Source organism: Cyprinodon tularosa, unplaced genomic scaffold (assembly GCF_016077235.1).
Source record: "Cyprinodon tularosa strain WSP-4 unplaced genomic scaffold, ASM1607723v1 ctg66, whole genome shotgun sequence".
Lineage (NCBI taxonomy): Eukaryota > Metazoa > Chordata > Actinopteri > Cyprinodontiformes > Cyprinodontidae > Cyprinodon > Cyprinodon tularosa.
This window is the reverse complement of record NW_024039407.1, coordinates 1,065,672-1,185,135: the sequence shown is the minus strand read 5'-3', so window position 1 is coordinate 1,185,135 and position 119,464 is coordinate 1,065,672. Positions and strand designations below refer to the sequence as shown.

At 38.6% G+C, this 119,464-nt stretch overlaps 4 protein-coding genes across 6 annotated transcripts; 1 reads left to right on the top strand and 3 right to left on the bottom strand.

Annotated features, from left to right (window-relative positions):
• Positions 1–6,197: 6,197 nt before the first annotated feature.
• gpr182 (G protein-coupled receptor 182) lies at positions 6,198–9,160 on the bottom strand. Its single transcript, XM_038309464.1, has 2 exons — positions 8,994–9,160; positions 6,198–7,728 (listed from the first exon to the last, which is right to left on the bottom strand). Exon 2 carries the CDS (start codon positions 7,723–7,725, stop codon positions 6,640–6,642), a length of 1,086 nt encoding a protein of 361 aa, XP_038165392.1. The 5' UTR covers positions 7,726–7,728; positions 8,994–9,160; the 3' UTR covers positions 6,198–6,639.
• A 4,336-nt stretch (positions 9,161–13,496) lies between these two features.
• On the bottom strand, positions 13,497–29,010 carry pip4k2ca (phosphatidylinositol-5-phosphate 4-kinase, type II, gamma a). The gene is made up of 10 exons (XM_038309348.1): positions 28,587–29,010; positions 24,364–24,461; positions 24,178–24,274; positions 23,933–24,082; positions 17,308–17,454; positions 16,944–16,982; positions 16,738–16,851; positions 15,884–16,148; positions 15,590–15,693; positions 13,497–15,515 (listed from the first exon to the last, which is right to left on the bottom strand). Exons 1-10 carry the CDS (start codon positions 28,746–28,748, stop codon positions 15,435–15,437), a joined length of 1,257 nt encoding a protein of 418 aa, XP_038165276.1. The 5' UTR covers positions 28,749–29,010; the 3' UTR covers positions 13,497–15,434.
• Positions 29,011–33,285: 4,275 nt separating this feature from the next.
• igfbp6b (insulin-like growth factor binding protein 6b) lies at positions 33,286–39,385 on the bottom strand. Its single transcript, XM_038309291.1, has 4 exons — positions 38,750–39,385; positions 37,888–37,922; positions 37,134–37,253; positions 33,286–36,095 (listed from the first exon to the last, which is right to left on the bottom strand). Exons 1-4 carry the CDS (start codon positions 39,084–39,086, stop codon positions 35,982–35,984), a joined length of 606 nt encoding a protein of 201 aa, XP_038165219.1. The 5' UTR covers positions 39,087–39,385; the 3' UTR covers positions 33,286–35,981.
• Positions 39,386–41,253: 1,868 nt separating this feature from the next.
• spryd3 (SPRY domain containing 3) lies at positions 41,254–113,271 on the top strand. Of its 3 annotated transcripts, none has more exons than XM_038309289.1 (11): positions 41,254–41,373; positions 50,615–50,742; positions 52,453–52,528; positions 56,765–56,889; positions 57,591–57,726; positions 58,123–58,311; positions 83,429–83,578; positions 95,799–95,856; positions 104,932–105,051; positions 105,171–105,316; positions 112,624–113,271. In XM_038309289.1, the coding sequence occupies exons 2-11, from the start codon at positions 50,615–50,617 to the stop codon at positions 112,756–112,758; spliced, it is 1,263 nt and encodes a 420-aa protein (XP_038165217.1). In that variant the 5' UTR covers positions 41,254–41,373; the 3' UTR covers positions 112,759–113,271. The 3 variants fall into 3 exon arrangements, with proteins under 3 accessions (XP_038165217.1, XP_038165216.1, XP_038165218.1); XM_038309288.1 differs by having other exon boundaries at positions 104,932–105,057; XM_038309290.1 differs by lacking the exon at positions 83,429–83,578 and having other exon boundaries at positions 104,932–105,057.
• Positions 113,272–119,464: the final 6,193 nt, after the last annotated feature.

The following is a 119,464-nucleotide window of genomic DNA, read 5'->3' as shown; positions in this document are numbered from 1 at the left end:
TTTCCTTCCACTTTTATATCCTGCTTATGAACAGACATTAATGGATTTCTTTGGAGATCCACAAGGGTGGCTTTAAGGTGCTTGTAAAATGGTTCCTTATCGGATAATTTTTAGGTTTAATTTTTGCCATTCATATATGATATTACCTACCTGTTATAGTAGATGTGTTATAAAGTTTTCCATCCAAGTTTTAATATCAATCAATAAGGTATAGAGGCTGATTCACAGACAGAGATAAACAATTTTAACAGAGAAGTGATGATTTGGATTGTCCTTGATCTAGAATGCTGCATATTTTCTAGTTATGGCTGCAGCAAATGAATGTCTCACTAATTACAAACAGAGCAGCAGGGTGAGGATGTGCAGATTTATAAAAATCCGTACATGGCACATGCACGCTAACCACTGTGTCCCCTGCACGCCCATAAAAGGCTTCTTTAACTGTTATTCAACGCTGCTTTTGTTCCTGACAATGAAAGCCGTATGTAACCTGAGCCCTTTCTCTGGTCTGAGTAAAATTAAATTCTCTTAACCCTGCGATCTTGTTTTATATACATTTAATATATATACTTCGGAAAAGGGTTATTTAAAATGTTTGTTCCCAGTGATCTTTTTCAGGAAAGAATTGGGGAGAGAAAGCTCAAAGATGTAATAGCTTTCCTTTACATATAAAAAAAATTGAATCGTACAATAATGGCTGAAATTTGTGAAAACATTTTAAAAGTTGAATGGTGTTTGTAGCTGAAAATATGCAGCAGTAGTTAAATGGCAAAAACATTGAAGTTTTAGCAGAATTTAAGTTTCCCATTCATTTAAATTAGGGCCAACAAGTAGAAAAAGCTCAAGATTTGAAATACCTAAAGTCCCACCTGGAATCTCCTGAAACTGCTGAATATGAAATGGGAGAAAAAACACAAAGTATGAAGAAGTAGTAGCAGATAAAAGAAAAGTGTACAGAAGTACTCACAATAAAAAGAAACATATATATATATAAGGAGAAACGGTTTCTCAATAGGGTGAATGGTTTACAGATCATTTCAACCATTTTATTACCAACAAAGCTTTGATATTTTGATTTTGACTTTTGACCTAAAAATGCACAAAGATCCTCTCTGTTGGTGAGCCATCTTTCCTTAATGGCCTTCTGCGTGTTTGCTTGCAGAGAAAAGATATAAAGGACGGACAGGAAAGAACAATACCAGGAAGTTGCGGCAGGCAGAGTGCATCAGCCTGGCCTTTATCAGCCTGCCTGGGACAGAAAGGGGGTCTTTAACGTAAATATCCTCCTCACCTTGTTGATTAACAATTATCGCTGCAGTTTGGACTCACTTCAGGTACTAACAGATGAGAGAACCAGTTTACCGACTGCCATCTATGGTTTCTGATCAAATGATGCTGAACATTTTGCAGCAGCTTCTTATGACTGAGAGATTTCTACTTCCATGAGGGCCAGCTGGTTAAAACTGATCTCAGCATCCCATGGAGATAAAACATGAACATTTGTGTTGGCTGAGTTCCATTCTGATTAACAGGACAAGGTTGTGGGGGTCCAGGGTTCTCACCGGCTGTACAGATCAGCAGCGGCTGGCAGCTGACCCCTCCAAGAGCTACCCCGAGTCCGTTCCACGGCTCATCCTGTCTAAATGCCATTGCCCAACTCTAATCGTTTCTCTGCTGAAAGTATTTGGAACCCGTCAGCAGATCTGCTGAAGCAGGAAGAAAGAGAGAAACTGGTACCAACAACCTTTATGAGAGATTAGGAGGAAACCTTTACTACAGTAAGAACCATACATTTTTAGTAGAGGAACAGAAGAGAAACGTTAACCTGTTAAAATGGATTTGGGATAAATAAGGGGGAAGAGTGAGCCAAGTTGTCTCGTGCAACATCAGTAACTACATTTTCATTACAAATGTATGCGAAACTATGTCAATATTCTACCAAATTCAAGTTTCATATTTTCATTATTTCCACTAAATAGCAAATGCAAATAAACTTGTACGTGAATATTGTTGAATGTTAACACATGAGATATATCAATATTTCAGGGGCAGGAGCCAAGTTGGCTGCCGAGTAGTTCTAACTCATCTGAACTCTTGGAAAAATTATTCTCCAGAACTAAATGGGGAAATTAGATGTGATTTTCTAATGGTGCATAACGTTCAGCAGGGGTGTTAACAATAAAAAAATACATGGGTAAACAATAAATACATAAGAATGCAAATACAAACAGAAACATCCAGAATAAAACAAAATCGAAATAAAACAAATGAAATCTCAAAAAGAAAACTTAAACAGAACCAAAACCAAATAAAGGGCACATATAGCACGTCCTCACCCACTGTAGAAGGCCCTTTAGCCCATGTTTTGGCCCCTGAGAGGGCGCTTTACTCTGCTTTTTTTCTTTTTTACAAATGGCACAACTTTGGCCATCCCCTATGCACGTCACTGCAAGTAGGAAAAATACTAAGAACTTATCATTGCTTTTAAACATATATAATTTGTATAACCCCAAGTTTTTTTGTATTACGGTACTCAAACTTTATTTTCTTTTTCTCAGTTTTAAATAGCTTTGTTCTGCATATCAGTTAGATGTATGCCTTATTCTGTACTTAAAATTTCAATAGAAAAGAAAAAAAAAACTAAAAGAAGTATCCACGGCTCTAGTGGACGCCATCATCCTCCAACTACTTCCAGTCTTCATCTTTGTCTTTTTATAAGGCAATAAGGTCCAGCTGCAGATAATCTGACTTGTTGGATGCAACAACTTTTTCAATTGTTTTTTAAAAACCATCTCACAGAAGCATAAAAACACTTTGTCGAAGTGTTTTCATGTAGATAATTATTTTTGTAATTACAATTTGCACAGTTTGATGGAAATGCATGAAGTGTCTTGTATCTGAATAAAGCTTCTAGGACAGCAGATAAAAACAGAAATACAAGTCCACTGCTTACCAAACACTTATGTCAAGCACGGTGGAGGTGGGCGGATGATTGGGGCTTGTTTTGCTACACATGATCAAATAATTCCCGTTGTCATGGCAACCCCCAAGCGTCCCTCAAAATTTAAAAGCCAAAGAAATACTGCTCTGTTAGGATATTTAGAGAACGAGCCTTCATACAGAACATCGCTACAGCTGGTTTCAAAGATTTCCTGATGGTCCATAAAGGCTCCTGGTTAAATGATTATAAAACTGCAGGAAAAAAATGAAAGGATCACAGTGTTTCACTGGAGAGGATAGACTGCCCTCTAGTGATATTATCTGCAAATGTCATAGTTTTGTATGTCATACATTTTATCTGAAACATGCAGATAAACAAACTTTGGTGGCTGACAAAATGTAACCAGGGGCTTTATTGATATTTAACAGTGTTCAGTACCTGAAGAAATAAAGATTATCTTTAAAATAAAAAATAGGCATCATAATGCATTAAGTTTTGTCTCATCACCTATTTTAGATAATGATTCATGTGTGTTGATCTACAGTTGAAGCTCTCAGCTGGAGGGACTTCTGATCACAGTCCTGGCAGTGTTACGTGAAAATCTTTGAAATTAAGTCTCGAAACAGCTTGGCGTACTGCTCAGGGTGGACTGTGGAGATTTCAGCACCGGCCTGCAGTGGAGATAATGAATTAGCATCAGATGGAAACAGAAGTGGACAGGACCAAAAGGTCTGCTGCTACTCACCCCGTGTTTGACAGTTTTTGCAGCTTGAGCAGCTTTTTTCTCAGTGTCGTACTGTGTCAGAACGTCTATCAGTAATGGCACCCACAGTCAGACTTCCCCTTTGGGCCAACTGTTGAAAAAAGCATGCTAAAGTGCCCTTTTTGATGTTGCTGCCTATTTTAACATTCTCAGACTTCCAGTTGTCACTTGGGCAGCTTCTTAGAGCATAAACATCCACGTAGGGATCAAATTCCCCCAGCCCCAGGGGCTTGCAGAAGGATATGTAACGCTTTAAGGTAGGTGCCATGAAAGCCAACAGTGGAGCCCGAGGGCAGACCGTTCTCAAAATAAATAAAAACTACTGCCTCTTGGAATTTCTTTTCTCTGATTTATGGCATTGTACAGTGTTCTGCACGATGAATCCAACCCATCATAAAAATTTTGCTGATGCTCTTGTGGAAAAATGCTGCTTAAAACCGGTCTCTCTTGACACTGGGCCTTTAGAACTAGGTCCTTTCCTGCTATTGTACCAAACATGAACTGATGACCCCTTTCCGCTCTTTCCTGCTTTCTTATCTAAACTCAAGGATCATTCCAGAAATGTAGGTAAATGTTAGAAAGATCAGTAGCATGAATTGTAAAATAAACACTGACATGTTTAGTGACTTTGATGCATCCAATAGCATTGTATAGAGGCACATATACATATTCTTTCTGTAATCAGTTTTTTGATAAGATCAAGTAATCCCTAAATTACCCTTTTGACAAAAAAAAAAAAATAGTTTAAAAAGTTTTATACTTCCTAAACCCAACTTTGTGTGCTTGAAAAGCCATTACCACTTACCTGTAACAGGTGTGGGCTATTAGCCGTGCATTTGAGCTTTTACAAATGACATGCATAATGTAAGCATAAGTGGATCAGGTAAACCATCTCTTTTATAGGTTCTCCCCTTGATCAAGTGTTCCTGGATAGGAGACAACTGGAAAAATAATATAACTAGGAATCAATTACAAAACTAAAGATTTCTAAGTGCTCAAAGTAGAGACTATCACAGATCCTTTCTTCCTGACTATTGGAACATACCATTTTCCAACAGAGTTTGACCTCAGAGGAGGACATTTTAACTGGAACGCTCCAAAAGGTGCAGCATAGATTATGGAGGACCGAGAGAGTCACAGAAAAAAAGAAAAACTGCCTTTTAAAAAGTAACATTTAAATCATACAATTTAAAATGCAATTTGAAAAACTTATTTTAATTTTACATTTTATTTTGAATTATTAAATATGAATTGCAAATTGTATTAATTAATCCATTATTATATACTGCAATGAAAAAAAAATTCAAATCCCATAAATGGAGATTTAAAAACCAAAGTACATAAATTTGCTAATAAACGCCTTTCCTAATCACACATTTGAAAAGATATTATATTTTATCCATATGTACACACTATTATTATTTTACCTTGCATTTTCATTTTTTTTTATTGCATTTTCCTTTTACCTTTTCCATGACCCTTCTGGTCCCCAAACGCTAAAAAACCAGTTAAACCAATTCCAATTGCCCCTGAGACGTAACCAGCTCTCTCATTCGTTAGGCTGCCACATTTGGTCCACAAAATTACCAATGAGGGAGCCGGTTAATCTAACAAGCAACTGTGATTGGTTTGACGGATTTTTAGATGAAGAGTCACAGCCAAGGTTAGTGCAAAAAGTATTTGAAAATGCAAGGTGAAAAAGAATAGAATAACTAACTGATTTTAACTTTAAAATGTGTGATTAGGAAAGGTTTTTAAATAATCATATTTTGGTTATTAAATTTATTTAGAAATAGGATTTTAAAATACATTATTAAATTGCAGTATTTAATAATGGACTAATAAATACAATTTACAATTCCTTTTTAATATTACAATTTAAAATGATCAAGTAGAAAACACTTTTCAACTTTGATTAAAATGTTACATAAAAAAAAAAATGTTTTTCTTTTCCAATGACTCTACCAGTCCCCTGTATGTTTTACCAATTGAAAATCAGCATTTTCTTATCTATTGCAAACAAGTGTCTACGGACACCATCTTATAGATAACATTAATTGCAATTAAATGTTTGCTGATATGGAAACATTGGCATGTGACTCTCCTGGTCCTCCACAAAACCTGCAATCCACAAGGAATGGACATTGTCTTGTAAAATCTTTTCATAATTAAAAGCACTCAAAAAGCAATGACCAACATAATAATTAACCCTTTAATGCAAAGCTTATAGATTTAACGTAAATTTTATTATTTTGCAGGTTTACTGTAAACTAGGTCTAATAATAGTAATGGATATGATTGTGATTTGAAAAATTCAATTGTTCAGTCTTCCATTTCATTCTTCCATTCACTTTAAGCTAACAGAACCTTTTCATGACAATACCTCACTTTAAGTTTATTTTCAAGACGTTTTTGGAGTCTCAAAGTTTAAAAGAATCCTTTTTTGGACTATTTGCGGTAAAACCAACATTTTGCAATTTGATTAGACACAGGCACTGTTTAAAGTTTTTTTATTCAGTATGCACAGATACTACGACAGAAATGCGATGTATGCCTTGATTTGATCTTAAAATAACGAGCTGTATTCCAATGTTTGCAACTATAGAAGTCCATAAGGGCTGGACGTGTGCAGATGTTTGTCTACACACATTCCTGGCGTGGCACTATTCCTCCCCTTTGTTAGAAGATTACAGTCATTGGCCAAAGGTCCTGTGGGAGCTGAGCAGCTTTGGAGAAAAAAAAACAAATATTGCCCGCCTTGCTCCACTAAAACCTCATGATATTATGCAGGAAAAATAAGCAGTAGGTGGGATATAGGAGGAAGTTGTGCCCATTAGAGACCTAGTCTGAAGTGCACAGCTAAATATTTCTTTTTCTCTAGATTTTACTGAAACGAACAAAATGTCTTCTTCCTGACAAGAATCCAAAGTTCTTTTTATGACCCAACATCAGACTGGCTGGTGCTTGCGTTACTCATCTTGCGCTGCTTACCCGGGTCCTCTCTGCCCCCATTGGTGTTGGGCTTTGCCCCCACTTCCATCTGCTCTGCTGCTTCCTCCCTTGGGATGTGACTTATCACAGTGTTGATCAAATTGCGGCGAAAGCTCTTGCTGAGGAAATTGTAGAGGAGAGGATTTGCGACACAGTGGAAAAGAGCGATACCCTGCACCACAATGTAGGAGAAGTAAAGGAACTCCACCGTGTTACAGCTGAACAAAAAGGGGTCAAGGTCGTCTATGATCATAAGCAACGTAACCAAGTGGTAAGGAAGCCAGCACACCACGAACACCAGGGAGTACACATGGACCAACCACACGTCCCGCCGCCCCTCCACATCCGGGGCTGTTCTAACAGCACGGGCGATCAGCACGTTGCAAGTAATGATAATGGCAGCTGGGCCCACAAATTGGAAGATCGTACAGAGGAAGGCGACAGACACAAACCACTCGGTGTAGCTGTGCTCAGGCATCATGTAGCAGCCCGGCTCGTCCCACTCTAGGAGATTCACATGAACGTTCTCCAACAGGGCCAAAAACAAGGAAAACACCCACAGGGCTCCACAGATCAGCCAGCGCTGCCGGCCCATCACTGGGAGGAGGGTCGGCAGCGACGGTCTGGTCAGGGACAGGTAACGCTCCAGGGTCATGAAGGCCAGGAAGAAGGAGCTGCTGTAGAAGTTGATCACATAGATGAGGTTGGTAACCTTGCAGAGGAAACCTCCCCATAGCCAAACCTTGTCTAAAGTCACCTCCAGCATGAAGAAAGGCAGGATCACAATCACCATCAGGTCCGACAGGCTCACATTAATGATGCAGAAGAGCACGCCATTGGCTGAGTGACGCCGGCGCCAGTTAACCCAGATGACCAGCAGGTTTTCCAGCAGGCCCACCATGAAGATGAACAGGTAGATCAGGAAGAGGGCGATGCGCCTGTAGTTGGTATCCAGATCGAGGGTGCACTCGTATATGAACCATGGCGATCCGTTATAGAAGCCCAGAGAGTGATTGTGGTTAAGAGTCATGATCTGAAAAGGAGGGCAGAGAAAAAATGCTTCATATCTGGACAGAGTTTAGTCTTACTTTGGGGTTAATCTGATTAAATGTTCAGACATTACACAACGCTGCACAGGAGGTGGAGGAGAAATGTAGAGGTGCTACAGCAGTACAGCCAGAGCAGTCATTCATAACTTTGACCTAAACATTCACACAGCTTCTCTAAAGTATTCACCCCCTCCAACTTTGTCGCATTCACACATTAAAACCACAAACTTTATAAAACATTACAAGAAAGACTGCATACTTCAAAACAGATGATTCAAGTGCAGCATTTGTGTTCAGCCCTCTTTACTCTGAAAACCTGTAATAAAATTCTGTCCTTTTAGAAGCAACCTAATCAGCAGACAAATTTAAGGAATGTTTAAAGAAAATTTAGCTTTAAAAGAATATCCTAAGCTTTGAAAATCTCACAGAGCTCCATTCAGTCCATAATCTAAGAATGTAGGGAACATCATCTAAAAATTAAACTTTAAACCCACTGTTCAGCTAAATAGACAGAGGCAACTGTTTAAATCTGGAAGGGTTGCAAAGATCAAAGAAGGTTTAGAGGGCAACTGCAGGTCATCTGCTTTAAAAATCTTACTACATGGAGCAAAACCATATCCTAGAGTCCTATGAATGTGTGGAAAACAAAAAGTTGGTGCTTTAGAGATGTTTTTCTTCCGGAGGCTCTGGGAAGGGGGTATTGGAAGGTCAATGAAAACGTAAGGTAATCAATGACACAAACAGTCAGAGCAGATTTGGAAATTGTTTAGATCTTAGCATATATTCATGTGTTCAGGTGATCTAGTCAAAGTCCAGGCCTATTTAAAATTGCAAAAAATCCTCTTAAGTTAAACGCGCTCTATTTTATAACGAACATAAAACATCTCTAGACGTGCAAATGCGGTAGACATTTGCAGCTGTGGTTCATTAACGTTTTGAATGAGGCTGATTCCTAGTTACTAATTCAATCATGACTCGAAAAAGTACGTTATTTTTAGGTGTAACTTAACACTGAAATACTGAATACTGAGAACCAAATTAGAATGGAAAAATCACAGTTTCTTTCATTATCTTGTTCACATAAAAAAATACATATTAGAAATAAAATGCATTAATATGATCTACTATTAATGAAATGCTGTTTTGGCAAATTGAGCAAAACCTGAATTTCCTAATCAGATATAACCTAGCACCTTTGGAAGAATTTATAAATCACCCTCAGATCCCAACATTTCCAACTACATCCTACCTTGCTGTGGAAGCTGGGTTGCTGGATTTAAGCAGGAGAAAATCTGCTTGAATCCTTTTCCGTATGCAGGTTTGTTTTCTCACCCCCGAATGAAGCATGCACGAAGGAGACGTCTCCTTCCAGCTCTGATGCTGTGGACTATCTGAGGGATCAAGCTGACAGAAGTCTCTTCCCTCCCACTTCCCCTGAACAAACACACACAGATATCTGACAGGACATCCTTAGTGATGAGAAGTGAGACTAAAGATATGATAATTAGGCTTTCCTCTTAATTTTAATGATTTCAGAGGAACTACGGTGCATAAGAGTATCGCAATCCCTTACATTATGCTCCAATTTTTTTTAGCAATTATGTCCTTCCTCAATGTTTTGCGTGACAATGTTTTGCATGACAATGTTTTGCGTGACAATGTTTTGCATGACAATGTTACCAAACAAGAAGTTAAGACAAAGAAGTTAAGAAATCTGAGCTTTTGCAGCTTGATGGGAAGCATCCACCCATCAGAAAAGCTAATCCAAGATTTTTTGGTAGACAGACACACATCCAAGTCATGATTGCTTCTGCAGAGCTTTCTGCATAAGAAAAATAATAATATATGTAAATGTAAAGGGGTTGAACTAGGGGTTTTTAAAAAGCCAGGAGAATTGATTGTTATGTACAAGAAAAAGTGAACTTGATCATCATTACTGCACTGAAAAAAAAATAAATGAAAGGTTGCGAAACATTTTACTACAAATGTTAAAACCTGCTGGTGAAAAATATTCAATTTTACACTCAGGTACTTTAAAAACACTGCATATTAACTTCCAGAGCGAAAAAGGAGGAAGGGCCATAAATATTTTGCACAATCTATACAAATTCTGCAAACAAGACACAACTGCAGTTCTGGGAGGGATTAGCAACGAGGAAAAGCCTCACTGACTGAAAGGCATCCTTTTCCATCATCAGTGAATGCATGTAGTGTAAAGCACTTTAGTCAAGTCCTCTGACTTGAAAAGGCGTTATATAAGTACAGGTCATTTACCATTGATAGTAAAAATTGAGTAACTGAGAGATTTTTCTAATTGACTTGCTTAGGAAACACAAATCTGGGAAAAAAAAAATCTTAAAATCTTTTAATAAAAAAAACTTGAAGAATTATAAAAGATACAAAAAAACTGAATCATACAATAATAGCTGAAAGTTGTGAAAAACTTTTAAAAGTTGAATGATAGTTTTAGCTTAAAGTATGCAGAAGTCGTTATGCAGAAGTAGCAGGCATTGAAGTTTTAGAGAAATCTTTGAAGTTTTCCTTTCACTTCAATGACATACAAAAAGCAGAATACATTTGAAAAATAGTTCTTTGCAAAAATAATAAAAAGTCTCTACCTGGACCAAAAGTCCCACATGGAATGCAGCTAATAAGCAGCTAAAAATTCAATGGAAGAAATGCAGAAGGAGTAGCAAATCAAAAAATGTACAGAAACACCAAGAGTAAGAAGAAAAATACATAAAGGGAAACAGGTTCTTAATGGTGTGAATGCTAGACAATTTCAACCATTTGGTTTCCACCCATACCATGAACTTTTACTTTTGACCTGCTATAAAAGAGAGAGAGAAAGATCCTCTCTCTTGGTGAGCCATCTTTCCTTAATGGCCTTCTGCGTGTTTGCTTGCAGAGAAGAGACATTAAGGACTGACAGGAAAGAACAATACCAGGAAGTTGTGGCAGGCAGAGTGCATCAGCCTGGCCTTTATCAGCCTGCCTGGGACAGAAAGGGGGTCTTTAACCTAAATATCCTCCTTGTTAATCTGTTAAACAAGCTGCCGTTTGGACTCACATCAGATACTAACAGATGAGAGAACCAGTTTACCGACTGCCATCCGTGGTTTCCCCTCTGATCAAATGATGCTGAACATTTATCAGCAGCTTCTTATGACTGAGAGATTTCTACTTCCATGAGGGCCAGCTGGTTAAAACTGATCTCAGCATCCCATGGAGATAAAACATGAACATTTGTGTTGGCTGAGTTCCATTCTGATTAACAGGACGGGGCTGTGGGGGTCCGGGGTTCTCACCGGCTGTACAGATCAGCAGCGGCTGGCAGCTGACCTCTCCAAGAGCTACCCCACGTCCGCTCCACGGCTCATCCTGTCTAAATGCCATTGCCCAACTCTAATCGTTTCTCTGCTGAAACTATTTGGAACCTGTCAGCAGATCTGCTGAAGCAGGAAGGAAACGGTCAGCAGAAACTTTTTTCCAACAACCTTGTTGAGAGATTCAGAGGAAACCCTCTCAAGTCAGGTGAAAGACGACTGCTGAGAAGCAAAACCATAAACCTGCTTTATCATTTCCAAATCCAGATTTATATTTTAACAAACTGAATTGATGAAGATCAAGAAAGGAGCACCTGCTCCAAAATCAACACTTCAGGTTTTCCTCTTTCTTTAATCTATTGTTCTACCACATTGGTAATTCTGGGGCAAAATATAAACAGTCAAAAGTTGTCTTCTTTCCCTCTTATAAACCAGCAAAGAAGCAGTCATAAGAAACAAAAGGTGCGCCCCATGTGTTTCCCAAAATTCCCATAATTGGAATTATTGATGATCCACATCGAGTTAAAAAAAAATACATAAGTAAAACTTGTGATATGTCATCACCTGGCCAAGACTCTGAGGAAAACCCAAACTCCATCAGGTGAAAGATAAACTGATTAGGAATGATTAACTGGAAACTGCTGCAACATTAATTCCACCATCTGGAGCAGGAATCAGTTACCTCTGCATGTCAAAGAGCTGCTTCCATATTCACTTTTAAAACCATCAGAGGTGTGTATCCTTACACTTTATTCAAAAATGATTGCTCATCCAGTTTAGCAAATATTTAAGAACTGTTCTTTGGAAAAACATAAAGCTTTTTCTGCAAGAAAATTAATTCAAGTATTACTCTTATGGAGAATTCAGAAATAAACAAAAACAATTCCACCACCAACAATCTTTGTGGATATTTTGGGCAGACACTGCATAAAATAACAACAAAAAAAAAAACACCTCAAAGGACTGTTAAATCCACCTTTTTTTTTTTTTTTTACATCCATGAGGGTGCTTACCAAGAAAGAAGAACCTGATCTTTAATTACATTTTTTTTTTCATTTCCTCATAAAACCTTTTCTGTGGAATACTTATAGAAGAGATATTTGGACACAATGAGGATGACTAAAGCTGAGTGTACACACACGCTGGCAAAATTTCTTATGTTCTGATCATTTTCCTAAAAACATACATGATAATATAGTGCAGAGAAACCCCAAAACAAAACCATAACAGTATGTTTAGCATAAAAGTGAGCCATTTACAATGTAAAGCATAGCAGTGGAAGCATCATGCTAAGGGTAAGTTAAGGCACCATTGGTACTGGTACTTCCCACTGTTCAACTTTACTAAAAATCCATAGATACAGTTTTAAGTTTGGACACAGTTGGGCCACAGGATCACTGATCCAGACTAGATCAGACTTGAGGTGCGAATAAAACTTGTTAAAAGATCTTTAACCAAACATGACCTGACTGCAATGTTGTGCAGACACATTGCAGTCAGATGTTCTGACTCCTAAGGCATCAGTGTTTTCACTACTTTAGACATTTCAGACAATATCAGGCTGGTTACTTTGAAGGATCGGCCTCCTCCAAAGTCTATTTTATTCTTGAAAATCGAAACACAAAATGATTTTAAAGACATCGGTCTTCAGGAAGAAAAATTCCAATGTGTTTTGGCATAAGGCATTTTTAGCAGAAACCAAGTCAAAATGCAGGAGCAGTTTGTGAAAAAGTGTCATCTGCTGAGTAAGCACTTCAGTAAAAAGCAAAAGACATGGAAGTTTATGTGGTCTCAATCATTCCAAAATTGGGTAAAAGCTTCCAATGCTTCATAGACAAAGATCTTGGTAAGTCTTGGTACAAGTTAGTTTTAGATGTCAGAAGTCTTTAACTGTGAAAAGGTAGCCATTTGCTTAATAAGGAGGAAACGGCATATTCGGTCTGAGGAGAATATGGATAAAAAACCTAGTTGTGCAAAGTTGAATCTGGAAAAAAAAAGCTTCCAGAACAGCAGATAAAAACAAAAATACAAATCCACTGCTTACCAATGACACGTGTCAAGCACGGTGGAGGTGGACAGATGATTGGGGCTCGTTTTGCTACCACATGATCTAGGAGTCCCTGTTGTTATGACAACCCTCCCAAGCACCCCTAAAAAGTTTAAAGGCAAACAACTACTGCTCTGTAAGGATTTTTAGATAACATTTGTACAGAACATGAAAGCATACAGCTGATTTCAATGTTTTCCTGATGGTCCATAAATGCTCCTGGTAAAATGTTTAGAGAACTGCAGAAAAAGAATGAAAAGATCAGTGTTCCACTGCAGAGGATAGACTGCCCTCTATTGATATTAACTGCAAATGGCATACATTTTATCTGAAACAAGCAGATAAACTTTGTCAGCTGAAAAAATGTAATCAGTTGCTCTATTGATATTGTTGCATCAGTTTGCTTTATTCTGCAAGTTTAAATGCTTATTCAAACAGGATAGAGCACATATTTATCTCTAAACATAAAGGAAACAAAAATACAGTATTTTCTACATGTCAAAAACAATGACAATTCTTTAATGTCAAAACATCAGACGAAATAAAAGCAAAGGCCAAGTTTAGACCGTCCCCCCCCCAAAAATACTTTTATTATATGTTAATGTCAACACTTGCACATTTTTATTAGTTTACAAAGTACATGGAAAAAACAAGGAAACCAAAATATCCAGACCCATAAAGATGAAGGGAAAATGAAATAAACCAAAACAAAAACCAAACAGAAAAAATAAAAATCACATTAAACGGGCAAATTTATTGGATAAATGAGTAAAGATGTCAGAGGAAAAGTTTGACAACTATGATGTACAGAATTCCTCTTTCTGGGCATGATGAACATTTAAAAAGTTGAGGTATTTCTAAGACTGTCACACAAAGACAGACGGGTCTCTTAAAAACCGTTCTGCAATCCTAGCAGATCCAGGACTTTTCTCTGGTCTCATTAATCGAACATTTTCAAGGAAATAAACAAGTTCCAGAAAACCTTTGCAAAATATAATTTGGTCCAAAAGCTTATTTGCAAAACGCATCATGTGCTACGACTGATTAGACAAGGCATCATACAAAGTTACTGCATTCATTTTGCCTCATCTGCTTTCAGGAATGCTGAATTATCTCCTAGTGTTAAGGCCGAGCTGCTAGAATGTAGAGCGACTGTCTGGAAAGTGCTGCCTAATTTTAACCCTAAATGTCATTAACTAAACTTACATCCTAGTCCTGTTGTTATATCTTTAATTCTTATATTGCAATAATACAAATATCACACATTTGCCACTGAAATGCAAAAGAAACGCTACACTGTTAGAAACAGAATCCAGTCAAAACCACGATGGATGTGGTCAAAGGCAGAACTGATTGCCCAATATTTGGACCCGCCTCCTAATAATCGCAGCTCTTATATTGGCTAAAGCAGGCAGGGTTGGAAGACATGTTCACTGGCTTAGATATGATTTCTTAGGTTCCATCAAGGCTTCTTGGAAATATGCAAAATATAAAATAAAATATTTGATCCTTCAACCGAAACTCCCTCCCCCTGATTAACTGTAGGCAAAGTGCAAAGATCTGCTCTGATAAAGCTTTTGGCCCACTTGTTTGGCAATCTACTAACTACAGACTCCATGGATCTTATTCCAACTGTTTGCGAAGAGAAAAAAAAAAACATTTATTATAAATCTAAAAAGTTAGGAAATAATTTGGGAAAAATGCTCCTCCACTGCAGAACTCCTCTGCTTTACACATCAAAGTTACAGTAAATGTTTAGCTTTGCATAAAGACTGGAAGCAGGGAGCAGCTCAGCTCTTTCTATAATCAACCATATCAGAGCATCTCAGGATTATTTGTTTGGCAGGTTTATGGAGATATCAACCTAAATCTAACCTCTGTTTAATACTAAGAGTACATTTTCTTCCAGGTAAGTTGTTGGTATAAACCCCATGTTTGCTTCAGCTGTCAGAAATTACCTTCAGTTTCACACAAATTTTAAACAACAACCGATCCCAACTTTAAATATTAATCTAGAGCTGTCATTTAGAGAGTACTGTTCCTTTAAAACAGAGCTAGCTCCTTTTCACTAATCTAAATTCATCCTAATATGTATAGTGTTTTTACATCCACATTGTAAGTTTAATGTCCTCAACCTATTTAACAGTGTTCAATACCTAAAGAAATAAAGATTATCTTTAAAATAAATATATGCATCATAATGCAGCAAGTTTTGTCTCATCACCTATTTTAGATAATGATTCATGTGTGCAGCCTATAGTTGATCTACAGTTGAAGCTCTCAGCTGGAGGGACTTCGGATCACGGTGCCAGCAGTGTTACGCAAAAATCTTTGAGATGAAGTCTCGAAATCGCTTGGCGTACTGCTCAGGGTGGACTGTGGAGATTTCAGCACCGGCCTGCAGTGGAGAGAATGAATTAGCATCAGATGGAAACAGAAGTGGACAGGACCTAAAGGTCTGCTGCTACTCACCCCGTGTTTGACAGTTTTTGCAGCATGAGCAGCTTTCTTCTTGGTGTCGTACTGTGTCAGAACGTCTATCAGGCCCATGAAGTAGACCTCCCTCTGTGGGGCTCCTGAGATTAGAACGCAGAAAAATTCAGCTGGATGGACCATCGCTGCATTTATGTGCACACATGACGTCTCGGTTTTAGAAGACCAAGATGCTAAAACTCATCTATTGACGTTTATTTTACAGCTTTAGAGAAGGAAAAAAGGTGATGATTTATCTGAACTGAGCACCATTCTCAGAATTCCAGTTGTCACCTGGGCAGCTTCGTAGAGCATAAACATCCACGTATGGATCAAATTCCCCCGGCCCCAGGGGCTTGCAGGAAGACATGTAACCAGCGATCCCTTCAGGGGAGGTGCCGTAAGAGCCCACGGCGGGGCCCGGGGCCAGCCCGTTCTCTGCCTCGGGTTCTTCCTCGTTGGAGGCCTCCCCGCTCTCCTCCTCCTCCCGTTCGGCTCGTCCAATGTCATGGATGCCAAGCAATAAGCTGTAGTCCATGATCTTCAGCTTCACCAGGAACTAAAAGAGCAGGGAGAAAAGTTGTCTGCTGAGATAGTTCTGATATGTTAGATTGCAATCCTTATAAAAGTAATTTCAATTGATTCCCATGGAAGTCAGTGATACTCAGCCTTAAGTCACTAAAACAGGGGATTTACCGTTTTGGTGAGGTCTTCTCTAAATATTTCAACCAAAAAAATTATAGTTAATATTCTCTCTTAGCCTCTCTGTAGAAATCTTTTATTTTTATGCTTCTTTTTTGTATAAACCTTACTTGGTTTTAGGGTTATGGAATATTAATGTTTTTATTTTATCTGCAGTTTTCTGAGTTCTACTTTTTATCGTAGTTGTCAAATAATGAGTGGGATAAGTCATTTACTGCCCTCTGTTTGCTCATCGCTTGCATTTTTATTTATTGTTTTAACAGTTTTATGATTTGCTCTATAAATTAAAGTTGACTATTTTGGATAAAATCTAAATTTCACTGCTTACCAAATAAAGAGTTTTAGACCAGACACCCTGCTGCTAAACTGCAGCTAAAGCAGTGGAGAGTTTTTCTCTCAAAGATCAAGATAAGGAATCGGCTTCAGGCACATTTTTAAACTCTCACCTCCACATCTTTGTTGAGTTTCTCCATAAACTTCTCCTTCTCCTCATCTGTAACGTACACCTTCTGCATGTTGTTCCTGAAGTCCATGTCCTTAAAGGTTGGAAGCTCTTTTTCCTTCACATGAAAATAACAAACTTTAGATGATAAATTAAAAAACTACAAGTGGAAGTACAGCAATAATCTAGATGCTAAAAAGTTTGGTTTACCCTTTCTTTGTCACTTGCTTCACGATCCACCAGAGAGCCCTGGGAAAAAACAAAACAAAACAAATATAAAAACAGATCTATTTATCTAATTATAGTATTTGTCTGGAATTTGATATATTCTACAACAAGGATCAAATGCTTTGTCACATGGGAAAAGTCTGACACGTTTAATGCAGAATATAGGACACAAAACAATGTCTAGTACCTATTTATGACTTGTTTATTTGGTAGAATTATTGGTAAATCAATATTGGAACTGCTAACTTATTCAACAACAATAAAACAAATGTTTTTTTTTGTTTTTTTTTACTTCCTTTACTTGATGGATGGCTAACATCCACCAGTTGATGCAGTTCCTCCTCACCTTCAGGTCGTACTTCCTGTGCACCACCAGCCTGTGGCTGAACATGTTCCTCATGACGATCAGGTATGCCTCCTCGCTGTCTACGCTCACCCGGTACATTCCCAGGAACTGTGGCAGCAGCGTGTTGCCGTGACACTTCACGATGTGCTGGAAGCAGAAAGCAGGTTGGGTATTTGCATGATGGGCACAGTCGAACGTTATGCATGCAGATTTGTTTATGATGTTTCTGCTATGATCACGTTTAAACGAGACAAAGAGATTTAAAACTGGAGGGAAAGTCATATTTGAAGCATGAAATATGCTGACAGTGCAGCAAGATCTGCAGAGCAGATCTTTCATTAGTATGTGTCTTCATATAAGCTTCCCACTACAGTTTGCTGGAATTTTGGCCCATTCCTCCTCACAGAAAGATCGTGAAAAAATCGTTTCAAGTTCTAACTTTTTATTAGTTCTGCTGTTCGACCCTGGGTCCAGCCACCTACAAAATATTGCCAGAAATATTCTCTCACCTGCTTTGACCCGCAAGTGAGCTTCAGTGAAATCCCATTCCTAACCTATAAGCATTAAATGTCAGTCCACTCTTTTCAGCGAGAACAGCTTCAGCTCTTCTAGGAATCCTGGGAGTTTAGGAGTGTGTTTATGGGCATTTCTAACCATTCTTCCAAAAGTGCATGTTTTAGTTCACACACTAATGTTGGAGGAAAAGGCCTGGCTGTCAGTCTCCACTCTAATCCCAAAGGGGCTCGGGTTCAGGTTAGGACTCTGTGAATCGGAGCACAAAGCTAAGACGATAAAGATATGGATGGAAGAGTGGTGTGGGTGAACTTGACTGGCCCTTAGTTAGGGTTGGGTATCGCCAAAGAAGTCACGATTTGATTCGAATCACGATTCACAGGCCCCGATGCGATTCTATCACGATGCATCACGATACTTGAATTATTGCGATGCATTGCAATATTTTCTCCTCCATGTTTTGTTTTTGAATGACTCGGCCCAGTATCCCGTGGCCGGAAATGCTTGTGACACAAGGCAGCGTGCGTCAACACATTTGCAGCGACATCTACTGGACTGGAAGTGGTATTACACTTGTTTTTGGCTGATGTTCGCCAACCATTCATGCAATTTTATTTATTCATTTTTTTAAATTAATAATCGATTCTTGGCATCAAGAATCGATGCAGTAGATCACGAAAATTAGAATCACGATGCATCATCATCACGATTATTTTGCACACCCCTACCCTTAGTCATGTTGGGATAAGAAGGGGCCAGCTTCAAGATGTTCCTAAAGTTGGGAGCATAGAATTGTCCAGAATATCTCGTTATTTCGTTTAAATATCTCTAGAGCTCCTTTTAATTGGAACCAAGGTGCCAAGCCCACACCATAATGCGACCTCTTTCAAACTTTACATTTGACGCAACGCAATCATAAAAAAGTAGTTATCCTGGCAACTGCGAAACCCACACTAGTCCATCAAATTTCTAGATGGAGAGGCTCGATTCGTCACTCCAGAGAACCCATCTCCACTGCCCTGGAGTCCAGTGGTCGCCTGCTTTACAGAACTGCATCGAAACACTTTCCATTGCAACTATGGAAACCTGTTCCTTGAAGGTGTCTGCACACTTTTCTTTAGCTAATCTGAAGGCCAAATGAGTTTGGAGGTGCAAACAGTTGGCAACCTTTTCAATCGATGGGCTCCAGAATCCACTCTCCCCACTCAGTCAGTAAACGTTGTGTACTACCACATGGCAGACTTGCATTCGTTTCAAAATACCTCCTTTTTCTTTTGATACGACTATGGAATATTTAGTAGTGAGGAAATTTCACGACTGGATTTGTTGCACAGGTGGCATCCTATGACAGTTCCACACCATTTACTGAGCTCCTGAGAGTGACCCAGTCTTTCACAAACCTTTGTAAAAACAGTCTGCATGCCTGAGTCCTTGATATTATAAACCTGTGGCCATGGAAGTGAATGGAACACCTGATTCCAATCATTTAGATGGTTGAGAAAATTAAGTTAGAAATATAATGTATGTGAATCTATCTGGAATCGCTGCTGACAGACAGGCTACATTTTTTCAATGAAACCATAGATTTACTGAAGATTCATTAACTCAACATAAACTCAAAGCAAACAGGTTGAGGACTGTTTCAGAGGCAGAAAATAAATCTTATTGTCAACGTCAGCGTTAAACCGTATTTTTAGCGTTACTGTCATTCAAATAATCGGCACAAATTTTCTCATGTCTGTAAATTTGGTAAATAAGTCTGCCATTTTGCCTGTATGCGTTGGTGGCTGGTATTTCCTTCCCCTTTAAGAAACTGAAAGCATGTGGGAAATCACGTGACCCCATCGATCCATTCAGAAACGTAAACGAAGAGAACGACGGATGAGCCCAGTGAAGAAGCATCTAACACAGCTGTAAACGAGCAGATGAAGCTGAGCGCGCAGAGAAGCAGTCGAGAGCGGGTTGACAGAGTTGAGCGCGAGGCAGACCGGTTTTTAAGTGAGGGTGTGCGAGTTTAAACGATGCACATTGTTCTCGCTGCACGCACAGTTCAGTGGCACCATAATTACGCTATAGGTGTTGAGTCCTAAAAATAATCCAATTCAAATAAAATATTCTAGGTAATTTAGGCTTCCACTGAGTCATCTTTAAGTCAGTCTGAATGAAACTACTCTTCCTGAGGCTGTTCATTGCCCGCACCCCTCCAAAAAAAGAAAAAAAAAAAAAGAAACACATATTGAATTAGGATATTTTTTTAGACATACACGCAGCACCGCAGACATTTCAATGCTCTCCATTTTTGTCTGATTGTGTACTGTGAAAGTTTGGAGGATGCATGATGGGAGGCCAAGGAGTTCCTCACATAACAATGAGAACGTCACATTATTTCCGTTACCAAAAAGAGACGGAGGAAGTTTGATTGAATGCCAACATCCTCATACTGCAACAACATAAAGTCTGAAAGCCAGATTCTATTGTTTCTATTGTAGTAAACGCCAACAAAAAGAAAAAGGAAAAGTGTGCTGCAAGTTATTTTACATCATAAACATAATATGCTTATTCTACTTAGATCAACTTCAACCTTTTTATACTGTAACAAGTACAGAGCAACGAAATTAACTCTGCATTTAATCCATCCCATTGGGGAGCAGTGGGCCATTCTGGGGATAAAGATCTTGCTCAGGGAACCAGTGTGGCAGTCCGTGGGATTGTGTGGGACTTGAATTTAGAACCTCTGAGACCCAAGCACAATGCTCTAACCACTAGGCCGCCACTTCCCTGGATGGTGGCCTTGTGGTTTAGATGGAGTAGAGACATGGCTGAATAATGGATCATGATATAAGCCTTTCAGATCAGTCAATATCAATAATTATTGGCTTATATTTTACCAATGTGACACAAGTACCAGGAAAACAATGTATTATAACCCTGTTTCTAATTAAATGCAACCTTTAACCTCCTTTAAAAAAAAGGTTCACAGATCTTTCCCCTGCCTAAATCCCACAGAATGCTGTGTGATTCTGGATCAGAGGTCAGTGAAAGTATAGATTATATCAAAAATATTTTATTTCAATACTGAACAGGCGTTTGTTTTATTTTTTTTTATTGCCTAGCCCCAACCGGAGAGTTTTGTCATATGTGGTTTTAGGGGAAAATTAGGAACCAAAGTCTTCAGACAACAAACTTAAAGCTGAAACCTGGACCACAGATACTGAACTTCAACAGCAGTAGAGTAGTGAAATAGTCGAGCTTTAATCAGTGATCTGATTCCAACATGACTAAAGACACACGCTGTTAAAAAACAACTACTGCAGTAGCACCAAAACTCTATAATAAGTCACTGTGCTACACAGCTGGCCTTGTCTTCCTCTCAGTTTTATTAGGCTGTGTAGCCGCCAGCTGCACATTCCAACCAGACCTTAAGATGAAACTTTGCTAAAGGGTGCGATAAGCCCGAAATGAAATCCACCCTCAAATGGGGAAAAACAAAGAAAGAAAGAAATCCGTACCAAACGGAGGAAAGTAGGAAGCATTGCTCATTTCCCTGACATAAAAATAGATCCAATGAACATTTGAATATTTCCAAAATACCAACAGCTTCATCTGTAATCTGCTGTTCTGTTGACAAAGCCACAGCTTTCAGCCCGCAGGGAGGTCTGCAGTGGCAAATTCAACTCTAACTCGAAAAGCTTGATGACAGAACATTCAAGCTTCATTTCATTTCATCTTCTTAATTTGAAACAGAGCAAGTCACTTAAGTGCTCTAAATAAAATTTATAGCTAAAGCTAGTTTTCAACTCCTGTCCCTGGTCAGACTTTTATATAGAGTAGAATTTACATACACTACTTCTAATCTAAAAAATAAAAACACTAGCCAAATGTAGAACATACATCCCATATATAACTCTTACCTAAATAAAAATAAAAAAATTTAAAAGAGTAAAATTCTGATTTGTCTTTAACCCACTTTTAAAGCTTCTAGTAACCCGGATGCTGTTTCGTCCCTCAGCAAATGTCATTAGTACTGAGGTGCACATCTGAACAGCATTATGGTTGAGAAGATGTTGGCAAACAAAAAGAAATGAAAAGTGTACTCAGACGGTGTTTAACTTGGTAGCAAATGAAAATAAGTCAGCAATATTTGTCTGTGGCCTCCCTGCGGCATAGTTTTGTTTTCTGTGCCTTGAGATGGTATTCTATGAAAAAGTTTTTGTTTTTCTTTCCAACATTAATCACCAACAACTGAAATTGCTCAACAATCCAAAATTAGCATTCCTGACTGTTGGGTCAGACTGAACCAATCATAAATGAGGACTCCTAATTTAAGGAGTTTTGCCTTCGTCAGACAATTTTTCATCCAAATGAAGGTTAAACCACAGCTGTTTCCAAATCAGGTCAGCAGGCTTCACTGGATTGTGCAGCACAACCCTCCTGCTGTATGCACACTCTCATGCATACTGCAGAACACAGATGCGCTTCTGTTAAAAAGCCCCACTGGGACTCTGATAATGTCACACATTAAGTTATATGACACATTGGAATTTAGCAAGGAAACTAAATCTAAATGGTACTTATCTGTCTAGAATGGCTTACAAGTTTTTTTTCACAGAGGTCAAAGCTTTAATAACAGATGAAGTCTTTTAGGTTCAATTCATTGCCGTCAGTTTTACTGTTGAGTTTAAAGATTTAAGCAGTCACTTTTTAATCTATATTCCCAGTAGTCCTCCATTCTGTTAGCCTGGTAAACCAGACTAAATGTGAGATTAAATGTGTAATTTAGTCTGGCCCCGATGACTGAGACATCGGAAGATTGTTCTTTCAAACCATGTCTGTGCCTATTGGCCAACGCTCTGACCAATGAGTGCAACTGACTGTGACGTAGTAAGCGCGACAGAAAGCTGGTGGGGGAGTGTAAACAAACACCCTGTTGGTAAAACGGCGAATACATCCTTCTTAAAAATGAATGAGCGTAGAGCAGGCATCCCCAAAGTCGGTCTTCGAGGGCCGCTGTCCTGCAGGTTTTAGAGGCTTCTTTGCTTTAGCACAGCTGATGCTGATGATTGCAGTTCAGCAAAAGCCTGTTAATCAACTATTAATGTAAATCAGCTGTGCTGGCGCAGGGAAACCTCTAAAACCTGCGGGACAGCGGCCCTCGAGGACCGACTTTTGGGATGCCTGGCGTAGAGCCTCTTCCTGCTCACGTTTCAACGAAAACCCCAAGTCTAATCCTTCCAAAAAATTATTTCAAAGCTAAGTCAAACAAGAACTGTTCAACAGTTTTTCCATCTTCCTTGTTGTGCTTTCTCCAGTGTCGCGCAGCTTTGTCGTCCCGCCCTCAAAACCCCGCCCGCCTTGCATCCAGAAATTCAAAACACATCTCTGCGTTGCGATTGTATAAAAAAGTAAAGGAAATGAGTCATCTAGAATGACTGATATTAATGTTGCCTCACAAATGTGGGGATTTCTTTTACTCAACCAGAGGGACACACTGAACCCCACAGTAAAGGATCCAGGTAATCTCAAAAAATGCCTTGTGGTTACCAAGAGGTAGGATACACAACAATCGATCCTGTTTAATGGGAAATAAAAGAAGGTGAGTTCGAAGAATCTCCCTAAAGTCAAAGAGAGTCATTAAGATTATTCCTACATGCAGTATCGTTTAAGATGTTGACCATCATTAGTAGACCAGCTACTGCTAGAATGGACAATACCTTTTTAAAACGTTTACCTAATTGGTAGAGTTAAGCAAATACTAAACAAACTTGAAAATTGCCATGACCTTATTTTACTGTGGCATGCTGTGAGGGGAAACCAATCATTGTTGGTTATCAGACACCATGACGACCCTTTACTCATATAGGCTACAGTACCAAAAATCTGCCAGCTGTTACACAGACATGGATCAATTTCCTCCATCAAAAACAAATTAGAGCAGAGATTAAATGTTTGTCTTTCCTCGAACTCTGGGATCTCTCAGCTTTTACCAACAGCCTAATCCTTAAAGCCTTAGCTCACACATCCCAAACAGAGATGAGCAAATTATTCGATGTAATGTAGCTAAGACAGTAGGAATACTCAAATGTTTCGACAAGTACAGAAAGAAAAAAGGTACCTGGTGATACTCTGAGAGGATGTTGTGCATGTCTGCAACATCTTCACTGGAAATCTGCTTGATCACAAGAGTTCGGTCGTAGGAGTTGAGAAGGAGACTCTCTCCATGATCTTCAGCGCTTCTCACCGGGGGGCTACGAGTTAAAGACACCTGGGGAGAAATACGCCAAACAGCACACAGTTAGAGAGCAGGAGGATATTTTATGTAATCAGACATGAAACTAATGACAGTAAAAACATTCCAACCTGATAGTCCAGATCCTCTATACCAAAACGTTCCCTTAGATTTCGGAAGACCTGAGGGCAGTATTCTTTAAACTTAAAATGCCCAGGAAGGTTTTCTCTGGTAAAGAAGAGAAGGTCAAAATGTTGCATCTATTGTTGACTTATTTAGAGTCACCCCAAAAAAAAAAAAGAGAGAGTCTGTCTTACTTGTTGAAGAGGTGATTGTTGACTTTGACCTTAGTGTTGGCTTTGAAGTCATCAGGCAGGAGCATGACAGGAACAGGCACCTGGCTGAGATCATTGATCTGCACACAGAGGAGACAATCTCTGAGCAGATGACATCACTTCATTTCTTCATTCTTTGCAGTTGTAGTCTTTTCCATATTCAATGTTGTGTGTGTGGGGGGGGGGGGGGGGGGGGGTGGGGGTGGAATTAGAGTTGTAATAGGTGCCCCTGTTCATTCTTTTATAAATGTCTTCAGGGACTTTATGAAGGTGCATGATCTATAAATAGTGTAACATATGCAGTACTAGGTTATGTAACCGATTAATTTTTTCTTTTTTTAAACCAGCAGCAGGAACCTTCTGAAAATGATCACAGAATCCCCTCTCTTCTCAATGGATGGTTATTTGTTTATACATTAAAAACATTTGTTCATTGAGGAGCGTTTATTTAAAGTGTGTCTTTTTGTAGATTTATCGAATACAAAAAATAACTGACATAGGGCTGCAACTAATTATTTAGCAAATTGATTAATCTGTCAATTATTTTTTCAATCAATCGATTAATAATCGGATAGTAAACAGATCCTTAAAGAAGATTTTTTACTAAAGTAAACCAGGTGAAACTAAAACGTTTCCATATTTCCATCTTAAATGCAGAATATTTATATAGTTTTTAATATTTTTTATATAATTACTGCTCTAAGTGGGTTGCTCTGTTAGCTAAAGACATATTTTACAGTTTCTATACTCCAGTTAACGATTAATTGTTTACTAAATTATTTCAATAATCGATTGATAACGATTAATCCGACTGATTCAGCCCTAAATTCATAGCTGCAGTCTTAGTCCAAACCTGATCAGAAATCAGTAAACACCAACAGTGACTACATGGTTTACAAGATGGAAGTAGGTTAGGTCTGAATGGGAACACCTGAGTGCGACACAGGCGAGTAAACTGAAGTATCGGTTGCATTTCCTTAACCCAGGCAATTTTTTTTTAAAGTTTAATAACAGATTTCATATCCATCTCCTGGAGTGTGAAAATCGCCATAAATATCCAGAAATCTCTTAAAATACATACATAAAAGTATATCCCACATTTACTGGAATGCCTGGGGAAAATGTAAAAAAAATCCTAAAATAAATTATATTGTTCTAGCTGTTAAAGAGTCTCACAAAAAACACAAAGATTAAAAAGTCACTAAGCTGGAATAGGACCAGAAATGCATATTTTAAAAACGTATTATCACAGTACTATTTCTCCTGTTTTCCTTTGCATTCACAGTAGGAAAATCACCAAAACTATCTGTGGCTTTAAAAGCTTTAGAAAAAACATCAAAAACATATAACAACCTATGAAATGTTGTATTGAAGGACTTCTTTACAATTCCTTATAGGGCCTATGTTCAATAAGTCTAGCAAGGACCCTTATTTATATTTGACCACACTGTAAAGAGGAAGACAAATGGAGCTAATGCAAAAAGCAGCAGATAGTATCATCCTATTGCCCAGAAAATCTACTAGATTTTTTTTATTTTTTTTTTTTTACTTTAACTAGTCCCTTTGGTCCAAGGGTACAACTATTAAGCTTTAGGCCACAAAAAATATAATATCACCAGGGTCTGCCAAGAGACATACACGAGGAAAAACATCTCATACCCACTATAACATGCGGCTGTAGACCCTTTGAACCTTTTTTTTTTTAGCATATGATCCAGGTAAAGATCTACCGCATGCAGGATGCGGGCCCAGAGGGCAAAAGTTGCTCCCACTAATCTAGGGAGAGTGGGGAAACATAAATTCGTAAATTGTCATCACCGCAAAATTTGACATTTTCCATGTAAAAGCATGTGGTAGTGTTGGGCCACAATTAAAACCTGCAGGACACTCCATTGAAAAAAGTGGCTTTTTATTTTTGTTTGGACTCTTTGTTCAAACCAGCTTGTGTAACCTTTAACCTACTGTGTAGGAGACCTAGAAATGATGATTAACTGTTAATGTTACAAGTGCCCCATCCACATGAATACACCTAGAAGTACTCATGCATACCCTTACAAGAAAAAAACTAAGGAGTATGATAAGGAGTCAAAATCTGTTTTTTTTTTCCTTGTAAAATTGAAAATATAAATTTAAAGAACATTTATGCATGATTCCATATTTAAACACCAGGTTTTGAGAAGTTGAAATGATAATATTCTATGTAAGCTTCCACTTGTCAAACATTATAGGGGAAGATGAAGTTTGACTAGTAAAAACACTGATGCTCTTAACAGCAAGGGACAGGGCAGACTACTTGCTAGAGAGTTTGAGATCTTTTGAATGGGGCACTCCTGAAGACCTTCTTTGACTATGTTGGCATCCGCCATCAGTTTTTTTTTCTTTCTTGTGTGTGTTGGTTCTGCAGTCTGTGTGCAGCCGGGAGGAGGCGGTTGGATAAGCTCATTACGAGCTCCGGCTCCGTCCTCAGGCACAATGAAGATGATTGGAGTCGGAACAAGACTGTGAGATAAATAACATCACTGTTGTGATCATTCCCAAAAGACCGGAACCAGGAGTGTCTCAGAAATGCTCCATGTTGACCAGTATATACCGTTACGTAGAAACAGCATTACAAGTGATATTACCGGAGCTGTTATGCGTCATGTATTGATCTTCTATTTTTCCCCCATGCACTAAGAATTTGTCAAGTGCTGAAACACTATAAAGACGTGTCCTTAAAAAGACAAAGTAAAAATGGCTGTTATTGGTACATATCCATATAAAGTAGATAAATGAAAAACACAAGTAAGCTGTGTTGCTTTTTGTTTATATTAGTTTTACACAGGTGTATGGTCCCTATTTTCTCATTCCATTGCCTGCACAGATTATAATCTAATCAAAATGTATTTTTGTACAACAATCTCTTTATCAGCACAGATGTAAAAGACCATTTGCAGTCATTTTTAACCACCTTTCAATTTCATCTGAATCATGTGTGCACCTCTGAGCTTTCTACTAATTGTTTTATAATAATAACTAAAATGTACTGATCTCACATTGGAGCAATTTAGCTCTGCATTTAAACAATCCCACTGGGGAGCAGTGAGCTGCCATTGTGGGGCATCCCGGTAGCAATGTGAGGTTAAGGGTCTTGCTCCGGGACCCAGAATGGCTGTTTGTGGGAGTGGGGCTCCAATTCAGAACCTCAGGATTCCAAGCTCTATGCCAATATCACACCCAAATTTCCCCACTGTGAGACAATAAAACTTTCTATTCCATTATACTGATTGTCGTGCTGGCAATGTACAGCAAAGGTGTTAATCATTTTAACATCATGCACATGGGTTCCTTTTTTCAAATTAATTTCTTATAATGGGCTTTGAGAAAAATGAAAGGAAAACGAGGGCTAGTCACGTTTGTTATGGTATAAAACACTAAAGATGTTTTTAAGATCGTGGAACAGTAATGTCTAAAAGTTTGGATCATAAAGGCTGTATCCATAAAGTAAAAACACCAACAAAAACAGATAAAACTACAGTCACCACTAATCTAAAACACTTATCTTAAACAATGTAAGTATATTTCCCCTTAAAGCTGTACCAATGAGGGTAAAATGTATTAGGAGTTGGTCTATTCACTGTGCAATAGACAAGTTACCAATACACATTTACAAGTTATGAATCTAGCAACATCTTAAGGTTAAAATATCCAATATGTATGATAAAAATTAGGCAACATAGCATAAAGTTATGTCTGTTGGTTTTATGATTTCCATTTAAGCCAAAATAAAAATAAAAAAATAAATGATTCATGTAAAAATTAACAAGCTTACCCTATAAAAAGCCATTTTGTAATTAAACATAAAATAAAACATTTAAAAAAATAGGTTGAGACTGAATGCCAGGTTAAATATAAACACATTCTAGTCTCATTAAACTCTTGAGTAAACTAAAATAAGACATACAACTCTGAGATAAGCTCCCTCCCTGTACCTCCCACATACAAATATTTACTTAGGGATCAATATATTACAACTTTTTCCAAATACTAGAGCGTCAAAGCACCTGAAATGTTACAGATTGTGATTTCAAACAGGCATTGATCAAAAACATTATTTAACTGAGCCGACAGGCTGTCATTGCTGCTAACACCGAAGCTAACCTGAGTTAGCATATTCCCACTGACATGATTAGCATGGACTGAAACGTTAGCTTCCACCGACTCACCGAGTGATTGACGCCCCATATGAACACGCTCACAATGGGCTCACTGGCTCGGAACACCTTCACCTTCTGCTGAACAAAGTGCTTCTTCTTCGTCTTCGTTTTCGGCGCCAGGACAACCATCGGACTGGATGTAGAAGTCCCCGGGTTACCGAGGGCAGCCATGGCCGCAGTGTGTTTTCTAGTCCCCTGCTGAGGGAGCTCTAAGCGGGCGGTGACGCGTCTTCTTCTTCCTGATGGTTCAACAGCTCTTTCACGCGCCGCTGACTGTGACAACCAAAGTTCACGCGCCAAACCTCTGACCGTTTTAACCCGAGCCTCTTTTTTCCACGGTGCAGTTTAACATTTAATTTGTACACATTTATACATAACCACAATAACCAGACTGCCCTCTTAACCTTCCGAAAGCCAGTACACAGTCCACCACCGCCACCCTTAGGTCACTCAGTGTTATTTTCAGTTTGACTGACAGCTGTCAGTGTCCAAACATATTCAATCTGTTGGGGTCAGGTGACCCACATATAGGCGGGAACAAACACGTTTTATGCATTTTTGGTTAACGCATTAAAGTAAACTCTTGGGACATGTGACAAAACATTGTATTCTGAGGGTATCATTTTGGAATACTGATATGTATTTACAATAACTGACATCTTAATTTATTATTTTGCTTCAGGATCAATAAAGATCTATTTAATTAAACGTTCATAAAAGGAATATGCGTATGCATCACATATTTAAATATGTTTATGCCATTTACCCATAACGTATATCAGAATCATAATGCGCAGCAGCGCTCAATTAAAAATCTGAATCTATATAAGTAGGACACATGATGGTGTGCATCCAGGCAGGGGCGGAGCTAGATGGGGGGCCAGGGGTGGCATGGGCATAGATTTGCAAAGGGACCATAGTGACTTGTCCTTACCAAACTTTTGGCCCGTCCTACTTGTCCCTACCAATAATTCTATTTGAATAACATGTTTATAGTTTACAATATAGTGTTGTTGCAGCAGTCGCTTCTTTTCTCACAACTTGTACATTGAAGTTCATATTTTAATTGCTCATTGTCAGTTTCCCTTATAGTTCCCGTGCCCATGTAAATACAATAAATCTATTTGCAGTCCCTTGAATATGTTATTTTGCTTTGTTTTTACAGTACAGAGAATATTAGCATATCAGATTAAAATAATAAGAGTGGGTTTTACCTCTGTTTACCTCTGCACAATTCAATTTCTTCAAAAGAAAACACAGGATAAATCCACATATAACAGACATATTTAAACTATATTTGGTTAAAAAGGAACGTATTTACCTTCAATCATAGTCAAGTTCAAATGTTACCCTTTTCAAAGCGTTAATTTGTCCCAATTTTACATTATTCTGAGCCACTGACGCTTCAACACTCACGTCAAGCATAAAAAAATAGGAGCATGCATAATGCGTAGGACCAATGACATCGGACCAATTCAACTTAAGACCAATAGTGTCCCTACCAAGGTTGAGGTCAAAGCTACGCCCTTCAGAGGTCGCCATGGCCACCTCTAGCCAATTATTGGCCACCCCTACCATTTTTTCCCTCTAATACAGACAGTAGCAGTAGTAATACTCTCAAGTGGAATATTCAAAACATTTTTTATTTTTTTGGTTAATTATACACATCAATATACTAATATCAAAGATGATACGTACGAAATTCATGCTCTTTTTTATAACTAGATTTTGTGTTTTATGGGGTTAAGAGAAAAACATGTGTCTCTGCAAGTCATCTAGGAGTCTTCAGTAAACTCATAGGTAAATAACTATTTTAATAAAAACTTAATAAATAATCAATTTATGTAGATATTAGTGCAGGTAAATATACATTTTATGCAAAATGTTTATTGATTTTGAAGTTAATTAATGACAATGATGATTGATTTATGCCCCAGAACTCAAAACTCAGTTTTATCCACTATATCTTTTATCTAGAAATTAGGGATGCTTAAATATATGCATCTATTTGTTAACAAAGACTGTAGAAAAGTATAGTTAGTCTTTATTTAGAAAATATGGCTGTTTTGCTTTTTAATTTTCCTGTTGGAACAGTGTATATTGACCCAGAGGTTCTGGTGCCGATCCGCTTTCAGCCACCCCTCAGTGTACATTGGTTATTGCCTGGCCACCCTTATAAAAAATTTCTGGCTACGCCTCTGCATCCAGGAAAGGATCATGTTTCCTTCTTCATTCCCTGTATCACCTTCCAATAATCAATTTACAAATGACGCATTCTATGCTGTTACACAGGAAATGGTCACATATTTGGTGTCTGATTGCACAGGCAGGAGAAATTGATCTTATATGCACCTAAAAACTGCCTAAAAGCAGCATGAGCTCAGTGCGGTTTCAGTATCCCACTTGGAAACTGTTTTTTTTTGTGCGACAGTGCACATCAACCATAATTTTCACTACTTTCCTTTGCTCATCTTTGGTGCAGACTATTTAAATGTATGTCATATTATAGAATAGTTCCTCTGACAGTAAAACAAGGTAGTATACACAGAATGATATGATACAATTATTCTGACATTTCTACTCAAAAGCTATGAAATCAGATATAATTTGACCATTTAGCAAACTGCTTAAAGGAAGCTATTTCACCCTGAAGGTGATTACACCTCGGAGCTTCCCTTCCAGTTCTTTTCCTGGGAGCAAGCTACTAGGTTTAACTATTCTTAACTTAAGACTTGGTAAATCTATATAAAAAAATTACCAAAACAGGTGTGGGCTCGTCGTCAGCATGCAATGGCATGCAGAAATCGAGCTCCAAACATTGCATCAGGTGGATGCCTCTGTGCCTCTTGCTTCTATGCCTCAGGACTACGGATATGCTCTTCTGTATCAATCTGGCTCCAGGATGTATCATTATCCTGTGTTTATTGAACAAACAAAGAGACTGCTCTCATTTGATCGCCTCCGTACCCATAATGTGATACACCATGTGAAGGAAGGCTGTCCACTCCATCTAATCTACTTAACAGATAGGTAATACACATGACTAATAAAGAATAAACCTAACAAAAGCATAAATAATTTTAGTTTTTTTTTTTGCAGTTGTTGGCTTTTGTGGTTTGCGTTGTACATAAGAAATGTTTGTATGGAGATGGACAGAGTGGGGCATCAGCTTAAGAAATGCAGGGGCGACTTCAATCTGTCGTGACTTAAAGAGCTGAACCAAAGACCAAGCCTAAATGTTCTATATGTTCTCATTGTCACCTGTGGTTTTGACATTTTGAAAAAGGGATTCTGCACTGTATTGGCTAAAATATGCTTCCTCTGGCTGGTTTGACTCAACCTTACAAACGCGGCCAGGAACTCCATCATCCTGGCAGGACTCAAAATTGACCCATATTGAATACAAATTTTATTCTTTAAATTTATTGTTGTTGAAAATACTTTAAGATAACTTACTGGTGTCATCTTTCAAATTCAGCTGTCAGAAATGCATAACTGTTTTTCTTTTTGGGCATATTTTCTTTATGAAACACTGGACTGCAATGCATAAGCTTTCTACTGAAGTTCAGGGGTGAAGTCCAATTTAGAAACATACGTATGCTGACTGTTATGGAAAAGACAGCTCAGAGGATTAACCAGCCTCTTTAAAAAGATGATCAGCTTTTCCTTTTTTTCTTGTAAGAGTTAAATGTTTCTCGTGATTTTAGAGGAAAAACTCTAACCCCCTTTTTAGAAAAAGAGCAACATTCGAGTTTCCATCAATCACAGGTTTTCAAGGTTTAAAAGCAGCAAAGTATTGAAGAAACTCTTTAGCCCTCATTTGTATGGAGAGTGATGAGTGCCACGATTCAATAAATTACGAAATAATTATTTAAATGATTCATTCATTTATTAAAAATGGAAACAAATACAGTTTTGATCTAATATATATATAAAACAAATTATTTGGACATATTTTATGAAGAAAATATAGTTATTTCATGTTCCTTGCTGAGGCACACCAGGAATTTATCAAAACTGTCATCATTTATCCAAGTCAAGGAGGCAGGATCAGAGCCGATCCATTGAAACCCTGACATGTGATTAGTTTCTTCTCACTAAGCAAGATAAGAAAACGTCTTGTGAACATTATTGCAGAAAAAGGCAGAGATAACTTTGAAAATGTGTTGCTATTTTTTTACAACACATATAGTGTGCAAATCCAGCCTCTAAATCCATACTTTGGTCTGAAATATATGTAATAAGCTTACGAGAGAGCTAGCTTCTGTCTAGCATGGTGGGAGTATACATTTAACTGAGGCCCATATAATTAAAGATATTTGTTAAGTAAGTTCTGTATTTTTCCCATTTTAATAAAACATTTAAATAATTGTTTCATAAGGTATTTATTTATTGTATTGCAACACTCGTTCCCCTGCATACTTTTGCTCTCAATGTTACCTCAGTTTATTGTTTTGCTCGTATTTGTAGATTCATAACTTTAATTTGATCAAAAAGGAGTCAAATATAAACATCTAATTGCACACTCATGTCTACAAAAATGTATTATTTTGTATGAATAACAGATGTTTTGGATTATTCCTCTGCCACATGACTTCTATCGTAGTTTCTGTGAACTGACTGCAGTGAGGCTGTTTTTACAGTGGCTGCACCATCAGTGAAAAGATCTCAGTCTATCATAATAAAGGAAAACACTCGACACCTCACATTCTATTAATATATGTTTATTCTTCTCCATTTTTACTGTCAGTTTTATTTTTGTATTTGCAAACGTTTTACAGGCCCTCTGTGTACGGACCCATCACCACAGCACACACACTGGCACAACAAGATTGGTCAGAAACAGGATTAATTTCTTTTAGTAGCACACAGATTTCGGGACTTTTGCAAGGACGCAGCAGAGACATACCATAACACTAACAAATCAGACCCTTTTTCAATTTTTTTCTTTTATTTTACTGAAATCAAAAATGACAGCATGACTTGCAAAAAAATAAATAAAACAAAGAATTAACATTCTTATTCTTATCCACTTTTAAAAAAGCATAAATATAAGAAAAATTAAAGGATAAACATGATTTATAAACAGAGGTGTGGACTTTGTCTCGATGACTTTAATGGTCTCATGGTGCATTCGGTTTACCTCAAAACAGGGAAATCAGAGTGACGTAATATTCAAAGTGTTCCCCATGTGGATGCTCCTATTCTCCAAATATATATGGCCACTTTAACAACAATCATAACAATAACAAAAACACTGATCTAGCACTGTGTTTTGGGCATATAAACAACATTGAAAAATATGGTCTTAAAGACACTTAAAAGCAGTACTCGTAAGACTAGGCCTGTCATAATAAACAATATATAAATTCATCGCAAGATTAAAAAAAAATAAATAAATGCATGACAAATTGAAATGAGCTCAATTAACTTTGTATGTTTTTTTTTCATTGTGTGTCCCTCTCTTTCTAATAAAGGGTCTTGATGACAACAAGGTCTCACATCAGTCTCCACTCATCCCTCCCCTTATCCTTTCCTTAGTGTAGCCACTGTAATAGTGACTGAGGAGTAGCAGGCCAGAGAAATACGGATCTAGATTTGGAAAATGCAGTTTCAAATCTAAACATGTTAGCTGCAGTGTTGGAGCAATTTGGACTCAGAGCCGAAAAACAATATTATTGTTTATTGCGAAAATTTCTGGGACAATTCATTGTCCGGCAAAATTTGTTACCATGAGAGCCCTATGTAGGAGGGACTAAATGAAAAGTAAATAAGAAAGGACTGCTAAAATCAGTGAAAGTAAAACTGTTTTACTACTGTTAATTATATAAAAGTCGGGTATGGTCACTTTGCTCTGATTTTACAATTTCAAATTGCGACTTTTGGGGATGTCTCAGTTAAAATCTCTTACCTGGAAGGTAAGGTTTAAAATTCAGACTTCTAGTTGACGACTCGGCTCTTGACTTGATTAGATTAGAAGAGGAGAAAAGATGAGACTCAACTTTAAATAGAATACTGACTTGCGAGTGGACTTGAGAATTTTAATTTGAGATCACTTGATGCACTCATTAATGTCAGAGTGAGAGAGAGTCAGAAATAGTGCACCTATACCAGCTGCCAACATGCAGAATGTAGGGAACACCCTAAACAAGCTGCAAGTCCCGTACATAGCTCAGCATGACCTGAAAATAAACCGTAGGACTTGGACTTGACTACAAAGACACAATAATTACTTGGAACTTTGGTAGTAATAACTTGGCCCCACCTCTGTTTATAACTGTTACATGTCAAGTACAGCAGTTGAATGGAGCTCTAATGAATGAACTGACGATCACGGCCCTAAAGGCGTCTTTAGGGCACAACACCTTCCCCCAACATGAAATAAAATAATCTCTGTATTTAAATAAAAAACTGCTGACAATATAAAAATACATGGCATTGTATTGTAGCTTCATTAAATAAATCAACAATTCATATATATTTATATATATTATAAAATATTATACTGACGTGTAGAAAAATATGCCTTACAACTTTTTTTTGAAAAGAGTAACAGCTGTAAGCTTTTTGTCTGCCACTTCAGAACAAACACTCGACCACAAAAATCCAACATATGTACAAAGAAACAACCGATAAGCAGTCAGAATGAACCAACGCATCCAGACACATACGCTTATTATTTTTCTGACTTGACATGTATTTTATATATCTATATATATATGATACTATAGGATCCAAGCAGTAATTGATGGGCAATGCATACTCAAAAATAAGTTAATAATAATAAAAAAAAGAAATATCTCTGTCATTTATGGCGATATCAGTGTATCTTTGGAGAGGGGAAGAGAGGACGGTGAGGGAGACACATTAATCAGATGCTTTGTGTCACATCACCTGCGTAACAGTATTTCAGCCCACTGAGATCAGAACAAACACAGGCAGTGTCAGCTATCCTAAAGTGAAAAAGGAAGAAAAAGCAAAGGAAAGCCAGGACAAGAGTCAGGGAATACGGGGGCTTTTTTTTTTCTTTTGTTTTTAAGGAGTAACGCGACTTGGATCGCTGAGGCAGTTCACTGAGCATTAATGTGAGCAAGCAGCATGTCACTGAGGCGAGGCAAAGGACGCTGCTGCAGCTGTTTGACATTCAGGCAGATGTTACTGTTGCTGATGCTTGATCTTAAAAGTGTATATCTTGCTGCAAGAGAGAGAGAGAAAGAAAGAGAGGACACAAATGTGTTTGTATTTCCCCCATAGGGAGTGGTTTATCCCTGTTACCTCCTGTCCAGGCAGTGTCTAGCACATGCTAAAGCCACCCGCCCTCTCCTCCCTGTGCTCCAGCTCCTCCACCCATCCACCACCTCCTCCTCCTTCTCCGGACTCAGAGCAGTTGGGTAGACCCATCCCTCACTCCCCGTCGCATGGTAAAGGGCCGTCCTCTCTGGCATGTGAAAGCACTGGCGCGCCAAGCTCATCTACGCACCAACAGTGGCCACGCTGCATGCCCTTGGAGGAGCGGCACTAAGAGGAATTTAAGGAAAGAGAAAAAAGATAGGACACAGAATTATTTATGCCCTTTGATTTTATTTCTGTATTTGTATCTTACTTTGGATTTATGTACATTAATCTTTACAAATAAAAATATTTACTGGGTGACATTCATCTTTGCAATACAGTCAGTTTGACTGGAGAGCATCCCTGCGTCTTGCAGCATGCTGCCACTACCATGTCTCACAGTTGATTTTTAATTGTGGTTTGACTTTTTTTTTTTAGATGTTTAAAGCTTTCTGTGTTTTTTTTTTAAGTTTCTATTTAAGATTTGTTGCGTTTCTACTGTCCAATAAGGCAGTAATTAAAAAATGGATCCTAGAGCAGGTGGCTCTAAAAACATCCTGTCTTCATTGTTGTGTAAAGAGGAATAACAGAACCTTCATGTATGAAGAAGCCAAAGAGGAGCCCCCTTCCCCATACAGTAAAAGCTCTTGGTCTGTCAATATAAACAGTCCAGTCATTTGGTGATGCTGCTTTTTTTTAGCCTTTTTAAGCAGGGAGACCATGTACATTTCAGAGAACACACCGCCTACTAGTGGCAGTGGTAAGGAAATTACACCACTTTTAATGTGTGGCAATATTACAACTATTGATCATGGAGTTTGCATAAAAAATATCATGTAGATGTGTTACTGAAAGGGAACCACAACTTTTAAAGAATCGCTGTCATGTTAATAGGGCCTAAATTGAAAGTCAGCGCAATTTTAACCCTGATCTGACTGCCATGCTCCTCGGTGTCGGTGCTGATGTGAGTTCACCGATGGGAAGGGCTTCACACTACAGCTGGATTTATACAGAGAATTAGTTTATGCTCCAGTTCTGGATTATATTAAGGGGGATCGGAGTAAAATAAAGACAAAAAATATATAGATCAGTTTCATTCTGCGACACAATTGTGTTCATTTTTCAGGGTCATTACTGTGCAACACTGAGCAGAAAATGCCATTGGAGTATAGATCTAGAAGCCTGGAAAAGTTCCCTGATCGTTCGATATGTCAGAGACTCTACCTGCTTTTTCCTGTAGAAACCACGGGTATCACAGTTAGGAATGTAGATGTCGCGGTCAGACTGGAAGACTGTCAGCTCCAGACCCCTCAGGACACTGTTGAGCAGCTTGCGACAGGGTGCCTGAAAGCAGCAATGCAGAGGGTGACTTTTAAAGCTCCAGGGAGGCAAAGAAAGAACCTGGGTGGCATTTGCAAGCCACTGTCTCCCCTCAGAAATCCCCTTTGATTAAAAAAAAAGACGATGATTTTAGATTAGCTACTGTGATGTATCGTAATAGGCAGAAGCAGAGAATGTATGGTTATTAAATGTCACATATTATGTCACATTATATAACAATTTGTTATACAATGCCCCAGCTTTTCAGGTCACAGTAATGACTGTGCATTTTTGTGTGAAATGCTACTGTGTCATCTTGTTGGGTGCCATATATATCACTTCTAAACATACACACTGGTCTTCTAGTCAAGATAAATCTGCAGCTGCAGCAGCCGAGTCAAAACTTTCCCGATTCACATCATGCTCAATTAGTTCTGCCGCATAGCAGCACACATATCATGCACCATAATGCATGGCTTGTGAACAGTGTGTGTACATGCCGCTGCAACACCCCGAACAGCAGTGGATCTGTGAGGAGAGCTGCCTGAAATGCATTGCACTGCAAAATACATCTTTTTTCTATTTTTATTTCCATATGATTTTACAGATTTATTCAAAATACTAAAGGAATTTTTATAAGACCAAAGCTTAAACTTACTTTTTCAAGGTCGCCAAAGTGTGAGGGATGCGGACCTGTGAGGAAAGGAAATGCCATCATGAGAACGTTATCATCAAAGCAGCAGAACCTTTAGACCAAAACCAGCCCCAAATCTCAGTCTTATCATATCAATGTATCCTAATTTACTCTTTGCTTTGGATTGCTGCATTGTTGTGCAGAAGAACACGGCCAAACAAGTCCACCGAGGACCTCCAACTGTGACCGGCTAAACAGGAGACCCAATTACAATCAGTACTTTTCCTTTTCTCGCCGGTAATCGCAATGTCTCAGTTTGGACAGCAGATGGTGATCACTGCAATAAATAGCAGCCTGATCAGGATGTAGGTGACACTGTGACAGTTTGACATTCCATCCTAATTCCCTACAGAGAGGCTGTCTTGTAGGACACACACACTGTCATGATCTCTGGCATGGCGATGGATGATACATGTGGATGTGTTACTGCAAAACGTACATCCTCACCAACAGACTGGTGCTGAAACCAAGGGTGTAATTCTGACCTGTGATTTAAAAAATTATGGGTCCAGAATCTTAAAGACAATTCTTTTTTTTTAAATGAAGGTGGATTTTGGAGATGCTGTGATGCGGAGCCTAAGGCCAGAGGTTGGCAAAGTCGCTTGTGGTGCACAAAATTTAGCCAGCTTTAAAATGTCAGACACTGGATGCCTTTTTTTTTCCTCCGGGGTGACACAGCATCACAGAGACGGAAGAGCTAGATGAGGGTGCATATTATGGAGAAATGTATGTAGAATCTGTTGTAAAACAACACTGTATGTCAGGCTTAATTCCTCTAAATGCCCGCATGCATCTCTATGTGAGATTTCATGCACTTGTGTCTTACCTGTGGGGTGGGGCCTCTCAGTGGGACTAGTTCTGATGTGCTTGGCACAAATGCCTCGTCCCTGCAACAGAGCCTGCAGGGGGCTGTGTTCCCTGGGCGGGGGCACACAGCGGAGCCCCTTGGCACAGCTCAGGGTATACACACCGCACGGCTCCCCCTGAGCCAAAACTGTCGTGCTGCCGGCAACATTATGGTCCCTCGGGGGCCGGCCTGCCCCCAGAGGATCCTTGCAGGAGGGACAGACCTTGAAAGGGCCCCAGCGGCTTCCCCCTGCCCACGATCCGCAGTGGGCAATCAGCAGCAACACAACGGCCGTTAAGTTAGAAAGGAGAGGCATCTTCTGTCCAGGTCTCAGGTTCTGCACACTGTCACCCCCTGTCAGTTAAATGTGGCCGATGCTATTTCTGGATGGATATCACTCTGTCTTTTCCCCTTTCCTGCGTCTTCGTCCTGCTCCTGAAACAGTAGGTTTCCTTGGTGCTTTGTCGGCTGAGTCCTCCTGCAGTGCCAGAGGACACAAATGGAGATTGAGAAAGACACGGCAAAGCACCAGCTTTTAAAGATCTGGCGGTGATCGGGAATGAGTGAGAGAGGGAGAGAGAGCACAGTTATGACACCTTCAGGGGCTGGGACTCAGAGAGAGAGAGAGAGAGGGAGAGAGAGAAAGAAGGAGGTGGCAGGGAGGGGGAGAGAAAAGGGGGTGGATTATATTCCTTTTAGAAATTAGCAGAATCTCTCCACCCTTTCACCATTCATGGTAATCTGCTCCTTTATAGAATTGTGACCATCATCAGTTATGTGCATTTTCTTTTCATTGTCAAAGATCCTACTTGAAGGTTCGCCATGGTAACAAATACAAATGTTCTGCATATGGGTTCCCACTGCAATGCTGTTCCCAGCAGCTAAATCCATGGCCAAGTCTAAGTTTTACCCCCCTCTGGAATCCTCTGTAAAGCTGAGAGACAATATTTCCTGTTCAAACATGTAACTGAGCTCCGCATCTGTAGTAGTCCTTCATAATCCTTATGTTTGGAACTTAACAGAATACTGGCTTAATGACTTAGGTACTCGCCTACTGACACAAGTTAACTCTTAAAGTGCAATCAGCAAGATTAAATGCCTCCTGCGGACCAGTGGAGAACAGCAAACCTGATACTCCACCACCAGCAGGATGTCTGTAGCTACAGCGCTTTGCTTCAGCTCCCATCAGTGTCCCCTGCTGCTGTTACTAAGCACTTCAACCAGTATGAAAAGCATTGGATTCAGTTTAGTTGATATAGTGCCAAATACATAAGTTATAATCTCAAAGTAACTAATAAGATAAAAAGACATGATTCGTATCCAGCTATAGCTCCAAATTCAAAATGAAACAATCCAGTACATTTTAAGATAATAACAGGGTAACTTCGGAAGAGAAGTAAGCAAACTGATCCTGAATTTTTATTCTGCATAGCTCTGTTAGTACAGACAAGTGCATGGTTAAAGATTTATTGCATCAAAATGACAAACAGGAAGGTGGTTTCCTATCTAAAGCCAATGATTCCCAATAAATCTGTAAATTAATTAGGATCCTGTCAGAAAGATTGACAGCACTTATGTACAGATAAGTGTTATTGCTTCTGCATAATGTTGGGGCTGAATTTATTTTCATCACATATATCTTAGTAAAACTGTAAAGCTCTTAAGTTAAAAAAAACAAAACTTTAAGGTCTGAGAGTGTAACGATATTGATGACAAATTGGATCTTTGATGGATGGGTCCCTCTTTGACCCCATGCATTATGTAGCTTTTCTTGTCATGTAGGAGGAAAATAAACATTATTAAAATGTGCTAAAGTTCATTGCCAGACACTAAGAAATTTACTCTAGTCTTATGGATCTAGAAGACTGACCCGTTCCTGCTGAAACTGCAGGCTCTCTGAGGATGACATCTGCCTCACCATTAGCCGCAAGGTGTCCGGATTATTCTCGGCACAAAGGGCACAAATCACCTGCCGGCTTCTGTTCCCATCAGCTCCCCAGACTCTGCAGCGCACATATTAGGAGAAATGTTCCTTGGTACTTGCCAGAGCAGCAGGGGCCTTCTTTTCCACACTTCTTGGGATTATTCATCTCCTCCCCCCCAGGCAGCTCTGCAGTCTCCTCCTTCTGGTTCCAGTCATACCCCATCTGGCTCATAGTGTCTGTGTCCTCCACTATTAACAAACTTACAGAAACATTATTTCACAGTTGCTATTATAATTACTCTAACTGGATAGTGTCAGTAATTTAAACCTCTAGAGATCATAATATATTATCACTGAAACAAACTTATCAACACAGAGTATATAGAATGAATTAATAAAAGACTGATAGCCCTATAAGAAGATGTTATTTTTTTCTCTCTCCATCAGATGAAATCAGGATAAACCCAAAGGGTCGCACACACACCCACACACACATCCGGGAGTCCGGATTGGTCAAACCTTCAACGCCGTTTCTGAACTCCTGCTGCTATTGGCTTTTGAAAAGAAGGAGACTGTGACGTCAGTGGGAAGCGCCGAACTCCAGTTTCCAAAGTTTTGTGTGATGCTAAGGTTAGCTGATGGACGGCATTGAGTCTATGTCCTCATTAACAGCCCACGGGTAAGCGATACACTCACCGTTACCTGATAGACTGATGATGTGAAGAACTACCTTCCGCTTCGCAGCGCTTTTTTATGTCGGTTTGTTTTATTTACTGGAAACCGAACCGTAGTATGCTAACGATGCTAACCAAGGTTTAGCTTCTCTCTGAATGAACCTACTTCAGTCACCAAAGAGCACTCAGCTATTTGTGTAGATATTATCGGGTTAAAGAAAGGGAAAAAAGCTGTTAAATATCTGAATGAAAATTCATGTGTTTGTATTGCCTGTGGTCAGCTGGTAGAAGACCCTCGCTGTCGGAAGTAAACAAAGACACGCCCCCTTCTGATCGCGAACGCGAGGCTTATTTCCACCTACATGTATGACAATGTTTTATCGTGATTGTAATGCTCCAAAAATGGTTTATAGATGATATATAGTTGTAAATTGTTGTTGTCTGCCATGATACGCAGAAAAAAAAGGTCTTTGACCACATCCGTAGAAAATATGATTCGCTGCTTCCGCTCCGGAGCAGCAGATTTTAAGCGATCCAGGCCCCGGTTATTCAGTTCCAGGCACAAATAATTAAACATCTGCCTTTCTAATTCGTAGTTTTTTCTTCTGAGGACAAGGTAAAATAGTTTATGAATACACATAGATATTCTCGTGCATCGTGCATAAAAAAAGGTAAATGACAAAATTTTCTCACTTCTTGTTTTAAGTAAATTAGGGATAAAACAATTTATCTGATTTACAGAATGAGGAGAAGATGTTTGTGGAAATTCTGTATTTATTGTAAGGCTACAAATTATTATTTTGATAATCAATTAATCTGTCAATTATATTTTCGATTAATCACTGCACTAAGGAATGGAAATGTTATGAAAACTGTACAAAACGAAATTGTTTTCCCCCAAAGACAACAAAAGTTGTCTAAGTCTAATAATCGCATAGCGAAAGGTTCCTTAAAGACGTTTTTTTCACAAAATTAAACAAGGTGAAAAACATTTTACCCTTGTGGAGTTCTGGTTAGAGCATATTGACAGGAGAAATGGGTTTTTATTTGATCTTAAAAGCAAAATATTTATACACTCACCGGCCACTTTATTAGGTACCCCATGCTAGTAACGGGTTGGACCCCCTTTTGCCTTCAGAACTGCCTCGATTCTTCGTGGCATAGATTCAACAAGGTGCTGGAAGCATTCCTCAGGGAGTTTGGTCCATATTGACATGATGGCATCACACAGTTGCCGCAGATTTGTCGGCTGCACATCCATGATGGGAATCTCCTGTTCCACCACATCCCAAAGATGCTCTATTGGATTGAGATCTGGTGACTGTGGAGGCCATTTGAGTACAGTGAACTCATTGTAATGTTCAAGAAACCAGTCTGAGATGATTCCAGCTTTATGACATGGCGCATTATCCTGCTGAAAGTAGCCATCAGAAGTTGGGTACATTGTGGTCATAAAGGGATGGACATGGTCAGCAACAATACTCAGGTAGGCTGTGGCGTTGCAACGATGCTCAATTGGTACCAAGGGGCCCAAAGAGTGCCAAGAAAATATTCCCCACACCATGACACCACCACCACCAGCCTGAACCGTTGATACGAGGCAGGATGGATCCATGCTTTCATGTTGTAGACGCCAAATTCTGACCCTACTATCTGAATGTCGCAGCAGAAATCGAGACTCATCAGACCAGGCAACGTTTTTCCAATCTTCTTTTGTCCAATTTCGATGAGCTTGTGCAAATTGTAGCCTCAGTTTCCTGTTCTTAGCTGAAAGGAGTGGCACCCGGTGTGGTCTTCTGCTGCTGTAGCCCATCTGCCTCAAAGTTCGACGTACTGTGCGTTCAGAGATGCTCTTCTGCCCACCTTGGTTGTAACGGGTGGTTATTTGAGTCACTGTTGCCCTTCTATCAGCTCGAACCAGTCTGGCCATTCTCCTCTGACCTCTGGCATCAACAAGGCATTTCCGCCCACAGAACTGCCGCTCACTGGATGTTTTTTCTTTTTCGGACCATTCTCTGTAAACCCTAGAGATGGTTGTGCGTGAAAATCCCAGTAGATCAGCAGTTTCTGAAATACTCAGACCAGCCCTTCTGGCACCAACAATCATGCCACGTTCAAAGTCACTCAAATCACCTTTCTTCCCCATACTGATGCTCGGTTTGAACTGCAGGAGATTGTCTTGACCATGTCTACATGCCTAAATGCACTGAGTTGCCGCCATGTGATTGGCTGCTTAGAAATTAAGTGTTAACGAGCAGTTGGACAGGTGTACCTAATAAAGTGGCCGGTGAGTGTATATTTTTTCACTATCCCTGTATAAGTAGGTTGCTCTGTCAGCTAAAGGCATGTTTTTGAGTCTCTATACTACAGATAACAATTAATCGATTAATCTAGCCTAATAAACTAACCCCACCAGCCAGCGGCCAAAATAATTTTTGCCCGCGAGTGGTTTAGCCTCCATCAATGCCCCAGGCCCTAGAATTGGCCGGCCAATCACAATGCAGAGATGTGTTTTGAATTTCTGGATGCAAAGCAGGCGGGGTTTTGAGGGCGGGATGACAAAGCTGTGCGACACTGCACAAATTACAACAAGGAAGATGGCAACAACTATTGAACAGTTCTCATTTCACTCAGCTTTGGAATCAATTTTGGAGGGATTAGACTTGTTTTTTTTTTTTATTGAAACATGAGCAGGAAGAGGCTCTACGCTCATTAATTTTTAAGAAAGACGTATTCTCAGTTTTACCGACAGGCTGTTTGTTTACACTCCCCCACCAGCTTTCTGTCGCACTCCCTATGTCACAGTCAGTTGCGCTCATTGGTCAGAGCGTTGGCCAATAGGCACAGACATGGTTTGAAAGACAACGTGTTGTTCTCATCAACAGTCTTCCGATGTCTCATTCATCGGGGCCAGACTAAATTACACATTTAACCGCTCATTTAGTCTGGTTTATCAGGTTACGATTAATCATGATTCATCCGATTATTGTTTCATCCCTAATTTATTGGTGCCAGTGGAACCATGTTGAGCAGGGGAATAATGGAAAATAGAGAAGCATGAACCATTTTTTCCCCACCCAATTACAGGTGCTGGTCATAAAATTAGAATATCATGAAAAAGTAGATTGATTTCAGTAATTCCATTTAAAAAGTGAAACTTGTATATTATATTCATACATTACATACAAACTCATATATTTCAGATGTTTATTTTGTTTAATTTTGATGATTACAAATGACAACAAATGAAAATCTCAAATTCATCATATCAGAAAATTAGAATATTACTGAAGACCAATAAAAACAAAGGATTTATAGAAATGTTGGCCAACTGAAAAGTATGAACATGAAAAGTATGAGCATGTACAGCACTCAGTATTTAGTTGGGCCTCCTTTGGCCTGTATTACTGCAGCAATGCGGCGTGGCATGGAGTCGATCAGTCTGTGGCACTGCTCAGGTGTTATGATAGCCCAGGTTGCTCTAATAGTGGCTTTTAGCTCTTCTGAATTGTTGGGTCTGGTGTATTGCATCTTCTTCTTCACAATACCCCATAGATTTTCTATGGGGTTAAGGTCAGGAGAGTTTGCTGGCCAATTAAGAACAGGGATACCATGGTCCTTCAACCAGGTACTGGTAGCTTTGGCACTGTGTGCAGGTGCCAAGTCCTGTTGGAAAATGAAATCTGCATCTCCAAAAAGTTGGTCAGCTGCAGGAAGCATGAAGTGCTCTAAAACTTCCTGGTATGTGGCTGCGTTGACCCTGGACCTCAGAAAACACAATGGACCAACACCAGCAGATGACATGGCACCCCAAACCATCACTGACTGTGGAAACTTTACACTGGACTTCAAGCAACGTGGATGAAGTGCCTCTCTTCTTTTCCTCCAGACTCTGGGACCTTGATTTCCAAAGGAAATGCAAAATTTACTTTCATCAGAGAACATGACTTTGGACCACTCACCAGCAGTCCAGTCCTGTTTCTCTTTAGCCCAGGCAAGACGCTTCTGACGCTGTCTGTGGTTCAAGAGTGGCTTGACACAAGGAATGCGACAGCAGAAACCCATGTCTTTCATACGTCTGTGTGTGGTGGTTCTTGAAGCACTCACTCCCGCTGCAGTCCACTCTTTGTGAATCTCCCCCACATTTTTGAAGGGGTTTTGTTTCACAATCCTCTCCAGGGTGCGGTTATCTCTCTTGCTTGTACACTTTTTTCGACCACATCTTTTCCTTCCCTTCGCCTCTCTATTAATGTGCTTGGACACTGAGCTCTGTGAACAGCCAGCCTCTTTAGCGATGACCTTTTGTGTCTTGCCCTCCTTGTGCAAGGTGTCGATGGTCGTCTTTTGGACAACTGTCAAGTCAGCAGTCTTCCCCATGATTGTGTAGCCTATAGAACTAGACTGAAAGACCATTTAAAGGCTTTTGCAGGTGGTTTGAGTTAATTAGCTGATTAGAGTGTGGCACCAGGGGCCATCAATTTTGAACCTTTTCACAATATTCTAATTTTCTGATATGATGAATTTGAGATTTTCATTTGTTGTCATTTGTAATCATCAAAATTAAACAAAATAAACATCTGAAATATATGAGTTTGTATGTAATGTATGAATATAATATACAAGTTTCACTTTTTAAATGGAATTACTGAAATCAATCTACTTTTTCATGATATTCTAATTTTATGACCAGCACCTGTAGATGCAGATACAGGAGCTGAGCGTTTTGGCCGAAGCCGATCCAATACTACTGTTAAATGAATAACTCTATTCTTTGCCATGTGAGTAAATGCATCATGATAAATACTTTTTTTTTAAAAGGTTACAAATGAACACAGATATAAATAATCACTAGCTGCTATGTGTGCTCTGCACAATGATGTAATCAGTGTTGCAATCAGAAATTTGAAGCCACTAGATCCCTGTAGATAAATGGCTGTGTATAATATCAATAAAAGTAGAAATGTTTACATTGAAATGCTTGATCAATGTCCTTTATACGATATTCAATTCAGGTAATAAATCCATATTGGAGCCCGTGTTATCTGTCACTCTGTGGTGCTGCCCAACCACACAGTGACCGCTGAACATCTAGGGACCTGAAGATAGATAGATGGACTTAGAGCTGGACAATTATTCATTATCAATAGGGATGCACGATATTGGGATTTTGGCCGATATGCCGATATTTTAAAACTCATGTAGCCGATAACCGATATCGATACCGATGTTAAAGCTGGACAAAAATAAGTAGTCATTGAAAATAGCAGTTTTGTTATCCATTTCTGACATTTTGAAAAATAATATACTCAAATATATTTTCATATGCTGATATCAAATTGATTTTTGAAAACGAGGTATCAATCTATTTTACTTTCAAAATCTCGTGAAATTTCCTCATTCTGTTACAAACTCTCGTGATATTTTGCAAATTCTTGTGAGATTTTGTTAGTAAAATAGATCGATACCGCGTCAATATATCAACATATAAAAATATGGCAAAATTTTGTGAATTTTCAGGGGATTTCGTAGCATAACGATGACATATAGCAATATTTCATTAGTAAAAGAGATTTATATGGTGTTTTTAAATGGCAATATATCAGCAAATGAAGATATTGTGATATTTTAATGTATCAATATTTTTTCCCTCGTCTTTAGAAGTTTTTAAGTCTGTAAAAAATAAGTTTTTGAGGAAGAAGAAGAAGTACTTTTTCTTTTTTTTAGACTTTGGAAACTCAGAAGCTGATCAAATATCGGGTTAAATATCGGTGGGGTGGCCGATGTCCGATATTCAGTTTTAAGGCCGATACAGGCCGATACCGAATAGGGGCCGATTATATCGTACATCCCTAATTATCAATATAATAAAAATTAGAGCTTGGACTTTAATGCATTAATTTTAATTAGTTAGAAACATTTTTTTTATTATTGTTAAATTTAAATATGGCCGATACTTTAAAAAAAGGTTACTCAATTAATTACATTTTCTTATATACATTTCACAAATTCTGAATCGGGACCCGATTCTATTTACATTGTTGAGGAACTTCAGCAGGAACAGAACACACCACACTACTCGAACCAAATGCCCTAAATCAGTATGGACATCTAAGCTACGGCAGAAGTGCCTCAGGAGTCGCCAAAATAAGTGCTATATGAATTGTTGTTGATTCCAGATGTGTGTAGTAGTTCCCATTGATTTTGCCTGTAAAGCAGGAAGAATGGCCTTCGGCTTACCCCACCGTGATGTCACCGCCAGAGGAAAGGATATATATATATATATATATATATATATATTTATATTTATAACTCTTCCTCACCCATCGCGGGTGGCTTCCCCCCCCTTTTTTTTCCCTCCAAGCTCGGGTCCTCTTCTTTTTTTACAATGTTGGTATAATTCTGCTCTAAGTTTGTTACTCTGTCGGCTAAAGGCATATTTTAGAACATCTATACTCTATGTACGAGATAGCAACTAATTAATTAAATTAGTTGACGATTATTTCAATTATATTCATATAAATATATTTCTTCAAAATGAATGTCATGATTTTCATTCAACACTTTTGTCAATTTCAATTTATATTACTGGTAGCTGATTATTTTCTGTCTTTAATGGAAGTGTATACAAACTTTTAAGCATAACATTTTATATATATGCACAACCTTATATATTTTCTATGATGTAGTTAGTTTGAGCAGCAGTTTATTTACCACTAAAGGGAGATGTTAAAAAAACGCTGATGAGAAAGGCTGCTCTGTTCTTTGACCCAATCCTCTCATATTATATGATCTTTTTTGGACATTGTCTCCCATCATGTATTAAACATTTGGAAAAGCAAAGACATCTTTCAGTGACTGATGTCTGCGTTCTTTTAATTGTATGGCGTGGGGCTAACATTTTGGGTTTCGGTCCATGAGATTTCCATAGTAGTTTATTGGAATTCGGGCCTATTTGTTTTGATAGAACTGGAATAATCAATTTTGCAGTTTGCTCAGGGTTTACATTCAGTTTTGTGGCTGTTGTCTTGAGATGAAGCTTTATTATTTCAATGTAATTTTCTCATTACGCTCGTGAGTTGCTGTGGGAATGCTAATGTTCAACACGCATCAGCAGGATTTCTTTCTTAGTGCTAAAATGGAGGGAAACCAGACTAATTTTCTTGTTTCTTGAAGACGATTCACATTAAAACTGAGGAAACTTTTCGCAGGAAGAAAAAAAATGTCAGGATTAAAACTGCCTGTAGTTCTTTATGGAAGAGGGTAGGGCCACTGGAAAAAAAAGTTAACTGATTTTTAAGTTTTATTTCAGTTTAGTATGAGAAAAAAGTCAGAATTCTGAATTTTTTCTCAGAATTCTGACTTTTTTCTCAGAATTCTGACTTTAATCTTAGAATTCTGACTTTAATCTCAGAATTCTGAATTTTTTCTCAGAATTCTGACTTTAATCTCAGAATTCTGAGTTTTTTATTGTCAGAATTCAGTCAGAATTCTGAGATTAAAGTCAGAATTCTGAGAAAAAATTCAGAATTCTGACTTTTTTCTCATACTAAACTGAAATAAAATTAAAAAATCAGTTAAACTTTTTTTTTTTCCCAGTGGTCCTAATCCTCTTCCGTAGTTCTTAGACAGTCACCTCAAGATAATACATTCAAAGCCCTTAAATATTAAACTATTAAGCTTTGAATGTTATGGATTTCATTTTATGATGGTCAAATTCTGGATCGGTTAGAAAAATAAAACACATATAACAACATATGAATTAAAACTTTCTTTAATTTAAAGGCTTTTCTCCTTATTTGATCTTCTAAGTTACCAAAGGCTGATAAAGCTGAATACATGTTGTTGTTTTATACTGGCTGATGTTAAGCCAACATCTTTTATTTTCAATTTCAGATCCAGGTGCTTGGATTTCTTTTTTTCCTCTCACTTACTGAATCTTCACTGATTCATTACATGTTTTAAATATACCAAAACAACACATTAAAGCTGTCATTTATATCTATTTACAAAAACAGAATGAAGATTTAAAGCACCACTTAAGAAAATTTTGGCTTCAATTTATCCTTCTTTAACTCCCTTTGATGGTAATCTAAGTCTTTATTAGGCGATTGAGTGCTCTGTCATTTCCCGCTACTGGCTATAGTAGTTAAAAAAACCTCATTAGTGGTGTAAAAACCTGCAAGTTTCTGTGCCATTGACCCGGTGGCAGTTTGGCAGATCTGTACTCGCATTTAGATGAACAGCTTTAAAGCAAGCCAATAAAAAGCCACTGGCATCAGTTGCCAGATACCCAATGCTACACTAGCCTTGGATGTTTATGGCGTCAAAAAGGCAAAGAAAACCTTTGTCAGAAGGAGAAAAGAGAGAGCGAGAATCAGAACGGGACAGGGCTCTCAGAAGAGTGAATTCAGGCAAGGTGTTTGCTCTGTGGTGAAACTAAACACAAAAACATGGTTGAAAAGTATTTTATACCCCTTATTAGACTTGTAGTACCATATGTGCAAACCTCTGTTAGCATCACTATTGTGACTTTAGAGTAATCGGTTTTTAGCATTCCACTATAGAACATGGAGAGACTGAATCATGTTATAAGAACAAATAATAAACATTTTACTGGGAGGCAGACTATACTTCACCGACTTGCATAAAAGAAAGAAATTGCTGCAAATATCTGCTGTACAGTATTTTACATCAGATATTATACCTTACTACCAACCTCTTCAGACATTTGCTCATGACGATATGCATCTTCAAGCTGCATAGGAAGTGATAACGCTGTAGCTGTAGAGTACGCGACTGACTGGAGTTGTTTTCAACAGTGCAGTTTTTTAAAGGTCCTGTAGCGGGTGGGTGACTGGAAAATTACTTGATGATGCTTTAGAGTTTCCAGAATGTGTTTTAAAGAAACATCATTTTGTTTGGGGTAATTAGTTTGTTATTTGAAATGTCCGAAGTTGATCTAAACTGGCCCAGATGCTTCTACCGCACCAACCAACACCACACAATTGAAATGATAGAAGCCTGTTTTAGTATTTGTAGAATGGACAATAAGATTTGGCTATTATTCAAATAGGTGTAGAATTGACACTTTATTTTATTTTATTTTTTATATAGTTGGAAAAATCTCAATTTTGGAGCCTGGAAAAGTTTTGAATTCTACATAAAGAACGATGAATAAGAACCCTGTTCATATGTTGATGTTTTTGCCCATACAGATTGTTTTTCCTCCTCTTTCTCTTTATTCAGATGGATGACATCAACGTTCTACACCACAGATGCCTTCTTAATTTGAGGCGTAGGATTCGAGATATAGCAGACGGGCACCCGGCTCAGGAGCGATGCATGAGGTTACAGAAGGATGGAGACAAGCTCAGGTCAGTCTGAACTAAAGATTCAATGTAGCCGAGTTTATTTCTACTCTCTTATCGAGTGATATTACAATAGTGATTTACATAAAAGCCCACAAGTTAGGGTCTTGATGTTCAAAATTTGTTTGTAAGACATATTTCTAGCAACCTCTCCTAAACCATTCACGAGTGTCGACCCGCTAATTACTGTGGAAGCCCATACTTTTATATACTTTTTCATAAAACTAAAGCCTTAAGGTTTCCTTTAGGAAACACAAGGAGACAAAAAGAATAAACAGCAGCATGAAAGCTCCCTGCATATTGAGACTCTTCTGAGTTGTTGCTTTCTTTTTTTAACAATCAGGGCTTTTCTTTAACAACCATACATCCACTTATTGTATTAAAGCTTAAGCCTGTGAACACTTAACGTGTTTATTCAGACTCTCAGCATCTGAAACAGCCAAACTTTGCTACTATTTGGAGATGTTCACCTTATTACTGAGCTTGGACCTTCAGTGGTGGTTGTGTAAAGGTCTTAAGTAATGGATTAATGGCTGGTCTGCTGCAACCAAGTTATGGAAGTTTGGTGCGTGTTCAGAGTAATATGTGGACCTGAAAGCTTTCCGTCCTTTCTTTTTTATCCTTCTTTTGTTATTTCCTTTCCTTTTTTTGTTTTTTCCTTTCCTTCTTTTGTTTTTTAATTGCCTTTTAAATTTTTTTCCTTTCTTTTGTTTTTTTCTTTCCTCCTTCCTTCCTTCCTTCCTTCCTTCCTTCCTTCCTTCCTTCCTTCCTTCCTTCCTTCCTTCCTTCCTTCCTTCCTTCCTTCCTTCCTTCCTTCCTTCCTTCCTTCCTTCCTTCCTTCCTTCCTGTCTGTGCAGGTACGAGTGAATAAACTTAAATTAAATTCAGTTTATTTCTATAGCGCCATTTCACAACACATGACATCTCAAGGCAATTTACAGTTCACCAGTTCAGTACAGTCAAATTGATTCAAAGTTTTCTTATAAAGAATGTTCATATTTGCAAATGTATACATATGTTTTGGTTGCAGGTATATTAATTTGTCTGAAGGTTTGGGGTCATGTATGTATAAATATATGTGGTATATAGATCTTTTAATGTGCAGATACTTATGTTTGTGTATGGGATGTTGGTTATGGTGGTAGGGGCACATATATGCTGCTTTATTTAATGAGAAGACAGAATGCAACAATGAAAGAAAAGTGTATCTCATTCTTATACTTTTCCTTATTGGTTATGTTGAACATTTAAGTATTGTTTATTAATATTTAACTTAATTAAATTTGGTTTGGAAAATCAGCGTAGAAAAATAAAAAGCTCAAAATGAAAAATCAAAGAAGAAAACAAATTCCTGTTGTTCGATTCTGGTTTTCAGTATTTTAGCAACAAAATCTTTGGAAAATCAAGAAATACTAACAAAGTAAAGTGAAAGTTTTACAATGTAAAGCCATCACTTTGTTTTTTTCTTACTCTTAAAGATGCTATCTGTTTAATATCAGCCATAAAAGATTAACAACCTAATTGTAAAATATGGTTATAATACTTCAAAAAGCTTTAAACTGACTGTATAAAAAGATCAATGCTATAATTTGACTAATAGCCGGATCCATTACATTTGGTGAATATACTTTGATCAAGGGGAGTTTTACCAGTGAGCTGATGTGTCATTCAAACAGAAACGAGGCCTATTGTTAACCTGTAATTTCCTCTCTTTAGTTACCAAGGGAACTCCGAGGAAGTGGGTTGCTATGTGGCCGGCCGTCCTTTATCAAAGGGAAATTGCTACTTTGAGGTGAGGCACTTTGACGTGTTGTAACTGAGTTCTGGCTGAGCTGAAGGATGTGAAGAAATCACTTCATTTGTGTTTAATTCCCTGTAAGTCAAACAACGCTATGATGGGATTTTTGAATGAAAACGTACTAGGTTATAATTCCTCCTAGTACGATGAACCACATTCCCTGAGCATCAACCCTGGTTGTGCCTAAGAACGCTTTTCCATCCAGCCAACCATTTACATTTTTCTCAAATTTCTGAGCTTTATATTAGCTTATAATTCTCCTCCTCAGCAGCCTAAGCTCACTACTGTAAAGCCACTAAGCCAAATCAGCTATGGGATGTGCGCTAGAGTGAGATTTTTTGTTCTTCTGCAGGAAATAGTACTTCATGGTTTATTTGCAAAAAGAAAAATGTCCTGGTTAAATGCTCACTGACCATATCTAAAATGTTTGGATTTGAGTCTGTGAAAGCCTGAAATATTGCCAGGAAAAAACAAAATCATGTCAGGAACCCTGCATGGATCGACCTCCATTAACCTTTCTGAACGTCAAGTCTACACGAAGTTTATGTTTAGCCCTGAAGCTGAAATCGGGTCTGTTACAGGCCCTGTAATGTTTAGGCAAGGAGACAGAGGCTGAAGCATTTGCCTTTTAAGAGGAAAAAAACTATCAACTATCACCGCCGTTTGGAAAACATCTCTTCTGGACCTAAAGGAGAAGTAAGGTTGGATCAAACAACATCACGGTTCTGCTCTTATGTCAGATGTACCCTTTATGTAGATAGAATGTATTTCAAGTTTCTCCCAAATGGTGTGCGACGGTCTCACGTTGAGCCTCACGGATCTCCCTGACATTTACAACAATTAGATTTTACCTGGGTCATAACCTAGCCGTTGTGCTACATTATTCTCCATTCTGTGACGCACATGCTGTCAGCCTCCAAGATATAGCTGAAATTTGGGAGCATTTCTTTTGCTAAAGGTCAGACTTCTGTCGACATATGCGTCACTGCTTCCCTCATTTCTCCTCGTTTTGCTTTCACAAGGAATCCATTTCAACACGATTGTCAGTGCTCTGTCATTTTTATTTTATTTATTTTTTTTTTAGGTTTTCCAGGTTCTTCTGTTTTGATTCCTGCTGAACAGCTGCTCTGTTTCACTTTTTAACAGATTTTATTTGGTCTTAAAGGTCATCCCATTATAACCTAAAGGCTGAATCCTGCTCTGTTTGTGATTTATTTGAATGTTTTTGTGACTTTTATTTTAAATCATGCAGACAATAGAAATGTTATGACAGGAACTGCTGAGTAAGTGCCAAACTGACATAAAGATGAGTAGTTAGAGAATTATAAAGGAAATTACTGATAGGAAAACTCTAAATTTTCATTTGTAATAATGATAATGTTCTAGTAAAGTTTTTTTTTCTCTGCTTTGGATTAAATATTTGCCAAGATGTCAGTTGCACAGAAAATGACACTAAGCGTACTTGTTTAAATTAGGGTATTAAGGAAAGTGACCGTCAAAATGCTCTGATCTCTTTCCATACTGTCGGGGGGGGAAAAATGTATGAGAAGCTTAAATAAAACCTATAAGATTCACCCAAGTCATACAGCTTAAAGGCAGAAAGGAAATGGTTTTCATCGAGAAAGTGATAAAAAGTCTCTTTTTATTACTACATTTTATAAATACAATATTTTTTATTACGCTTGATGTAAAACACCCAACATTTTGTCTGATTTGATGGTAGATAGATTGTCTTTATAAAAGCTGTATGTATATATCTGGTTTTATCCGTGCATAAACTATACTTCAGTGGAAACGTCTTCTTTTTTCTGTGATGCTGCGCTTTGAGTGGAGTCCCTCATCCACGACATTTGAACACAGAGCTGCCAGCGCTTGTAATCCTTACATCCTCCATCACCTTATCATCTTTATCAAGTGAAATGACAGAGACAGTTTTCCCATCTGGTTAACATCTCTTCAGTTCCACGCTGATGTTCTCTGCATTGTGAGACGTGGCTCTGTTGTTCTTTCACTCCCGTCTGGAAAAATGCCTAAACTTTAGTTATCAAGAGACGATGGGATGACTTTGTCTGTTTAAACAGCTCTTAGCCAAATGAATGTTAGCCACACAAGCTCCTGCATCACAAGCAGCTGACATCAAACCTTAGAAAGTAGAGAAACTACAGGTGGGGAGACTTGTGCAGATAATATTCGTCATAAATGCATTGATCAGGACCTCTTTATGTAAAGTCCATTCATCCATCTTCTGTCAGGGGTGCTGGTGCCTATCTCCAGCTGCCTACTGGGTGAGAGGCAGGGTACACCCTGGACAGAATGCCAGTCCATCGCAGGGCAACACAGACAAGCAGGACAAACAACCATTCATGCACACACACACACACCTAAGAGAATTTAGAGAAGCCAATTAACCTAACAGTGATGCTTTTTGGACTATGGGAGTAAGCTGGAGTACCCGGAGAGAACCCACACATGCTCAGGGAGAACATGCAAACTCCGTGCAGAAAGACCTTCTTGCTGAAAGGCACTGAGCAGCCCTCTTTATGTAAAGTAACAAACTTAAACAGCTTCTACATTAGGATGTATTTTTTGTACCTGATTCTTATTTATTTGTTATTAGCTTCTGGCTTTGGTTCATGACTGTAAATACATTTCGTTGATTCGCTGCTAATTAATGTTATTAATAAAAACATCTATTTTTACTGAGGAAAAAAATGAAATTCCTTAAATGTAGAGTGGGGGATGTTCTTTTTCCGGGTGGATCATCAAAATAACTGGTCTTGTTAACCGTTAATAATTCTGGTGATATGTTTACGTAAGGCCGTCCTACGTGCTCATCCCCATTTTCACTTACCGGTGGCGAGGCTGACATAGTTGAAAAAATGCAAATCTTCATTTGGAAAGTAAGCTTGTATGAGCGATGCAAACAGCAACTTTTAAACAGAGCGTGCACGAGGAGAAATGGGCTCATGCATGCTCTCGCACACGTTTAATAGGTGTACCCTTTCAAAGAACAACTATTACATGGTTGTGCATGTGCATTTTTTTTTTTTAATGGAGAGGTTGGGTCTTTTCAAAAATGAATAAAAATCCTCCACTATACCTTTAAAATTTACACAGATCTAGAAAGGAGGGAGAAGAGACATCGATTTAGGAGAAATATTGAAAAAATATACATTCAGAGAGTCAGAAAAACAGTCCAGGAAAAAAACAGATGTTTTTTTATTGGTTTTACAGTGACTCCAAGATGCCGCTTTTTGCCATAGCTCTTTGTGTTTAAGTTAATGTTAGGCTCATTTCCAATATTAACTTATTTTTATATTTTTTCTTAAAGCTACAGTGTGTAATAATTACAGGGATATACAGTCAGAAATGTAATATATTATACATAACTATGTTATTTATCATCATCTATGAGCTCAGCCTCTTAACCTTAATATTTGCGTTGCCTTAGAATTCGTTATTTATAATTACATAGGAGCGGGTCTCGCAGCCATGGAGGCAGACATCTTTGCGCTACGGCAGCGCAGAGCCAACAAACTAGCGATTGCGAGATCGCCCATTACGCTCGAAAGTAACTACGGCAAGTTGAGAGAGATGAACTGAGACGGTACTGAACACACAGACTAATGAAATACTATCTGTAAAATTATCTATGTAAACAAACCTCATCACTTGAGAAGGTAGGTGATGCGGACGTCGTGGAAGACATTTTGTCCCGTACCGCTCGCCGTACTGTTGGGGGGGAGAAGCGGTGGGGGGGGAGATGTTCATGTTGCTGCGGTCTGCAGTCTGGACGTTAGATGTCGCTGAAAATTACACACTGTAGCTTTAAGTCAAAAAAGTGCAATTAAGTTGATGTTGAGCCCTGATGACCGGAACACTTCTGTTGAAAATTAGACAGAGCTAAAAAGACTCCTCCCAAAGTTTTTTTAAGAAGCTAATACACCAAAGAAATGTATGGAACCTTTGACTTTTATCAAAGCCGTACAAAATCCTGTTTTATTCTTCAGCTTTAAGAGTAGAAGCCCGTTGCAATTCTAATGGATGCAAAATGTCTAAAATATGTAAATTCAATGAGAAGAAAGTGTGTTTTTTACACTTTGTATATAAATATCTGTTTTCAGATGAATACAAGCAAAGTTGAACAAGTATTTGTGGATTAAATAATATCTAACTAGTGCCAATGCTGTGGTGTTTTTTGTGTTTTTTTGTATGTATGTATATGTTTAGGTAACCATAGTGGACACAGGAGTAAGGGGAACCATTGCTGTGGGCTTAGTGCCTAAATTCTACAGGCTGGACCACCAGCCTGGCTGGCTGCCGTATTCTGTAGCTTACCATGCTGACAACGGCAAGTAAGTCCACCGCAGTTTTTTATTTATTTTTTTACCCAGCAGTGAACCATTTAGTTCCTGCATTAATTTAGATGAACTCATTTTCCTCCTGTACATTCTCAGATAAATTCTAGCCTTTATTACAGTAAGCAGAATGGATGCACTGATCAATATGAAGTGGGGCAGTTTAAGATTTATTCCCTTGTCTAAGGTGTTGTTTTTTTCTTCTACTGGGATTTTTTTTTTCTTCTGTTTGATCTTACAAAGACTAAACCTCCGGGAGCCACCAGGTGTTTCCAGTCTGACTTAGATGCATTAGTCGAGAGTTTAGCCAGATAATGCGATGTCTGCTGTTTGGCAGTCTTGGTGCAGAGCTTGTTTTTCTGACGCAGACAGCTGTAGGGTTTACAGCAGTTAAAACCAGATCCTTGTAATGATTTATGAGCAGTCTGTCCAGACGAGCTCAGAGGATATTGACTCACTCGTGATGGATCCTCCACATGCAATGCAAGATTATAGGAATAAAGATGACAGAGTACCCCACTGTAGACCTAATTGTTAGAAAAAAAAATCCAGCAGTCTGACTTTGAGCCCTCTATTGTTTGTCTTTTTGTTTTGCAGAAAATGTACCATGTTCTTATTAGTGCTGTAGATAAAGAGTTGGATGCGCTTATCTACACTGTAATAGGTTGGATGCGGTTACAACAATGTTTGTCTTGCAGGTTGTATAATGGCAACCCTGTTGGAAAGCAGTTTGGCCCAAAATGTGTTCGCGGCGACCGCATCGGCTGTGGCATCCACTCAGAAAATACAGAAGCTGGTCTTACTACTGTTTTCTTCACCAAGAACGGCAGAGAGGTAAGTGTTTCTGCGCAGTGTTTAAAGCGTTACATTAACACATTAACAGTTCATATTATATTATCTCGGACTGTTACATTAATAATCTTTAGAAGGAGATTAGTTTAATCTCTTTAACTTCTTTATGCAAATGCCTATTTGACTTTATACCAGCTAACTAGATGTTACTACTAGATATAGTGACATTTAAAATATATTATAGGTTAACAAGCACCCAAATACTCTTATTTTGAAAGCCTTCTGTTGAGGTAAATATCCTTTGCTGTAATATTTTTATATTTGCTTCCCTTCAGTAAATCGAAAGCCCTTGCTAGCAGTAATAAATGGACACCTTTTGTTACACATTTATTTGATCTTTTTAATTTATTTGGCATTTTTCAATATCTTTCTGCCCAGGTGGGTTCAGTCGAGGTTCCAGTGTCTTCAGAGGGCCTTTTCCCCGCTGTAGGCATGCACTCCATGGGAGAGGAGGTGAAGGTTGACCTGCAGGCGCAGTGGCTCTTAGTGGAGGATGATACTATGATGATGGTTGACAGCCATGAAGACGACTGGGGACGGCTTAATGACGTCAGAGTCAGCGGAACGGTAAGAAATAGAAAAAGCCCTTTGGTCGCACTTGGAAGGATAACTGTCATTTTATGAGATAGATATTCAAACAGCAGTGACAGAACGGTGGTGGAAACAGACATCTGGTCTGTTCCTGTCAGTTTACAGACAATCAGTTTAGCTTTGAATAAAGAAAAAAAGACACCATAGAAAAGAAAACATACTGCATATCTTAGTCTATTTATTAGGGTTGGTGTCATTATTATTCTACATAACACCATCTTAAAGTGTGAACTGAAGTGCTTGTTAGTGAATGAATGTTAGAGGGACTGGATGAACTTATTCACTATAAAAGGACCAAATCAACTGTTTCATTATCCAAGGTTTAAGCTTTGAATCCGAAAAAGAAACCTCGTTTCTCCTCTTAGTTTCTTGGATTTGGTCGTTTTTGGTACTGATCCTTATTTCACGGACCATAGGTGAGGGTCTGGGTTGAAATGGACAAATAAAACAGCTGCTGCATTTTACATTTCCTTACTTCGATAAACTGGAGGGGTGTCTGCATTATAGCAAAAATTGCCAAGATTTTTTCCTGCTTCCTTTCTCTGTTTCTGGCTCTGAGGCACCATCATCCTTATAACTCCTCTGCTCTAAGTCAAGATTTACCACCAATTTGGACGCAATTCACCTCCATCAAGAGCAGACTTATTTGAAAACTTTTAGCTTTCTGTTATCACGTTGATTTGCTCAAATCAGATGTTTCTAAATCGCTCTAGCAAAACCAGCTTAAATATGCCAGTTTGCACAAATCTCAGTTTTTGTTTGGCGTTGATTATCATGAAAACTATGCATAGTTTAGATCTGATGGTTCATATATATTTCTTTGATGGAATGTGAATACCCTGCATTCCTGGTATTCAGCGTTTTTCATCACCTTCTCTGCCTGAGAGGTCTAAGATGGACCATGTGGGGGTGCCAAAATCACCAAATCCAAAGTCAACTACAGGAAATGTTAATTACAGATTACAGTCTTATCTTTAAAGAGGCCTCAATAAGATCAGAGTTCTGCAGCAAACGTGTTAACCAAGATGCGCAGATGTCGATCCACAGAGATAGCAGACCCTGTGCGTTCACACAGCATGCTCTCTGATTACACCGTTGTATGGGTAACAGTGAGCACCATCTTTAACATGCGATCGTCTTTTCAAGATGCTGGGTTTTATTTCTCAGACTCAGCAGACAGGTGGACCCACTCTTACCGTCGTCCCTTTGAGTAACATCCAGGGGCGTTGCTAGGCACAAAGCTTTACTGGGGCACTGGCCCCCTAGTGCATATGCCCCTCCTTCCATACATAAATACAGACAAGCACACTGCCCAACCCTGATACATTCCTACCAAAATTACCAGTTGAGACATTAATGAGTATAAGAGCATATTTGTTTTAACAAACATGAACATTTTCAACATTGCAGCTATAAAAAATAAGACATCAACAACTTTGACAAATAAAAAGTTTCCTTATACACATTCTGAAGTAATCATTAATTCCTAGGTTACAGAGTTTTAGTTCGGGGGAAATTTTAACTCATCCTGAGCTAAATTTTCCTTTTATTTTTTGAGCATTATAGTGTACCTCCTATTTATCATTTTTGCAAAGTGGTCAATCACTTGTGACTCAGCTTAGAAAGTTCTTCCTTTTCAACTGATAAAATAGCAAGATGATGGAGCCTATCTTGTCCCATTGTGCACCTCGGCCAAGTGTGGATCCTTCTCAACACACTGAATGACCTTTCACAGCTCCATCTGTAGACTGGGATTGTGAGGGAGATCTGGATGACCTGCGTTAGTGTGGGGAATACAGTATGATGTTATCAAGCAAGTTGAAAACACACTGCATATCCTTGATAACAAGGCTTTCTTTTTTAACCAGGAAAAGCTCAAACCATTTTGAATTAAATGAACGTTTTTTTACTCCAAATTTGTCCTGGGGATAGTGGGACAACTTCACTTGTTTCGGACCATCATGCTTTCCCCCTATGTCACTAATGTCCCCTTCTTGTTTGTGGAAGCTGGTTGTTGCATCCTCATCACCTTCATGGTCCTGTCTCTCCTGTCTCTCACCTGTCTCTTGCCTGTCAGTCTCGCCTCCTCCTCCCTTTCCTACTCCAGCACCTGCATTCTCATTCTCTACAGCAAACATAAAAAAACGCAAATTTATAATTATGTAAATATCTATCATATTGCTTATAACGTCCCTAATGTAACTGCTTAGCTTAAATCACTAATTCATTACGGGACCTTACCTCCCTCTCTCTCATCTTGTTTTACTGCTTCCCTGTCTCTGCTTCATGTGAGGAATTTCCTGATATCTATCTACAAACCAATGCAGTAATTTTCAGTTAGCTTATAAATCATGTGGTTTCACTGGGAAAATAATAAAATTGACAGGTAAGAAACATTACCAGAACTAAAAATGCGTCGCGGCCGCACAGTGTCCCATCCAACTCAGCTGAGAGCAGCGCGTTACTTTACCTGCAGTTCATGCAGTGACATGCGCTGACGTGGGGGCGCTAATACGTCCTCAATTTGGAGTTACCAACACACTTGCTGCGCATTTGAGTAGAAATATACGTCTCCTTCCGTTGGAAATATCTAAATTGATGCATTAAAAAAATGTAATACTGTTGCAAATATTCAAGAGATTTATACTGGGGCACAGCTCATTTATACTGGGGCACGTGCCCCAGTAAATGGGGTCTGGCGACGCCAATGGTAACATCTCTATGTCCCATTCCTTACTACTTAATCATGCGTTTGTGGGACAAAGTCATCCTTTGTGAGTCACATTAAGTTTTAAATCTTCCCATTCAAGACTTGTGCCAAGCCTGATATCTATAACCTTAAGTTAACCAGTCTTTGGAGCAAATATGTCATTTAATCAGAATATTGTTGTTGGATTTCTAAAATTTTCTACAATCCGCTAAAGTAACCAGACTTTAGAAATTATTTCTGAAACAAATTATATTGCTAAGTCAGTACATGGAGAAAATATTGATAAAACTATGCTTAGACTTAGACAGACTTAGTTAAACTATATTCTTATTTTGTAAACAGAGTGTATAAAGAAATTCAGTTTATACAGCTGTCCGACAGTGAATGAGCAGCTTAGCAGTAAAAAAAAGAACATTTCCATTCATAAAGTGCAGCAGTGATCAAATGTACACAGTGTGGGAGAGACATGGTGCAAAAAGACATTGATGTGGAAGGTTCAGAGCAGTGCAAAAATATATAGATAGATATGGTGCAAAATGCAAAACTATTAAATGCATAACAAAAATGATCCCCCTTTGTTAAACTACTGCAGCAGTACAAACCTGCTTTTACAATAAAAAAAACAGTAATAATCAGACATTGTTAAAAAAGCTGTTATACCAATTCTTTCTGATAGATACTGATTTCCATTTCATTTATCTCGTTTTAATAAAAAAAGATGCCAGTTGTGTACAATATGAAATACTTGAATACAATTTAATTAAAGTCTTGTTTTTTTTTTGCTTAATTTTTTCCATTCATTTTTAACTCTAGGAATGCAAAATACTGGTGTTGTTCTATTATTGAGCACATTGTTTTGTTTGGCCTTTAGCTGAGAAAATAAAACCATAAATGATACTAATGACTTTTGGGAAATATGGTGGGACCCATACAGTGTTTTGCGAATCCAAAGTACATCTCAAATTTTGATCCTGAAGCCCAGAGTTTAGTTTTAAGCTTGAAACCTTGAATTTCAAACCCTTTTGAGTCTTCTTTTTTATTTTTCACAAAATTGAATGTTACATGTAAAGATTAGACTTCTTAAACCTATTTATATCAAAGCAGATTGAAAAAGGTGCAACCTATGTTAATAATAAGACAAGGTTAACTTAAGACCACTTCAAATGAGAAAGCTAAACGTTTTTCGGCCTGTGTTTGAGATTCCCGTTTTTTACATGTCTCCCCATATTGCATTTTATTGGTCAAGTACTTTGTAGTTTGTGTACGCTGGAAGAAACTACTCTTGGCAGGATGATTTTAGTTTTTTTGTATATCTAATATCAATTCTTTTCAAGTAAACTGGTTTGATGCTCAATTTAAGTCCCGGGTCATTGTGTAAAAGTCTGAATCAAGTCACAAGTCTCTAAATAGGTTTTTTAAGTGAATTTTGAAGTCATAGATTTAATAGAGCATTTGATTTTGAGTCCAAGACATAAGAGTGGATTCGCCACATCTGATGTGTGATTATGAAACATATATAGGAAATATTAGTGCAGCAGTTTACTGTATTTTAGTTTTAATTTCATATGTTCATAGTTGTTTTCTTTTTGAAGATATCAAACAGCTTGGTGTACATGTTTATGTTTTCAGATTTGATATTTTTTGTGTAATGTGTTAATTCATAAGGTTAAAATGAAAAAATATGTTTTTCAATTATTTATAGGTAAGCCTGTACTCTGAGAAGAACGATATGTCAGATTTTTGGTTGTGGTATGAAATTGTAAATCAGAATGATTAAAAACTGGCTAAAATCAGATTAAAGGACACGTCTCTCTTCCCTGCTGCTGTGAACGTCTGTAGAGTAGTGAAGCTGATATAGATTTTAATCTTTTTGGTTTGTTTTGCACTTTTGGAGCATGGAAACATTTTCCCCGTTTCGCTGTGTGTGTATGCAACACCTCTCCGACCCGTGTGGTTTCTATGGAATTACCGATCTGTCGTTTGGTTGCCGTAGGTAACTCACACCTCTTAAGCCCCCGCTGTGATTTCACCCACAGCGCCTCCTTTATGTTTGGTCAAAACAGTGGAAGAGTTTTTACACGTTTCTGTTTGGTGATCACTGTTCCGTATGATGGCCACCTTTTAGAAATCAAGAAACAGGGAACAGGTTGACAGAACAGAATGCCTATAAGATAAATAACACATCTCACTGGTATGCTTTTGATGGGTTTGCCGTCAAGTTCAAAAGCACATAAAAAACAAACAGTCAAGTAGAGATGGTAGGGACTTGTCTGCAGTTAAATCCCTCCTTTTGTGAATAGTTTACATTATGGTGCAAAGGGTAGACACTCTTGTTTAGATCCAAAATGTCCATCTTTCCCCAAACGCTTTGCTCCAATTATTCACCCACATGATATCCTACAGCTTTATTTTAATCGTACTGTAACAGACAGTTCTTATTTAGAATTAGTTTGGATTATAATTTTGTAATGAGATAAAAAAAAAAAATAAATACCGGAAAATACCTTCTGTGCGTGTGTTTTGAACTTTCTCTGTTGGAGGAAAACTTTTTAAGACATGGCTGAAGAAATGTCCTCCAAGCACATTGATTTGAAGAAAGTATTTATTGTATCATTAAGAATTTGCTTAGATGCATGCTTGAAGTTGCACTCAAATGACTCTGCAGAAAAATCCTCATTTGTTTTTTTTTTTACCTCGTATTGTTTATATATTGTTAAATGCTTTCTTTAGCTTTGCAACACTGAGTTTATATGAAATGGCTCTTCTTCCATATTCTTTCATTATTTTTGTTTGCTGTGTGTCCAACTTAAAGGACTGTATCTTTGAGATGATCTGGTCTGCATAAGCTGGATCCCCCTTGCTAGAAATAAGCAGCTGTGAAATTGAATGGTCTTGCCTTCAGTAGTTGGTATCACCCTCACCTTAGCTTTACAGTCGTAGTTTGGGGAACCATGACTAAAAAAGCACAGAACTTGCAATAAAAATGTTGCCAAAAGTTTTGCCTCCTTATTGAGTTTTGATTAATTAAATATTAGTTTATTAATTTCCTAATGTACTCCTCTACAGTAAGATATTGAAGATAAATAGGACTATTCCCTTTATTATGGTGGCCCTGAAGTGCAACTGCAACTACAAATCTAAAAGCGCAACTACATTAAGGAAATCGCAACTACATAAAGCAAAGCGCAACTACATTAAGAAAAACAAAACTACATAAAGCAAAGCGCAACTACATTAAGGAAAACACAATTACATTAACCCATAAGAAAAGGTAGGTACCAGTGGGAAACATGAGACATCGCTGATTGGACGACGGCGCCGTTTGACCCTTGAACCGGAAGTCATTCTGCCTGCTGCGGCTTTTGAAAACATGGATATTGTCGGCGCCCCAAACATAGCTGCCGTTATCTAGGAATATTTTGAATCAGGACATACGTACGAGGTGATACTGGATATGCTCAAGACTAATCACGAAATTGCACTTAGTTTGCGTACACTGAAGACACACTTAAAAGAAGCTGGACTGTTCAAACGATGCAACTTCTGGTTCAAGGGTCAAACGGCGCCGTCGTCCAATCACCGATGTCTCATGTTTCCCACTGGTACCTACCTTTTCCGGTAGGTTAATGTAATTGTGTTTTCCTTAATGTAGTTGCGCTTTGCTTTCTGTAGTTTTGTTTTTCTTAATGTAGTTGCACTTTGCTTTATGTAGTTGCGATTTCCTTAATGTAGTTGCGCTTTTAGATTTGTAGTTGCAGTTTGCACTTCAGGGCCACCGTACTTTATAGAGGTTGACTGTAATCTTGGCTAAAAGTGTCATATTCAACTTTGATCACACTATTTATACCATCTCTTCCATCATTTCTACCTCTACCTGATCAGTCAACTCATGGGAAAAGGTGGGAAAAACGGATGTGGCCATTAAAGAATATTGGGTTGGCACACAAAAATGAAAGGCAATGGCTGACTAAATAAATGTTCATGTAAGACTTGTCGTCTTTATTCTTTCTACAAGATATATTTAAGACTGACAAGAAAAGCTACATCTTTTAACTCCAAAGTTAGATTAGAGTTACATTACAAGTACTAAAACCAAAGTCTTGTATTTTGAAATAACATGCAAAGTTACCCTATGAAACAAAAGGGTGCATAAACTCTCTTATTCTGCACCTCTGAGTTCAGCTTTGGCCTTTTAAAAAATGGCCATGATTTTAATTTAATATTATAATTAAGATTATGACTGGGCTTCGGTCGAATCAGAATCGTCAAGTGTTTGCAGTGCAATGCATAAAATATAATTTCTATCTCTCGCCCATAGGTTGATTTGTTTTCATGTTCTCTATTACAGCTATGAATCAAATTGATAATGTTCAGGGATTATATTCACTGCAGGCTAAATCTATATGTACTTGACTACTTTTGTTGCATCTTTTAAATTTTTTTTAGGTTTGGTGTTGACTACAGGCTCTATGAAGAGGGAAATATTGTTTGATATTTCACTTGATTTTATTCATAGAATAAAAAATGTGTTTACTTTTGAAACATCCTGTATTTTCTTTTGTTTTCGCAGCTTCTTTGCTGATTGCATTGTGTGTGTTGGGTTAAAGCCACGACCTGAAATGGTAATCCTCAAGTTATAGGGATTTAGACTCATACAAATCTTTTTTTTTTCCTTTACTAATTTGATTTTTATGATGCAAATTTTCTTTAATTCCACATTTCGAAGAAAGATCCAATAAAATGCAGTTAATCCCAAAGATAATGACAGTTGATGAAAATGAACTCTATAACAAAAAAACAACGAATTTGCTTTGGTGTTAGCCCTGTCACAGAATGACCTTTTGGTAATCTGATTGTCTGCTCGGGGGCCAGGTGTTAAAGAGAACAGGAGGGCTGATATCACTCTGTCATTCTGACTGAATTAAATGAGCTGAATGGCTGCTTAGAAGGAGGGTTGCTTAAAAGCTTTCTTCTTCGTCTGTATCACTTTTCTTATAGAGGGCAACAATAGTACTACTTTTAGGATTGCACAGACATGAAATGAAAAGGGGTATTGAAAAGTGTTTTTTTTTTTCCGCAAGAATTTTCCTTTGTTCTTTCATTTCTGCATTTTTTATTTTATTTTTTTTCCTACTTGCTTTGATTCAGTTTTATTTTCCTGTATTTTAATAATCTAAAGCACTTTGCATTGTCTTTGTACTGAATTGTGCTATACAAATAAATTTACCTTGCCTTGGTTTTCAAAGGACACTAAAAACCAAGCCATAATAATAAATATAGTGGATTGTTATTGTATTTTGCTTATTAGAGATCAGGTTGTAGGAACATCGTGTGAAAAAAGAAACCCCAAATATTCCTCCACCCATTCAAATCCTCCATCTCATTCTAAGTGCTAGGTCTTCCCCGGTGTCTCCTACTGCTCTTGAAAACCCTGTAAGGGAAGCACCCAGGGGGTGTCCTAATCAGATAACCGAATCCCCTCAGTTGACCCCTTCTGGTCTGAGAAAAAGCGGCTAAACTTTAAGCTCTGGCCAGATGACTGTGCTCCTCACCTTTTCTCTAAGCCAGGGTCCAAACCTTTTTTGACAACTTGCACTGCAAAAATGATCTAGAAATAAGTAAACATTTCTTAAATAAAGTGTATTTAACCTTGATATGAATAGGTAAATTTGATAATATGCCAATGGAATGAGTGTGTTTACCCTTAAAATAAGATAATTAGATGAAATGCACTTGAAATAATAAGATGCAATTGTGTTTTCTTATTTTAAATCTAAATTGTCTTGTTCAATTGGCAAAATGTCTCTTTAATCTCCTCAATTTAAGAAGAAATGCGCTTATTTTAAGAAAAAATGACTTTTCTAGATTTTGATTTTAGTTCAGTTTAGACTGGACATCTAATTCTTTAAACGAGTCTCGCTGAAATGCTTAACAAAGTATACAATCATCTATTTGGGAGAAATAATAACTTTTTTTTTTACAAAATGACTACAGAAAAAAAAAAACAACTGCTCTTTTTTTTTTTTTTTTTTGCATTTTGCCTTTCTCTTGTCTATTGTTAACATTTTCAATTGTTTCAACTTCTGAAGTTTTCCTTGATGCATATTTTCTGTTTACAATTGTTTTAAGCTTAAAAAATGTCACACACATACAGAGAAAAAACCCATTTCTTATTCAGTCAATGTTTTATCGATGATTTTTATTTTTTTTTTTATAGATTTAATGTTTTGGATGTAGTTAACATAAACGTATACTTCACCTGAAAAAACAGAAAAAAATCGAATTAACTGCATTAACTGACGCTATGGTGGGCTATTTTATCATTACTGTGCATTTATTTTATATTTTAAACTTAAACCAGTCTTACCACTGCCATTATAAAGTTTAACAGATGTTATTGCAGTTATATTTTCCAATTACCTTTAAAATGGGACGTTCTGGCACAGGCTTTTATCATCATAGCCCTGAGTCAAGTCTGAATACAACTCACTCAGATCATAGACATAGATAGACCCTGCATCATCGTGTGAGAGGCATGCCAACAGAGAGCCATCTTAGGACAGACCAGCCTGCTGTCAGAGAGAATACATGTCAATATAGGCTAATCCTACTTCATGACTTTAGAGACCTAGAATCCGATGAACTCTCAACCGATTTCCAGATAAATTGGCTGACTGAAAAAGAGAATGTTTCGCCTGCTACATGGGACCAACAGATTGATCTTATTTTCTGTTTTAATACGAAATTTATATTTGGTATTGACAGCTGGCAAACTTCGAGAGCTTCCTCTTAGAATGCCAGACTTTTATTACTCCTATGGGTGCACAAATAATGGAGACTACAACCCAGATCTAGTGGAATTACCTTTCATTAGTAGGATTTTATGATAGATTATCCTCATGTTTCACAGTTACTGTTTTACTGGTGTCTCAACAAGAGGTGCTAATGAGTAGCAGTGATGAAAGCAGTGAAAAGTGCTTAAAACACCCTGATTTCTATTCTAAAAGGTGTGAATGCATATATATATATATATATATATATATATATATATATATATATATATATATATATATATATATATATATATATATATATATATTAGTGCTGTCAATCGATTAAATTTTTTTAGAAACATATGGCAAGAAGATGGGGAGGCATGTAGCAAAAAATAACAAATATGTAGCCAAAAAAAGGCCCTGAAAACAGGCTGATGTAAAAGACAGTCTTTACAGTTAATACAGTCTTTTGAACAAAGACAAGCATTTTACCCTACTGCTATAAAATGTAGTACAGTTAACATTAGATGTTAATTAACCAAGATAATAATGAACAATTTTCAATCAATACATCAAAATCAATAGACCGACATCACTAGATGGAGGTAGTCTATGCTCTAGAAAGTTACTTTTCAGGCTCTTAACAAAAATGAGAACACACACACACACACACACACACGATACTGACCTGTGGCGTACACAGACAGCAAGAATGCCGTAGCAGATTCCATTTCACCTCAGTAATCTGTTTTCTCAGCATATTTCAGGTTGCTAGTAGTTACCAGACACTCAACTTGTTTGTTGGTGGTGGGGCTTAAAGAAAAGGCACTAGCGCTACCCAGTGTATGAGCGTCTTTTTTCCTTGAGGAGCTCCGCTCTCAAAGCCTATGGAAAATGCATAGACTGGGGGAAAATAGCCCCGCCTTCCCGCAGGCTGCAGCGGGATGTACTTGGAAAATTGTACCATTAAAGCCACATAGCGTTAATCTCACGTTAAAAAAAATTATCGCCATTAAAATGGCCTTGCGTTAACGCGATAATAACGCGATAATTTTGACAGCACTAATATATATATATATATATATATATATTACACATTAACACATTAAAGAACAAATGCTGACAATTGCATAAACAAACTTAAAAACACTTTTGTTAGACACAAGATAAATGTACCATTCACTATGATTTAACAAAAAGTCTCGACAATGAGAAAAAAAATAATCTCTTAAACTTTTTAACTTTGTGATTATCATACAAGTATTTAATTTTTCAAATATCTAACTTTGTTCATATTTCATCTGGTTGAACCGTGCCCAGCCCTACTGATGAACTAGTACCATGTTAGCGCAGGTTTGGTTCAGTTGTGCGTGCCATTTACACTCAACAGTTATCTCGGTGCTCGCACTGATCTCAACACTGTTTCAAAGCGGTAGTGTAAATGGGGCTATACGGACAGTTTTTCATCCTTCTAATTCATTCTATCTCTATTTTTCCATTCCGCAAAATTTGTTAGTTCAGTCTCTAACATTATGCTCTCTGCTTTTTCTCATAGTAGCTTCATCTAGTCTATTCCTGTTTGGCTGTGATGCAGTCCTGGAGAGAAATATCAGCTGTGCTGCTGCCATCAACACCTTTGTTTATAGATGTTGGAGCTTGGCCTATTTTTCCAGTATAGTCTTGTTTCTCTGACTGTGACTGGCTGGATGTGCTCTCTTCTTCCTCTGACATGGGAGCTGGTTCGGGGCTCGTCTGCCTGGCTGTGTGTTTCCTGGACGGGGCCACTGTGGAAGTGGTTACCAGTTGCCTTTTGTATCTCTGCTTTATTTTCTATGTCTGCCTCTTTCTTCTTGAACCCCAGTCGGCCTCGGCAGATGGCCGCTCACACTGAGCCTGGTTCTGGTGGAGTTTTCCTCCTGGTAAAAGGGAGTTTTCTTCTCCACTGTTGCTACAAGCATCCTTGGTGTGAGGCATTGATTCAATGAGTCTATGCAATCAACTTGTTTTCCAGTTTAAATAAGTTTGACTGTATGATCTGGTTAACTTGTCTGTGTCTAAAGTGCCTTGAGATGACATGTGTTGTGAATTGGTGCTATACAAATAAACTGAATTTAATTTAATTTACTTATCCATGTCCCAAAACCTCCTCTTTGCTTATAGCCCCATTGTTGTTGAGCATTCTCTTTAGCCTCTGGTAATTATTTCAGTTTTCAAACATATGAATCTATGCTGCTTTGCTGCGCTTATGCTCTGTTACACATCTGGTGCATTTACTGCAATCTGGTCTGGCTTCAAGAGATTAATCCTGCAAACAAGCATGTTATAATTATTTTTTCTCTATCTTTAGAATAAGAGAAGGGTTTCTTATTCAGACATTACCCTTTTTTTCTTAACGTCCATCTGAATTAAATGTTTTTAGCACACCACCCCATCTCCTACTTTACTGTTTGTAGAGGAGATATTTGGCTAGCGTTTCACTGTGTACGTGCGACTCAATGCGAACATGAGGTTGCAGTCCCTCCCTGTCCACCAACTTAATCCCCTCAGCTGTGGATGAGTGGGCAGACAAGTAGACAGTACCTTAGTCTGCAGTGGTCAGGTTCCCTAGTTGTGTTTACCTTGCTATGCAGTCCATCATTTGGTCTTGCATGAGTTAGGAAAAATATAACATGTTACTGTCATTATCAGCATTGCTTCATCTGAAGTTTAAATATGCAAACTACTCCATCACCTGTCCTTGTTTGACCTTCTCCTTGTTGCACACCCAGCTCTAATACCAGCACCTTCCTAAGGTTGCCTGCTTCCTTCCTTCCTTCCTTACATCCTTGGAAACAATGGTTAGGAATTCCAGCATGAGAGATGTCTAAGAAAAAACTTCCCATCGGGTTTATGACTTTGCAAAACATGATCCCACTGGTTCGCACCATTGTGGCTGCTTCCACTTCTCTAGAATTTAATGTCATAAAAAATGGAACAAAGAGTGACTCTTAGTAGAAAACATTGATGAACTTCGACATGGTTGGCAGGCTTCTTGAATCTCAATATGTAGAGCTACGTTAAGAGATGTAATCACAAACAATGCTATTTTTATTTTTACATCGTTTTTGGAAAGTATTCTGAGCGCTTCTCTTTTTTTCCCCATTCTAAGTGGTATTAACATTTTCCCTCACAATTCCACATTTGATACTCCATTATGACTATGCACACAGAAGTTTTTTTTTTATTTGTTACAGATTACAAACAACAACAAAAAAACAACAAAAATATTACATTTACAGCCCAATTTGGATCCATGAAGACCCAGATTGAGCTAACGTCCATATTGTTTCCACTGATCATCCTTGAGATGCATCTACAGCTTGAATTTACTTCCCGCTGTCATACATTCTGTGGATTAAACTTGATTAGGAAAGGTACACACCTTTTTATATGAGCTCCCAATGGTGACGCTGCATGTCGGAGCATAAACAAAGCATATAGTCAAATGCATTGACTGTGGACCTCTGAGGTAGGATTGTCTTACGGCACTAATCCTGGGAATGATCTGGAAACATTTCCTACTGGATCGAAGGTCCCAATGAGCTCAGTGTCCTCCGTCATTGGTAAATGGAACCATTTGGAACCAACAGAAATCTTCTTAGAGCTGGCCAACTGTCTAAAATGAGCGACTATGATCACTCTGTCAGAGCTCCAACATGAGAGAGGAGAATCTTCCAGAAGGACAGACCACATGAGATGCTTGGCAGCTTGACTGGAGTTTGCTAAAAGGCCACTGAGACCTTGAAAACACCAACTTGGAACTCTTCAATGTGAATGCCAGGCATCTTGTTTGGAATAAACCAAGCACCACTCAACCCCAGGTTTTAGTTTTATATTTGTCTTTAATTGGCCAAAATCTTGGGAAAACGTATTTCATGGTCTGAATATTGGGTATTGTTTCTATAAATCTGTGGGGAGAGATTAATTTAATACCACTTGGTACATAGCTGTAACATAGCTAAATATGGAAAGAGTAGAGAGCGGTAAATACCGGGCTCGATATATGCTGTGTGTAACCTTACCGATAAATCTTAGAAGCGACAACATTAACATTAATCTTGGTCAAATAAAACTTACATTCACTGCGTACTACATAAACTAAAGATTCTTTATACAACTTAAATCTTAAATCAATAATTTAAGTTGAGACTTGAGTTTAAGCCCAAGACAAATATGATGTCTTTGTATCTGGTTTAAATCAGACTTGAGTCATACGGATTTTCATTTGCTTGATCAAAATGAAGCCACATTGATGGTATCAATCATGCTATTTATTTAGTCTCAGACAGCATTGATTGGTGGTTGATGATTGTATTTTATTGACCCACTGATCAGTATTAGCAATTTCTGATCAGTATAAGCAATTTCCTCATGACGATCTTTGACAGTTTGTAATTAAGTACAGGCCAAACCTTTCGCTCATTTACATTTTGTTTATTTTTGTTTTTTTCTGTTTTGAGTTCAGTAAGAGGCTTTGACTAACTGCAGGTAATTTTCTAAATCCTTAATCCTTTATACTCAATTTCAGACTACCATCTCTTTTTTTATTTTTTTTATTTAACTAATTAGATACAAGGTTGTAGCATAGATGGACCTCTTAATGCCTGATTATTTCATTTCCATTTTCTGACACGCTTAATCCCAAGTGGGGTGGCGAGGGGTGCTGCTGTCTGTCTCCATCTGTCTACGGACGAGAGGCGGGGTACACCCTGGACAGGTCTGCCTGATTATTAAATGTAGATAATCTAAGAGTACAAAGCAAGTTTTTTGCTATTTCTCACAGCAATAGTTTTTACAGTATGGTATACAGAGGTGTCAAAAGTAATTATGTTTATTACTTAAGTAGAAGTACTACAAAATTGTTTTTAAACTATTGTTTAAAACACTATTGTTGAAGTTAGAGGATCAACTTTTTTAGCTTTTTACTCAAGTAAAAGTGTAGAAGTACCATTTTTAAAACTACTTAAAAGCAAAAGTAATGCAAGAAAAATATTAGGGCCAGAAGCTTTACTGCAATAATTTAATAAAGGATCATTTTCTACAACTCTAGAGGGTCATTTTCTTATAATTCCTTTTTCTTATTTTTATATCTCATGGCAATAATGCTGAGTTTAACTTTGCATCCTATTAAAAAACTCTTTATTTTGGTATGTGGTGAAGAAGAAGTTGGTGCGGTACCGAGTCTAACCACAAACAAATGGTTTGGATGATACAAATTACTTAGCCTTTTTTTTTTTATACCAACTGGTCATAACATAATGAGCTTAAATGAAACAACTAATGAGTCTATTTTTCAAAAGTAAAGGGTAGAAAGTAATAAGAGATGAGATAATTGCAAAAAATGTATTTAAGGAGTAGAAGTAAAAAGTTGTCTAAAAAATAATTATGCCAGCAAAGTATAGATAGCCATTATTTCCACTCGAGTAAATATAACGAAGTATTTGTACTTTGTTACTTGACACCTCTGATAGTTTGTCATTGCCTTGCTGTAGCTTCAACCTGTACCTCACTGTCAGTCACAACATGAAAACTATCAGTAACTATCAGTTTTGAAATGGTAGCTGTCATTTTAACTTAATAGGTGTGATTTGTTGAGACATGAATGGGGGACCTCCAGGTATGTCCTGCGGATTTTGGCACTAGGACTGGCAGCTGATCTTTGGGTTCTGTGGGTTAAGGCGTGGTCCTTGCTTTGCATGTCCCAGCGCATCCTGGGGATTATTTATTGTATTGAGATGTGGTTAACTTGAAGGGTGGATTTAGTGCATATTGCATGTTTGTCATGTTCGTCCTGCTTGTCTTGAACAGGTTTTCAGTTGCAACCTATTAGAGAAAATTTCCACCTTATCTCCACTTTATTCTGTCAATTGATGTTGTGATTAAGTTGTCAAAGGTTTGATTACTCCTACTTTTCTTTCCTTTGGCGTGAGTTCAAATAGAATTCATCTTGCTTGCTATGTTTTATGAGATGCTGTTTCATATTCCATGAAATCCTCTTGGTACTTCTGTTTATTTTCTTAAGCTATGCTTTGAAGCTTCTGTAAAAGAGTTTTCTTTTACAAAGTACGATAGTAATGTTTGATTTATTATAGCCTCGCCTCTGCTGCTTGCTGGGTACCTACTATTAAACTTTTCCTGACGTTGGAGGTTCCCTGGCCGAAGGCTGCTGATGCATCATGCTCTACTGGAGCTACTTTAAAAGGACAATACCACATGCCAAGGATTCTCACCTGTCAGAAATAAAAATTTTATTGATTAAGTTAAAGGTGCAGATCAACTGAGGATGTATAAATGGTTGAGAGAGGTTTCACTTTAATGCAATTGTTTGTGTTTGACTAGTATATTTTTGGTGCTTGGCTTAACAACTGTTGTGCAATTAACACTAGTTCTTTAATGCCATTCAAAAAAATCTGTTGGTAATGATGGTTTCCAAGGTCAATAATCTAGCACTGTTCGTACAGTTATGGGAGGCCTTAAACAAGGTACAAATGTCCATGGCTGCTTAAGCTTTGATCAGTTACTTCTGATATTTAAATTTTGGTTTGGTGACAATGCCAGACAAAACACAACCCTTTTCTAATTTCAAGTTTGAAACCTTGTGGCATTTTCTTAAAAATGTCTTCAGTTACCAGGTTGCTGGCCTTTGGAAATACAAGGTGACCAGCCTAACTGCTTTTGGCAATAAAGGCTGGCCATTATCTATCCTGCTTGATTTCTAGTTTGCATTTGACACTGTCAGCCATGGTATACTTTTTACAAACTCCCTAGCAAAAAGAGTTGCAGGAATGGCACTCTCCTAATTTGCAACTATGGTTCCCTCAGAGCTTGTGTACTGGGATATCTTATCAGAACAGATGGTCTTACTAGGCCAAATCATACGACCACACAGCTTCTACTTCCACTGCTATGGTGACTACACTCAGCTCTTTCTGTCACTCACATAACATTAACAAAAAACCTGAGCATGAATGTCAGACTGTCTATAAACTTTAGAGCCATGACTGATGAACAGCTAACTATTAAACTTCAGGTTTCCTCTTAAAACCTACCTTGTTCAATAGAGGTGAGTATTGGCATGAGTGTTACGATTCGATACATGTCGCGATACTTGGGTCACGATATGATATTATCACGATATTGCAGTATCACTATATATTGCCATATTTTCCCCAGCTATCAAAATCAAATGATGAGATAAAACAGCAAGTGCTGTATATTTTCATCAGAAAATATTGATTAGCTATTATTATCCATGTTGTTTGGGGTTTTCTTCTACTGTGACTGCCTCAAATACAGATTTGGTGCTGCACGCACAGTTAAAGGGCTCCACAGCGCTTTCTGCCAGAGTGGTGGTGCAGAGGTAGCCCATTTTCCCATCAATGTTTTATGTAACCATTTTTTTTTTAAATCGATACTAAGAAGTGAAAGATCGATATTATATTGGGCAGCCGAATATCACGATATATCGCAAAAACGATTATTTCCCCACACCCCTATTGTTCAATAGTCTCCCTAGAGGCCTCTTTATCTGACATTTAGAGACAGACAGGTGGAAGTGGGGAAGGGCAGCACCATCTTATGATATAGTCTAGGAAATATTTAAGCAGAAGGGTCCGTGACAAAGTTGAAAGATAAAATATTCAAGGTGTGACAGGGAAGCTTACGGTTTGAGGAATATGGGCTGTTTTTTTTGCTGTGGGTAAAAGATAAGGATGCTGAGCTTGTTCCTAAATTCCATCCATCCATCCATCCATCTTCCTCCGCTTATCCTGGGTCGGGTCGCGGGGGCAGCAGCTTAAGAAGGGAGGCCCAGACTTCCCTCTCCCCAGCCACTTCTTCCAGCTCTTCAGGCGTTCCCAGGCCAGCCGAGAAACGTAGTCTCTCCAGCGTATCCTGGGTCTTCCTCTGGGCCTCCTCCCGGTGGGACGTGCCCGGAACACCTCACCAGGGAGGCGTCCAGGAGGCATCCTAACCAGATGCCCGAGCCACCTCAACTGGCTCCTCTCGACGTGGAGGAGCAGCGGCTCTACTCCGAGTCCCTCCCGGATGACCGAGCTTCTCACCCTATCTCTAAGGGAGAGCCCAGCCACCCTACGGAGGAAACCCATTTCGGCCGCTTGTATCCACGATCTCGTTCTTTCGGTCATGACCCAGAGTTCATGACCATAGATGAGGGTAGGAACGTAGATCGACCGGTAAATCGAGAGCTTCGCTTTTTGACTTAGCTCTCTCTTCACCACGACGGACCGGTACTGCGCCCGCTTCACGGCAGACGCTGCACCAATCCGCCTGTCGATCTCCTGCTCCCTTCTTCCCTCATTCGTGAACAAGATCCCGAGATACTTAAACTCCTCCACTTGGGGCAGGACACCCCCCCTGACCAGGAGAAGGCACTCTACCCTTTTCCGGCTCAAGACCATGGCCTCGGATTTGGAGGCACTGATCCCCATCCCGGCCGCTTCACACTTGGCTGTGAACCGATCCAGCGAGAGCTGCAGATCACGACCTGATGAAGCCAATAGGACCACATCATCTGCAAAAAGCAGAGACGCAATCCTAAGGCCACCAAAACGGATGCCCTCGACACCTTGGCTGCGCCTAGAAATTCTGTCCATGAAGGTAATGAACAGAATCGGTGACAAAGGGCAGCCCTGGCGGAGTCCAACTCTCACTGGAAACGAGCCTGACTTGCTGCCGGCAATGCGGACCAGACTCTGACACCGGTCATACAGGGACCTGACAGCCCGTATCAAAGGGCCCGGCAACCCGTACTCCCGGAGAACCCCCCACAGGGCCCCCCGAGGGACACGGTCGAATGCCTTCTCCAAGTCCACAAAGCACATGTAGACTGGTTGGGCGAACTCCCATGCACCCTCCAGGACCCTGCTGAGGGTGTAGAGCTGGTCCAGCGTTCCACGACCAGGACGGAAACCACACTGCTCTTCCTGGATCCAAGGTTCGACTATCTGACGGACCCTCCTCTCCAGCACCCCCGAATAGACCTTGCCGGGGTTCCTAAATTGAACCTATTAAATATGTTGAGATCAAATTTTTTCCAGATCTCGTCCTGTTTAAAAATTCTTCTGCCTATGATCTTCTTTATCCCTGACCAGATATCTCACATGTGGCCCCCCAGCTTCTTCCTCTGTACCTCCTCATTTTCAATGATCTTGGCCTGAAGTTGCTACTGTGTTCTCCCCAATAATAATTTTTTCTCCCTTCCGAAAGGCTCTTTTTTTCTGTTTAGCTGTCCCTTAAGAATACTGGGTATCCATGGTTTGTTAGTGGGGATGTTCTTCTGGTTAGGACGGTGGGTGGCACAATGTATCAAATACCCCATTTACACTACCCTTGAAAAACCGTGCTGAGACCGGTCCGAGCTCAGTAACAAAGATAAAATCTCGTGTGTAAATGGAAAGCAAACTGAACTGAACCGAGCTAGACACAACCGGACAGCGCCAGTTCCAGAGGTGGGCTCGGCTCGGTTTTTCCCTGGCTCGGTTCTCCGATAACAAGAGCGCATGAGCAGAATGCGTCATCTCCGTCTGGCTGGACATCCCGATTCACACTCCATTCCAGTAGTTGGGCGGTAATGCCCCTCCGGAAGTTGCTTGCCAACCAACACAAAACAGAGGAAGAAGAACAACTATAAACAACAATCGAAATCTTCTCCATGCAACATTTTGATTTTCTTGATTCCCTCCTTCTTCATCTTCTTCTTCTTGTGTTTAATGGCGGTTGGCAAACAACTTTTGGTGCATTACCGCCACCAACTGCTTGATTTCCTCCTTCAATACTGGCAGTAATAACGCAGATCGTCACTAGGAGGCGAGGAGTTGAGGAACTGAGATAGCGTGATGTGTAAACGGTCTTTATAACCAAGCTCGGCCTGGTTAACTGATCCGAGCTCGGACCGGTCTCGGCATGGATCGGTTTTTCAAGGGTAGCGTAAATGGGGTATCAGTCTCTAGCCTCAAACCCACCTTGCAGAGCTTATTCAGCTTCCTGTGAGCTTCTTCTCATTGTTCTCTTTAATGATTGTTTCTAATTGAAACAAGACTATGATCTGATTTTTCCCCAAAAAGGAAGTTTTTACTCACTTATTACCAGGACCTGTCTGGAAAACAAAAGGTATTTTATGTTTAGGTCTGTTTCAGAACCATGTAAAATGTATAAGGAGCAGATGTAAGTGGTGGATTTGAATAAGAAAAATATCCCTTGTTGATGAATGAAAAAGAAGTAGGTTTTGTTATGGTACTTGTAATCTGTGAACAGGAGAACATGTCTCTCAGTTTCATCTTACTTTAAGATGCCCATTTAGCCGCAAGAGGAAACCAGTGGGACCAATCTTTGGGTGTTACATCTGTTTCCCAGGTAGCAGCTCAACAAAACAAAGACTTGCACATAACCATTACAATATTCAGCCATCAAAATTACAGGAACGAGATGGCAACAGAAAAAGAGAGGGAGCAAGATTGTTAGCTATATCAGCGAGGCATGCTTTGCTCAAGGCTACGTCTCTCTTTCAGCTTGATGGTCTCTCTTTTTCTTGCTCTCTTTCTTCTTCAGTTACTCGGCAGAAGACGTAAAAAGAAAGGTGTGACTAAGAGCTCCCCACACTGAAACTCTTTCCTCTTCTCCCTAAAGAAAAACAGTTGTCCAGGCATGAAAGTACAGCGGGTTAAGGAGACAGAAGGGTGCATACGAAAGGGCAGTCTGCAACAAAAAAGGGAGGATTATGTTGAAACCTGTTTTGGCTTTGGGGAATGTGAAACGATTTCATTTATGTTCAGAGAAAAGCAGAAAATTGAATATTATAAAAATCCGGGGGGAAAAAAGTTACAAAAAATCTCTTAATCCAAAAGGATTGCAATATGTGATCATTGACTTAGTGTTGGATATGTTTAATTTCTTGACATTTAAGCAGGCCATATCTGGAGAAAACACTGTGCATCTTTAAGCATTAGAGGGACAAGTTGTGACCAATGGAAGTATGTAACTGTAGCCAAAGGCATTATTATTATCATTTTGAGGAGTAATTATCCTGTAAGGCCAAGCCACTTATTGTTAATGTCTTTTCTACGTAAGGTGTGATCATTGAAATGTCAAAGATCTCTAACTGGTTTCCCCTCAAGGCTACAAATAATTTTAGAGCAGAAGGGTTGTTTGGGTTTAAAGTGGTTTTTTTTGTTGTTGTTGCTTTTTTCTGTAACTATAATTAGACTTTTGGGTAGTTCTTTACACTGCTACTCATTTTTAAATGAACAAGATGAAACGTCATGAAAAAGGTCTTATATCATCTAGTGTAAGTTGTCTGCATTACCTGTGGTAAAGCTTCATACGGCACTGCTTACTTATTATTAATGCACAAAGATTGAAAAGATTCTTTGTTTTTATCTCTTCACTTTATTCTGTCTAAAAATTGTATTGACGATTTGTGTTGACATCATAACGCTCTGATTCTTTAATAGCGGGAAAAGGTTTGCTAGAGGACACTGCTTAGGAAAAACTGTGGTTTTAGAGAGGGTTTATTCTTTTCTTTCTTATCACATTATTTTCCTTAAGCTGCAGGTTAAAATACATCTTGAAGTTGGTTTGTAGAAAAGATCTGTTGGAGGAGAAGGCCAAGCAGTATTAGGAATGGGAAAATTAGAAGGGTTCGCTGCTAGTCTGCTGCCCTTTACGCATGGCTAAGACCACACCCACGGTTACAAATCGGGTAGAGTGCTGTCTTCTTTTGTTGTCCTGAAGAACAATTCTGGGATGCATTAAGAATGCAGCGCTTTTCTCTATGATACACCATGGAGCAGGAGTTCTCTTTCTTTATCCACAAGGATTAGCATATCATTTGAAAACCAAGGGCCCCACTTGGCTCATGTTGAGGTTAAAGCTTATTGCAGCTACATCAGGTCAACAGCGCTCCAGTTATTGATCATACTGGTCTAGATAAATTCAGCATGCCATTTTGCTAAGCAGCTAGAATGAGCCAATAATCATCAGTATAGTTCAATGATCAAATCTCCAATGTGAGTTCAATTATTATTTTAATTAATATTTAAAACGTCTTCAGACTTGGAAAACTAAGTCCAGTGGGTTTTTTTTAAATACTTTTCTAACATGTTAGTTATCAACATATGTTTTTCTACAAATCTTTTACAAATCTTAATGTTAATTTCTGTTAATAAGTTTGTCCCTCCATATCTTGTAAAAAGCCCCTTTTTCTAGAGATCTTTACAAGGATGTTTTCATATGTACATAACCGGGAAACACCAAGATAAGGATGTTGTCTGTGTTTTAGTAAAAAATTGAAAAATAATGTCTGCACAGGGCTCGAAAAAAAAACACTCAAAAACAATCAATATCTAGCCTGGTTAGTTGATTGATCAGACCAGCTTTGTTTCAAATATTAAGCCTTATTTTATTAGCAGATTCCTTTTAGAAGGTATCCTAACCCACGATTGCCTGTGAATTGCAACTGGATTTCATTCTTTGCAATTTTGCTTAGACCAGCCATGTTGCCTTATGGTGAGACAAGGTTATTTTGTTCTTTTAGAGCAGTTGGTCTAATTGGCACTGTAAAAGTAGCTAATGATTACACAGAACATTTTTTCAGAAAGAACATTTTAAATTCTCACCAAGTGAACATTGCCTTTCTTTTTTTTTTTTTTTGTTCTAAATAAACATTTTGCCAAACATGGGAATTTTCTAACCTTGATGAGGAAACTCTTTCCACCAGGTGTGTCCATTAAGTCTGAGACAAGCACACCCAGGTGGGGCTGCACACTCATAAAGACAAAGGAGTAATATGATGTCGTTTTTTTGTTTGTTTTTTTTATATTTTCCAACCACACCTCGTCTGTTATCTCAGCTTTTCACCAGGGATGTTTTCATTTCTGGTTACTGAATCAAATATCCATGTTGAATAGAATCACTACTCACCCTAAAGGCTTTGTGGTTCCTCAGCTTCTTCCCTGCTCATCCGAATCCACCCAGCTGCATTCTTAAGACCAAAATAGACTGGAAAGTAACAGTATTATGGTCAAGTGATACATCCCTGTTCGTACTTGTAGTAAAGTCACTGTGGGCGGTTTGATGGGGATTTTACTGGGTTTGGAAGTTTCAGTTTATCACAATGCCCACTAACTTAGGAAACACCTGCTTAAGCTAGCTGCGTGGGTAAATCTTTTGCTACGGCTCTCTTGGAGGAGGAATTGATCACATTCAAGTCTGATCAGGTGTGTTTTCCGTTTAACCTGGACCCAGCTCTGAGTATTAGGGATAGTCTTTTGTTCGAGGAAAGACGTGAAAAGGGTTATTGACTTACCTTGATTACCCTGTTGTGTATTTTCCTTTTGTTTCACATGATGCAATTTCCTTGGAAAATATCCCTCGGTTATTGCCTTAAAATTACTCTGACACTAAAGGCTACACAGTTTGATCACCAGATCAGCCAGATGTCAAGGAGTTTTTTCAACTCTGAGCACATTGGACATGATTTAGAGTCCGATGTGATGGAAATCGGTTCTTATGAAGTTGTGGCACTTAAAGCTAATAAAAAATATATGGGGCTGTACATGTCGCACACGATATTCTGAATCTGTGCTTGCTTAGCTCCGATTGAGATAGACCCCCTATCTGTTTTTGTCTATTCTAGCAGCAGCTTGTTGGCATGGTTATGAGTCATACAGGAAAAGTGACCCTATGGCAAAGTAAAACACAATCCACTTTGGGGGGAAAACAGGATCTCTGAATCTCAAGGATAATGATAAGGTTGAAAAATCAGAACTTTTCCTAATTAGGGAGTGGTTGATCAAGTGGAGCCGAGATTAAGCTTTTTTTCAGTCAGTATGGAGTATAGAGAAAATAATGTAGACAAAGGGTGTCTATTTGAAGACGCAGTGAGCCACTGTGCATCTAAAATACACAACAGTGACCTCACTGCAGTGATTGCGGAAATTACCCTGGACACTGCAGACTGCAGCTCTGCTTTCTTTACATTTAAAAACAATAATATATTTTTTTGACTTTTCACGATGCGACCGAGTCACATGAAGGACATACTTTCAGTGTGTGTTCAGTCCCGAAAAGATCGGGATATTTGCTCAATCTATGCAGAGAAGGAGCATCTTTATATGCACTCAATCCAGTTTAACAGTAAAAAAATGTGTATCCAAGCCTTTAGAGTCAGACATAAGTGGTGTGACCCGGCTTTCAGATACTGTGTTCATACATGGCATGAGTGCCATATGTCTAATCTAGGGTAATGATAATTCTGCATACAAACAGAAGGTAGACCAGCTGGTTCACTGGTTTAGATGAACCACCTGCAGGTTAACTCGTCAGTTTGTGGAGATGGATATGAACTTCCAGAAGACACCTCGCACTTTTCTCCATCACACTGCTTCCCAGCCTTTCTCATGAACTACGATGGTTCTCTCACTTAGAAAATGTCTTGAAGAAGGTCCAGCATAGATTGCACGAGAAGCCTGACCTTCCACAGGAGCTGCTGGGTCATCGTCTTTACAGGATTATGCAGTCTTTCCTGTTTATCTCAAGTGTGTGGTTTGGCCATCTATAAAACATGTAACTGTCAGACCGCAACCAACGATAATGTCCCCATAGAGAATTATTAGGGCTGATCTTCCATCTAGGACTTGGGACAGGTCTAGGGTGAGAAAAAGGGAAGCTAACATACTCCTACACATCTTGGACACAAACTGAACTTTCACCATCAGGTCAAGATGGTAAAAGTTTTTGTTTTTGAAATACTGAGCACAGTTAGCTAAGACCCTATCAAAAATCGTATGAAAACTGAGGCAAGTATTCCCTCGCCTCTGGATGCTAGATGCTGGCAATTAAACGTGAGTCTGACTGCATTACCTGTTGTTTGATTAAATTTGGTCATTATTTGATCTCTTGGGAGTTTATCAAGGCGTTGAAAATCCATTCCCAGATGGTGAGCAGAAAAAAATGACTAGACACTAAAAATAACTAACCTTGTCCTGAACCAAACGAAGACTGGATCCAAATACACACATACTACTCAAAACAAGAACAAACATAATGATGCACATACTTTGATACCATTACGGGACACAATAATTATCACAGTCCCCTTTCACTTTGCCACATTAAGAACCATAGCAGAGGTCGTTTGATGCAACAAGATAGCTTTGACTTACGATATTTGTAGGTTAAAAAAAACAAAACAAATCAAAGAATTTTTAACCTTAAACTTTGAAGTCAATTTTAGTATATCTTCGTCATTACATATAATATTTAAGATACCAGCCAAGTTAAATGGGTTGGTGTTCTCCTTTAACTTAAGTCCATATAAATGGCCCTGTTAGATTAATAAAGGTCCAGCCTGATGAATTTGGACCTTTTTCTGGAGAAAATGTCCGCCCTTTAAAGCTATTCTCTACTACTCTAAGTAATGTTTTAGAAATAAGGTTCTGGGGATGGGGGTGGGTATTTAAATCAGTACCTCTGACTGTGAAAAAAAGATTCCACTTGCATGAATGACACCTCATGCTTTTTTCCTTCACTTTCTGTTAATCTCTTTCAGCTTCTGGAATATGTTGGCAAAGGAAAGAGCATCATGGACGTTGGTTTGGCCCAGGCCCGCCAGCCGCTCACCACGCGCTGCCACTACTATGAGGTGGAAATAGTCGATGCTGGGGAGAAGTGCTACATTGCCCTGGGCTTGGCACGTAGGGTGAGCTGTCACAGTAAATGCTCGTAGAGGTTCAGACACACCTGTTTTAGAAGAGCGGTATGTTTTTGGCATTCGGCCATAACAATTTATTTCTACTTAGTGCATTAGTGAAAACAGTGTAGCTCAGTGAAGTCATGAAAGATGAACGGCAGAGGTTAGCTTCAGAGATTTGGCTCTCTTCTCTTCCTTTGTGGTCACGCCAAATAGCTGAGCTTAAATCCAAATTTTTCACAGTGCTCCTCAGAGCATGTTTTAGGAAAAGAATAAGGCACTGAGATAGAACATAAACAGCATCTCTATCCTTTCAGAAGATCTGTTTGATGTTAATAAAATCTAATTTGATTAAAAAAATATATTTTTAGCTCCTTACGTTTTGCACCACAGGACAGAATCTGCTCAATTACAGCACTCAGGAACCATAATTAAATTTTTCCTGATTAAAATAATTGTATTGGGGAATTATTTTTTTTTTCCCTGCTCAGCAATGTATCAAAAAATAAAACAAAGTAATAGAAGAAACAAATCCATGTTCTAGGAAAAAAAACAACCTAGCATTTGAACAAAATTCATTTTGGGTTAAATGTTTTTTATGTTTATCTAGAAAGTGTTTAAAAACACTTCCTTTGTTTAACCTGATTTAATCAATATTGGTATATTTTTACCACTCTGATTGCAGTCCAGGCTGCATTTTGACTAAATTATCTAAACTGCCATTTTATTTTGTACATTTGAAAACAAAATATCACTAAAGCAAAAGATATGATTTCATTTTTTATTCTTTTGAGAATAAAACAATTTTAATGCTCTTAAAAACATTTGATTTTGTTTGACGTAATATATTGGGCATTAAGCTGCTCCCTTGTTTCTCTTTGATCGTAGATTTAGCTGCTTGTTCTTCCATTGCGTAGTGATGCACAAACCAACAGTGATGCAAATCTCCCAGTTTTGCACTAATAAGGTCTGACTGTTGATTGGCAGGTCAAACACCAAATGAATATCTCTTTATTAAATGCATCAAAACCAAACAATTTCTCTATTTTGGGACAATAAAGTACATCAAGAACTCATCCAGGGTATCAGGTCCCAGTATTGATGAAAGTGTTTCAATAATCTGTTTACAAGACCCTGAATAAACTCAACTCCTATTAGATAAACATACAAAGACATTTTATGGGACCAGCTTTACAAATTATGGCCTTTTTTTTTTGAACAAAGACTTTATTTTATCAGATCAATATTCAAAACCAATGATTAATACAATAAGCCAGAAACAACAATTTCCAATACAGCCATACAAACAATTGAGTAACAACAACCAAACAAGTCGGCGAGCTGAAAATCCATGTTTTTTTCTTTTCTTTTTTCTTCTTTATTATTATTATTATTTTTTTTTTTCTTTTTTATTGGGGGATGAGATAAAGGAAAAATCTTTCTCGAGTGACTTTTATTTTTCTCATAACAGAGATATATGTTAATTTATATCTATATCCACTTTTTATATGTGGAAAGTTACATTTAGTCTGAGCACAATATCCTTGTAAATGAAAACTACTACAACAAATCTGGGTTTTCCTTCAAAACCCATGTAACTCCTGTGGGGTTTGGTCCTTTTGCTTCGTAAGACCGGACATGCTGCTGTGCTAAGAAGGCTGTTCAGAAGGAACTGCACACAGAGAGGCTAAAATACAAGTTAATAAACTTGATTCAAAACACCAGTTTTGATTCAACCAATTCAAAACTGCTTTTCTGTCCAACTCTTTTATTGATTTGGTTTATGGTTCACTGGTAGAACACAAAGTCATGCTAATAGGAAAAGTTGCAGGCCCACTGGATCTTAAACTAGAGCAGGATGTAAAGGTGGGTAATCCAATATCAAGTTGGTTCAGATTCTAAAATGAGCACAACAAACTGAAAGTACTACCTTTGCCATGTTTCCTATTTAGAAACAGACTTGAGGATTGTGCTTTTATTTTGGAATCCTTATATTCAATGTTGTATATTTTCATACTTCATTGACCAGAATGCTATGAAAAAGAAAATGCTTAAGATTTACATGAAAAGCTTTACATTTTGAGGTACATGAACCCAGAACTCTAAAACCTGCCTGAAAGTACTTTTAAAGTGAAGGATGATTAGAGACTACTTTCAGGAAAGCAAACAGTGCCAATAGCAAACAGTGATGTCGATAACCTGCTCCTTGAATTAAAGGAAAAGTTGCCTCTTTCATACAAGTCAGATCAGGCGTCTTTATTTTCTGTTCAAAGTCAAAGCCTTGTAGTTTCTGCAAAGTCTCCTGAAAAGTCATGTTTGAATTTCATGAATGTTTAAGAACAATTTTTGCTCTTAAAAGTTAACACACACTCTCTCTTTCAATTCTGGTTAAAGTCCATACATGCAGTCATTACTTGCTGCTAAGCACTTTTTTACTTGATTGAATCTAGTTTTTGGAACCTTTCCTCCTACATCTGGTTTTCATTATAAAGACATTAAGCTTAAGACCGGGAGAAGTGGTGTGAAAGTCAAAATTGAACAGCTTACACATTGGCTGTTGGTTCAATGGGGCTTCCAGGTTTTTATTTAATCTGTTTCACACAATGAGCAAACAATACAGGCTGGAATATTAAAACAAATCACCATCTTACAAGAAACTCCCTGACTCAGTTTCTGTTGGACTTGTTGACTTAAGGCTCAGCTTGGAGTTTCCTCTCAGATTTTTGATTTGCTGCTTAAGGTTCTGAATAGCGGTGGCAAGTTCAGTCTTTGGTGCAACGGAAATATTATTGCAACAAAAGTTGACTGTTGAACACTGACAGATAAATGTGTATCACACATTCATGCTGGAGTTAGAGTAAGCTCCGTTGAACGGTGACCCAAACTTTCCTAGCCATTTTCCCCTTGCACCATTATCTTGTCAAATTGACAAATACCTGCTAGCAAATTTCACCTATTAACTCAAACAATGCCTTTTCCAGTCCTCCACCCTAATTACTCAACACACGTGGACTGGGCTGACAGCACAGCTCTGCTGCCACAGTGTTTTTTAAAATGGGTTTGGTACAGTACAGAAAGGAGGATTTGGAAATAATACAGAGGCTGAAAGCAATACCAAAAACAACAACGAAAAAAAAACAGCAACCAGTGTTTTGACCACCGTCCCTTACAGATGAGCTTCCTTGCTTTGTACTGGAAGGCATTTTAATGCCATATCTCCAGTTATGTAATAAACTGCGAACAAGCTACCCAGGAAAGGCCACAGCAGAACCCTGATCCTATTGATGATTTCACAGAGGACTGCCCTGGGTGCTCATAGCTCGGTGTCTGCATGTGCAGAGGTTCTGATTTCATGCAGATGCTGTTAAGGAGAGAAATATAAGTCCATGTGAGTCCCTCTCTCTGCTATGAATATGTCATCGGCATCTGTGTGAAGAGAAGCTTCATATGATGCAGAACAAGAAGAAGAATAACCATGTAGAGATGCAGCCCACATCCACCATCTTTTTTAGGCTATATAAGATACATTTTAGAAAACTATTACAATTTTGTTGTTGCTTTTTTCATAAACCAACATTAAATAAATGTGAAGCAAGCATTGTTTTTGATTTTTTTTTTGTGCTACAAATCTCAAAAAGTCAGGAGCAGCACGTCCTGTTTACCTTTTCTTTATAAATTTCATTGAATGTCAGAGTGAGGTTTTCATACTGGCACTCTCCACAAGCAGCCCTTAGCCCCTGAAGGAAGAGTTATTTCCTCTGGCCCGGTGCTGAGATGGCACTGGTTGTGCCAAAGTCATTACTAGAAACTGGTGTTAAGTGGAGAACTACCAATGGGAGCAATTTGCAGTAAAAATCCCCCAAACCCAAAAGATTTAAAACAGTAGGAACCACTGTCAGTATCCTTTAGCGTGACGTTTGTTTAAACCTTCTCAGTTTTGCTAGTGTTTCTGTTGCCATTTTCCTCAAAGGCAATCAGAGAGTATTATTGGACATCATGTTGGTTGGGATGTGTTTGAGCAATGGTTTGAAATTACACGCCTTAATCATCCTGCAAACCTTCACTTGGAATCCTGTCAACAACTGAGTAAATTAAGTAAGTTGTCTGTTTTTCTTTTTCCGCCCTGCAACCATAAAAAGTTGTGGAAACACCAACAGATGCTTAAAGATCAGAGAGGCATTCTTATGCCGTGGGGGCCTAGAGGTTTTAGCTCGATGACATGAGGCTAAACAAACAGACCTGCATTAGTTCTCCACATGTTCCCTGCCCAACCCCTATAAGTTTGGCACGTACAAACAGAAAGTACTGCTTCCCCTTCCCCATATAGTGTTCCTACAGCACACACACAACATATTCTCACGTCTGTGGTAATACCTATCTTAAGCTTTATTTTTAGACAGCTCTTTGATATATCAGTGAGATAGCGGCAGTACATGATGGGTATCTCCTTCCACGTGGTTTTTCTCTCAACCCGCACCTTTATTGCCACACTGTTTACTCTTTCTCAGTTTGGAAACCTCAGATTCCTCCCAGATGGAGTGGATTGATAGTACTGTAAATTAGGGGTGTAAATAATAATCGTTTTGTATCGATGCATCGATCCAAAAGCCGACGATCCGATGCATCGACACGTCCGCAAGATAATCGATTGTTTTTTTTTTTTTTCCCTCCGGTCTATTTTTATCCATTTTCTCCTGGGCGTAACTCTCCTCCCTCCCTGCGGTGCCGCTAAACTTATTTTGCCCTCCTACCGCGCTTCCTGGTTATACTCTTACAGCAGTTTGTTGCAGCAAGCTTCACACAGACATTTTTAAATTATGCTCAATATTGCAGCGTGGTCTGAGCTACACGCTGTGGGTCTAGATACGGCCGAGGCGGCGAGGAAGTGGGGGCGAGTTTAGTCCGACGACGGAGGGAAAAAAGAGCGGAGATTCAGCTGGAAAAAGGCTCCCAGCGTTCTCGCGCACCTCGCTCTTCTAGCGGGTCAAACTTCACGAGTTGTTTTCCGCAATTTCGGTCATAAAAACAAAACAAGCCGCCCTCCTGTCTGGTGCACTGTTTGCTGTCAGCTACAATCTGGGAGAGGAGCAGCGGAGCGTCTCTCAATGGGTCGGTGACGTCAACACTCTGGAGCCTTCTTCTTCTTCTTTTTTTTAATGGCGGTTGGCAAACAACTTATAGGTGCATTACCGCCACCTTCCAGAATGGAGTATGGACCAGACAAACTATTATATTCTCCCTAAAATACCCGTTCTTCTTAGAAAATTAAAAATACTACCAAAAACTACATCCCCAGATGACCTTTGAAACAATTCCCTTATATCTAGTTTACTTTTATTCCTGTCTAACTCTCTACACAACATCTCTCTTTCCTGAGTATATTTATTAAATTCTAAAAAAATATGTTGGACAGTTTCTTTGGAGCCGAGGTATTGCATTGAACTCATTACACTGATATTGTGCAGTATTTTTACAGTATTTTTTGATGCAGCTTTTCTACTTCTGTTATTTGCTGTTGTTTCTAAAGAAAATGCATAACGATATTACAGCTTTCATTGATTTATTTCAAACTTGAAACTTTGTTTAGCCTGTAAGGTGTAAAAAAAAAAAAATAATAATAATAAAAAAAAAAATTAACCGATTAATCGAATCGAATCGTGGTGTATTCTTAAGTATCGAAAATAATCGAATCGTTGGGTCAGGAAATCGATACTGAATCGAATCGCCATGATGGATGTGATTTACACCCCTACTGTAAATACCACCTGGTACTGTCACTTCTTTTGCATTTCTTTCAGCAAACAGGTGAAATGTGTCTTTGTGGACCAACCCTTTCACAGGAGACACTCAGTCTAACTTAAATAAAATTTAATTTAAATTTATTTAATTATTTATATAGCTACAATTCATAACATGTCAAGTACTTTGCAAAGTCAGTTGAATAACATAATCCAGCGCATGCAGCAACAGGGGAACGTAGCTTGCATTGCATCGTTCACTTTTCAGTATCCTCAGACTGAACATGCATGCAGTGACAGCAGAGAGGAAAAGCCTCCAGCAGAACCATGCCCAGTTTGAAAGTCCTTTTGCTGAGGCTGACTGTAGACGGAAACACATTAGGAACACAGAAGCACTCATCACAAATACTTTCTATGGTAGAGAAGGTTATGGTAAAGCAGCTCGTTAGGTGGAAAACTGTTAGCAGATGAGCTCTGAGCATGTTTTCTTGTTCATAATTATAAGACATGTACAGTTAATCACAGTAATAGCTTGCAGCTATGGCTAGGAGAGAAATAGAACTAAGCGATGAAAATCTGCCCCAGGCTATCATCTATAATGGAAGCTGATTACCAGATTGTGACAAAGCTAAACAGCAACCAAGATGTAGCTAGTATGACAATAAAACCCAGAGAGACCATAAATTCAGAATTTGATCAAACAAATAATGCAAAATTGGAGAATGGTATTAGAAAGTACAAGAGTGAGGAAAAGTGGCCTTTATGTCCACAGCAGCCTAAGGCTATGGCAGCACAATTAACCTAGGCCAACCTATAAACTTCAAAAGGAACTTTTTAGGCCTAGTCTTAAAGTCATAGGGAATTGGCTGTTCCAACCGTTGCATTTCTGAATTCTTCTAAGTGGTGCCCGACTTAACACGAGTGAATAAATTGAATGTTATTGGTCATTTATCAAGCGGGCGGGATTGTTGTTGCGGAAGGTAAGCAAGCAAGTTGGTTGTGGCCGGTGTCTCGGAAGCATCTTGCTAACCAGTTAGCAACTTAGATTAATAGTACACCCAAAACATGATTAGCCTTCATTTTCTACTCACCCCCATGCTGAACAACACTCTGGAGTACTTTTTTGATATCTCAAATGCATCTGGAGATCTGGGAGGCTTCTTGCTGTCTGCTGACATTCAAATAATGGAGGTCTATGGTGACCGAGACAGAAAGGTCCATAAAAGTCCACAAAAAACGTGTCAATATTCCTCCATACTGCTCGTCCAATGTATTCCAAGTGTCCTGAGTGGGTAGCGTCAATAATTTACTCGAAACGAAGTCATTTAGAATGTTTTTAGAGCATAAACAGTAGTGTATAGGATTTCCTAAAAGCGCGCGCCTGCGCGTTCACGACGCTACGGAAACCGCGGCAGACCAAACCAGATGAAAGTGCACATTCAGCGTCTGCTCTGCCGATAATGCAAGCGTAGAAGAAGAAATGTGCTGTTTATCTGTGCAAAGAAAGAAACAACAAAAGAAAAATGTCTGAGGACTTCAGTGTTGAGGAAGAGCATGAGTTCTATGCCGAGCTGAATGCGCACTTTCGTCTGGTTTGGTCTGCCACGGTTTCCGTAGTCTCGTGAACGAGCAGTATGGAGGAATATTGACACGTTTTTTGTGGACTTTTATGGACCTTTCTGTCTCGGTCACCATAGACCTCCATTATTTGAATGTCAGCAGACAGCAAGAAGCCTCCCAGATCTCCAGATGCATTTGAGATATCAAAAAAGTACTCCAGAGTGTTGTTCAGCATGGGGGTGAGTAGAAAATGAAGGCTAATCATGTTTTGGGTGTACTATTCCTTTAATGCTAGTAGGTTCCCAATGGGAAATTCCATCGGGACCAAGTAGCACTAAATTGGTGACTTAGAAACAACACTGTCAAGGAACCCTATGGACAGCGGAAACATGCAAGAGGAGGAGAGTTTTGTGTCGGAGGTCGTGGATGAGTCTCCTCCATTATAAATTTTTTTCTTAGAGGAGGAAAGCGGGGACGAAGTTGTTGTTGAAGAGGAGCCAGGGCGGCAGAAGCTTGGTTTGGTGTAGAAGGCTTACAGTCGTACATGTTTGAGCCCTTGCCTCGCAACGCTGCCAGTTCTGTTAGCTCTACACCTGCCGAAGACACAGACGTCCATCCCCGTGAACACTGGGATGGAACTCAATTTTAAAGTAAATGATTCTTATTTCTTATTTCAACCGGTGCGTATATTAGCTGCTACATATGCTGTAACCGAAACCATTTGATTGACAGATGACCATTGATATATGGTTGGCCGAATGTAGGTGTAAGAGATGACGTATAACTGACTGGCCTGCATAAGATAACAAAAAAAACACCCCACAGACTTTAAGAAAGGATTTTCTTTAAAATTGAAATTTTAAACATTTTGGAACAATATAGTCTAATAAAGAGTACATTTATATACGTATTTAAACCAGAATGATTAGACATTCATGACTTCCCTACGACTTTAAAGGTAGACATGGCATCTGCCACTTGGACTAAAACTGCCTCTCATTCTTCTTTCTGAATTTCTTGTGAACCACGAGTAAACCTGTAGTTTGGGAACACAGTGCTCTGTTAGGAACGTCAGGAAAGAACAATTACATCCCTTGCATATGATGGAACCCAATTATTTAGAGCTTTATGAGAAAGAGAACTTTAAATGATATACTGGTTTTAACAGGGAGACAATAATAGGAAGTAAGAGTTCAGAAATATATACTAACAAAACAGCGGAATAGTTACTTTCTGTTCATCTCTGAAGCATAAAAATTTAAAATAACTATTAGTTTATTTTCTTATATTTAAAACATCATCTACACACCAACTCAGTTTACATAATGATACTCAAAATATCATCTATGGCTTAGCTCCACATCAGCCTGTTCTTCTTTTTTTTGCGCCCTCTGGGAAATATGTCACAAAAACTCAAAAACTGATCGGAGATAAGTTTGAATTCTAATGTTTTTTATAGCATATTTTTTGTGCAGAAAGCAGTGCACTATATTCAAAGTCAACCTTTTTTTTTTTAACTGTCCACGCATTTCAAATTTAATGCACATCTGTATTTTACTTAAGAAAACAATTGTTCCATGTTTGGACTTCTGGACGCTGTTAAGATGCATTTCTTCTTATAAATTAACCTTTAGCAGTTTCCTTTGAAGGTGAGATTAATGTTTAATGAGTAAAAGATAACTGTTAATGAATATTAAACAGCTTAAGTATAATGGTGAAAGTAGAGTTAGAGAGGGCCTGGAGGTTGTGTATTTGTTTCATTCAGTCCTTAAAGACTCAACTCTGAATCTCTGAAAATACTTTCGACTGGATATAAATATTATCAGTGAGTTTGATTATATAGTTTTGCACGTATAGAGAGTTTTTATTTAATAGAAAAAGCACATCAAGATGGTAAGTTATGGACACAACAGTTCCTACAAGGTTCACGCTCAAGACAGACATTTAATGGCAGATTTAGTTCTGTGGTCTAAACTGACTCATTATCGGAGTCATTATTATGTTTTTTTTCTTCTTTTTTTCTAGAGCCTTTTCTCCAAATAACAGATTATATCAGACTCTCAATCAGGATATAAACATTGAGACGTTCCTCTTCTCCTTATGGAGATGCAGCCCACATCCCAGTCAGCTGGAGGAATCCTCAGGCTTGTGGTTGAGACCGAGGAGACTTGGTGGATAAAGGGTTTCCAGGGTTGGATCTGCATCTGCATTCCTTCATGTCTCCCTGTCTTTGTCTACTGATGTCTTACTCTGTCCTCTCTTTCTATATCTCCATGCTTTTTCATTTCCTGTTAACTGATTTACAGCCCGCTTGTCAGTCAAGATGCATGATGTTTCCACTTAATGTTGGCGGCTCTAATTGTAGCATTTGTCATTTGGCTGTGGTTTCCCTTTTTGTTTATTTTCCATCTATACACAGGTGCTAATGATAATAATTTCACCTGCCCTTGCTGCTTTGAGAAATTTGCCCAATGCATCTCCTTTTCTCTCTGCAGCTGTTGTCAGTTGATGTTTGGCTGATCATTTTTTTTCCTTTTGGTCGTCCTGTGTCTGACTTGGCAGATTACAGAAATTAAAGTTTTTTTTCTGCCACTCCTGTGCTTGTCAATATTTATAAAGTTGAGTGCAATAGAGGAGTTTACAGCAAGAGAGGATGGAAAGAAATAAGCAAGCCTTTATAAAAGATGGAAGACTGAAACAACAAGTCTTTTCTCTGATAATCTTTTCTTTAATGGTGTGTTTTTGCAATAATAAAGGTGCAGCCCAGAAAGCAGGTATAAATTGCTGCTAATTACCTGAGTCATCCTATGATATCATCTGTAAGTGGGCTCAATGATTGTTTCTGTTAGTGCAGAATAAGAAGACATCCTGAGCATGTTTGCCAAAGGAGATAGAGGAAAACAATCTTGTCCATTTCATTGAGAGTTGCAGCAGGAAAAAAACTAATTATATGGAATACATAAGTAAAGGGTATTAGTGGTTTCTAATTGCAGGTCTCAATGGCTGATTTTCCACCAGTTTAAGATGTTTAACACACTTGAATCACATGGATCATTGGCAATTGATTATAGATCACATGCTGGGGAACTGAATCAGCTGTGCTGGAGCTGAGAGACACCGGATAATGGAGCTGCTCTTTTTGTTTTTCTAAGTCCTGTTTTTTTTTTGTGCAAGGAGTACATAGCTTTTCTGCAAAAATGACCCTAATTGAGTTACAAATTTTTGCTTCGTTTCTCTTTTGGTTGCATGCAGCGTGCCTTTTTGACCCCATATTGAATTAAAAAACTTGAATCCAATAAAGAAAATGTATTGATTTCATTTATGTTCATTTTGGATATTCTTTTTTAAACCCTAAAATAACAAAAAATATCATACTTTTGTACATTTTGAAGCAAATGTCGTATGGTATCAATTAATTATAAAATAACCAGTTTTTTCACATACATTATTTGGATATTTACAAGTTTTGTCAAACTGGGCCGAGGTCAACAAAAGCCATTAGGGTTTAAATCTTGCTGACTACTGTGCTGAAGTGACACAAACATGTTATAAGAGTCCTCATTGGTTTTTTTTCTTTTCCTTTTCTTTGATTTATAGAATTATAAATTACATGTTTATTTAAAATGAAGTATAGCTTATATTCACCTATTTTGAAATTAATTAAACTATTTCTTGGTTCAATGATCCTACTCTTTTGTGGATCTTCAGTACCTGTGCAGCTACTGAACCAAACTTTACTGAAAAACTACTTAAAGTTTGCCTTTATTAAAGGTTGTGGTAAAAAAAAATAATCTGTTCAATCCTGCAAAATCTTAGACTAAAATTATTTAAAGTACCCTGTTACTATTTAGATTAGTAGTTTACAGTTAAGACTTCACAAAGATTTGTTAACGAACGTTTCTGTTTACTAGAAAATGCCAAGTAGTACTGTGTCCTGCAATCTAAATGCTTAGACTTTATAAGGCAGATCTTTATACAGGCCTAATCACGTACGAGTTGGGGGCTCAAGCTACATGACTTGGACTCGAGTCAGACTTGAGTAATCATTTTTAGGGCTTAAGACTTGACCTGGAAAAAAAACTTTCAAAAGGTTGTGACTTGAATTTGACCTTTACAACAATTCCTCTGGACTTGAATTGGACTTGAACCTAATTACTTAAAAATACTTCACTTTTTTTTTCCAAAAAACTAAATTTGTTAAAAAGTGCACACTATTAATTGGTTTTACTCACCGTGTGTTTATAAACGCAGACAACATTGTAGTTAATTGTGACCTGCAGCCAGGCCAATCAAATTATCCCAATAAAAAATAGTAATTTCTTTTGGGTACATAAATCAAAGTACTCAATCAAACTAAACTAAAACTCAGATGTAAGAATAAAAGATCTGAAATGGAGATGAAACAACTAGAAACTCTGTCTGACATTTGAAGTTGCATGAAGAAAAGGAGATGAAACTTCTTTTGCTTCGATGAGGGAGCTGACTTGTGCTAACTTACTCATATTAGCAAATTTTGCAATGGTTTTAGCAGGTGTTGAGATAAATGTGTTATTAAAAGAAAAAGAAAACATTGTCAAATATTTACACTTTAAATTTTATAAAATTATAGTATTTGACTAGCCCCACTGAGCGTCTCCAAACTGTTTCATTCTTTAACCGATATAATTTGGTGGCAACGATGCAGCATTTTCAGATGTACACTGCATGATATTTACTCCACAGAAATCAATTAACTAACATTACAACCTTTGAATTGTTCTTAATACGCTTTGTTTTGATTTGGTTTATCAAAGTGGGTATAAGATTTATGGAGGCCTGGTTGGTATAATCCATTTTGTCCGAGAGAGAATGCAGGAGCCAAATGAGCATAGCTATGATTTCGTCGTACAATGCAGAATTCTATGGTGACATTTTCTATTGTTTTCATTCAGGACTATCCCAAGAACAGACACCCTGGGTGGAGCCGAGGGTCCGTTGCCTATCATGCAGGTGAGATTTTTTTACCCCAGCTTCCCCCGTTTTCTTTTTGTATTTGTCTCCTTTATATGATTTCTATCCAGCTTTGGGATTTAATAAAATAAATGAATCAGACTTCCTGTAAACTTATATCGGGATGCCTTTAGATGGAAGCCAACTCTAGAGGAATGTTAAGGTCTTGAACGCACACCGCTGAACCGCTGCAGAGAGAAAGCTGATAAAACAGAAGGGATATTGTCAGAATGAGAAGATGATCATATCTTCATTTCTCTTCCTGCGAAAGCTTGGTTCTCAGAGAGATGGAGTAAATAAAACCTTTCGTGAGTCATCTCTATTGTTAGAGTTTGTGTTTTTTCCCTGCAGATCTTTGAACATTATCTGTGTGGGTATCTGAATGAAACATCCACAGCTTCCATCCCAGGATTCAACACCCTTCACTGTCTGTGCCGTGAGATTGGCTACCTTGATATGGACGCAGAAGCACCTCAATAGGTGGTTATTATTCTCAAGAAGCTACTGTTAGTACGCCGCTCTTTATCTCACAAGGCGTTGTCACAGTCCTTATCTGTCCAGAGCTTTTAGGCGACACCTGGGTGTTATTTGCCGAGCTGCTTTTCTGTATATTTCTCATTGAAGATTTTTGTTGCTTCTCCAATTGATTGACCAAAAACTCCCTGTTTGGTGGTTTTTTTACCAACCATTTTTCAGTTATTTATAGAGCCTTGTTTACAGACTCAGTCCCATCTGTTGTCCAAATCATAAATTAAGGAACATTTTCCCCTCTGCTCTGCGCATTCCCTCATGTTTTTAGCTCCAAGTTTATGGTTTTAAATCCGCCATATCCCACTACAGATTACACTTCTGGTTCGGATGAATTAGCAGTAATAATAACAGTTGATGCTGCACGTCCTGCAGGAGTCTGTGGACGATGCCTTCATGCTGAGTGACAGACAGGACCAGTCATTTAGAGGTTCACCGTGCCAGTGCCAGAGCTGCTGCGCTGCGGTCCGCCTGGTTTGGCTGTTGTGTTCTGGACACCACAGATATGCGTACGTCCCAGCAGAGCTCCCATTAATCTTATTTGTTAGTGACTGAAAATGATCCATGCGGTTTTCCATGATGTGTGTAAGAGGTTTGTCTTCCCATATTCTGGATAAGGTGAGAGCTCCGGTCCAGCAGCTCATATTGAGCAGGACAGGCTCCTTCCTTTCCTCTCCACTTACAGCCCAGCAACCTCAGGAATCGCCTGTGGACATTTTCTGGGGGGGGGGGGGGGGACAAATGCCTAATGTAAACCCAGTTTTATACACACCGCAGTGCATCCATTCACCACATTGGAATGCTTCAATAAGAGATTATTAAAACTTAAATTCCCTTATTTTATGTCTGTTCCCCCTGAAAAACCCCTGTGTTTGCATTTCAGTTAGGTTCTCAGCAAGCATCGGCTTTATATTGACAGCATTAAATCTTTAGTTTGGAAACAGTCTTGACTTGGTCACAGTTTTGTGCTTTCCTTCGCAAAAACACAATCCAAATCTAGCAGATTGTGAGGACATATCTTGTCCACAATCATCTTCAATTAAAGACTTTTTATGAAATTTTAGTTTTCTTATAATTGAGCAATTCTCTTTCCGATTCTAGAATTGCATTGTTTGAGGTGGCTAAACATTGTAGTAGCTCTGCTAAGTAGATTTGAATATTTGTTTTTTTTTTAAGGAATTTAAGTTGCTCCATTCATTTGTAGACATTTGTTATGATGTGTAACCAAAGCAATCATAAAAAGTTGTTTTTCTACAGCTGGGAGCAGCTCAATTCATTTTCATTTAAAGGAGTGTATTTAAATGTTCTTATAACTCTATTGTTTTATTGTTGTTTTTTATGAGCTGATGTAACATATAATATACCTGAGAAAATGTTTTGATCTCGATGCTAACTGTAAACAGCCTCAGTTAAAAACCTGAGCGTTTTGTAGTATAGTTCTCCATCTTGTTTAACATCCTCTAGCAGCAGCTGCACAAACACCGGCTAACTCTCCCCTCTTCATCTATTTGGTCTTCCTCCTCATCTTCATGACCTATTGTGATTTCTACATTGCCTTTCAACATTTCATTTCAACGTCCTAACAATAGGACGGGATATTGAATTCCGTTAACATCATGGGAGAAGAAATGGAGGTGTTGGAGGATTATAAACACCTCTACGTTCATCTGGACAACAATTTCAACTAGAGACGCAACTGTGAAGCCATCTACAAGAAAGGAGAGGGCGGACTGTTCTTCCTAAGGAAGCTCAGGCCCTCCAGAGTTTGCAGCAAGATGCTACATATCTTCCATCTTCTAAAAAGAAAAATATTATGGACAACTAGGAATTAGGATGCCTCCTGGGCGTCTCCCTGGTGAGGTGTTCCAGGAATGTCCCACCGAGAGGAGGCCCAGGGGGAGACCCAGGACACGCTGGAGGGACTATGTTTCTCGGCCTGGGAGCGCCTTTGGAGCTGGCCGAAGTGGCTGGGAAAAGGGATGTCCAGGCCTCCCTACTGAAGATGCTACCCCGTGACCTGACCCCGGATAAGCGGAAGAAGATGGATGGATGGATGGATGGATGGATGGATGGATGGATCACGTCTCTACTATTTGTGGATTATGTGGTTTTATTGGGCAATATCTACTGCTCTCACTGGAGCGGTTCACAGCTTAGTGTGAAGCGGCCGGATGAGGATCGGTGCCTTCAAATCCGGGACCATGATCTTGAGGCAGGGTAGAATGCCTTCTCTGGCTTCGGGAGGATGTACTGCCTTTGGTGGAGGAGTTTAAGTTTTTTGGGGTCATATTAAAGAATGAGGATGGTCATGTGTTTTGTGTTATGACAGAAAAGACAAGATCCCGAATAGAAGCAGGCAAAATGGGTTTCCTACGTAGTGTGTTTGGGCTTGCCCTTAGAGATAGGGTGAAGAGCTCAGTCATCCAGGGAGGACTCAGGCCCCGTCCACACGAAGTCAAAACAAACACGAAACGCTGATATTTTCCAAAACGTTTGCCGTAAAGACGGAGACGTAAAATAAATGTGATCGTCCACACGAATGCATGAAAACGCAACAAAATGTATGCCAGGCCTGTAAGTGGCGCTGTGGTGCCAAAGCAAAAATAAGCGACGAAATGTTGGGCATGCGCACTAATATTTATACATGGTTGCCCTGCGGGTCCATTTTCGTGGTTAAGTCAAATTCAGGTGCTGAACTATGTCGTCGATATTGCTCTGTTCTTCCTGGAGATATTCCAGAAGAAGATTATGTTGTAAGCCCGACAGCAGGGTGAGTAGCATTAGCAGCAACGCGCCATTGTTGTTGTGATACTGTGTCGCGCATGCGTGTTTAGAAGCGACGCTATGACGCATGCGTGTAAAAAAAAATATGCGGTTAGAGCGTAAAGATGGAAACGCGAAAACTGCGTTTCGAAATCTTCCCACTCTGAAGGCTGAATAAAAAAAAGATTGTTTACAGACCCCGAAACGCCGGCTTCGTGTGGATGAGAGGCTGGTTTGGTGAAAAATTTGTGCGTTTAGGCCAGGGTTCGTCTTCGTGTGGACGGGGCCTCAGAGTACAGCCGCTGCTCCTCCACATCGAGAGGAGCCAGTTGAAGTGGCTAGGCCATCTAGTTAGGATGCATCCTGGACGGTTCTGCGGTGAGGTGTTCCGGGAACATCCCATGGGGAGGAGAACCAGGACCCACTGGAGGTACTATGTTTCTCGGCTGGCCTTGGAAGGCATTGGATTCCCTCGGAGGAGCTGGACCAAGTGGGGAGAGGGACGTCTGGGTCTCTCTGCTGAAGCTGCTACCCCCCGCAACCCGACCCCGGATAAGCGGAAGAGGATGGATGGATGGATGGGTGGATGGATGGATGGGTGGGTGGATGGATGGATGGGTGGGTGGATGGAAAGTCCAACTAACCAGATGAATGCGATTAATATTCAGTGCACTGATTGGGATGTGGTTTGTATTAAATTTCTCTGATGTGTAACTTGCTTATTTATGGAGTCGGCAATCTTTTGCCACGCTGTTTGATGTATTTCATGACGCCACCATGTTTTACTTTTGAGACTGTTTTTTCTTCTTCACATTTCTGCAGGATTGGTTTTTGTTTTTGTTTTTATTTGTTTTTGATTGGTCTGCTACCTTGGACCAACCCTTAATACGTGTGTGCTCAAAGATTCATGATCAGTTCAAGCTGGACTGAGTTGGCGAGTTTATAACCAGCTTTGTGGTCCTGTTGATCCAGACTGCTCCTATTTTTGAGCTATTTAAACTGGATAGACTGGAAGTAATCCCACTACGTTGAGTTCGCTTCATGGTACAGCCCTCAGCATCTTTAGTTATCTAACCAGCTTAAGGTAGCTGTAAAGCAAATTCCTTTTCACAAGTTTAAAAACAATTTTTGCTAGGTGTTGGCTTCTGCAAGTAAATGGGTAAAATGGCCCTTGGGGGCCCTGAAAGTGCTATTTGGGGAAACTCAGCTATCCAACCAGCGCATGCGCTTTAGGAACTGTCATTAACACTGTCACTCCCCTGTAAAACCTGCCCATATTTGACTCACTCGTGCTATTACTCAACACCCGCAGCGAAAGGTTTCACCCGACCACCATCACCCTCATGTAGTTGAGGATAAAGGGCTCCTTCTGACCTCAGCGCTCTCTATCAGTGACATGTTCTAATCTGATCCATCTCCAGGTCTGGAAAAACAGTTGTCCAAGAGCAATATATTATCAAACAGGGTTACCTAACAGGGCACTATGGGTTTGAATAACATAGTTTCATAACAAGGGGAAAACTCATATTGTATCTGTATTGACCCTCATCATATATAAAGGTTGATGTAATACTGCTCCTGAACTCTATCTTCTCCCTTCTTTTTTTCAGCAATGCTGAAACGCTATTCACTTGCATTTTGTTGTTGACTCCTGTCCAATCCAACAAATCAAGTATGCATGCAGCAACAGTGGGGAGCAAAAAGTGCCTTTTAAATTGACAAAGCCTCCTGGAGAACCTGGCTCAGTTTCAGCAGCCTTCTGCCATGGCCGACTGGGGTTCAATGAGATAGATGCAGACTTTTAAAAATATGCAGATACACAAAAGGTAACTGTTAACTATAGCTCTCCAGGCAGGCAGGCAAGCTTTGAGTCAGCTCCCACGTCAAAGGATAAAATTGGAGCACATACAGTAAGTCACAGTAAAAGAAACATGATAACACTGAAAAAATAGGCCCAACTCCAACATCTTTAAACAAAGATGTTTATGGCAGCAGCACAGCTGATATTTAAATCCAAGATGGATTCATAGTCATACAGGAGCAGACAAGATGAAGCTACTCTGACAAGGAAAAGCAAAGAGATGGTCCTCCAGCAGCCTAAACATATAGCAGCATTAATTTATTGAAAATGACCCAGAAAAACCTGATTATTTTGGATGAGGTTTGAGAACCTAAAGCCAAGGTTTCAAGTAAGGAAGGCGTTTATATTAGTGCAGCAGTTTAAATCAGTCCAGTTTATATACTTGGTGCCGATTCAAAACGGGTGTAATTTTAAGGCTTTTCAAAACACAAATGGGTTACATGAAACACTAATTAGGGTTTGTGTGGCACCCTTTCTTTTTTTTCTTTCTTTTTTTAAGGGTGTGGCACCCTTTATATTTCGGGACAGTTTAAACCCTGTCCCCGATGATGTTCTTAATTTGATCTAAAGACATGGCTCCTGATTGTATTAATGAATCGACAAAAACATGCACGTATTTACGGACACTAATACAGGAAAAAAAATAAAATAAATAACTACAAAAACTATCTTCTGGCTTATACATCAGTCTATCTCTACTTTTGAGGTATTCAAGGAAGAAAAGAGAATTACCAAAGGTTCTATGCTTGGCCCATTTTTATTCTGCAAAATATTCTTGAACAAATATTTTGAATTAAACTTTTCATTTTTGCTCAGATGATGCGGTTATATATCAACAACCACTCCTGGTAATATATTTTACAAAGCATCAAAGTGTTGATAACGTATTATTGATTGCATTTAATTTTGCATCAAAATCATGCAGCATGACATAGCAAGTTGTTCTGAGTTTTTATGAATTAAACAGGCTTATTTTCAAACAAATATCCTATATTTAGTAGTAGGAATAATAGCGAAAGCCCATCTCTTTGTGGTGACAGAGGGAGAATACTTTTGAGCTCAACATGCTATAATGGAGATAGGTGGAAACATTGACTTTATTACATTGATCTTCAGTATTAACCTATCGGTCTACAAACGATTCTAGGAAATGACAATATCATCAAAGTAGCTCTTTGATGTCAAATACTTAAATCAAATTACAAACTGAACAAAAGTTTTAAGTGCTTGTTACTTTGCATACATTTGATTTCTATTCTATTGAAATGTTAACGCAATTTTTTTGTAGTGTGTTTGTTTCTTCTGCATTTTGTATATTTTGGCTGTCTGTAGTGGACCTAACAGAAATCGACATACCTTATTTTTAAGCTGCAAAATAATAAAGCCAAATTAATCATGGCAGGTTCCTCAATTCTTTGTAGATAGGTTTTAAGATAGATATATATTTTTGTAGCGTTTGAGCAAGAAATAAAATGAGCAAGGAAAAAAACCAGGATTAGAACTCAAAAGCTTATTTCCTCATTTAAAATATAAATGTTTTACAAGTGGAGATAGACTAAATCATGTTTTGGGCTTTACAGACGCCAGGTTTTTCTTGAAAAGGGTTGTTTTAAAAGCTGTTTAAATTAATCTAAATAATTCCTTTATAATGTAGTGTTATTTGTGGATTTATATCTAATTACGCCGAATACAATATAGTCTAATTTAAAAGCTAAAGTAGTAAAAAAAATATCTTTCTAAGGAAGCCAAGTTGGCTGAATTTTATCTTTAAACATTTTCGCAGTTCCTCCTTCTGAAGTAGCTTTTAGCAACAATGGAGAAGAACCACTCCTCTACAAACCAGGAGAAACGTCCAGCAGAACCTGCCTCTGTTACAAGCAGCCATCTGCTCCAAATGCACAGGAGCTGAAAATACAGAAAGAAGCACTGCTTCCATCTATTAGACCCACAGTTAGACATAAGAGATGCTTAACAAAACAGTCTTGACGAGATCAGCACAAATAGAGGTAGAAAAGATCAGTTTTTGGGTTGACTTTGATCTGATCACCTTCAGCCAGGGGCAGATCCGTTAAACCTGATCCAAATGAAATTATCTTAGAACATTTTTCCTCAAGTTGATTTGTCTTTTTTTGTACACATATCTCATAACTCTTTAAACGTTATGACTCATGTAATTCAAGATGCCAGAAAGTTATACTGGGACTAAAGTTTTGCTTCTTTTCTGACGTCTGATCGGTGCTGCTGGCTCGTTAGTAACTACCATGCAGACCAAGCCTGGATCTTTGGATCCTCCCTTCCATTTTCAGTTTCACGCTGGCCTCTGCCGGCATGCCCCCCCCGTTTGCCTTGTGCACAATGTTGTTACAAGGCCCCGCATGGCAGCTTTAATGATACAGTGTCTCTGTCTGGCTCCCTGCTTCTCCGATAGAGGCTGTTTAAACTGTTTCCTGAGCTGAGGATGGATCCCATGACAACTCCATAAATATTTACAAGAACCAGCCATCCCGCTTTGCTTGAGGAGCACTTGTCTGCAGGCTATCTCTATGATGTTTTTCTTCTTTTTTTTCTGTTCCTTTGTTGTCTTTCACTACTGTAGGATGTGAAGCTTTGATTATTTTTCTTTGGATGTTGTCGACGTCTCTTTATTTTGTTTGTACTCAACTGTTTTTACAAGTCCTGCTTCTGTCTTTGCTCATCAGTATTATCGTATGAAAGGAATGTCAGGATGTCAGTTTTCTAGTATGTTTAAAAAGTAGGTCCAGCTCTGCACCAAATCTGATGTGGAAAATTGTGAAAATTATCCAGAACTAGATCATGATGGATTAAATTATAAAATAAAGGCAATATTGCTTAAAATCTTTTTTTCAAACCCATTCTGATTGAAGATTCATAATAAAAAGTACCAAACAATATGTATTACTTTCAAAAACTAGCTTTTATTTCAATCATCCTCTCTGGGAGGTGACCTTAATTTAAAGTGAACTAAAAATTGAAGCTGTTAAACATGCTTCTAAACACCGTTTACTTTGGTGGTATCACACAGTAACCAAGTTGATCAGTTAAGAGTACACAGCTAGAAATAAAAAATAATTAACTGATGTTACTCTGAGCTAGTGGTGGAAATAACCCCAGATTTTCCACAAAAAAAAATAAATCTTCATAAACAGAAAATTCACCCAGCTCTAATAAAGTATGTCCTTTCATTCACTGGTTCACAATATTTCCGTTTTTCAGTTGTTCTGCTTTTTTTTTTATTCACAAAAGAAATGTTACAGCTACAGGCCTTTGCAGTATTTTATCCCTTATGATCCTTTTTGCTTTTTTTTTTTTTTTTACAAAAAAAACCTCGAATGTAGTTTATTGAGATATTGTGTTAAAATCCAGCATAAAGTAATACACAGTTTAGGAAAAAATAAAGAATATTCTGTTCTTATTATTTGCTATAAATCTGAAAAGTGTGGCACGGTTTTGTATTTCACCCACACGCATACTCTAAAATATTTTGATTGCAGCTCTGATTGTATGTTTAACATCTTTGTTCTGCTGTCAGGTGAACTTCCTCCCCAGTATCGACTGTTTGATTATCAGATTTCCTTCCAACAATCATGGTAGATGTCATTTTTCTTAGAGTGCCACAGAAGATGAAAAATAAGAAATAAAGCAATTGCACACCAGATGTATCTGGAGGAATAATTGTATTCCACTTTATAATTATCTGCTACTTTGTGTTGGTTGGTCTTATATTAAAATGTGTTAAAGTTCCAGGATTGTGAATATTTGTGCTTTGATTGAGTAGCATCAAGACAAGAGTTTAAACATAGATATTAATCGGATTATTCTGTTGATCTCGGATATTTTTCTCTTTTCATGATTAAATAAATGATCAGGTTATCATCAATTAATGGGGTGCATGTCGTTGTCAGATGATGGGAAGATCTTCCATGGCAGCGGAGTTGGAGATGCTTTTGGCCCCCGCTGCTTCAAAGGGGACATCATGGGCTGCGGCATCATGTTCCCACGGGACTACAGCCTGGATAGAGAAGGTTCAGATACAATAAAATATATATACATATATTTAAAAAAATGTTCTACCTGTTTTTGGAAAATCACAAGTCAACCCTCAGTTATTTAACCCCCCCACCGCACCCCATATTGTGCACAGCTGATGTGGAGGACTGGGATCGACTGGAGGGCCATCCCAGTCAACAGGGCATCCAGAATGTTCTGTATCTTAACGGTGAAGAGGAGGAAGAGGATGACGAGGAAGGGGAAGAGATCCCTCAGGAACAGCAGGGGAGGAAGGTGACGGTGAGTTAGGCTTTATAGCAAGGAAACACATTATTACAAAAATATACAACATGCAATCATGTTGGTAAATGTTGAGATAATATCTCTTGCCATTATAACACATAAAGTTAAAATATTATTGTTCTGCTTTCGGTTCAAAGCAGACATAAACTGTAGGAAAAATGTTTAAATTCCATATTGAACACAAGGTTTTAGTGTAAAGGTTGCTTCTATCAAATAGTTTAACCCTGACAATGGTTCAACTTAGCTGTAGCTTCTTATCATATTTGAAATCTATTTATCCCTCACTTTTAATGCTACATCAAACAACAAATATCATTAAATTCATAAGGGGGACAGACAGCCTGAATGCAGGACGCTTAACCAGTGGTTCTTTGAGATATTTGGTTCTTTCCCTTGACATGACTTGACAGTAGGCCTGGGCAATTAATTATATAAAATAATTAATTACATGTGTAATATAATCACAATTTAACAAAATGCAATTTTCCAAGAGTAGAGACACTTTAGGTGTTAATTTAGTACCTATACATTTAAAAACATAGTGGAGAATTTTTGGAATTTTGTAAAAGACCTGCCCTCTCCACTTAACAAAAAAAAAAATGCACATTTACAACTCTGTACCTTCTCCCGAGAGGGAACTCCTATTAAACACATGTGAGAGCTTGCTGGAGCCCATTTCTCCTCGTGCACGCTCTGTTTAAAAGTTGATGTTTGCATCACTGATACAAAGCTTACTTTCCAAAACAAGATTTGCAATTTTTCCACTATGTCAGACTCACCACCGGTAAGTGAAAATGGGGACGAGCACTTAGGACGGCCTTACGTAAACATATCACCAGAATTATTGACAATTAGGTGGACCACTTATTTTGACGATCCACCCCGAAATAGAAAGTCCTCCACTATACCTTTAACAAAGGCAGAACACTAACTGTCTCACTTCAGCCCATTGGGTGGTGATAATTCACTAAAATAAGTTTTCCACCAGACAAGAGGGAAGGAGATGCAGAAAATGTGAGATCTATGCATGAAAGTTAAACGGTAACAATAGACTTAGAACATCCAGGATTTCAAGATCATGAAATGTCTACATTATTGTGATTAATGCAAAAGGAAAATCAAACAGAATTTGCTACAATGAATGAAAAAAATTGCAGTTTTGATTTTTGGCAAAATTGTTCAGCCCTCTTTTGCAGCTTTACTTGATTTGCAAACTTGCATCTAAATGGCCCACACCTCTTTTGCAACGACTTTAACATTTCAGACCAAAGTTGAGATGTTTGGCCATAAATTGTGTCACCAATCATAGCTAAATATAGGAGTGGATAAGACAAAAAAATCCTGGACATTAATGTATCTTTGAATCAAATGTGAAGCCATCTTTTCAAAATCTGAAGCTTGGTGTAAATTGAACAATGATCCGAGACACAGCTGCAAATTTACAACAGAACGGCTGAAATAAAAAGCTAATAATCAACAATCAGCAATGATTGTTTAAAATCCATGCCTGTCTGAAAAGCTGTTCTTAGTCCTTAAGAGAGCGGTGGAGAAACAGATGTACCCTAATGAACTGAAGCAGCGTCACCAAAACAATGAATGTTGTGGAGACAATATCAGCATCCATCTCCAGAACTGGCTGCTGGAGCAACAGGAAGGAACCCTGAAAACCATTGGCTCTGCCTCTCATTGTAGAGTTTGTTCTGAGAAACACAAGCAGGCACATGTTCTGAGGAGGAAAGGTTCTGATCCAAGTCGAGTCTTATCTTTTATGGCTTCTACTTGTTAAAAAATCTGGTTTAATTTTATGTAAGTCAGCCTTCACTGAAATTCAAACTCAGAACTGAAAATTTTTAAATATGCAAAGTTACTTTTTCAGGGGACCTAAGAAATCACCATAGTGATTAAAATCAGTCTCAAAAATGATTCATTTTGATTCATTTATATTTAGAAAAACTATAAAAAAGTAATAGAGAGAGAAATCATTTCACTTACATTATTTTCTATAACAACATAAAAAAATCAGAACAATAAAAAAAATCCATCTGCATATATAAGGATATGTAATTTATACAAACTTCACAATTATGTCTATTGTATAAATAAATAAAAGTTTAGGCCTCAAAACTGGACCCTGTAGGACTCCATATTTAATGTGTTTTAGGTGAAATATTGGATTAAGTATATGAACTGTTTTTGTTTGTATTTGCTTGTCAGACAATAGCTCAACCATTTATAGACATCATCTATTATTTTATAAGCCAGAACATTTGAAAGTAACAAATTATGTTTAAAGTCCCTAAAACATTTGTTAAATTCATGAACATTAAGCATTAAGATACTATCAGTTGTTGTTTTTGTACCACCCATTTTTTTAATAGATTATTTAAAATCTTCTTTATTATTATTTTAAGCATCCTATTTTAAGCATTTATTAGTTATTTTAAGCATCCATTAACCATAGTTTAAATGTTATCTGAGGTTAACTTGAGGTTCAGATATTTAGTCTGCAAACACGCTGCCAGGGTCGTAAAGCTCTGCTTTAGAAAACAGGAAAAGCTAAAGCATCCTGGAAGGACGGACTTACCTCTTAGAGACCCTTAAGTCAGCGTCATCGAATCAGTGAGGGATTAATAAAAAAGACAAATGTTCCAAATGTTATTTTTACCCTGCATGAAGTTATTGAATAACAGTTTCTCTCTACTTCCATAAAAGTTTAAAAAACAATCCACTGGACTTGGTTTCCAAGGTTTGAAGATGTTTCGCATCCCGTCCAGGAAGCTTTCTCAATTTAAATGTCTGGATCCGCAGTGAGTTTGAGGCTTTATATAGACAAGGCCTTGTATTGCTTGGAAACATGCAAATTGAAACTTACGAGCGGGTCGTTTGGTTCCATTGTTAGCCTGTAATGTCTGAAACCTGTCTATGATTGTGCAAGGTCAGTCGTTAAAGGCAGGATTGTTCACCTGGCTGAAGAGAGGAGGTGCTTGATACCTGGAAGGAATCAACTCAATAATCCATCTGTGCTGGTTCTCCACCTGTTTATTAGTCCATCTACCTATAAAAAATGTTTTTAGTCGTTATGAAAAAAACTTGTAGAGAATTTAAAATGTTTTTAAAAGAAAAAGAAATAGAAAAACCTGAAATCCTTGCTTAAGATATAAAACATCCCCAGAAGAAATATTATTTTGTCAATAATTAGAATATAGTCAAAGTATAATTTTGGGGAGAGGCGACCTAGTGGTTAGGGCATAGAGCTTGAAATCCTGAGGTTCCAAAATAGGTAAACAATCCACTGGACTTTGTTTCCAAGTTTGAAAACATTACCCTTCCGATCCAGGCAGCTTTTTCAATTCAAAATATCAGGAATAGCGTTTAGTTCGAGGTTTTATACAGTAGCCCCTCGAACTCAAAGCTATTCCTGACATTTTGGAACTAAAAAGCTTTTTGGATGGGAAGCGCAACGTCTTCAAACTTGGAAACAAAGTCCAGTGGATTGTTTTTTAACTTTTTTGGAATGACTACGACCTGATTGACTGAGAATCTTCACCAAAATCCTGAGGTTCTGAGTTCGAGCCTCACTCCCACAGACTGCCACTCTGGGTCTCTGAGCAAGACCCCTAACCCCACACTGCTCCCCGGGCGCCGCACAATGGCAGCCCACTGCTCCCTAATGGGATGGGTTAAATGCAGAGGTAAATAACTCCAATGTGAGATCAATAAAGTTCAATATTATTATTATTATTGTTATTATTTTAGATAGTGCCTGTCTAGAAGAGTATGTGTGTGTGTCATTTATTCAATTTTTATATATTTGTCTCCTTAGAGAGTTTGAAGATGAACGAGAACCTGGCTTAGGTCTTTTAGTTACCAGCTATGTTAGTTTGAACCCACATCTACTTTTTCACTTTGCTGCATTTATTTGGCGCCACCTGTTGATCATTTTGTTTTAAAAACCTTTGAAATATCTCCCATCCATACCAGAGCCTATAAGTTTTATCCATCAGCTCAACAAACCTTCATGAGGCACCTCTAACCTGTCGGCTTCCTGGCACCGCCTCACAGAGCGAGACACTCAGAAGGACCATGGCCGTTATTTCATATTAGTCCTGAGGGCAGAAACCAAAGCCACTTGCAGCACTTTCTTATTTGTTTGCTGCCCGGATCTCGGTTCACACTGCAACGTGTGCCCTGCAGCTCTCCCTGCGCTCCTATCCACCAGCGGTTCCGGGCTGCTGCTGTTTCAAACTCAGAGGTTCTGACTTTGCCTCGACTCGCCTGCACGCTTGCGCAAGCAGGGGCCAGGGGGGTCAGTGAGAGGGGGCGAGGGAGAGCGGGGCCGAAACCCAGCTGGGTGAGGGAGCAGAACGGGCTGGGATCTAATCCAGGGATTTGTCGGTATTTATTCAGCAGGACACATTAGTCTCAATGTGGCGGTACAGCACGCACTGTTCTGCTGTTGTTCAGACTAATGAAATACGTTTCTGTGGTGTGTTATTAAACAAGTTAGAGTGGGTGGCACAGTTAATGTTTGATATGTGACTCAGTCTCATTCATCAAAGAGACGGTACTCTACGGCACTTCAGGTTGTTGTTTTAGTGTCTCGCTATTTGGGCTCCGACTTTGGAGAGAAGCCGTCCGTATTAGCGTTGAAAAGCTGCGCTGACGTTCTTTAGAGAACAGCTGGAAGATGTTTGATCAGTCGCTGATTTAGTGGAGACTTGTTCTGTAAACATTGACTTTCTCCCCTTCAAGACGACAGACGTTACACTCTCACCTATTTGTTTAACCATATTTCCTAATTGCACTTAATTCCTGTTTGGGACTCCTGAACCGAGAGCTCTCCGATGATGTTTGTCTTCTTAGAACGCGTTCTGGAAAGATTTTTCCTTGTACCCAGTCAGTGGTTTTACCATCATTGGGAGGGTACTTTTCAGGGATGGAAATGAACATTTCCTTCCATTCATTCAAACCACCAAAGGGTTCTGTCAATCCATAACCAGATAGAAGCCAAGACTTGTCTTCTAAATAGCTATAAAGCACCACAATCAAGATAAAACAAGAGCATCTTATTCAAACTTTAACATTTTCAATTCAGAGTCTGGGACAGCAGTTATAAACTACCCACCATCATGGATGCCTATCTTGACTTTTCAACAGTTACTAACACTGCGTACCCAAAGAGGGCTGCTGTACGACTCTGAAAGGACATTGCCGACTTTTTCTAACAAAAACACCAAAAGGATGTTATCATGATGGCTTATAAACAGTAAGATTTAAGGAACGGAGCTTTGAGCGGATTTCCTTGCTGCAAGGTTCTCTTGTTCTGAACATTTCAGCAGAGTACTTTCTACTTGACTCGTGCACATTGCAACAACCAAAATATTTGGGTTCACTTTTTTAGATAGTTTTATGTTACGTTTGCTACTATTAAGAAGAAGCTGGGATTTACATATTATGATCTTGTTAATTTCCCAATATGTAAAGCTCATTTTTAAATGATTTACATGGTTTGTGTTTACCAGTCCTTAAAACTTAAGGTATAAACAGTCATGCTCTAATAAAATGTATAATATTAGCTTGTATGCTGGGAGGACGGAGGTGTCCAAGAGACATCAGATGTCATACCTCAGTTGACTCCTCCTGATGTGGAAAAGAGAAGCGGCTCTACTCGCTCTTCACACTACCTCTAAAGCAGAGCCCGGCCACCTTACGGAAGGCTCATTTCAAATTTAGACAGACTTTATTGTCATTTTATACACAGAGTGTACACAAAAAGAAAATTTGTTCAGTACAGCTCGCAAGACATTTTCATTTTTTAAAGTGCAGCCGTTATAAAAGGTGAGCAGTAGTGACAAATGTAAACATACGACTGTATACGAGTTAGTTTCCAACTTTTAGGGTTCTTTTTTTTTAACCCCATTTTATACAACATTAGACAGTCTAATGGCAGTTGGGAGGAAACTGTTCTGGAATCATCTTCACCTGCATCGAATGATTCGAAGCCTCTTCGCAGAGGGCAGCAGGGAGAACAGTCCATGGTGGGGGGGTGAGGGGTCATTTATAATGTTTAACGGCTCGGGACACGCAGCGCTGGGATGAAATGTCTTTCATGGAGGGAAGAGGAGCCCCCATGATCCTCTCTGCTGTTCTCACCTTCTTCCAGTCTGAGGTGCTGCAGCCTCCACACCACACAGTGAGACAGCTGGTCAGAACGCTCTCTATGGTGCTTCTGTAGAAGTTGGTGAGGATGGGTGGGGGCAGGTGGGCTTTCCTCATCCTCAGCAGGAAGTACATGCACTTATGTGCCCTTTTGACCAGTGATGTGGGGTTTACAGTCCAGGTGAGGTTGTCTGTAATGTGCAGTAAATATTCAGCCATTAGCATCCAGGATCTCATTGTTTCGGTCGTGATTCAGATTTAACGATCAATCTCCGGCTCCACCCTCCCTCACCACCACCCCAGTCTGCCATGACAGCCCAACAACATCCAGACACCTGAGGTAATGAGGGCCGATCTCATCCACCAAGGAGTTAAATCAGCATTTTACAAACTTGTTTTTCACTAAAAAGGTTATAAAAACGTGTGGTTATAAATAACAATCTTAACAGCTTTAAAAACAACCGTCTTTAGTTTAATTTGATAATCTTCAAGCCCTCTTAGTAACGACCACTCTCCTCTAATTTCATGATTAAAAGTAGGGCATGTTTTTCGATAAATTAAATAAAACATCCTAAGTACAATGGAAAAAATAGAATTCTAGATAAGTCATTTTTTTCTTAAAAAAGAGTGCATTTCCTCTTGAATTGAGGAGGAAAGACATTTTGCCAATGGAACAAGACAATTTACATTTAAAATAAGGAAACACAATTGCGTGCATATTATCTAATTATCTTAGTTTTAGAGTAAAAATACTTATTGTATTGGAATATCATCTTTTTACCTACTCAAAGGCAAATACACTTAATTTAAGAAATGTTGACTTATTTCTAGATCGTTTTTGCAGTGTATTTTTCTGGCACATAGTTTTTAGACGGCATATGCAGAGATAAGGGGGTTAGAAATCTGCTAAAATCGTCTCACCCCTCTCTGCCTAAAACACACAAGACTTTATCCCTGAACCTCACCTCCAAAAAAACAACCCTGTTAACACATATCCCAACTGCTGAGAGATCAGAGGTCCGTTGTAGAAATCAAACCCACTTCTTACGTTCGAATGTTAAACCTGCCGATGCTGCTTTTGGGTTCATCCTGTCAATCTGCATTTGAGTGGTAGCTCTCATTGCTTTTTCTCTGTTGTCTTCTAGGTGTTTTTCACCAGGAACGGGAAACTCATGGGCCGACGGGAGATGGCAGTCCCCCCTGGAGGTCTCTACCCCACAGTAGGGATGCTGAGCAGTGGCGAAAAAGTAAAGGTGGACCTTCATCCTCTTAGCGGATGAGGTTAGAGAGCGCAGGCCGGAGGACGCACCATTCAGCTGCATGCACGCACATCCTACTCTGCACTGCACCGGATTTCATTTATAAAACTAATCATGGCAGTAATAACAGACGAGCAGTTCTGCATCTGTACAGTGTCAGAGCAAGCTGCAGGCAGCAGGAGACTTCAAACGGTTAATTCTATGCAATCTGCACTGCTATCATCCTCTAATGTGTCCCTCTGCATGCACTTTGTCTCCCCTCATGAGGTCCGGCACGTTGCTTTATTTTCACTTGTCTAGACCCCAAGCTAAGCAGAGAGGCCAGCGTTTGTTTCAGGGAGGACCTCCTCCCTGCTTCCTGGTCCTCCCTCTGGGCGAGGCTGCCCTCCTCTGAGCGGCCGGGGACCTCACACGCCGCTCTCCTAGAGCCGGCTGGGAGTCAGCCGTGGGGCTCCTTTGTTTCTCCAGAAAGGCAGCCTCTTGCAACATTTTCCTCAGATCATTATTTAGAAATAAACAGGTATTTGAAGCGTCTGCTGAGCAGTATCGTGTCACATATCTCGCAAAGTTTAATTTAAAGAGACAAAAAAAAAGGGTTTTAGATACATGTTCTTATTGTTTTTACAACTCATCGTTCAAAAGAGGATATTTAAATTAATGAATCCTGTTCAGGGAATATGTGTGTATTTTAGCACTTTGTGAAGTTGAAATACAGAAACTTGGGCTTTATATTCTGGATCCAAATTATGAGCAAGGACAGAAATTCTAAGATCCAGTCCAACATTAAAGGAGAAGTTCGGTTTTTTACACTTTAAGCCCATTTTCTGTAGTGTCCAGGATGAAATCGAATGATCGACACCAAAAGTTTGACAATTGCTCCTGTCTCTGCTTTTTGGCTCATTTAGAATCACCCCCTGGCTGCTTCATAATGGCTGCCATAGTGCATGTCGGATAATGTCCTTAAAACAACCTTAAACGTTCTTTTTTTTAAATATGCTACTCACCGGGTCGTCAGCGCTGTTCAATGACGTTCCAAAAAAAGTTTCGTAAAGAAAAAACGTTCCTGTAGTGTTTTATTTAGCATTTTGTAAATCCCATTGAGTTCTGTTGGAATAGTCAATATTCCCCTGCCACCGGAAACGGAAATGGGGCCTGTTTACACAGTTGTAGTCTTTTCGCTTCACTCTGTGTACTCCGAAGTCGAGGTGCTAACGTCTCTGTTAAACACTTTAAAAAACTCTGAAAATGGAATACGAAAGGTGGATTCTTGATTCTCGACGTCGGAGTACGCAGAGTGAAGCGAAAAGACTACAACTGTGTAAACAGGCCCCATTTCCGTTTCCGGTGGCAGGGGAATATTGACTATTCCTACAGAACTCAATGGGATTTACAAAATGCTAAATAAAACAAGACAGGAACGTTTTTTCTTCACGAAACTTTTTTTGGAACGTCATTGAACAGCGCTGACGACACGGTGAGTAGCATATTTTAAAAAAAGAACGTTTAAGGTTGTTTTAAGGACATTATCCGACATGCACTATGGCAGCCATTATGAAGCAGCCAGGGGGTGATTCTAAATGAGCCAAAAAGCAGAGACAGGAGCAATTGTCAAACTTTTGGTGTCGATCATTCGATTTCATCCTGGACACTACAGAAAATGGGCTTAAAGTGTAAAAAACCGAACTTCTCCTTTAAGGTATTCCTTTATGCAACTAACACAAATAGAAAAGAAAAAACTTGAAAGTCAAAAAGTAAAAGTTTACAGTTCTCTTTAATGTTTGGAAAGAAGCAAAAAGTGAAGTAAACCAACTTAAAATAAACATGTAGTTTTTCTTCCTGAAAGTTTCAATCAGTCTGCCCAAACATCCTGCATCCATTCTCGTTCTGCAGAGACCTCGTTACGAACCAATGAACTCATTCTGGTGCGTTCCAGCAGGGATGCATCTAAGCGTTCCAGGCTGGCAGCACTATGGCTTCGTATCACAAAATTCAGGTTCTCCCTTTAGTTCATTTCTAGCAATTTTATGGATTAAATTGTTCCAGTCGGATATTTGACTCATCAGATCCAGTATCAGACCAGTACTGATGTCTTTTAAGCATCGGGTGTCAGACGGAGAGCACCAGCCGTGGTTCTCTGATGCCGCAAAGCTCCAGAATTTAGCATAAAAAGTAAGAACCTTTGTGACATCTCAAATCGTTAGAAATTGTTTATTTCCGAATAATTTGTGGAGTTCAACAGAGAGAAGACTGGAAAAAATAATTTTTTATTTATATTTTCATTCTTAAATGACACGTCACGTTAAATTGAGTCCTGAATCTGCCAGAGGGACAAATCATTTCAGGTTTAACATCCCAAAAAAAAGCATAAACAAATCCACTAGAGCAGTGATAAATAAAAACCAGTGAAATATTTGATCTGGTAGGACTGTATTAAACTCAGCTGAACTGCGTGAGCGTCATGAGGTGAACTGAGGACATTTAACAGAGGAGCCAACTCTGCCGACTCGATTACTTCAGACGGCTTCATCCAAAGTTCAGCGACTGTGACCACAGATGCTCCACGGCCTCGGGCCTCCGGTCGTGTCTCTGATACAAATGATGCTGCTGCTGCAGGAGGACATCAACCCTCACTGTAATTGATGATGGAGCATAGATTCAGCCCTGCATCATTCTGAGTGGGAAGAGCGACCCATAGTCTGATTCAATGATAACAGAAGGTTGGTTACCAGCTGCGTTTTATGCTGCTGGGTGAACTGAGTTGATCTGAAAGTTGTGATGCAGACAAGAAAAAAATGTTTAAGGAGAAATACTCATCGGTTTGTTGGAGCTGGTTTCCATGTAACTGAAAAGGATCTATTGAAATGAATAAAGTCCCACATAAAATACTTTGCAAAGGTACTTCACAAACTTTAACAGATTTTTTTTTAAGAAATACCAACAGTTTACTGAATAATAATATTTTTGTTTTAAAGAAGTGAAAATCTGAAACTTGTGGTTGCATTTGTGTTTCACCTCATTCAGAACTTCTCCAAATCAGTCATTTTTCAACCCCCTGCTCTGCATTTTTTAGACCCCAGTTCAACACACCTGATTCAAGGACAGAACAGAACATACCGAACCCGATTCTGCATCCGATCAGACTGAAAATCGCGTCGGACGAGGTCGTGGCATTTAGTTCCTCATTGAAAGTCAATGGGTATGATCAAACCCAACATGATTTTCTGCAAGGGGCTTGCGTAGCTCTGACTTTGATAGACCCCAGGTCTATTTTAGCCGGACTACGCAGCGATTCAGCTGTAATCTCAGTCTGACAGGAAGAGAGACGAGGTTACAAAGTAAAACACATCTGCTTTGGGGGAAAATACAAAATAAAAATCTGTTCATTGCAAAGGGAAAGATATGGCAAGCGGGACACTCCTGCAAAAACAATGAAACATTAAAAATAGAATACTTCACTCATGATAGGAGTTCAGGAGGACAGAAAACGGTGAACCTTTTTGAGCCCTGCAAAAAACAGGGACAGAAAGCACAGTTTATCAATCTCCTCGAAAAATAAAAAATAAATTCAGGAGGAAAAAAAATGGATATAGTAAAATAGTGATCCTCTTTAAGCATCACCAAAAACAAAATAATGAGGGGGAGACAGGGCAGTAAGCGAAGCTCTTCACTCTCCCCTTTTAATGGAAAAAAAACTTTGATAAACTTCCCAGATCGGTCTCTGAGAATCCTGCCTCAGTCAACATATAATTTTTCGTTTCTTTAGACGTGGTTCTCATTATGTTTTTAACATAGACCTATAAAAATTCTCTGTCTGTTCTGGTTAGAGATGCTGCACAGACTCATTAAGTGGGGATTTGCTTTATTCTTTAATTTTTAATAACTTTTCATAATCTATCAAAGTCAATTGTGGGAAATCGTTTTCACAGAAGTGAAAATAAAATCTGCACAGATCTGCCAGCCCTGCCTAGTTGGAGCCTCTCTACACGCAGTCTGTGTGACATAGAAAATAATTGATTCGGTGACTAAAAAGTCGTACATAACTGTTTTGTTCAGGCCTTCAGATGATTGCTGCTCAGCAAGTGCCTCTTAATCAGTCGTCAGCTGAAAGCAGGTCTGATGAAGCAGGGAAACATCTAGAACATGCAGGGCTGTGTGCCTGGAGGACCAAGGTTGGAAAACACTGATCTAAATGGAGTCCATCTGCTTGTAATTAATCTCTGTCTAAATCCAGTTGTTCTGTTTCTGGCCTCAGAGGTTTGTTAGAAAACATTAGGGAACAAACAGCATCGTGAGGACCAGGGAACACGGCGGACCGTTATGCTCTCCCCATAAATCTCAGCTCCAGGGAAGGAAGAAGAATGTCATAAGCCGTCCGTCTTTGCAGATCGCCGCAAGCGATCAAATTAGAGCAAAATCTAACTCTGTGGTCTGCTTGTAAAACTGTTGGTTGGAAACACAGCAGAGGCTTTTCTCTCATCAGGGACAGGAAGGATGAGAAGAGGGATGGAAAGAAATCCGTCAGAATGAGACCTAAAACTGAGAGCGGCCGGTACTAGAACACAACATTACTTATTATTTACCCTCTGAGTCAGACGTTTAAAATAAGTCGAGCCCATAACGATATAAACAACCTACTGACTGCGCTTGAGCTCTGAGAAGGTTGCAAGAACACTGTTCGATCCCCACAGCCTCCACTCTGGGTTCCCTAAGCAAGGCCTTTAACCCCTGATTGCTCCCTGGGTACCCCACAATGGCAGCCTACTGCTCCCCAAGGAGATGGGTCAAAATGCAGAGAAGAAATTCCCCCATGGTGGGACAATAAAGGGATTTACATTTAAATAAGTTAATCAGAAACGTGGCCTTGCATCAGAGGTTTCCAACCTATTGGACACCTATGAATTAATTGTCCTGTAGGGCCACAAACACAACATTAAACAATAAAATGCAAAATACAGTTTATTTTTGTTTGTTTTCATTTTTATTTTACCTGCAATTATCTATTCTAGATGCATACTACTTTTAAGGATAAAGTTCTGAATAACTTTTATTGAAAAATGAAGAACAAAGGCTTTATTAAAGGCAAGAAACTATGGAGGACCAACTCTGCCATATTTAAAAATAAATACAGAAATAAATAAATGCTCAATAAAAAGGGCAGGCAGAAGTAAATAGCGGCGAAGAAATAACTAGGGTAAAAAAATACAAAGGAAGAATAAAACAGACAAAAATATAACATGCACATAAATAAATACTTAAAAATAAAATTAAAGAATAAAGTTGAAAATTATAAAGGACAAAAAAATAAATAAGGTAAATATTACAAAGGCAAATAAATAAAGAAGCTAATTTGAGACCTAATTTGGTGGCAATTAATTGTATGCTTATTTATTTATTTCTGTATTTATTTTTAAATAGGGCAGAGCTGGTCCTCCATAAGAAACAAAAATCTACTGAAAATATGTTTAACATTTTCAATATTGGGAGGATTTCCATCCGTTTCCTTAAATCATTGCCTGATTCTTTTTTTTAATGTTCATCAGCATCAGTTTCCTCTGCTACAGGCCCAAATTGTATCATTTTTAACCCATTTACTGCCCATAGGTTACACTGTGGGCAGCAAACGGGCCCTGCTTTACATGTCAAATTTGACCCCTTGACATGATACAAGAGATTAATGGGTATCCCAGAAGGCTTTTTAGCTTTCTTTTCAGGAAAAGATGTTTCAAACACAAATGCATGCCACACTTTTCAGATTTTATGTACTAAACAAAACAAAAATCCAAAGATTCCCTTCCCTCCCGCTTCTTAATTGTCCACCAGTTTGTGTTGGTCTATAACAACAAAATGTGAATAGAATATAAAGTTTAATGGTTTTATCAAAATATAGGGAAGTTAAAGGGGCGTGAATACTTTTTACTCAGCAGGTTTCCGTTAAGCCAGCATGTATACGAAACAACCCAATGCAACCACAAATGTGATGTAAAACTTGTGCACAGGGTAACTCTTAAATCATGTCTGCTGGTTTCTGTGAGTTTTTAAGCTGTAATGTCTTGATTTTCTTAGAAAACAAAAGAATAAGCTGAGCTTATGTCAGTTTTGTTCTCCTGCAGGACAAAATTAAGAACAAGTCAACATCACAGTGAGATAAACGAGGCGCAGATGTGGGAAAAATCTGCTGCATCTCAGTTCAGGGTTTCTCACTTAACTCCAAAAACAGGAAAAAATCACCAAAAAAAGTTCCTCCGGTTAGAGCTAAACTTGATTTTAGTTCATGTTTCCAAATGCAGTCAATGCTGTTTTCATATGCTATCATTATTTCTGCCTTGTTGAATTGCACTATATCCTTCACATGATCATAAATAAAAGTTTTATTCCGAATTGTGGATTCTTTCCATTTTTGCTCCAAATGTGATTATTCTACTCAGGTGACAGTCATTTTAAAACTTAAGTACCTTTTGTTATTCTCACTGGTCTATTCTTAAAAAAATGATTTACCTTTCTTCTTTTTGATTGTGATTCAGTTCAGTTCAATAAAAAATAAAATAATGATTATTAACCTAAAAGGGAAAGTAGATAATGAGGGATGGGGTTACTGTTCTCTCTTGTTTAAAAGGATAAATGAGTGACTAACCAAAGCTGATGATGCTGTCGTTCATAAGGTGATGCATGCAGTGGATTCCCTGAGCAAAGACCCACACTGTTCCCTGGACGCTGCACAATGGCAGCC

Coding starts and splice junctions, on each gene's coding strand:
- gpr182 (XM_038309464.1), bottom strand. CDS start 7,725: ATGACTCTTAACCACAATCACTCTCTGGGCTTCTATAACGGATCGCCA.
- pip4k2ca (XM_038309348.1), bottom strand. CDS start 28,748: ATGGCTGCCCTCGGTAACCCGGGGACTTCTACATCCAGTCCGATGGTT. Junction 24,083..24,177: donor TAGAGGATCTGGACTATCAG/GTTGGAATGTTT, acceptor ATTTCTCCCCAG/GTGTCTTTAACTCGTAGCCC. Junction 15,694..15,883: donor TGCTCTACGAAGCTGCCCAG/GTGACAACTGGA, acceptor TTCTAATCTCAG/GAGCCCCACAGAGGGAGGTC.
- igfbp6b (XM_038309291.1), bottom strand. CDS start 39,086: ATGCCTCTCCTTTCTAACTTAACGGCCGTTGTGTTGCTGCTGATTGCC. Junction 37,923..38,749: donor TGAGAGGCCCCACCCCACAG/GTAAGACACAAG, acceptor CTTTCCTCACAG/GTCCGCATCCCTCACACTTT. Junction 36,096..37,133: donor GTTTCTACAGGAAAAAGCAG/GTAGAGTCTCTG, acceptor AATTCCTCTTAG/TGCCGCTCCTCCAAGGGCAT.
- spryd3 (XM_038309288.1), top strand. CDS start 50,615: ATGGATGACATCAACGTTCTACACCACAGATGCCTTCTTAATTTGAGG. Junction 50,743..52,452: donor AAGGATGGAGACAAGCTCAG/GTCAGTCTGAAC, acceptor TCCTCTCTTTAG/TTACCAAGGGAACTCCGAGG. Junction 95,857..104,931: donor GTCCGTTGCCTATCATGCAG/GTGAGATTTTTT, acceptor TGTCGTTGTCAG/ATGATGGGAAGATCTTCCAT.